This window comes from Thunnus albacares, chromosome 4 (genome assembly GCF_914725855.1).
Source record: "Thunnus albacares chromosome 4, fThuAlb1.1, whole genome shotgun sequence".
NCBI lineage: Eukaryota > Metazoa > Chordata > Actinopteri > Scombriformes > Scombridae > Thunnus > Thunnus albacares.
The window spans coordinates 22520745-22636286 of NC_058109.1; the positions used below are offsets into that span (position 1 = coordinate 22520745).

Below are 115542 nucleotides of genomic sequence, written 5' to 3' on the forward strand. Positions count from 1 at the left end.
TGCCACTGTAGTGGACATACATCACATAACGACAGAATGAAAAAGTCTCTTTCATATGACAGAGCATCTGGTGTCCAGATGTGCTCTTAATTCAACAGATGCCTTTTACCACACCTTAAACACCTAATTTATATTCATTACATGAAAGTGTTTTTGAAAAGACTGCACAATCTTAATCAATTACTGCATGTATGGCAATAAAAATCATTATTCAGTAATTTTATTACTCTATTTTTATTTTTCATTACCACATCCTCATATCCTGTGTGCTCACTTGCAGCTGTTGGAGATTTTGGCAAGTGTTGTTAATAACTCCATGCACACCTCCACTGTTTACTCACATTAACATCTATGAACACATTCTGAATATTACATCCTGAATAGTGAACATTTTTTCAAACACAATAAAGAGCAACCTAAAAATAATAATTTGACAAATAGGAACCAAAATATGAATAGATGACTTTGAGCAAATCTCACCTAACACAGTATGTGGCCACTCTGGGTGAATAATGTAATGATTCCTAAGGGCGCCTGCATGTGTAAGTGGAAACTTCAACTAAACTCAGCTAAACAATAAAAATCCTTATTTGATTAAAAATATTTAATATATATTTGTGTTAATAAGGAAAATAAAACGCCAATTAAGATTATTGGTGTGATGCTGATCTTAACTATATTAACAATAACCAGTAGGCTGCACCCAAGTCAGTAACAACTGAGAGTGCATGAAAACTAGTTAGCAAGCGAGTTGAGAAGTTGAAACAGTTTGCAGAAAGTAATGGATAAAAGGTTGAAACAGGTAAAAGTGTAATGGAATGGTGTAAGTTTATATGTTTAGTTAAAAGTAATGGAACAGGTGAAAGAATTAGCTAATTAAACAGTTGAAATAGTTAGCTAATGGATAAACTAATTGGCTAAAATGATTGACAGCTGACATAGTTAGCTAAAAGTAATAAACAGTTGAATGAGTTGTAATGTGTAAATAGTTGAAATAGTTAACTAAAAGTAATGAGCAGTGGTAAAAAGCAAATAAATACATTTACTCTGTACTGAAGTGCAGTTTTGAGGTACTTGTACTTTACTTGGGTATTTTCATTTTACGCTACTTAATCATCTCACAACCCCTCAGATTTATCTGGTGACCCTTTGGAGGGGCCTGACCCCTAGGTTGGGAACCACTGGACTAAACTAGTTAACTGTATATAAAGTAGTTCAAACTAGCTCCACCTCCAGCAGCTACAACAGTAACATGCTGCTTACACACTGATGCTTCAGTATTGTATGAAAAAATGCACTTTTAATATAATATCCACTTTTAATAGTGTTAAATGACATCCAGTTCATAATGCATTCATAAGAACATATTTGGAGCTTGACGGCTTGTGCTGGTGAAGGGATAGCATACTAGGTGGGGTTACAGCAGACAAAAAAGATTAGGTACCACTGACATAATGCATATGGATGACTGTGTAACAAACATGGCCATTGAAATGCCATGTACAAAGGGCAGGGGGCCTGGAGTAGAGTCCACTACCATATAAAATAAACAAGAGGACATTTCAAATGGTTACACTGGTTTACTGCTAAAAAAAAGCAAATATCCGAACTGTTCAGACTACACAGGCGGAGTGTTGAAATTATTATTATTATTATCATTATCATTATTAATATTAATATGATACTTTCAGTAAGAAACACTCCTGAAATGATTTCATTCCAACTTGGTCATGTGAATTGGTGGTCTTAGCCAGCTATGTAGGAAGGCAGAACATAAATGGAAAAAAATCATTTGAGGTACTGAAAAGTTGTCTGGCAAATGATCAGCAATCTGTCAAAGCCACAAGAGTGAATTATTTTGCCACCATTATCTCCAGAAATCCCGACAGTCCCAAAGTTCTGTTCCACACAATTAATTCAGTTCTCAACCCTGTTGCTGTTACCTGTCTTGTGCCAACTGCAGCCATTTATGAGGACTTTTTAAACTTTTTTTGAGTGAAAATTGATCACATAAGATTTAATATTACACTGCCTGCCCACAGTCCCTCTGTGGGATCTGCCTGCTCTGCCACCCTTAGTGACTTTCAACCTGTGTCTCTGTCCCACATTTATGACACAATCTCTCACACAAAGTCCACTACCTGCCCCCTGGACATTGTTCCTACATACTTTTTAAAGGAAATATTGGACATTGTCGGTTCCACAGTTTCTCTTGTTATAAATAGCAGTCTTGCAAATGGAACCGTCATGCAATAGTCCAACCTCTTATTAAAAAGCCTAACCTTGACAAATCAGAACTAAATAATTTCCGTCCCATCTCCAAGCTCCCATTCTTGTCCAGATCACTGGAGGAAATTGTCTACACACAGCTTCTGTCTTTTTTAGATAATAAAAACATCATGGAGAAATTCCAACCAGGCTTCAGCTCTTTCAGCTCAGCTTCTGCTCTTCTTAAAGTCTCAAATGACCTACTGTTGCCTTTAGACTGTGGAAAATGTGCCATTTTAATTCTTTTAGACCTTCACGTGGCCTTTGATACGGTTGATCATTGTATTCTATTAAACCTCCTCTACTGTCCCAGTCACTTGTGGAGTACCTCAAGGTTCCATTTTAGGGCCCATTTATTTGTTTAGGCTCTGTCTTCTGCAAGCACAATGTCTCCTTTCACTGTTACACAGATGACACTTAAATATACTTCCCACTGAATCTGGGGGATTCCAGCTCTATCATATCCACCCATAATTGCCTCCAGGATGTGAAATGCTCAATGGCAAAAAACTGTCTTCAGGACAAGACAGAAGTGATTGTTTTTGGTGCCCCCAACACCACAGGGGGTATAGCTAGCCACTTAGAGCCATTGACATCGAATCTTCATGCCCATGACAGGAATCTTGCTGTCATCTTTGACTGGCACTGAAATTTGACAGATTAACTCTGTGGTGAAAGGTTGCTATTTTCAGCTGTGAAACATTGCTAAACTAAAGTACATACTCTCTTTCAACATTATGAAGACTGTTACCACCACATTAATCTCCTCAAGGCTGGATTGCTGCAACTCACTGGGTGTTGGCCAGTCCTCTTTGTCTCGCCTGCAGCTGGTGCAGAATGCTGCAACGAGACTAACTGATAACAGAAAAAGTGACAGGATTACACCGGTACTAGCATCCTTGCACTGCCTACCTATCAAATACAGGACTGAATGCAAGGTTCTTTTATTTGTTTCTAAAGCCATACATGAGCTGGCAACCCTGTACATTTCAGAACTTCTCTGCCCCTAGTCCAACTCTAGACCTCTTAGATCCTCAGAACAATTGCTTTTAACTGTTACACAGTTGAGGCTTGTGGGTAAGGAAGATTGTGCCTTTGCAGTTGCAGCTCCAAAGCTTTGGAATAGTCTTCTACTGTAGACCAAGTGTTCCCCCTCCAGTGACACTTTTAAGACAAAACTCAAGATGTACATGTTTTCAATGGCCTTAGTGGTTTTAATACTTTTAAAATCTTCTAGTTTTTATAAATTGATCTTACAAGTTATATTCTGTTTTACATTTGTACACATATTTTGATATTGCCTTTTATTTTATCATTGCCATTCATTGCTGTTATTCGTGCCTTTTTACTACCGATGTCATTTCACTTGTTACTGTTGTGCCTTTCACTACATCTACTTTGGTCAACTCTGGTCATTTTTAAATGTGCTATATGAATAAACTTGACTTGATATATACACCATCCTCACCAGCCTGCTGCTAACACAATCACTAGACACATACTCACTCATTCATGTGCCCCTCTGGGCAAATACATATATATATATATACATATCTGTGTGTCTGTGTGTGTACAAAGACACTCTTCTGATACCACCCAGACAGGCAGACTGCAGCCATGAACTTTAACATACTAGTCTGGGAGTATAGCAGCCTCCTTTCTGGGCACTGGGCCAATACAGTAAGGGAAAATACCTCTCCCCGCCCCGCTCTATAGCATGATCTACAACTGGGCCACATCAGTTCACGCCATAAGACAGCACAAAGAGACCATTCTTTCACAGGATTTCTTATTATGTTTTTCATAATCAATATTAATCCCTCGTCTCTCTGGTTTTGGGGAGAGTCTAATCTGTGTCAGCTTCTTGTGTGGTCTTAAATTACCAGCCTGCTGAACAAGAGGTGAAACTGAAGATGAGCATCTGAGCCACTGCGCTAATGCAAAATGAGTGCATCTTACAAAAAAGACAATGAGGGAAAGACATTTTTACCTATTTATTTTTTTATTGCAGACATGTATGCAGTCCTGAACTGCATGATGTTAAAAAAATACACATTTTTTCATTATAGTAGCATTCCCCTTCTTAAACTTGATTTGTGTGCAATCTTTGTGTAACACCAAGACTCATCATGGCACCGTTGACCTTGCTTAAAAGTTGTTTATGTGTTCATGTAAATTTCAGAGGTCACTGTTTATCTTTCACCCTTGAAGATAAATAAGCATCTTCCAATCAGGAAGTCTCGTGTCTCGTTTATAGACATTTTCTGACAGAGCACGTTTGATCTTTGCTCTATGTTGCGCTTTCATCCTCGTAACTCTGTATCACACTTTGTTTTGTAAATAGTGGGGTCAGATATGTGGGGGATTGCTGCAGTGCTTAAAAACGGTCTTGCAATATAAACCTTTTCCCCTGGAGGCTACGTTCAATACAGTCGGAGCTGTTGTCAAGTGTTTCCATCGATTTCATGTTCGTCGACTTTAGCATCTATGACTTTCTCATCTAAAACTCATCAAACTTTGTTATGTCACCGTCTTACTGCTGCTATTTATCTTGTTCTTGCTTCAGTCATATATCAGTTTTCTTCCACACGCACTGTGTCAAGAAACACAGACACTGATCTCTATGTATTAAAATTCATTTGTAATGGTGTGTGTTATGAAAAGAACTCATGCAGACAATTGCAGACATGTCTTGACCATTGTTGACATTATCTTGGATGTTAATGTACACCAAGAGGTTTGTATAAATCTCTGGGATGGGAATCTTTCCGTCATTTCCATGTTGACCTTTTATTCGACCAAATTTAGTTCATGAAACATTTACTTTTAGTTAAGTCTATTAGATTTCTTCACGTGCAGTCCACACAATCAGTGGCAGGTCATTCTCATCAGACTGAATCCTTCCTCAGTCAAATAAATCAAACAGACTCTCCTTGACCTTTGCAGAGTGCTGAGACATGAGATTGCCTACCCCAAAAAAGACCATGTCCCCAAAACACAAGATCTATCTCTAAGTATTTTAGCCGTATCACAGCAAATGGCTGCTACAAATCAAAATGTCATGTATCATGTGAGAAGTGATCCTTTAACCCACTAGCTGGGAGTGTGAACTTCTGTGGAATAAATTTCTCTTAATCACTTTTTTCACGCAGCAAAACTCCACTTTGTCAGTTCATGTCAGAACATCACAGGGCAGCTGGACTGTTCACTGTAGTAAATCTAGCGGATTTTCCTGCACAAATAATAAGCTGGTACACTGTAATTCTGCACATCATTATAAGTAGACAGAAAAAAAAGCCACTATGTCATTTTTGGAGCAAGCTTTTAGTAGGCTGCTAGGCTCATTTTCAGGCGCCAACACATGTTTTTCTCTTCTTTAGGCGACACACAAATTTATATGCACACCTATAGGGTTGTAGCATTTGGCTGGCATATTGTGATCATAACTTATATATAATAAGCTAGGTGCACAGGTGTACAGCTAGGTAGCTTAAAGGATGATTATTAATCATATATTTGGGGATTATACACAAACATCACTGTAAAACTATAAAAGCAAACAGGAATGATTTAGATGACAATTTAGTCACAGTATATTTCATAACGGATAAGAAAAATACAGCAAGTCGATGCTGAGACGTATCACATTTATGCTACTGGGAGTGCAGCGGTCGTCCATCAGGCCTCGTTATTTTAAAGTGGAGATTTGCCTGTCAGTCCGCTGTATTTCTCTGAAACTGGGTGATCTAATATTTCTAGTTAGAGCATACAGAATGTGGGAGCAAATGTCACAGCAGATTCTGAGTACAGCCCCGGGGTTGTTACTTCGCAGTCCGCACACATGGTGCTTTGGACAAATTCCACTTCAAATGAAATCAGGTCAGGATTTTCTCCCTCACTAGGAAACCCACCAAGTCAGCAAAAGAATTGGTCGTAGCAGGGTAAACAATACACCACCGAGTCTAGAAAAGACAGCGGCTACACCTGCCTGTTTTTCCAGTTTACCCATAAAACATTGAGCCAGCTGCAAGCCTATTCTTATTAATAATCAGCTTGTTTGTGGTGCTTAATAGTGAGTTTGATCTTATCATACGTTGTGCGCCAAAACGTATGACAAGATCAAGATTTTTGGTTATTGGATCAGTAGTTTCTGCTTAAGGTTTTGTCTTTTTAAGGTAAAACTAACCTCCAGCCCTCTTATCACTGTTAAACAGACCTGGTTTCCCTGTTTCAGATAAATGGGATCTATAATAACAATGGCCTTGGGGGTAAGTGGTCTTTAAACATACAAGACATATATCCACAAGTGCGTGATCACTCTAAATATGTCAGTCTGCTTCACTATCAGAGAGCAAAGTGCTTCACAGGGGAAGAGATAAGCCTGAACAGTAACACAGAAGTCATGTATTATTTAGCCTGGAGCTCCACGTGTGCTGACTCTGGGATGGTCCGTGCTCAGCCCTCTGATTGGACACACCTTCCTGTCAACTCACGCCTTCACAGTGTCATCCCGGAGGGGCGGGGCCTGGCCGCATTTACAACCATGATTGGCCCAAAATAAGAAAATGTACAGCTTTATCTCCGCGGGTTCGAGGAGCAGGTCGCGCGTTATAAATACAGCCTCCAGCCGGATAGAATAAAATGAGCATCGACAGCCAAGGGATCCGCGTCCGGCCACCACTCCATGATCTCAGTGAGAAGGATGCTGCAGCAAGCTCTCAGAGTATCCGGCCGGAGCGCCTTCCCCCTGGTCAAGTGGATGGAGAGGTGGGCTGAGGGCGCAGCGGCCGGTCCGGAGGGGACCAAGCAGCAGCTCGCAGGGAAGACTCTGGACGACATGCCCGGACCGACGGTCGCCAGTTTCGCCTGGGACTTGTTTGCCAAGCGGGGGCTGTCACGGCTGCACGAGTTACAGGTATGATGAAGTTCAGCAGGGATGAGGAGCATCCATTTAAAACACTGCATATTGACAGTGCTTGCATTTTTAGTGGAAATGCATGTAGGCTGCATCATAGTGAACCAAGACTGATGCACATGAGGTCCAAAGAGGACAGAATGATGCATTTCTGAAAACATAATGGATTGCATATACATACAGTAGGTGGTTGTGGGAACAATAATAATAATAATAAAGAAAGAAAGGACTCCATTTTCATTTTTGACTATTTTTAGACTACTGTGAAAATGGCTTAAAGATCCCCTCCAGACATTTTTAAGACATTTAAAGAATTTGTGTCTGACATGTTTTTTCCTCAAAGAAGTTCAGTTTCCTTGTTAAAATTTCTTAAAAACACATATAAGTTTACTCCTTCTCCCTCAAAAATCATTCATTCAGTTCATTTAAAAGTTTAACTACTGGACACAAGATGCCTCCTACCTCCCTGAAAAGTCAATTCTCAGTGTTTGTGCTCTGCAGGCTTCAGGTTACTACATTATACTTTTGTAAGTTGCATACTGAACCGCTACTAGATGTCATGTCATCAAATCATGTTCATGAACTAGACACCTTAAACTCAGAGTTAAAGTGAGCTCAGAGAAACTTTCGCCCTCCAGAAGATGAATGTGAAAACATTCTTCTGCACAGTGAAAGTCAAACATCCAAATGAAGTAACAATAAGCAAAGCACAGATTTTGGTGGAAGGGGACTTTAATCTAAATCTCACCTTTTTAAGATGCAGGTGTTCTATCCACTGATTTGTAATATTCAAAATATATCAAAGAATTTCAATTACTGCTGGTCTACTGTGCAGCAGGTTTATGAAACACTTTGTAAATTAATTTAGCTGCCATCTGTCAACCGTTCTCCCAAGCAAAAAACAAGATTTGGCTGATCAAACTGTACCAACAAGTTATGGATCTTCAATGATAATTATCTCACATTAGTGGATTACAGGAAGGCGTCTTTATCTCAGCGCTGGGTTTTACTTAACTAAAGAAGAGTGCATCCAAAGATGGTGTCAATCATCTCCTAGCCTGCAGGGTTTTTTACAATGTCATACCTCTGTCTCATGTCCCAGCTGGAAGGAGTGCAGCGGTACGGCCCCATGTGGAAGGCAAGCTTCGGCCCCATCCTGACGGTTCACGTGGCCGATCCAGCTCTCATTGAGCAGGTACTGAGACAGGAGGGCCAGTACCCAATGCGCTCTGACCTTTCATCCTGGAAGGATTACAGGAAGCTCAGAGGACATCACTACGGACTCCTGACGTCGTAAGTGTCACATCCTTACCAGTTTACACTTTATGTTCAGACTTTTCCGCTTCTTTGTCAAATATTAGAAACCCCAAATCACAAGACAATGTAAACTATTAAATATGGCAGTACTGATGTAAATGAAGTAACTGAGCTCAAAAACATTCACTGCTAATTCTGGAGCCATAAAGATCAAGGCAACTGCCCTTTAAAAGTGAATTTAGGGATCTGTAAAAGGTCCTTAGTTTAACTTCAGTGTAAGATTTCACCAACAAAAAGAAGCCAAACTTACAAGACTTTAAATTATTGACTCTCTTACTGTGTAAGATAGCCCACTGGCTGGTGTCAAGTTCTTTGCTGCATTTTCAGAAAAGCAGAAGTTAAACACACCTTCTTGAAATGAAGAAGTAGTATGAACAGAAGCCACACTAACATGAGTGTTTGTTGATTTTTACTCTGTGTGTGTGCCCAGTGAGGGGGAGGAGTGGCAGGCGGTCAGAAGTCTCCTGGGGAAGCACATGCTGCGGCCGAAGGCAGTCGAAGCTTATGACAAAACCCTGAACAGCGTGGTCAGTGACCTCATTGCCAAACTTCGCCTTCGCACACGTCCTCGAGGCCTCGTCACGGACATCGCCAGCGAGTTCTATCGCTTTGGCCTGGAGGGTAAGGTTTGATGTGGTTTGAGGGGTTTGAGTATAATGCATCACTATAGGTTGTACCACATTATGTAAACATCGGTAATTAGGGCCAGCTGTATGCTGCAAGCAATATTATATATCATAAAGCTGACATTTCAAACATACGTGCCTATCAAAGCCTGCCCCAACATGCCCCAGTGATTTCAGAATGCCAAACAAGAAGTGACCTTTATCTCACTTTTAAGTTTTTGAGATTTAAGATATTTGGATTCCCAGCAATTTGTGATCAAATTATCTCATTTTGAGTTCTTTTGAGAGTTCAGTTAGGCAGATTGTTTGCAAAAAATAACCAGAAAGCAAAAAAGCACATGATTTAGGCCTAATATAGCTCAGATTAACTACCAATTATTGAATACAGCAATAAAAAAATGGGCTTTTCTGCACACTCATGTAAAATGGACACTGTCCTTTGGCTGTTTTCTGTCCCAACAGTTATTTCCGCATGAGTAAAGAGCAACATTCATTCATTTTCCTCTCCCAGATTTTCCCAGACTAAACACATTTTCGATCCGGTGACTGTGTTTACATGCACGGTTCTCAAACATTTACTGTTGTCAACATTACTGTATTGTTGAATGAATGGAGGCCTGAACTGTGGCCATTGATAGAACTTGACTGAACTTATGATGTGAAACTGAATTTTGCAAAAAGATACCAAGTGTCTAATTACCTATTGTATAATATTTTCTTTTTTGTTGCATTTTACACTGTAAAAAAATCCCCTTTCATCAGTCTCTTGATTACATTGTTATTGCAAAGTATCATTTAATCATAATTAATTATATATCTGTGCTTCTTTAGTATGATGCAGCAGCTTAAATGTGGTTTTATCTTCTTGTACATCAGCATTTACAATATATCATCCCTTGTGTCATGTTGTCTTCACCTTCTCATTTAACTTTTTTTTTTTTTTTTTTGACAGGCATCTCCTCCGTGTTGTTTGAATCCAGAATTGGCTGCCTGGATGCCGTTGTTCCTGAAGAGACAGAGCGTTTTATCCAGTCGATCAACACCATGTTTGTAATGACGCTTCTCACCATGGCCATGCCAAGTTGGTTGCACCAGCTGTTCCCTAAACCCTGGAACATCTTTTGTCAGTGCTGGGACTACATGTTTGACTTCGGTAAGGTTATTTATCATAATGATCATCTGGGTTTGGTGTCAGCATAGGAAATGTTAGCAAACCCTGTGCCCACTTTAAAATACTAACTTTAATAGTTATCAGTTCATGTTCAGAGATCACAAAATGCTTTTTTGAAAGTTAGAATATATGAAAATTATGTGATGAAAAAGAAATCTTCCAACATACAATGAACAGGGATGTTTTCAGCAGTGAAATTATAAGGAAGCTTCGGTTTAGCATGTCACTACAAAGTGGAACCAAAACAAACATGGAGGTGGAACATACTGCATGTCTTTAAACACTTTATGTAACTATTTCCCTTCCGTTCACCTCAATTCTCATTGGCTGGTTGCTGGTTTCCACTCACAACTGGGTTGTCATCCCAGTCACTCTTATCCAGACTTATCCAGATCTGAGACATCAAAATCAAAATGGGGCATCAAAATGATCATGCTGGTCCACCACTAGATCAGGAAGCAGGAAGTCTTGAACCCTCACGCACCACAAGATCATCTGCAAAGTCGTGATGGTCAAAATGTTGCTATAATCAAACTAATATATATGTAATTTTCTCTCAGGACTTACTGAGTTCCTTTGCATCCGCATACAGTACCTTCTCTGTCATAATGACCCCTAATATCTGTGCCTCCAGCTAAAGGTCACATCGACCAGCGTCTGACAGCAGAAGCAGAGAAAGTCGCCTCTGGAGAAAAAGTGGAGGGCCGCTATCTCACCTACTTCCTGTCCCAGACAGGGCTGCCCATGAAGACCGTCTACAGCAACGTCACAGAGCTGCTTCTTGCAGGAGTTGACACAGTAAGACAGATACCTGTGCCATTCTTCTTCACTGGATTCTGCTGTCAGTCCTGCAGACTTTTTTAATCTCTGGTGCGCCCTGTGTTGTCTCAGATCTCCAGCACTATGTCCTGGTCTTTGTATGAGCTGTCCCGTCACCCTGAGGTGCAGGCCTCGCTCCGGGATGAAGTGTTGACTGTACTGCAGGGTCGTCGCGTACCGGAGGCAGCCGATGTTGCCCGCATGCCTCTCCTGAAGGCCACAGTTAAAGAAGTGTTAAGGTATAATTATGTTTTTAGTCATTTTCGTAAAGAAATCTAGTGTGAATCAGCAAGTTTAATTGTACTTACATTATGGAACTTTTGTCTTTCAGGTTGTACCCTGTTATTCCCGCCAATGCACGAGTCATCACTGAGAGAGACATCCAGGTTGGAGGCTACCTCGTCCCTAAAAATGTGAGTGTGTTTGACAGAATTAGTGCACTTTGAAATCATTCATAATGCCATTCAGTCACAGTTGAAAGAGCCTTCATACTGGCCTAAATATGAGAGTTAATGTCTGATGGTTACATTTTTCCATCCAGACTTTGATCACTCTCTGCCACTTTGCAACATCACGGGATCCAGCAGTGTTTCCAAACCCAGATGAATTCCAGCCCCATCGATGGTTGAACAAGGACCAGACTCATCACCCGTATGCCTCTGTACCTTTTGGGGTGGGAAAACGCAGCTGCATAGGCCGCCGTATTGCTGAGCTGGAGCTCTACCTTGCTCTTGCCAGGGTGAGTTAGCTGGACTTAAAAATGGGAAGAAGAAGAGTCATTTTTTGCTGATAAGAGAGATTATTGACTAGCTTTTAACATACTAGCACCAAATCTGATGTTAATCCTAAAACTGTGAATCAACCATTTTAGTGGTCAAAATAAGAAAGCAGTAAGTACACGGATAGAAAACAGCTCATTTACAGACAAACAGTCTATTCGGTTAGTTAATGGTTTGAAAAAATGACTGTAAATCCACATACAATTACAGTACAGACACTCACACACTGCTTCACAGCCTGAATTTAGCAGTACATGTAATTTTCTGATTAATTGTTGAAAATCAGAACTGTAGAAGCACAGGACGCTGTGATCAATAAGTAGTCACAATGTGAGAGCTTTCATTAAAATGGAAATGAGCAACATCTGCTACATACTGCATGCACAAAGATTATCTGAAATGCTTTCTGATGAAAACAGTAAGTAATTTAGATTGTGTGTCATTAAATAATCAGAAACTGGAGTGTTTCTAACAAACAAAGCACTTTTCCTTGGAAGAAATTAACAAATGAGAAAATGGGATTTGAGATGCATATCCAGTTTCTAATTAACTACTTCAATTACTTAATAAAGGCAGTTAAGAGTCACTGCCCAACACTTAGCACATGATGAGCACTTATTGATTTTTTTTTTTTATTTCAATCACCCGGTTGTTAATCTGTTTTCTCTGCTTCTGCTCTCATTAGATCTTAATAGAGTTTGATGTGAAGCCGGACCCAGAAGGGGTTTCCGTGAAGCCCATGACACGGACGCTTCTAGTTCCTGAAAATGTCATTAACCTGCAGTTTATCGAACGATGACCCACTCTCCCGAGCGGTTCAGTTACGTGAACGTGAACGTGAGACTCTTGGCAGCAGAGAGCACGAGCAGGCGGAGTTACCACAGGAGCTGTGAGCCCGTTGCATTGCAGCGGATCACGTCAGAGCGGACCTTCAACCCTCCACAAATCAAAGACCAAAGCCCTCCATACCCGCAACCTTGTTTGTGGAGGTTGACATGTGGAGACGGACAAACGGGAGAAGGATGAGGAGGAGTGAAGGCACATCACTGAGACATTCCCCTGGGAGCGGTTTAACTCCAAATTTCAATCTGTCTCTCTTTTTTTTTTTTTTTAAACATAAAATCACCATTATAGCACTTATTTGCACAGAGGCCAAAAGCAAGCCAGTGATCTCCTACAATATGTTTAACAAATAGTCTTCATACTTTCATTTCATCCTTAACGTGAGTCACACCATTACATAGGATTTGACTTAACATGTCGGTATTTGAAGCAGATTTCTGATTAAGCCCTCGCAAATGTGATTAAGAACTGTGTTCATATATAACACGAGCTTCCACACTCTTAACTACATACAGCAGTATCAGCGATTTCCTGTGTGTCCTGATCGTGTAAATGTTTCATTTCAGGACCGTCTGTGTACATGTTATTCCAGTTTTCCAGCAACGACATTACATGTCTCATAAAGTCTGAGATGCACAGTGCGTCATGAATTATTGAAGAGTACTAGGAGAGCTTCAGACTGGCACAAGAGCACAGTTTCTAACATCTCCAGCTCTTATTGAGATACTAGTTAGATTTTAAACATGTTGATAAAAATGTCTTTCATAAGGTGCTTATGGTGAAAAACTTTTAGTGATGGGTTCCTTTTTTTTTTTTTTTTGAAAATATCCACAAAAATGGCAGCTGTTGAAAATATTCCTGTGCAGAAATACATGGTGCCACTGTTTTAAAACCCAAAACTATTCTGCACTCAGACTTTGTAAATCTGCCTGTCTTGTCTTTGAAATTTAAATGTATGCAACAATTCAACACTGCAGCACAATGCAAGTTTATCTGTCTGTAATTTTTTTTTTTTTTACGTCTAAACCTACTATGACTGATATTTCACCGTTTTGTAAACTTCAGTATCTGAATTCTGTATTTATTCTAATTTAACATATTTTGAAACTGTTACTGTAAATGTCAATAAAAGGTTTCAAGTGAATTCTGTTGATTTTATTTGGCCTAACTCATGAGAACCATCAATAATACCACTAGTATTGTGTGCGTGAGTGTGATGCCCACTTGGCTCATTAAGAAAAATATTCCCCGCTGTCACAATTCAGCATTTAACCTTCAGTTTTATTAGCTGTATCAGATTAGGTCTAAATGATCAAACAACTTTTTAACTGTGGATAGTTTGATGCCGGTCAACAGCCACGTGGCACGTAGGCAATAATTTCTAAGAAATACAACACTGAGTATCAAAGTTCTTGTGTGACATGATTATCTGGAGCCATGGTGTACCAGCTGTAGGTCGATAAGTCAGACCAACCTGTCCAACAGATGGGGGGAAATGATGTTTAACCTAAAGCTAGAGATCTGCCTCCGAATAGAAATCATGTTACAATTAAAAGTTTGTTCAAAATGTGACATCATCACCCAAAGTTATGATCCAATTGTCCAATACTGACCTGAATCATTATCAGTGCATATCTATAATTCTTACAGTGCTTACTTTGTCAGCTTGAAACATTTATTGCAGCATTTACACTGTTAATTTAAGCATAGTGCTGACAGTGATAGACTAGAGTATACAGTATGTTCATACCCTCAAAAAAACATCCTTCCAGTGTCCATAAAAGTGATCATTCAGTGATTATTAGTTATACAGAAAGTGTTGATTCTTGACAAATTAGAGTATTGGCTCCCTGTTTCTACCTTTGATAGAGTCTTGTTCATGATTACAAATTCAGACTAAACTTCCCAGGGAAGCAGAAATCAACACCTTCACAATACCTCGAGTGATAAAACTTCTTCCAGCCTCATTGTCTTGTGTAGACCTGTGAGCAATGACAGCAGGCGCCATGAGTGAGGAGGATGGTACAGATGAGGAAGGAAAGCTACAGTCTGCAGGTGATGCTGTTAGAAGACTTACTGCTGGAACATCGCTGAATTAAGTCCATTTTGTGAGACATGATGGGTTCACAGAATATTGTTCACTGTTAAAATTTAGACTAGACAGCTGTGACAGATAGGAATGTATGGCTTGAAAGAATTTTTCATTCAATCATCACTTGATTAACTCGCAGGAACTCATTCAGTATGTGGCTAACACTGTTTTAATAAATAAGCTTATAATCCATCATAGCCAAGTTAGATTTTAAATAAGGAATAAGAATCCTATTGGTAACTCTTGTAAAAATTAATAAAAGTCCTCTAAGATGTTTAAAATACATGTAAGATCCAATAGAGGAACAAAACAGATTTCCAATAGAACCAAACAGTTTTTCTCATAAAGGGGATACAAAGTCTAATAGGATTTCTAGAAATCCTGAAGGATTTTACTAGAACCAGCAGAAAAAAAAACAGATTTCCAATAGGATTGAGAAAATCCTAAAAAGAACATTTTTTCTAACAGGATTTTTAGAAATTTATGGGACTCCTAAAGGATTCTTTTGGAAAAGATTTTTTGACCAGGGCACAACAGTGAAATGAAACAATTGATTGTGCATGTACTAAGTGTCCAAAACCAAACACTTGGCCTAAGTTACTGGTTTTAAGCTTATCAGACAATTAACTGTAAAGTAACCACTTAACCAACTAACATTTTTGGACCTCTTCTTCAAAAAAGAAGAAATGTTGTGAGGACAATTTCAGTTTAAATGTTAAGAAATATTAATCTCGCGTGAAATATTCTGTGTATATCATTTGAACGGCCTGCTCTCCGGTCCACTGGGGGGCACTGTTGTACCGTAAAGCTGTTTGCTAACTGCGCTACACCCTCACAAGAAGAAAACAGAGCAGCAAAGAAGCTAATGCTAATAAGCATCCGTCAAATTCCTGTGGTCAGTTAGCCATGTAGCTACCTAAATAAACCGCCCACGTCAAGCAGCTAACAGGGTGTTGATATAGACCATATAGGCTCCATATAGACTCCCATTAACGGATCTGATATCACAACTAAGACAAACAGCAAGGTGAGTCGCAAGACAGCGTAGCTAGCTGGTCGTATTAGCTTGCTAATTAACTATCGTAAGAACGTTATGTTGGCTAAGCTAATGCTAGCTAGCCTAACAGAAACCAGCATTATTTTGACCAGATAATGTTGGCTAACCAGAAAGACTGTCAGAACTATAATGCACCATTATCTGGGGGAAGCTTTCTTGATCGCTACAGCTATTATTTCCGTATTAAGTATCACATATTGGAGGCAGTCGTAAAGGCCCCATATGGGTAAGGTTACATGTAAACAAAAGGCGATGATGAGCAGCCTGATCACTCCCCTGACTTATAGAAACACAAACACAGACTACTTTAAAATGGATCACACACACAGCGGTAAAGCGACATTCTGAATAAATGACTATCATTTGAGACGTATTTCGTCTGTTTATAACTTTGACGTTATGTTCATACATGAATCAAAGTTGAAATATGTTCTCATACACTGTTATTAAGATGCTTACTATAAAGAAATAAGGTGAATTATTAAAAACTGGTCAACATATGCACACGGATTCCAGGTTATTCCTCAATTTAACACTGGAAGGCTAAGCAAATCAAACAACATGTTAATGTAGAGTGTCCCTAAAGCATATGATACCCCTTACTTGCTCCAATTAGAGTTTAATTATTCGTGGATTGTACTAATTGTGAGCAACCTGGAACATGCTTAAGCTCATGTTCTCACATGGATTTAGCAACCATATTAAGCCAGATAAACTCTGAAGCCAAGTTAAAGGTTCATAAACGTGAGAGAGACAGGATTGATGAGTTCTGCTACTCTGAGAAAGGTGCAAATTTATTTCCTGACGTGTCTTATGTTGTGACTGGACAGATGCAGGCGGGTGACCCTGTGGTTGGTGCGCCGATGGCAGTAGCTGGTGCTCAGAGCCGGTCAGAGGACGAAGAGTCACTCGGAGTAAAAGATGTGAAAAGGACAGCGACACAAGCATTTGGCAGTGGTGTTCCCAAACGCAGAAGCTCCTCGAGGTGTGATTTAATTTGTTGTGTATTGTGTTGTTCCAGCTGTATACTGGCATAGTCAACATGGTTTCTTTTAGCAATAAATGGGAATATAGTTGTGTTGCTCACTGCTGCTCAAAATATGTGATTTAGTGTTTCTGTTGTGTGTATATATGTTTAAAGAATGATGAATTGCTGCGTAAATGTTGCCAAAATAATGTCCTCAGGTCAATAAAGAGGAAGAAATTTGATGACGAGCTGGTGGAAAGCAGCCTCGTCAAGTCATCCAGTAGAGTTAAAGGTCCTCCTGTCATCGAGCCTGTTCGCTGTTCAGGGAGCGAGCCTTCATCCAGTGAGAGAAAGAAGGTACATAAAGCCATAAAAGATTCCCACACAAATGCGTGATGGAGATAAAGCTTGAGACTGATGGATGATGTAAATTTTTGTGCCCTTATGTGACCCTGTTAGGTGGCGAAATCAGGAACAGCTTTGCCACCGCCTCTTACAATGGTGGTAAACCCTGCACCTATCACCAAAAGGGTGAAGAAAAGCAAGCAGCCTCTACATATTACCAAAGACTTGGGTCGGTGGAAACCTACTGATGACCTGCTGCTTATAAATGCTGTGTTGCAGGTGAGTAGTACAAACTTAACGACGCTGTCATGAAAGATGGACATTGTTCAGGAATTAACGTGACCAGTTTCTTTCTACTTTCTTGTGAAATCTTGTGTTTGTCTCTAGACCACAGATCTAACCTCTGTTCATTTGGGGGTCAAGTTCAGCTGTCGTTTCACTTTGCGGGAAATTAAAGAGAGGTGGTACGCTCTCCTCTACGATCCTGTCATCTCAAAGTAAGATACCAAGCAGGCAAAAACTTCACCTTCCCCTAATTTTTATATATATTTATATATATATGTTTTCTCTTTTTGTTTACACCCTTACCCTTTGAATTTTATTTCAATCACATTCTGTCTGTTGTCTGTGTGGTTAGGCTGGCATGGCAGGCTATGCGGCAGCTTCACCCAGAGGCCATTGCAGCGATCCAAAGCAAAGCGCTCTTCAGCCAGGCTGAGGAGGCACTGCTGGCCAAGATTGGTTCAGTAAGTGAAATTGTTTCTTGAATCAGCTGATGTGTACCAATCAAATGGCGATTCAAACGCAATTCAAAAATAAGCTGTTGTCTTATTTTGGATTACAGCATACGTTTTTGAAATACACATTTGATATTTGCGTCTTGAATTCACAAGAGGCTTTGCATTATGTTTGTCGTTAAACAGACTAGCCAGCCCAAACTGGACGTGTTCCAGGAGCTCCTGAGCAAACACCCCAGTGTCTTTCACCAATCTCGCACCCCCAAAAGCCTGCTGGTACACTGGCAGCTTCTAAAGCAGTACTACCTGCTGGATGACCAGAGTGGTGAGTTGAGTTACTCATTCAAACTCTTCGGAGAATTCACAAATTAAGTTCATTTATTTTGGCCAAATGAAACATGTCCTTTGTACTAGGGGTGGAGTTGAATCCAAATACAGTATTCCAAGAAGCACAAATAGTGGGTTTTTACGAATATATATTTCGTAGAAATATTTTCAAAATTATTTGTTTTCAGGAAGAAAAAAAACATCAAATAACAGCAGGTCGAGACATCACTGTCTCCGTATCTCTCCTCTGCTCCGTCTGTCTCTGTGTCATGGATGTATAAATAGCTGCACGTCTGTGTGTCTGGCGGAGCCGAGCTTTGGCTGAGTGATCAGCGCAGTCGTCCATAGTCTGGGAGACCGGGGATTGATACCCAGTGTGGGAAAAAGTGTCAGCAAAATAGTTAATTGAAGAACACTTTAATATCCTAAAATTAGAAGCATAATAAAAACAAAAACAGGATTGTTATGCCTATTTCCACTTCTATTGGAATACAAATACAAATAATTTTGCTGCCTCAACAAATACAAATACTGGGCTCTCCACACATCCCTATTTTGTACTCAGATGCACGTCAAGTATGAATCCCTTTTGGGGGCCATCCTGCAAGCAAACTGTAATATCTTTAGACTGGGTGTGGAATATAATTCAAATCTTTGACAGGAAAAGACACTTAAGTGTAAACATTTGCCAGTAAACAGTTGTTTTAAAATCTAAAAAAGTGCAGTTTAGGGCTGTAGTCTCCTGGTCGACTGGTCGATTAGTTCGTCGATATGCTCTCGTCCGACTAAATTCTCATTGGTTGAATAATCTCCGTGTTATTTTCATAAGGAGAAAAGTGCTACATCAACAACTTTCCAGGAGTAATCCATTATTTCCTGCGGCGGGAGGGACAGACTAATAAATTACCTGTGAAAAGGGGGTTGTATTCAAAACACCCCCGATGTTTTCACAACGTTGAACTCGCCCAACCTAATGGAGACTGCTGGGTCTACTGAAGATCATGTACGATTTCAGTCGACCAAGATTTTCTTGGTTGACTACAGCCCTAGTGCAGTTACATAACAAAATTAACTGATCTCAAACCAGACTCTTCTTCATGTAAAGGTGTGTTCTGTCAGAAACACATACAAACATTTAAAATGGTCAAACAAACTAAATTATATTACCTAAACAGACAGTCGCTATAATTGATGAGTAAACTACATCATGACTGTTAGAGGGGCTTTTTTTCTTAGAGCACAACCAGGCTTTACATCTCTTTATTGGGGTCTTAGCATGGCAGAAATTGTAGGGACTGTTTTACTGTGACTATTTTACTTCTATTCTACTCTGATCAACATTTATTAAAAATACAGAAAAATAGAGTTTGTCAACATCTGTAATAGATGACAATTATGATGTAAATTACATTACTATCTATTGAATAATCACATTAATAAAGTGAAGAACTCTGTATTCAGTAGTGTGTTGTTTTTTTGTGTGTTACAGTCCAGCCTCTCCCTAAAGGTGACCAAGTCCTGAACTTCTCTGATGCTGAGCAGATGGTTGATGATGTAAAGTTAAAGTAAGACAATCTTTCACTTTGCAGTATTCATATAAGATTTTAGTTTGTCATAAAAGATAGTAGATAAATTATTGTCCATCTTCTCGCTAAAGTATTGTGTGTCCATCAATTTTCACTGCTGATCAGTTTTTTTGTGTTTCCTTCCATGCAGGGAGAGCAGAGACGAGGTGTTGGAACATGGTAAGAATTTTCATTATAAAGACACAAGTTGATATTCAGCTGCGATGCTTCATTACTTGAAGATTTGTTTAATGACAGTGCAGACGCCACAGTGAGGTTTAGTTCAGGTTCGAGTTGGCAGTACAGTTGTTTGTTATTACAGCCAGAAATGTCCTAATTGATTTTTTTTTTTTGTTGCTGTATAACATGGATTTAAATCTTTGATCATCTTGATATTTCTTACTTAAATGTTTTTACTCCTGGTTTCCTTTCAGAGCTGATGATTTCTGATCGTCACCAGAAAAGAGAGATCAGACAGTTAGAGCAGGAGTTGCCACGCTGGCAGGTCCTTGTCGACAGTATCACAGGTATACACGCTTACACTCGCCAAGCACAAGCAGATGACTTTTTAAAATTATATTTGTTTCGAAGAACCCAGTTTGGTGGAAATCTGTTTATGTTCATGTCTTCGTCACCAGGGATGAGTATGCCCGACTTTGACAACCAGACACTGGCGGCACTACGAGGACGAATGGTACGCTACCTCATGAGATCACGAGAGGTAAATCATTGTATTTTTCACAAATATGATACCTCAGAAGCACCGCTGTTTGTGAGCGGGCCAATCTTATCTATGAAGGTGTATTTTAGTATGATGCTAATTGTCTTTTTATTCATGTTCACACAGATTACGTTGGGCAGGGCGACGAAGGACAAACAGATAGATGTAGATCTGTCACTAGAGGGACCTGCCTGGAAAATATCAAGAAAACAAGGTGATTAAACTTAAAACAAACATTGTCAGGCTGTAATAGGAAATTTAAAATAATTTGCTCTTAGTTACTGGCAGCAGCTAAGAGAATGGAAACTGCAAAATGAATTAAATTTTTTGGATTGTTTGAGCAAATGGCACTTACTGAATAATTAATTAGCATAATGATAACTTATCAGATATATTTTTGAAAGTAAACTTGCATGCAACACTATTACGGTTCAGACCAAATGTGAAGAGAATTTTATGTGTGGCACGATTGGTCTGTGTGCAGAATATAAAGACAAAATATCCCCAGGAACATTTTTGTAACTCAGGGGCTATACTCATGATTTGAGAGGAGGAATCAGGGTCCGTATTTGCTACCTCTGCTGTAGTTCCTGGCCCACCAAAAGTCCCAGGTGTGGGGGTAATACTTTCCAGGAAGTTGATCATTCAACAGTTGATGTTTAATATACATTTATGCTGCTTTGTGTCATTTTAAAATACTGTAACAGTAAAGCTGCTACCTTGACCTCAAGCTGTTAGATATGAGGAAGTTGCATGAAGCAGTGTCACAATCGTGCAGAACGTGCACAGCAGAGCGTTTGTATGTGTGACTGTTACATCTCAAAAGGTCAATGTCTGTCATGGTTTTAAACTGACATAGATTTGAGACCAGTTTGTTTCTTTTATTGATTTTATTGTCATGTTAAAGCCCTATGAGACAACATTAATGACTAAAGAAGAAACAATAAAAGTCGAAAAAACGAATTAAATTATTATTTATTAAGAATTTATCAGTCCACCTCAGAAGAGCTCTGGGAAAAAAAGAAACCTCAACTGTGAAATAACCAAAACTTCTCAAACTTTGGCAGAAAATATTGTGTTCATGTAGGATCCTTGTCAGTCATAGTAAGAAGATTATTGAGGGAAAAAAAGTTTTCAGGGACTTTTAAAGCTTCATATTTTCAACTAGCAGCAATGAGAGGCTGCTGACAGTAAACTCAACAATCAATCATCTTGATGTTTTTGATGTTTCCAGGAATTATTAAACTGAAGAATAACGGAGACTTCTTCATCGCCAATGAGGGCAGACGACCCATCTACATAGATGGCAGACCGGTCCTGTCGGGCAACAAGTGGAAACTCAACAACAACTCAGTGGTGGAGGTGTGTGGAGGATGTCAGCCAAGTTGCATATGATTTAAATTTTAAGCGATCATAATATATTTGAGTGAGACGTGGCTCTAACATACTGTATGTGTCCCTACAGATTGCAGGTCTTCGTTTCGTGTTTCTTATTAACCTGGAACTCATCTCACTAATAAAAGCTGAAGCAGCAAAGATGACACAGCAGTGAATATCAGCCATCCAGCAGGAGAATCCACATGAAGGACGTACTGGCAGGCATATGGATCCAGGAAGTCCCTCTGTGTACAACAGTGGTTAAAGGATGCTCGTATCAAGCTCAGCAGTGCTACCAAGAATCGGACTGACAGCGGCCATGTTAACCTGAAATGTGAATTATAAAGAGGCTACAGCTAATTCCTGGAGATAGTGACAGGTTTTAGGTGATGTTTGGACATTTTCCATGTTGTAATGTAGACACTCTCATGGTAGAGCCTTGTTTTTCCACTTTTTTCAGAATATTGTATTTAAATTCTGTAGTAAAGCTTTTTCAAAATATTAAACTTGTATACACATGAGATTCTGAAATTGTCTTTACAGTCCTATTCACTCCTCATCGTTAAGTTTAACGTATTAACAAAGAACTGTTCTGTGAGAAACAACACGTCCTTGCATTCGGGAGGGATTCTGTAATGTGCAGTATGTTACTAAAAACCGTTAATGCAAAACTAGTTTTACTAAAAGCACTAATTTATGCTCAGGTGGGTGTCAGAATGGATTGTAGGTGGCTTTTCTCTCGATAACTTTGGATATTTGGCTCAAATATTTTTTACATTTTAAGATTAAGAATCTTTATATGCTCTGAAATGTTTTTTTATCAGTTAAAAATAAAGAAAATAAAGAAAAGACCAGTTAATCTGAGCACCAATGAGTGCTACTCCCTGCACGTAAAATATTCACTGCAGATATTCAACTCACATTTGACTCAAATCCTGAAATGCTCAAGGGAGTGCTTAAAGATCCTGGTATTATAAATCAGTTAAAGGCTCTTTTAGCCTTATCAGAAAACAGAAAAATGGTGATGCATCAGCTACGTTTGATCAGATCTCACTAAACCAAAGCAGTCTGGAGTGAATAGGTCAGTCTTCTGTCAAGCTGAGGATGGGGAGACTACCAAAGTCCACACAAATTTATGTCTATTTCTGACTTTCTCTAATATATATTTTTCTTATGAATCACTGAAGTACATTTTCCAGCCTGTTGGCTTTTTGTTACAAATAGGCGAAATGACCTGCAATCTCTTTCATTGAACTGTTCATAACTGCATCTGCAGTTGAAGATTAACGGGATTCGTGATCTGAATCAACTGTATTGTCGGTTATATACACATTACCAGTAGGTAGAGCTAGAGAGCCCAGCAGTGACAGACAGACCACAGAGGCAATATTGTAGGTTTTATTATGCAGATAAGTGATAGAATTTCTTTACAGAGAGGAAAGTTCACTACACTCTGTCTCTGCATGACACTAATTCATCTTTCACTTGATTCATTGACCTACAATTCTGAGAAATGTTATTTCAGGGTAATTGGTCACACAGATAGAAAAAAACTACACAACCACAATATATGCAAAAACAATGACCAGTAACATAGCAACCAGCAGAAACATAGCAACACATCAATCAGAAACATGGATATTTATGAAGGATATGTATGAAATTTATTGCTCTGATTGTGCCCGACAGCACAACCTTCGCACAAAAGGCGTATCGTTACTTAAATATTTATTTAAGGTGTGTCTTTAGTTAGTACGTGGAAATGTACCTGTTGGCTTAAGGAATTGTTTTATCTAAAACAATTGTTTCATTGAGCAACAGGATGTTCTTGTCCATTCATAAAATGTACTTCACTAACATGAAGGTGTCAGAGGTAGGTGTCATATACATGTAAAAAACAATATTTGACTGAATCCTCACATGAGGGCATGTATGAAAGTGCACCGAGGGGGTTTGGAAAAAATGTCATCAAAACACAGACAGTGCAGTCCAGTGAATCAGTTGTTACTATAGCAACTAAATCCTAAGTACGTGCCTCAGGTTATGTTTTGACTGCATTCTCCAAACATGGCAAAGCTCACAATAGCACAGTTTAAACATGGGGGAAAAAAAGAAAATCCCTCAGCCATATTTTACACAACAGTGACCAAATCCAGACACATTATCTTGTGATATTCTGCTATATAAATATGTGTGAGTTCAGGTTACCAGCTGTTCAGCAGGAAACACCTAAAAAATGTTGCATCCAGAGAGAAACAATTTAAGCCAAGAGCACCTGATAGTTTAGTGTCAGGACTGTATATTGTTTGAACAAACCAGTTGTTTGCTGAATTTGCGGTAATCCTTTAACTTTTGTGTCAGTTTTCCTGCAGCTTCTGTTAAATTGGTGGCACACAGAAGAACAGGAGGAGTTTGAGTGTGAAATATCTGCAAGGTGTGACATTTGTTGAATTCTGAGTCTTTATCACTTCCTTTTCGATACTAATTACTGTACGGCAAAAAGGAATATAAACAGGAACTCTTCTGATGTCCACCATGACCACTTGGAGGAGAGAAAAGACTATTTTAAAGAGGAAAAAATATCAAATAAATACAGTTTTACTGTACTTTGCAGATTTTAGTCAAATGTGCACCGTGTAACATCAATGAATCATTACTGCATTCCATTTAATTAACAAAAATATATTTACTATTAAAAAATCTATACATACTATTAAGATCATCATTGAGAAGACGGGTACTGGCAGCATTATACAGTGAGATGGTGCAACTATGTTGGATTATAACAGTAAGGGAAAACTGTCCTTTGGTGGAAAATGAGCTAAAGATGACAAAATTGCAGCTGGAAAGGTCTAAAATCAGACATTTATTCTCTTCGGGATAGAAGAGATAAATAAATAAATGCACGTGTGGTGGCAACATTTGAATGAAAGCAATTGGGTTTATGGGAAACGTAGTCTTAATTTTGAGAAACAGTGAATCAGAATCAGGCTTATTTCTAAGTAGGTTTGCACATGCAAGGAATTTGCCTCATGGTTGTGGTGCATAACAATCAAAATCTACACAAAATGTATTCAAAATATATTCTAAGTGAAAAGAGCTGTTATAAGTTTAAATTGAAGAGAATTTAATGTACAAAACATTGACCAGGAATGTAAATATATTCATGGTGTAAACAGCATTTGCAGTGAGTAAGTAAAAATAACAAAACCATTGTTTTAATGTACTGCACCAAGTTATATGTAATGAATAATAAAACCCACAGATGCACAAATGTTAGATTATAAGATTTTACGTTAATGTAACGTGTAGTGTCCATTGGTGGGTCAGGAGTCTGTGGGGTCCCAGGTCTTGTTGATGAGGACAGCTGCACTCGAGGTGTAAGATACAGTATTAATCTGCATCTTTCCAACCAAGCATCACAATACAAAAACCGTATGATATTTATATGGTTATGTTTACGTCTAACAGTTAATAGTTGTCATATTATTCTTGCTGTGTGCACTTATATTATTATTATTACTGCTGATTTTGTGCTGTTGTTATTGTCAAACACATCTTCAATTTTCACTCATGGCAGCAAGTCACATCTCCAACTGTGTTATGGTCAAATTGCACTACTTTGGCACAATATCCACAGACGATTAATTAGTGCAATAAAGTTTCCTGATAAAGACTTCCTTATTCACTCCTGTTGATAATGACAAAAGTTTCTGTTGGGCCTCTGTTTTTTTTACAGTCAATACAATATTATACATTACTCTGTTGATAATGTTGTGGTTTATTCAAACTTTTAATCCTCTTCCCCGTCTGCATGTCTGTTTATTGTGTAAATTCGGGTGCGTTCAGAAAGTGTGAATACTGGAGGAGACGAGGGAATGAAGAGTCAGTAAACTGGAACATGTCCAGACTAACCTGCTGTGAAGCCTTTGGCAAAAAATGTACTCTGATAGATTCTTTGTTTGGTGCAAAAAAGAACATCGTCATATAGGCTATATATTAGAGCTGCAAAGATTAATTGATTAATTTTGAACTATTGAATTACTATTTTGATATTCAATTAATCAGTTTGAGTATTTTTTTAAGAAAAAAAGAATGTGTGGGTTGTGGACTGTTGGTTGAAACAACAGAAAACATTTAAGGACATTATTTTGGGCTTTGGAAAACAGGGATCACCTTTTCTTTTTCTTTCATCATCATCATCATCATAAAGCTTTAGCCAGTAAACAATTTTTCTTACATTAATTAAATCATTAGTGATAGATTATACTTTTTTTTTTAAAGGTTATTAGGAGGCGGTACCGACTAGACTACTATTGTGCAGTGGTGGAAGAAGTATTCAGATCCTTTACTTAAGTAAAAGTACCAATAAAACTATGTAAAAATACTCAGTTACAAGTAAAAGTCCTGCATGAAAAAATGTAAAAGTACATAAGTATTATCAGCTTGATGTAGTTAAAGTATTGCAGTCAGGTCCCTCCAAAGGGTCACCAGATAAATCTGAGGGGTTGTGAGATGATTAATGGGAGAGGAAAGAAGAAAAAACAAAGTTCTGATACACAAATCTGTTCATTATCATCAATCATTTGAACATATTTTCACTATTGAAATGAAACCATGTGAAAAGTTGAGAGGGAAAAATGACTATTTGGTGGAGCTGTTAACAACTCATAGACATCTGAAATGTGACCCCAACTACACACTGCTTTTTGTAAGACATCCAAAGCCAAAAAGGTTGGAAACCACTGGTTTAATCTTTAACAATGTGTTGTATTTTAAAAGCTTGTTATATTATCAATTGTGTCAAATCTTCATCTGAAAAGTAACTAATGCTGTCAAATAAATGTAGTGGAGTAGAAAATACAATATTTCCCTCTGAAATGTAGTGGAGAGGAGGTATAAAGTGGAATAAAATGGAAGTACTCAAGTAAAGTACAAGTAGGCTACCTCAAAACTGTAAAGTAGGCTACAGTACTTGAGTAAATGTACTTAGTTACTACTGTTGTGTTTCATTTGTTACACAGTCTTCCAGCAGTCATCCTCCCACAGTGTTCATCTATAAATTAATTTCTAAACGGTTGTTTTCAAGCCGTTAAAGTCCTTTAACCTAATAATCTTGGGAGGTAAAGGCTGCATTGACCCTGCCTCGCCTCTTTTGCAGGAAGTCCTGCAGAGAGAAGTCAATAGTAGTTGTCTTGAACGCACCTCAGTCCATATTTGCGTTACGTTTCAGAGCAACGTAGTTAGTTGTTGTTCATCGTGGGGAGCATCTGGGTCCAAGTCTACACATCCATGGTCCAAGCAGGCGACTGACACAACTAAAGTGAGTGTGGCTTTGCGTAGAAGAAGTAACTGAAACTAACATTATAAGAGTAACATTTATTCTGTTTATGAACATACTGTAAGTGAGCGGGTAGGTGAAGCCGGGCAGGCAGGCTAATATCAGCCGGCTAACTGGACTGTTAGCTACGTTAGCGCTGCGACGTCAAATAGACATATTGGTTATTTTAACGTTGCCGAAACGTTTGGCTGCTGTGACACAACTTGAACCGAGTAGCTTTTAATAGGATTTATTTTACGAGTGTCTGCTGTGTGAGTTTTAATAACGTTAGGGTAATATAACACACAGTTTGCTAGTGCAGAAATGTATTATTAAAGCTAATTTTGTCTGCTGTCAGCTTGTGGAAAGATCCAACGCACCCATAATCAGGTCTATGTAAATTACTCATGTGGACAATATAAAACTATACATATTACTGTCAGAGGACTTACACCAAATACTGTTGCAGTTGTTGCCATTAAAATATGGTGTTAAATGCTAATTTTATCTATAAATAGTTTAATGTGTTGTTTTAAATTTCCACATACACACAGCATGTAAAATGGGGGGGAAGGCAGGTTGTCAATACAGCTTGATGTCAGTAAACTTGCAATTTGGGATGCACATAGTTTTTCAGTAGTAGTAGTAGTAGTAATAATAATAATAATAATAATAATAATAATAATAATAATAATAATAATAATAATAATGATAATATGTGAAGTTGTTTCACCATATAGTCCTTGTTGTGCACCACAAACAAACAGGTGGTTTTTTAATCTAATTTGGGAGCTCTGTGTCTCTCAACCTTTTTCACTTCATATCATTTCATCTCATATATTTCTAGGTGTAAAATTCCTTAACTAAGTTGATCATAAGAAATGTAGGTGTGCCCGTATCCATCTCTCAGATTAGCGAGACTGCAGATACTGAAAACAAAATTAATGTTTCACATTTTAGGTTTTCTGTAAACTTGATATTTGTCACATTTAATTGTTGCTCTTGTCATCTTCATATATTTCATACACTTATTTCCTATTTACAGTCAATATTTCACATTTTAAATCCCATTGCTAAACTATTATTATTCGACTCAGTAAATAGATTTAAAAATTTTCACTTAATTTTAGCACTACTTTGTTTATTTCATTATTATTATTGCCTCACTCTTGTTCTGTTTTTATTCTTTTATGTTGCATTTGTAGTAGCAAACGACACATTATTTAATCTAAACAGATTCTGATTCTGAAGAGGTCTCAATGTGTGTAGCTGTAAAAATGAACTTTTGAAACTTTAAATTGTAACTTAAGTCTTACGAGTTACTCTGACCTGCCTGTTTAAAAGCCTCAAATGCAACTTTGTTAACCAATAAAACCCTTAGTCAGATGAAATATATTAAAAGTGTTACTCAGACTTTCTAGCTACAGATGACTTTTTTTCTGCAGTGTTAAGTAAGGTGAAAAGAGGTTATGACACTAAATTCAGTTATGATAACAAAATGGCTCCGTCACTCTACGTTATCCTTCCTCTTTTTATGAAAGAGCACTTTTTTCTCTCTGTGTAAACAGAGTGAGACTCATAAAAACCAGGAGGAGACGACCCCTTTCCCTTCAAGACTATCAGAGTTGAAGTAGCTGCTAGCTGGCTTGCTGCCTCAGTGAAAGCTGGTTAAAGATAACCCCGACTAATCGTAATAGCTACTGTTTACAGTGATAAGGCAAGTGTAATTGATTGATAAAGCTGAATCCCTCTGCATACTACTGTAGTTTTATGAGTGACATAGAAGACATAGAAATGCTGTCTTTTTTCTATTACAATACAGTTTTTTAAAATAGCATTACCATTTTTTGCCTTTTTAATTTTGGTCTGATCTTCCAATTAACAGTAAATATCTATAAACTTTATCTTTCCAGTCAGCCAGTCCCTGGTCTAATGAAGTGTAAGCCACAGCCATGTTTTTCTAAAGGAGAGCGACATTAAGTCTATTCCTTTATTCAGACTGGAGTCTTTACTGAGTCATGTCCTCTTTCCTTATCATAAAAATGTTAGGCTTGGTCAACAGAAGAAGATAAGGTCCTGTTTAATTACATTTTCCCACTAAATGGTGAAAGGTTTCAGGTAGTGAATTAATCATATGCTGTGTTTACATCCAGAAACATTTCTGTGGTCAGGGAGTGAACCGGGGCTCAGCCCTCCTCCTCTTCTCTGTTCACTCCCCCTCAGCTGGTTGGCTCCATTTGAAGGTTGAAGTAACTGCTGGTTGGTCAGTTTAGTAGGAGTTGATGGGTTTAAAGGTTCAGTTGGTCATATTAACAAGACTATATGTGGGCTATAAACAGAGAGTACATCTGGTGAGCAGTGCTAAAAAAATGTAAAATGAAACTATATATGACTGTACAAAGTGTGTATAAAGTGTAAAATTATCCACATAGTAGCATGTTTGTTTTTTTTACCAGCTATTCCAAGTTACACACATCAACACATCACTCACTGAGCCAGTAGACTGTTACATGTCTCTGTGTAGAGCTGCAACAATTAATAGACAATCAGCAACTGTTTTGATAATCGAAATATTCATTTTAGTCATTTTTTTTTAGGCAAAAATGCAAAATAATGTGCTGCAAACGATTTGAATTTCAGTTTACCAGATTATATTTTTACCATGTTTTTGTGTAATATTTCAAATCAAAGGATGTTGGGTAACATTTCTCAATACAATGTCTCCACAGAACATCAATGCAATGCTGCTTCTCAGACGCTGTCAAAGCCTTACTCGATTTGGCCCCCTCAACTCCCAAAGGTACATTTATCACATTTATCACAGATTATGGACCTCCAGCAAATCAAACCAAAACGGATACGTTTATTATTAGAATATTGTGTACAATTAGATAACAAGTGGTGTATATTTTATTTTACACTCTGTGAATACCTCAGAAATGTATAATTATACATACATACACAGTTGTATTCAATATGAATATAAATAATGAGCTTGTCTTGATCTGCATAAAAGTTAGATTTCCATTTTTTTCATTTCCTAGACATCAGGTGATACCTGCTGCGGCGTCGTGTGCGGCTCGTCTCTGGAGCAGCAGCAGTGACGACCAGAGATCGCACCAGCATGCTCACAGTCCCAGCTGGAGACATGGCTTGGCAGGACTGCTGGCCGGTACAGGAGCTGTACTGGCTTACGTCCTCCACCACCACAAGGTTAGGAGGCCATAAGATCTGTAAAGACTGTAAATGTTGAATTTGCTTTTGTCATAAGGTAATATTATGTCAGAACAAGCAATTTACAGACATGAATTTGATTGTTAAAACTTGTGATGGACGTCTGATATTATTGTTGACATCTTATAGACTAAACAATTAATGCAACAATATCAGTAATCAGTAGATTAATTTAGATGAAATTTGGTTGCAGCTTACTGGCTACAATCCTCTGCCAAATTTTCTTTTTACCACCAAATAAATCTCTTGCTCTTACTGAAAGTGAATGGCAGCAGTGGAAAGCAGCTTTATCTGAAAGATGTGTTGTTGAACATCGATGAAGAACAATGTGTTGATCTAGAGCAGCACCATTCTAGTGTATAGTATGTTACGGTTTTAATGATAAAAGTAGTCAATTATTTGGCCAATTTGAAGTTAATTAACATTTGATTTAAGCAAGGCGAATTTGCAGCGTTGGCTTTCAGTCACACCCTTTTATGGTGTTCTATCTAACGGTATGGACAGTGATCTATTGCATATGTTGGTACACACTATCACCAGTTTTCACTCCCACATGTGCGTGACTCAACGGGTGTTACACATCATCAGATGAGGAAAGTGATTTGTTTAGAGGAGTGCAGACTTGACAAATTCAAGGTTCAAACTGCTGACCATAAATGAAGAAATGTTTTAGTTGCATCGTGGATAGTTTATCATGTCATTTTTTCATATTTGTTAAACTAACTGAAGTGATGGACTAGTTGATTTGTCATCCATGCAGCTCTCACATGTACAGTGAGAAAACTTTAACCTCTCCAAGCAGCAGTGCAGATCTTCTTTATAAACCTGTGAATAATTAACACAATGAGTATCATTGAGTATCATCATTGTGCTAAATGTCTCTTGCAAGATTTACTACTACGAGGACAAGAAATAAATCATGTATTAACTCCTACTTTCTGTTCTACTGTGTTTTGTCTTGATCCGACACAGGTGTTCAATATTCAAAGTTTAAAAATCATTAACAGTTTAAGAACATGCTGCTGCTACTGTTCAACAAATAAAAGCCATCTGGTGGACCAGCATGTGTTATTTCCACAATTAAGATCACAAAACTGATGTTGCCTCTCATCTCTCCCCGTGCAGGCTGAGCAAGCAGACACCATTACAGTTCGAACCATAGAGAAGACCTCTTCTCTTCCCATCTTCAGCCAGGAAGAAGTCAAAAAGCACCGCTCTCTGGAAGACGGTGTGTGGGTGACTTACAAAGGCAGCGTTTATGACATCACTGAGTTTGTGAGCATGCACCCAGGTGGGGATAAAATCTTGTTGGCAGCAGGTGGGGCCCTTGAACCCTTTTGGGCTCTGTATGCTGTACACAACCAGGAACATGTGCTGGAAATCCTCTCAGAATATAAGGTGGGAATATAAGAATTGGTTTCTGTTAATACTTCAACAAAAATAATGTTATAAAAAAAGTTTAAAAGTATGTTTCAACCAATTGCAAAAAAGAAAGTTATCCACAAAAACCAGGAGTAAGATCCAAAAGTAAAAGAACTGTCAGGTGATCATACAAATTCTCAAAGTTAGAAGGTACATTCCTGTCACTAGCGTCTTTACTAACACACAGAAAAGTGTATTTACTATTTAGCCAGTGAACTACTGATAGAATATAGTCTGTCAGAAAAAAAGGTACCTTTCAGCAGATGTTCACTGCTTGCAGGTGGAGAGTTTCCAACACATAGCTGAGACAAAAACTGGTTGTGACTACAACAGTTCAGCCACAGTTTGTAACCTTATGTGTAGACATTCAGCAGCTGAAATATCTCAACGTGTCATTGAATTCCGTTTAAAATTTAACAATAACACACTATGGTGCATAGCTTCACCTTGGGGTCGCTGTTTGTGGCTGGAAATGGAAATATGACCTCGTTTCCCCCCCGTATTACGATCCAGGAACTTGACTGGCCAATCAAAGTCCAACCTACAACAAAGGAGCATGTTTGTCTTAAAGTTCAAATGAGAATCAATGGCAGTTAAATGTGTTAATCTGCACATCCAGTAACAGCATTTCCTCAAGCATCTATTCAGTATGACAATCCATTAAATAATGTTTGTTTTCATGTTTGAGGAGTCAAAAGAGAGATCTTGTTGGTTATAAAAACATTATCAGACGAGGTCTGTTGACTTTGATCCTGGGACGATGATGTCATTTATTTTGTCTGTCTTGCATTTGATCCCTGAAGATACATATGAAAAGGTCTGCTGCATAGTGTACTCTAAGGAAAGATTAATATCTGTCGGCTAAATACTGGCACTCCCTCAAGTGGCCACTGAGAAAAATGCTCAGCAGCTGCCAGGACAGCAGAGCAGAGTGACTGCTTTCAGAAAGGGGAGGATGAATTGGTTTGCAGCAAAGGAAAGACACATTTGATTTGTATTTTAGGTCATTTGAGATCAAGAGAAATGTTTGAGTTAGACCCATGTGGGCTTATAACACTTCTCTGTGTCTGTGGTTGATAAAAGGTCGGTGAGCTGAATGCAGAAGACCAGAAGAAGCAGCAGGCTGTTAAATCAACTGACCCCTACTCCTCTGACCCTGAGCGTCACCCCATACTGCGCATCAACAACCTCAAACCCTTCAACGCTGAGCCGCCACCTGAAATCCTCTCTGACAACTACATCACCCCCTCCGCTATCTTCTTCAAAAGGAACCACTTGCCAGTTCCTCAAGTGGACCCGGCTTCGTATCAGCTGCACGTGGAGGGACTGCCTGGAAGAGCACTGACGCTGTCTTTAGAGGACTTGAAGACTCGATTCCCCAAGCACACTGTGACCGCCACACTGCAGTGCGCAGGTAACCGCCGTTCTGAGATGAATAAGGTCAAGCAGGTGAAAGGACTTAACTGGGGCATTGCTGCAATCAGTAACGCCAGGTGGAGCGGTGCTAAGCTCAGAGATGTTCTTCTGGCAGCCGGATACGGGCCGGAGGTGGCGCAGTGGGCTCGCCATGTCCAGTTTGAGGGGCTGGACAAAGATGTTACGGGGACGACTTATGGTGCTTCCATCCCTCTAAACAAGGCAGTTAGTGAGGAGGGCGATGTGCTGCTGGCTTATGAAATGAACGGCGAGGATATTCCGGCCGACCATGGCTTCCCTGTCCGCGTCGTGGTACCGGGCACAGTGGGCGCACGCAATGTTAAATGGCTGGGTAAGATCATAATAAGCGCAGAGGAGAGCAGCAGCCACTGGCAGCAGAATGACTACAAGGGCTTCTCCCCCGGGACAGACTGGGACACAGTGGACTTTAAGTCTGCTCCGGCCATCCAAGAGCTGCCCATTCAGTCCGCAATCACCACACCGGCAGACGGCGCTGTGGTCGACCGCAGCGAAGAGGAGGTGACCGTGAAGGGCTACGCATGGAGCGGCGGAGGCAGAGAGGTGGTGCGCGTAGATGTTTCTCTGGATGGAGGGAAGACGTGGCAGGTGGCCCAGCTGAGGAGCAGCGAGAAGGGACAAGCTCCCGAACCTTCGCCTCCACCAGGACGAGCTTGGGCCTGGAAGCTGTGGGAGGTGACGGCTCCTCTTCCTGCCAAGGCTCAAGAGCTGGAGATCGTCTGCAAGGCAGTCGACAACAGTTACAACATGCAGCCAGACACAGTTGCCCCCATCTGGAATCTGAGAGGAGTGCTGAGTAACGCCTGGCACCGAGTGAAGGTGAAGATCAGAGAGGACGAGAGCGAGGAATAGACTCATGATGTACTGCAGCAGGATGTATCGATACGTACGAAACAAGATATTTATGCAATCTACCTGAAAGAGTTTCAGCGGTACTCAAAACAAAGTTGGTGAAAGCTGTAAATGACCAAACCAGAAAATGTCCGGATTTGTCAGATATGGATTCACTTACACTTTGGTCTTAAGTGAGAATGTGATTCAGTTAATTCTGAATCTTTTTTGATCTGTCGAAAAGAAAACATTTATTTTTCTAATCATCCTTGATGCTAAAAATGTACGCACAGTGTGTCAAAAGGGTTGAATTGTTCTTTGTGATTAACATGCATCATAACTTAAAAGCCTCATTTGAATTAATATGATGGGATATGTAAAGTATGAAGTTAATTATTTAGTAATTGCTTTAAGTGAAGGCTGTTGGAGTTGTGTGGAGTGTTCACTTTACTTTAGAGAGAACAACTGGAGTTTATCAAGACTAGGATTAACTTGGAATTTTTAAGACATTGTGAGCGTCTGTTAATCTGCAGCTGTGGCTCTGCTTACCATTAACCTCTGCAAGTGAAGAGATGTGAAAATAATCACTTTTTGAGGGAAATTTGAGTCGCTTGAAGAAATCAGAGGTGAAGTGTGACCCTCAGAGAGCACCATTTAGGTTATAAACCTCTCTCTGCACCAGATTGATTGATTGATTGATTTATCTGATATGTAACCTGTGTCTCTGGTAACAGGCAAGTGTGAGGAAAGGGAGAGTTTTTTGAGCTCAGCAAAAACATTAAGGATTAAGAAAGATGAAGAGAGTGGATGTTGAGAGAGGAGCAGTAAATAATGTGTGAGGCCAGCTACAGTAAATCTTAATATACACCCTTTTTGAAACGTCCTTGAAGTGGAGTAATTGCACAGCTTCTGCAGAAGTAGCCCTGCTTTTCATGGTCATATTCAGTCATATTAATGTTAAATCACATTGACATCATCATATCATTTAGCCTTGTGATTAACTTGGCTTACACAATGTATTGTGTAAAATGTACGTTATTGTTGAAGATGATGAATAAACAACTCTAATTTTACACTGAAATACTTCTGATGATTCACTTACTGCTTATTGCTGCAACTGGTGAAGAGTCAGAACCATCAAGCACGTCTATGAACTATTAACTATTTTTGTGTCACTCAGAGTTGAACATGTTGACGTCATGGTTGAGAGTCAAACTACAGTTTTCTTAAGTTGATAGAAAACACATTTAAATCACAGATTCTTTTTGTTCAAGGGTGATTTTAGTTATTTAAAATATGGCTTGTGTAGGAATAATACTATACTTGAAATTAATATTATGCACTCGTTAAGGTAATAGGGGCACCACCTCCACTGATTAATTGATTAATAATGAATTAATTAGGAGGAAAAATAATTAAATCAAATTAATCAGTCTTATATCTGAAAGTCATGAACTCTGAATACAGTGAACTCCATCTCTGATATAAAGGAACAGACAAATACAACGACTCAACATATTTATTTAACTACCAAGGAATAGGGATGAGTGGGAAACACCAAGCATATATGCATATAAATATATACACATATATACAACTAAAATGAATGAATGGGTAAATTAAATTAACAAATTATTGCAGACAGAATGAAGGAATGAATGTTATCAAAAATACAATGAGGGGCCAAGACTCTAACTGAGAGCTCCAGAAGCAGCTCAACAAGAACTCAACTAAAAAGCAAAAGATTGCAGAGATTCCTAAACCACAAGCCAAGCCATGCCGTTTGACATTTGAATAATCTATTATTTTTGTAATCTCCTATGTTTATCGTGTACTTAACGTTAGTTAAAGACTTTTCCAAGGACTCTTTTGATTAGTTTAGAGACTGGGATACCTCCCTACTGTCTGTGTGTCCACTATGTGGCCTCAGCTAGTCTGAGACTGGATTCATCCTCCTGAGAAACAGTGAACTGAAGCTGTTTCACTCCTTCCTTCATCACCAAAGAAACAGTAGGAAAACCATCTACCATGCTTCTGTCTCAGAGTTGATGCAAGTTATTCAAGATTTGAATTTTTATTGGCTGTAGTCATAGAAATGCCAGGCCATCTCGGCTGCAGGGCCAAGAGGAACACAGAAGAAGCCGCTAAAACGGCATGAGCGAAGAAGAAGAGGTCAGACAAAGAGTTGTAAAACATCTTATAGCGAGGAGGCGTGTGTTTGGAGAAAGAGCATCCTTAGCGCTCTTTTGGGGGACCCCATTGGTTACTAATTAAGTCCTTTGTGTGGAGAGAAAACTGGCCTTCAACTCTAAGGGGGAATAATTTTATTTGTATCAGATATCTGAAAATTACACGCTTGCAAATTGAATATTCACTCATTCTGTCATCAATGTCATCAACACGTCATGGAACAGTGAGAACACTTAGAAATTGTAATATTGATTAACTTAACAAAATACAGAATAAAATCAATTAACCTTAATTTCCCAATCTGTAATTAAACCTATTAAGAAAGCATTACACTAGCAATCGAACCATAGCTAAATGATACACTTACACACAATACATTTATATCAAATAAATCAAATGCAATTATATGTGACTTATAACACATCAAAAGTTAACATTGGCTAGGTAAGTCTAGATACAAACTTTTTTTAGTGGCATTTCTGACCCATTCAGACACTTACTGTATATAAAACAAAAGAGAGGAAGAGAGCGACTAAAAGGAATGCAGCTTCTCCCAAAATTTACAACTTAAGAGACAGGAGCTCGCAGGAGAAGGGAGGATGGCCCATCCAGGTTGGAGCAGTCTGTTTGTATCTGAGAAGAAAAACAAAGTCGTTAATTTCCAAAACTGTTCATTTTCTCTCTGTGACTGGTGGTGAGAAGGCTGCGTCTTTAGTCCTTTTCAATGTTTCCTTGACATCCTTAGGCCTTTAGGTCAGAGGTCATTGGGTCTGTGTGTGTGTTAGTGCTCCTGCACCTACACAGACAGACTGTTAGGCCAAAAGGAATCATAATTTTTTTGAAAGAATGAAACTTTTCTTCTTATATTTCTGGGTTCATATGTCTAAATCTCTTCCAGCTTTCACACACTAATTTAAAAAAAAAAGTATCCTTTTTCTTCCCTCTCTTGTGAGTTGGAACAGCTGTATACACACTGACCTAATTATTTTCAAAAGGGGAAAGTCCACAGAGGTTTTTATACTATGACTAACGTGACTAACTGCGTAACTAGAAAAGGAGCTGGAGCTGCACGGTACTTTTGCTTGCTCATTGTGTGATCTGGAAAGTTTAGAGTCTCAGAACATGAATAAGGTGACCTCAAAAGGTTATATTGCACTCACACGGTGATACATTTTGTTGTTTTGTGTGGCAAAATTCAGTTTCCAGTTCCCAAAGTCAGTGTCGAATTCATCAGGATGTAGTCATTTGTTGACGGCAGCGAATAATTAAACATTTTAATTACTTCAGCAGAAATCAAGCTACAACTGTCTGTCCAAAGTCACATGTTGGTACTAAAATCTTCACCCTGGATTTTGATATTTTGGCTTCAGCACCAATCTTTATCCACAGTATACAATATAACTGTACCAAGTAATGACGCAAATATCCTCTTCTTCTTATTTAATCATTCCTAAATGTAGTAACAGTGGAAACGGGATATGGACTCACTCAGACAGCTTCCTGAAAAATGATGTTGCAGCTGACAGGAAGGTGGAGAAGAGGAAAGAAGACTTTCATGTGATGGATGAGGTGTCGTGTCAGGACAAAAACTTAGAGGAGATAGAATAGAATGCAATAAGAAAATCTGAAAAATATAAAGTTAAATCTACAGTTATTTGAGTAGTTGTTAGTCTAAAACTGTTTTTTATCCTGTTTTAAAGTCAGTTTGTGTGATTTCTTAATGAACTGGGAGTCATGATGTTCTCATGATGACAAGCAGCATGTGATTTGGCCCAATAGGATTATGAGGATGTTGATGTTCTCCTGCACATTGTTTTCTTTGGCTATAAGAGACTGAAAAAGACATTTTTTATACGCCAAAACCAGATATCCTCCAGTTGTTTCTATGCATGATAAAAGCTGTGGGATCTGTTTGTTTATTAGCGTCTGTGGGGGATTGGGCAGGAGGGGATTGTAAACTTTTCATTCTGATCCGTCTCTGACTCATGAATGACTAAAGCTGTGGTGGGCAGATTTGAGTCGGACAGATAAATAAAACAGGTTGATATTGCTGTAACAATTGATTTATTGTGTTAGTTTCACGCACAAAAACATGACAATGGCATGAGTGTGTGTGCAGTGGAGAACAACTGTGCACTACTCACTAGGAGAAGGGAAGCAAAGTTGGCAAAGAAATGAAAAATATCCGCTCACTTTAGAGGAAGATGAGAGGAAGAAATCAATTTAAATAATAATAATATTGTTCTACAGTATAATGTTGCTGTGGTTACAAACGTAGCTCGTGACGTTTTTTTGAGTAAGGTGTCGGAAGCAGCCTCATCTAAAATGAGTTCATACTGTACTCCCAATTCGTGCTTGTTCCTGCTTTCTGTTCCTTTCTTTTCAAAAATACGTCTGTCACGACAATGACATGGACAGTAGATAGGAAGTGGGTAAAGCTGACTCTTAGTATTACAGCTTTCTCTGTCAGCAAACACAGAGAAATGTGTCACATTGGTGGTAAATTTAAACCAATGCACCACTGCTTTCATTTAATTTCTCTGTGGTCAGTTGTGATACAGTGAGGAATGTAAAGATGGAGGCAGAAAATGTCCATTTATGACTTCAGTTTTAGAGTTTAACCATTAAACCGATGAAAACAGAAGCACTGTGGGATTAATGACATTAATTAACCTAATGCTAATATGCAAATAAATGCTAATACTGTAGGTTTGGTTGTCTGCAGCTCACTGTCTGCAGCTCACTGGTCAGGTTCATAGTTGTCCCCTTGTTGTAGACAGTAGATGAAAAAGTTATTTCTTTCAACTTCTGGAAAATGTCGATTTGAGCTCTGCTGTTGGCACACAATACAAAGACAATCCTTTAGTGTTAGTGTGTCTTCAGGTTTAAGTCTGGGAGGTTCTTCTGAGGATGTGTGATGCCATCAATCCACCATGCACTCACATCTTGAGTCCAGGTGTTTGTGCGTCTAATGCTACTGTAACATTTACACTGGTTTTATACACTGCAGTCTACTGTGATCCTGTCCCAGATTATGCAAAGATAAAGGCACAAATACACAGGATGAGAATTTCATGAGATGACATCAACCTTTCATCATCCACAATTGAATATTTATAAATTTTGCAGACTTTTACATTGCTTTGGGTAATGAAGCAAGATTTGGATGAAATCTACAGAAGTGTAAGCAATTCTAATTTGATCCAAAAATATGACACAACTGCTTTGCTGAGTTCGATTTAAACAAGCAGGAGTTGAATTTGGCAGACAAGGTGGAAGCAAAAACAGCAACAAAAGTTGCTGCTGACAGCTGATGCATGCTAATCAACTCATTTGACAGCCAAACAGCAGGCAAACACATAGCCCTGACAATGGCATAATGTTATTTACACATCTAATAGACACAACGCAGCATTATGACTCACATTTGAGTTGTGTTTCTGATCACCTGAAGAATTTGAGTTCAATATTCACTCTACCTTCAGCTCTGTTTTGTTCTTAGTGGTCAACAAATATTTGTCTCTTCCTTGAGAATTTCACCAGCTAGTTGCTAACTTTGTCTGTCTTTGGAGCTGTGCAGCTTGTCTGCAGGTTTTTTTATTTGTTTTTTGTTGAAAACATCTTTAGATTGCAGCTGGTGGAAACAAAGTTTTTGAAAACTGACTGAACCGTGCGGTAACTTTGCTGGGCATTAAAGTGTTAGCCTGCATTAGTCTGCCTATTAAAACACCAGTCAATCAATTTAGGAGTGATATGATTGTTTTGTTTAAATTTTGATCACAAATTGGTGACTTGTAAATTCTCAAGATCACATATGTTTTCTTCACGTGACATGAATTTACTGTATTCAGTAATTGGAGGAGTACTTCTTCAATACCACAAATATAAAAATACTCCATTAGAAGTAGAAGTCTGCATTCAAAATGATACTAAACTAAAAGTACAGAAGTATTACCAATATAATGCACACAAGAACATTTATATTTTCTTAACAGAATCTCTATCTGCAAAGTAACTTGTAACTATAGCTGTCAGATAAATTTTGTCAAGTAAAAAGTATTTGAAATGAAGTAGATTGGAAGTATAAAGTAGCATAAAATGAAAATTTTCAAGTAAAGCAAAGTACCTCAAAATTATTCTTACTGTAAGTGCTGTCCTAGGTAAACATGCTTACGTCCACAGAATTAATTCCACATATTGTCTCCCATTTTCATTTTTCTGGTTCACTTTATCAAAAAGAAATATGAGTAGATCTTATTGTTTAATAATAGCAAAACAAGATGTCACAATACATCGAAAACATGTGCCAGCTTGCCAAACCTATATCTGATCTGTCCTTGCTTACCTGTCATCAGGGACGGGTCCAAAAATGGATCAATTTGTGTCTGACTTGTAAATATTTGTCTCAGATGAAGAAGGTGTGGGAGAGACAGGAATGTGGAGATGGAGGGTGAGGCACCTTTTGTGGTTTAGGGCCATAATTTAATTGTGATACATATGACATACAACACAGCATTAACTCCAGCAAGTCAACAAAACGGGACATGGGAATGTTACAGTGATAGTTGTGTTCAGGGTGAGCGCCCTCTCTTCTGTGACAGTTAAACAGTGCCTTGTAGCTGAACTGAAGCCCACTACTGTGTGCTTTACTGCGGTCTCTTGGCTCTCTAAATTAGCCTGTAGATGACTACTACAGGATCTCCACGTCCTCTCTGAACAGCTGTAAGGTTTACCAGAAGACATATTGGCTGTAGGTCAGCTGGCTGCTCTTGTAATCCTCATTCTTCAGAGATGGATCATCATAGCCGCAGGGCTGACTCATGTGCCGCGCTGAGTTATAAACTACAAGAGCACTCGGAGAACAAACACAGTCTGCTGTGGGCCTTTGCTGAACACTTCTCAAGCTCCAAGCATTAGATCTGGATACTTAGTGCAGGATCTGTGCATAAAAACTTGGAGATGGACTACACAGGGCTGCTGGTGCTGCTTCTGGGGCTCACTGGCTCATTTTGTGCTGTGGTGCGATGGACAGAGTTAGATGAAGCAAAGGTAAGATTTCATTCTTTTAAATACACATTCACAACATGTAGTGTGTATAAGAATCTCAGTAGAGAGTTAACTACATAAATGAATTGGCCTACTTTATTCAGTGCAGTAAAGTTTCATTGTTTGCTTCTACATTTCACAGGCCTATTTAAAGCAGTATGGCTACCTGAACGACCCTGCTGATCCACAGGACCCTCATTATCTGGAGGAGGTCATTGAAGCTCTCAGGTAATATAGACTAGTGTCTTTTAATGGGAAACACAGGAAGCTACTGACTATGAGTTAATGTCATAGCACATGTGGAACAATACTCTAATACTGAAACTGTGGAGGAGGACGCTGTACTTCTTGTTTTTCAAGTCAGTTTGCAGATGTTTGATCCCTTTGTGTCTTCAGAGTATTCCAAAGGGTGAATGATCTGCCACCTACTGGAGAATTAGATAAAACAACCCTGGATGTGATGAGGCAGCCCCGCTGTGGCATGGAGGACCCGTTCAACATGAAATTTCACAAATACAGAGTGATGGGTGAGTGAAAAAATGTGAACATTTAGTGGCTATAACTTAAGTTTAGTTTATTAACTTCAAAAATATGAATTAATTATTAATATAGCTGCCAGCTAATGTTTGGTTTCACATTCATTAGTCTAATAGAGTGTTAAAAGTTATGATGTTGATTATGGTGCAATTTTACCAAACTGTCAGCAAGTCGTTCATTAGTAGTAGTAGTTCATTATTTTTCTGTTCACTTCTTAAAGAGCACAAGTTAGATACACTGTTAGCATGTCCTGCAGCGTTAATAGTGTTTGTAATCCTAACTTTGACCACGGTGACGTATTTCCAGTACTCAGACTTTTACAAACAATGAAACTCTAATTAAATGGTTGTATCTCTAAAGGCAACAACTTCCATCACCTTGATTTTAACTAGTGGTAGGAAGACTCAAGTGTAACTAAAACATACATATTTTCTTATTTCTTACTTATTATGATGAGAGCATAATTAGATGAGATCTTTGTGATGTGATTCTTGCATCGTACCAACCAGGACACTCAAAATTACAGAATTAAGTGTCAAAGTTACAGATAACTGTTCTTGGCTGACCGACTGTTCAGTGTGAATGAATCCTTTATTATTAAAATGCCATTTAAAAAAAACACAGTAAGACCTGGTGACTTGAAAGACAGCTTAAAGCTACAATAATCAATATTTGACTACTAGGGGGCAGAGGAACTTAAAACAAGCTAATGGACTCAGAGCTCTGACATATTATCTGGCTAACATGTTAGCAAACAATCACTTACTGACACATCCAGCAGAGCAACATTAGCATTTCCTTGCAATTGTCTTGAATTTCATATTTGATACGACAACTGCCGAGCACCAAAGTTATTCATTTTCATTTTCTACACATAGTGGCTTTAACTGATTAATAAACCATCATCTTCATATTTCCTGTATTAATCAGAGGTTGGTGACAAATGCTGTGGTCAAAAGATAACTTGTAAACTTGTTGTCTTTATTTATTTGATGTATATTTAGAGAGAAAAAAGAGGAGAGGTGGTCAGTGCAGAGAAATATCTTTAATATGCTCAATTTGTGCACAAATTCAGGCACTGAAAGGCAAAAGGAACATAAAAAGGCAGCTATATTCAGAAGTACATTCAGAATTCTTCCTGTTTTGGAAGTAGATTCATCCACTGTTTCTGTACAGATTCATGAATGTATACTTGTCATGTTGTCACATTTTATTTTTACTTCAAATTTATGTTGAAATCTTTTTGGTGTAGACCAGAATTCTTAATTTAGCCTTATTTACAAATATAGAAAACTTGTGACTTTTGGTGAGGTAGTCAGTTCTGTTTCAGTGACTTAGAAAAAGTATTTTCTCTCTTTCAGGTCGTTGGAGAAAACGGGCTCTGACTTATCGCATCTACAACTACACACCTGACATGAAGAAGTCACAGGTGAAGGCAGCCATCCAGTCTGCCTTCAAGTACTGGGCTGATGTGACCACTTTGACCTTCAGAGAAGTCAACTACGGCAGAGCAGACATAAAGATCTCCTTCCATAAGAAAGATGGCTACTGCCCTGTCCCATTTGACGGCCGTGGTTAGTGTTTTCTATGAATACATGTGTTTATGTCTCATAGTGAAACACTATTCACTTGGCTCCTGGAACATGTAATCATCCCTGTTTATTTCTACTGCCTACAGGTCATGTACTGGCTCACGCTGAGTCACCAGAATCTGGTATTGTCCATTTTGATGAGGACGAGTTCTGGACAGAGGGAACTTATTATGGTACTAATCTGCGTATTGTAGCTGCCCATGAGATCGGCCACGCCCTCGGTTTGGGTCACTCTCAGTTCAGAAGCGCTCTGATGGCACCGGTCTACACTGGTTACCGTGCCAACTATAAACTGCACGCAGATGATGTGAAAGGCATCCAGGTGCTATATGGTGAGTGGATTAAGGAGTCAGCATCATGATGGTGTTTAAACTGCACCAGGACTGTGTCAATGTCGATTGATTGTACCAGTGTGTGTGACTTTGCACACATCAATATTTGCAACTTGAGCGGGCACTTTGTTGCTGTCTTTTCATGCAACTCTTGGGAGACATCTTGTGTCCAGCAGTTAAACTTTTGAAATGAAATATATTTGCATATTCATAGATTCTGGATTTCTGGAACGAGGTAGAAAGAGTAGACGTCATTTAAAGAAGAATTTCTAACAAGATTATTGATTTTTTTTAATGGAAAAACATATCAAATTATTATTCAAAGCAGAGTATTTTTATATGTCTTAAAACATGATCTTTAAGGTATCAGAAATAATGTTTATCTTGTGTGTTAAAGTCAGAAAAACAGACAAAAAGAATATGGACTCATATATTGTTAGTGGATTTTTAAAATGCAGATATTGTTATCAGTGTCAGCCTCAAAAGTCCTGTATCAACCTACATTTGTGATTAACAACACAGCTCGTTCTGTTGACAGCACAATGGTTAAAATATAGTAATATTTTGTGTTATTAATATGTAATAATAAAATAAATAATACACATATTCATGCAAAAAGTCAACACATTCAGCTATATCTATCTGGCATGGAAAACAATATTGGGTTTCAATTTTTAAAATAAGGTAAGCACACATTCATCCTAAAACCTACAACTTCTTCTCTTTTATTATAGGCAAACGCGTCCCTGGCTCTTTAGAGAGTCCAACAACCCCAGAAATCCCCACAGAAGACAGCCCCAACACTGAGAAAATCCCTGACCCCTGCACTGCCACGCTGGATGCCATCATGTTGGGTAAGATATCAATCAGCTGTTGTTGTGGTGATGACAGGAGAAGCCCCACCTGCGAGGATCGTAGTCTGACTTTATGTTAGCTACGCCAGATTTACAGGGGACAGACAACATAATGTCAACTTAAATTAGGGGTGTTTGTGTGCTAAAATGCAAGTCTTGAGATGTAAGTTTTCAGTCAAAAAAAAGCTACATTAGTTCATTTGTCCCGTCTTAAAAAGCAGGTTTTTGCAATGCTGATTGGTTGACCTCAAGTTCTTTTTCATAAGGGTTTACATTATTTTGTTAATGGGATATACATTATCCAAAGATTAAGCGCAGTCACAAAATGTGTCACAACCATTTAGGAGTTTACTGTTTGTTCACACAGGCCCATGGAGGAAGACCTTTGCTTTCAGCGGTGATTATGTGTGGACGGTCTCAGATCTGGGACACAACACACCGATAAGGATTGACAGGCTGTGGAGGAATCTCCCTGGAAACCTGAGTGCAGCTGTGCACTCTCAAAGGACCAACAAGACATACTTTTTTAAAGGTACAGCTGTCCAACAGAGTTACACACCCACTGTATACCTCCTGCTCTCCAGCTGTCAGTACAGAACTCATGTTAATGTTTTCACTGTTTCTGGTGACAGGCAGTAAAGTGTGGAGGTACAGCACCTTCCTGCTGGACTACGGCTACCCCAAACAAGTGAAACGGATCCCTCCTAATATCGATGCAGCCTTGTACTTGGAGAAGAACAAGAAGCTGGTCTTTATCAAGGTATCAAAACATGAGGAGCAGCAGCATTTTTAACATGTAACTGCATCTGTATTGCTCGTTTCTCTCCTTTCTGACTCAGTTTTTAATCCATCTCTCTGCTGTCTGCCTGTGTTTAGGGTTCAGAGCACTGGCAGTGGGATGAGATAAAGTACAATGACTTAAGTCACTACCCCAAGCCGCTCTCCATGCTCTTCACCGGAGTGCCATCCAGTCCTGATGCAGCCTTGACTTGGACCAACGGCAAGATCTTCTTCTTCAAAGGAGATGACTACTGGCGCGTGAATGAGCTCCTGACAGCAGACAGAGGATACCCACTTAGCAAGAAAGAGCGCTGGATGCAATGCTAGAGGTTGACCATCAGGGGGCAGCAGGCATTAAGAGGTCTAAAACAGGGGTGCTGGTTCCACTCCAGGGGGTATTGACAACCAAGCAACCTCAACAATAGTGATTAATAGTGAATTGTCATCAACAACAATTAAAACTAGTGTTGATTTCTTTTTTTTCTCCACTGGATCTTAATATGACCAAGCTACTCCTCCTGTACAAAGCAGGCTGATTTTTGTGAGGCTTGAGCACAAAATGTGTGTTTTTGTGAGTATTATGTAAGCTTTTGTATGATCTCAGGGAGAAATCAAGGGAGGCCTTCTGTTTTTCTCTCTGACATATGTGTTAGATTATGTGTCTTAATACATTCAGTAAGATGTAATATGATGATGGGAGTGTGCGCTTTCTGTTCAGACTTTTACTTTTTGTTTAACCAAAACACCTCTGAGGTATGTTCAGTGTTTTTAAATGTCACATAGTGATACCAAATGTTTCCATTATATATGAATCACACTGGTTTGAGAGAAAACATGTTGAACATCTGTCTCCTGGTTTTGAAAGTGAAAATCTAACGTACTGTCAGCAGTAAAACTGCTTTTCTGATCAAAATGCCCTGTCACCCGAAAGAGGACTGAAATAATGTTCAATAACGATGAAAGGCCCGTCTGTCCTGCGCTGTGTTTGTCTGCTAAAAAAAAACTTTGGAAGCACCATGGCAACCCTGACCAATTGCAGAGTAGGAAATCCTCCCCATGACCTCTTTATTGCCTATGAAAAATCTGGTGAGTAACGCTGCCAGTGTTGCTAAGAGCCCAAAGAGACAAACAGTGCAATAGATCTGACTCAAATGAATAACAACTTTTCTTTTTTGTATCAAACACATTTATTTATCTTTGAAATTTCTATCAACAGGTATGTACAGATTCAGGTAACAAGTGCATTGTCCCTGCAAATTCAAACGACAGAAATGGATAATTATTAAAAAATCTACAAATTAACAACAAACATGCTTTGTGTTTTTTGTATTTTTTTGTCCTTTTTCCATCACTACCGTGTACTTTGTCATTATATAAAATAAATTATAAAAAGTTTACTCAGATACTCCACAAGCACACACACAACAGTCTAAAATTCTTCACCAGCTGCTGAATTTTGACAGGAGCTACATTGCAAACACAAAAAAAAGGTCACAGAATTAGAGAGTGCTGCTAGAAAAGATCCTGCTAAAAGCTCCAGGAAAGAGCTTTTTAATAAAAACAGCTTTTTATTTGTATCATTTAGTTTGCTTCACTTTGTCATATTCTGCTCTCTCATCACACTCCATCTAAAATAAAAAATACACAAAATGAAAGCTGTTTAACTGATAAACTTTCACAAATCCTACGATCACACAGTTTAACAGTAAGACTGGTAATAACACAACACTTCATGGTAATGACTAACTTTTTTAAGTACAGTACATGTAATGTCAAACAAATTGCATTGTCCTATTCACTACAAAACAGAATTGCGTTTGTTTTTGAGGCTCGTACTTGTTGTTATGTATTTAATACACGATGAGAGGAAATGGAGGACCTTGCTTGGTTAGTATCTGTTTTCAGTGTTTCTCTGAGAAACACAGTGGTTGCAGTGGTTATAGCGTTCACCATACAGGAGCTTGACGCATCCTCTTTCTCCTAAAAAGCAGCATTCTTTTCCACCGATTGTTCTCTGTTAAACACAATAGAAAATCCAACCTCTCCACAAATCAGTTTAAGGGTAATAAAAACCCTGTGCTGCATGGAACAGTTTACAGGTTCTACTCTACGTTTAAAAAGTCACTACTGGAGAACCAGAGATCGCAGTCCCTTCTTATCTCTGTGCTCAGACCCTGACGACTGGGGTTGTGGCTGTGAGGGGCACAGTGGACCCGGTGTCGTAATCCAAGTCGATCATGGTGTGGTTGGCGGTGCCCTGGCTGCTAAGGGAAGTGCCAGTGCCCATCTGCCTGTCTCGCAGACTTTGCAGGTAGCTCTGAGAAGAAGGAACACGGAGAAAGAGAGGAGGTGAGTGAGGAACACAGAAATGGTGATATTGGTGATTGAAAAGGATCTGGAAGCAAGTCAGTTTTTTAAAGTTTTGTGATCGTACTGGTAAGCAGAGCTGATGCCATAAACACACAATGATCAGTAACTACAGCACACGCCATGTTGGGTGACACTGACCGGTGCCAGTAGATCCCCAGCGTAACGTTTCACTGGGGTGGGTTTACGGCGGTACGTGCCTTCCTGCCCACCTGCCTGCTGTCGCTTCTTGGCGTCCTTCTCTCGAATCCGCATCAGTTGGACTCTCTTCTGTCTCCGACTAATAACGACTAAAAGGAGAAGGAGAATTCAAAAGCAAGTTTTTAGCATGTTTTTTTTAAAAACATCTGACCTATCCCAAAAACACTGCCAGAACCTCACTGAGCGAAAACATCATGATATTAAATTACCCTCGGTGTGTGAGAAGCTGTCATCTGTCAGTTTCCACTGGACCAGCACTCCTATAAGGCTGAGGGCGGGCCAGATGCCCAAAATGACCCAGCTGTACCAGCAGAGAGGTGGCCCGGGTGTGAGGCGCAAGCATTCATACACGTGTGTAGCCAAAGCCAGCATCTCCACAAAGTAGTCGGCACACACCGTCATGATAGCTGCCCCGAACACGGCCGTGGACAGCATGGTGAAGAGCTTCTGCCACTGTAGAGTCAGCACGGCAAACAGCATGCCTGTTCCCAGAAGAGCACCCAGGGGCACCCAGACTGTGGTGGGAGTGTAGAACTGGTGAGTGATCAGCAGGGCAGCGAGAGCCAGGAGGAGGCCCAACAGCAGGCCGGTCATGAAGAGGCCGACACTTCGCACCAGCATAGTGACCAGGCCACACAGCAGGCCTATACCGAGGCCGATACCCGCGCTGGCCTCGACGCTCAGCTGGGTGTCCAACACATGCTCCTTGTGGCACAGCAAGAAGATGATGACAGAGCCGAACATCAGACCAGACAAGAACATGACGGCCTTGAAACAGCGGTAACCTAAAAGAGGAGAGACAGGATAGAGCTACGATGAGGAACTGTGGAGTAAATCTATTGATACGTGTACAATCAGAATGATTGATATTTTGATAGCGTGTGATATCATCCCAAGTTTCAGCTTGCTCAATTTTGAGGAATGTGAGGAGGCGGGGGGTTCTCACCAAAGAAGCAGTAGATGATGCCGAAGAGGCAGCACATGGAGCAGATGACGGCAGGGATGATGTCATACTTCCTTTCTATTTCCAAGCTACAGGCGTCAACCTCGGCTATGCCTGCCCCCGCCGCTTCAGAGCTCAGCCCAGTGGGATCTGCCATTCTGGGTGTATGTCGGAGGCTGCGGGGCTGGCTGAAGTCTGGGATGAGGGTAAACCAGACCTGTTATCTCAGGTCCATCTGAGCACGTTTGGTGACTGTAAAAGACGAGAAAATATTGATGAATGAACTATGTGTAAAATAAAGTAGTTTTGTCCCCATCAACACAGAAAATTCAGAGGTAAAGGTGAAATGTGAAATCTTCAGGTCAACTGTGACTTCTTCCTTGCTGCTACTATAGCAACATGGTGGGCCTTGTGAAAGAGGATCCGCTCCCTATGTAAATATAAAGGTAATGAAAACACAATGATTCCTGTTTTCATGCGATTATACACTTATTAAAACATACTCATGAATATTATATTCCATTGCTGTCAAGTCTGTTCTGCTAGATGAAAACTAGACCTTTCACTAGATTGGTAACTTTTATCTGGTTTTATGTTAAATTAGCAGTTTTTATCTTCTGTTTAAGTTCATTCTTAAATTCTTCAAACTGTGATTTGACCTCTACTTTAGCACTCTTGTTGCAAGGATAAACACAGGAGATATAGCTCATACTATACAATTAACTTCAATCTAAAATGGTCTAAAGCCTTCATTTTTATGTAATTGTGTATCTACATATCTATAACAAGTAGTTCAAATTTTTCATTTCTGTCTCAGCAGACGAGCACTGAGTAGTACTCTTGAAAAATCATATATGATAGTTTAAGCTGGCAGGCCTGTAGAGAGCCACAGAGGGCTGCAGCGAGGCCCAAGGCTTATGGGTGGACTTCAGTTTCTGAGGCTGCTGGCAGGCCTCCTATATGATCTCACCACAGCTGAGATCCGATTACAGCTAACTCACGTTTTCTACTTGAGACACACAGTCAGGAACAGTCGGTCCTGCATGTTCTCTTTAATACTTTCCAGTTCTTTCTCTTTCCGTCTTGTTTATTTGCTACCTCGTCTCTCCTTCTTTACCTGAAACTTTCCGCATCTTAAACCGATTTTTATTTCAAAAGCGCAATGTGGCTCGTTTGTTTCGCCTACACAAGGCTGTGTAATTTGTATGTCCTGCCTATGAATGACTTTACATGGAAAAAATGAGAGCTCATTGGAACATTTTCTTTTCTTCTTCAGTCACTCGCAGCTCTTCAGTACCTATCTGTCTTTTCTCTTTCTTTCTGGTTTCTATCAGAAATGTCTCATTCTTTCACTGACAACTGAAAACAGCTAAAATGTTCAGACATTTTGTTGACTACAGCAGGTCAAACAGAAAACTGGAGTAAGACAGACCCAAAATTAAATCTAACTTTTCTTACAGAATGAGCAGTGATTTCTATATACAATCAAGCCTGTAATCTTCACATCAACTCCTGCGAACTTACAATGAGGAACCAAACTCTCTTGTGGGATAATATAAAACTATACACAGGGGTCTAGGCAGCACAGTAGCTCAGTGGTTAGCACTGTCACCTCACAGCAATAAGAGATCAAATGTGATGGCTAGCTGGTGCCTTTCTGAGCGGAGCATGTGAATCCGAGTGTAAATGTGTTGTGACAGATTGGCTTCCCTTTCCCAATAGGTGAGGACTGCAGCCTTCTGTGACCCTGAACAGGACAGACACAGGAACCTCGATTGTTAGGAGCTTTTGTTTCCCTCTGGTTTGGGCGTAACTGTGGTCGGCCTCTCTGTGTTGGTGTAGATTTAGTCATATGAGAAGAGTTTTTTTAATGTTACAAACCGGACCATGTTTCTCCAAAAAGATTACATTACTGTATGTATAAAAAATGAACCAACAAGCCTTTTTTTGTAAACCTAAAACTGTCATTGATTGCTGTTGTTTGTCACTGTGTTTTGCCCCCATCTGCATTTGTCCAATATGACATGAATGCAGCATAATCCCACCTGGTTGGTTTGGATATATAACACCTGCACCAGTCAACCTCCTGGAAAGAACTTCATTTGAATCTCTTGTGGTTGACTCTGCTCTAAAGCCTTTCCCCTATTTTATAGATCACTGACCTTGAGCTATTTGCAATTGAAGTAATTTTTTAAAGAAATGTGAAACTTGATGAATGTCTTATTCTGCTACTCAAAGGTTACATCATGTACTATATAGATACGGTATATAATAAAATAAATCTACGATACAAAATTTTTTAAAAAAGTGAATTTGAACCTCATCTAGTTCAGTATAAACCAAGACAAACATACCTGTGATTTCATGTGTCTTGCTTTATGTTCTACATACAGCACAATCACATTTGAAAGTAACTCACCACAAAATCTTGTGGGTGGGTAATAAACTTGTAACACATCACATTACACAGCAGCTTATGTCTACAGTAATTACTGTAATTGGACACTAACGAAATTTGCCACAACTTCCTTTATTGCTTCTAGTAGGCCAGGACTATGAATGAATGTTTTGTGGTCAGCTCATAGCTAATTCATCAATGTTAACAGAAAATAATAAAGTCCAGTGTCCTCCTTTTCTTCTTTCCCTTTCTCTGTTAAAGTTTGGTATGTAAAAAATACATTTTTTGCTTTAACACAACAGCTAGCACTGTGAGTGTGAACTAGTTAATATTTCAAACACCAATTTAACAGTAATTTACTTAACTCTACACGCACACCCATGGACACTCCTGTATCTCTGTGCATCTGCCTCATGTTACCCCTCCGTGAGTCACAATGGTGTCCTATGTCTAGCAGCTTTGGAAGTCCTTGCTGCAGTGGGAGAATAGAGCCATTATGGGGCATAACAAAGACTCTGAGGCCCATGCTGTGACCTCTAGTGGCACTCAGAGGAAACCATGCGGACGAAAAAGGAGACCACATAAAGATGGCTGAGAGCACCAAGGAGACTGGTAGATCCCAAGTGTTTGCTTTAAGATGGGTGCCAAGTATTTGCCTTCAGAGGGCTGGTGAGTGATGAGGGAAGGGGGTCTAACTACAAGTAAACCTATCTGTCTCAATGACTGAATTCTCCCTGAGCTCCCAAGCTGAATTTTCTACAGGCTAAAGTCGCCTGGCAACTATTTCAATGCAAGTCAACAACACTAAGAGTATACAGCCAGGCTAGTGGCTCTACGAGGTTGCTTTGAGATAAACGCTAACATTAGCATGCTCATAGAGATGCAAAGACCTGGACAAATTCAAACTTTGATGATCATGATGATGGCACTAGATGAAAAGTCAGACAATATTTCAAATTTGGATTGAAACTAATTTCTAATACTTTTTAGATGCCAACTATTATATACATAATACCCTAAATTACATGGTTAGAAGGCTATTGTGGATTTGGGTTTCCAGTGGCTTTAACACACTATAAGTGTCTGCTGCAGATGATGAGCTGTTGGAATATTATGTTGCCCTTGACACAAAACTTTGCTCAGGAGTTTACTCCCCCTGAACAAACACTGCAGGGGGCTGAGTAGCACAGATTTGAGTGCTCAGCTGTTGAAGAATAGGCAGGGCTGACTACAAGTTCCCCACATAGCTAATTTGGGTGTGTTTAATCAATGGGTGGGCGTGTGTGATCACAGCCAAAGAGTCTGCAAGTTCTCCTCCAACCTGACAGCCAGGGCCAGCTGAGAAACTGAAAACCTGCAGTGTTATGATTTGGCTGTCTGACAACTTAGTTTGGAGGACTCTCCCAAGAATGTGAGATGCACCAGGGTGTGCGCTCTGCAGTTGCAGCCATAAATCCTGCCACCCTCAGCTGAACACCCCAACCAGCTGAAAGACTGGTGAGGTCTAGACAACAAGAAGCATGGAGATAATGCCGCTGCCACAGTGGGGGTTGTTAAAATGGATTTCCATATTGTGCTAAGCATAAAACTGCATAAATTCATACTCTTCATCACAATAGCATCTGCTTTCACTCTGGATGGAACATATTGAGCAAGATCATATGGGCAACTACCGCGCTTCCTGCCTTTCCACAGCAGGAAGCTCAGGACCAGATGAGGAAGTGGAACATCAGGTTTCAGCAGGAACTGACCCCTGTGTTTGTGATAGAAACGTCAGATCATCAACACTGAAGCTTCACTTCACCTAACAACAACAAGCTAGACTTCAGTTGAGAAACTGGGGCTGGAAAACACCAAGCAGCCAACTACAGTAGGACTTTGCGTCACTAAGAAAGTTTGCATTGTCAGTACAAACCAATAGATGTGAGAAAAGAACTTGAAAAGATCTTTGGCCATACTAGGGAAACAGCAGGAACGGCAGCCTTGCAATATGATGAAAATAAGCTTGTAATCTGTCTCGCTCGCTAATCTACATATACACTTGCCATTGTGTCACTGAGTGCCTCTACTTGCATGACTAAGACTATTTCAGTGGGGTGTTTGTGCATGGTAGCCACTGCTGTGTTGGTGTGCTGTCACAAATTAAATAAGCCCCTTTCATACATGCATGACAACCCTCAAGTTAACCGAACATTACCTGGAGGAGCTGTATGTGTGAACGCAAATGTCCAAATCAGTCGGACCAGACATTAAACAGACTTTATCATGTCAGCTCCCTAGTACAAAGTCTGTGTAATGTCAGATTGAGCCCATGTGTGAATACTTCTCTAGATAATTCATAGTGAGCAAGTGAGCGCGTTGATGACGTTTCTATCATGCGGCTGGTGCTGGATAAACGCAGAAGGGAAGCTAAGCTGCAATGTTTTGAGTGGGCCTGAACGCTCCGCTGTGAAGCTAGCGCTAATGGAAGAGAGGACTTTCTGTGATTTCTCGTAAAATAAAAGCAGTTTTATTTCTGGTGAAAAGCACCAAATACAACCACAGCATCATTTTTGCGTCATGTCCTGCCTCCTGCATGCTCTACCCAGGCGCCAACCCTCGCCTAAAGCAAATGGAGTATTTCCAGGTGAGAACGTAGGCTATCTGACACAGACAATATCCTGTTGTGTGCTACATGTGTGAAAGGGCAACTCTTGACTCTCCAGATATTGTCCAGAGTTCATATGAACCTAATGAACAAAGCACCACATGATATTCAGTTTACGCTTTTTACAGACTTTGAATGTTCAGGGGTTTTGTTATGCTTATTCATATATTCTGCATTTGAGCTCCATGCAGCCATATTTAAACCAGAATGATACAGAGATTTTTTTAATAACAGACACAATCCTGAGGCCAAAAACTCTTAGCTGTTATGTTCACCAGTCACACAATAGTCACATTCTTGTCATTTGTAGTAGGTCAGGGCTTTAAGGCCCTGTTCAGACCTAGTTTTAAAATCCAGATTTATCCTTCCTCCCTGCTGAAGAACAACAAACTCAAACACAAACAAATAAATATTATAAAACAATAAAATTAGAGCATTGTGGTGGCTATTTGGTACTTCATACATTTTAAAACCTTATCTGAGGGCTTGCCACAGGACAATCATCTGCAGACTATTTTAAGAGCTTTGTTTTGCTATAAACACACCTCAAAGTTGACTTTGTGGCCCTGGGGCTACATTTGCATGCGCACTACACAATGAGTCTGTGACCTTTGAATGTGTCTTGAGCGACTTGTTCCCAGTGCATCCTCTTTGCATTATGGGTACATTCACTACAGCTTTTCACTTCTTATCACATCACCAAAGTGCCATTTTAGGGCCAAGTGTGATTAGAAGCAACATCAACAAGACTTAATCTTCTCCTGCTCAGCTCTGAGATGTAACTGTCCTTTCATTCTTTCATTCGCAGGTCTATTTTCTTCTATCAGCTGTCTCCCCACAGTGTCACATGGTCTTTGCCTAGTCATCAGCTGTTTAAGTCACAGCTGTAACAAGACAAATCAGCCGTTTACCAATAAACACGATTTAATGCAACTCTTTGACAAAGAGATAGCACCTTGTCTTTTAGGGGTTAATTATGAGGACAAAAATGAAACTCTGGTGCAGTTTTTCAAAGTAAATTCATTGCACAGCGTGGTCTCCAGAAATGATGCAAAACTATTCCCAATATTTGGCTCTCATAGCTGAGCCAATCAACTAAATTTTGCAAACAGCATAATTCGAGCTCTTAGCTCTTATTACCCACAGTACAGTAATAAAAAGTAACATTTTGCAACATCTGGCTGGATTCTACAGTTTTGGCAGCTGTTAGATTGACAATACTGTATGTCAGTCATAATCTTGTAAAATTGGCTGTAATTGAAGTCCAAAATAATAAAGATCATTTCCAAAACAATGAATCAAATTTAGATTTTACTGTAAATGCCAAATCATTTTCTCTGTGGCCTTAGACCTCCATAATGGTCAGTGGGGATTATTTTATTAGTAGTATCGCTAACTTCTTTCCACCCTCATAATCTCTCTAAATTCATGCCTGCCTGACTTTAGTCTAAACAATAGAGGCCTTTCAACTTAAGACTGCAGAGAGCTGCTTATGGAGAGGCATGGAAAAAGATCAGAAACACAATAAGGAGCCTTTTGAAGAGAGTCACAAGGTTATGGTTCACGCGTTATACGGTACTGTACATCTAAAATACACATGGTCATTAATGTTATAAAATCCAGAGCAAGTACTAATATTCGTCCACCAATGTGCTCCAGTGAGCTGGAGTTTGTGATCCAGCAGCAGCAGCAGCAGCAGAGGAAGGTACAGTGTGTGCAGTAAGGAGGGGCATTTCCACAACGCTCTATTACAGTTTGTGGCAGAGAGCAGCATTTAGTAGGCGTTGTGGTGGAGACTGTGTCCATATGTTAGTGAGAGCGTGACAGTACAGCACTGTGTATGAGATAATATGTGCTGCTGATGAACCCTAGGTTGGCGTGGAGAAACTAAATGTGACCACCCACCCTACAGAAGTGTCCTTGAGCAAGACACCAACACCCAAAGGGATATCACAATAGGATCATAGTTTGTTTGTTTTTTTTAAACTTTGATTAGCTCTCATCAAATTTTTCATTTGTTTTCTACACAGGGAGTTAATCACAAAAAACAGAGTTGCTTAGGCGCACTGCCAAAGTAAAATCAAATAAGCCATTTATTGAATTGTGATCATTTGTAGATAAGTTTGCTGTGGTGGCAGAAGAGGAGTCAGAACACAGTGGTGGCTCAGACCTCCATGCAGTGCCTATATATGTCTGCAGTTCCTCTACTGCAGCTCTATCATTTAACCCTCTTTGTCAGATTCCAGTCTACAATAATTGTACCTCCAACAGAGATCTCATGAGCCTAAAATATCACAAACTGTATGTCCTTCATTTTCCAAGCCAGCGCAACACCCATCTCATGTCACATAACTCTAACCAATGTTTAAAGTGCTATAAGTAGTCTACAGATGGATGTTTCGAAATGACTGGTATCAGTTTTTATGTGGTATTCGTGTGACAATGGGCTTTTTTTTTGCACCCAGAACGGAGATCTTTCTGTCTCAGGGACAGACACAAACTCAGGATGTTCTTCAGACATTTTCTCTCAGATAGCAGGGCACTAAATTAGCACCAACCACCAACCAACTGCTGGTAAAATATGCAAGTAGCTGGTAGATTTGCTTCACTCGCCACACACAGGGTTATGAAAAAGTATTCAATTAGTCACCTTCTACCTCATCAAAACCATATTTAGTAATGTAACTCACCATATTACTCATCTCTGCACTACGTAGTAAGCACAGATGAGAAAAAATGAAAGATGAACAAAATTTTACTTTGGTTGTCTTTACTTATTACTTACGTTCTTACTTACAAGGAGTCGACTAATCATTCGCTAGAAAATGAATCACCAACTATTTCGATAATCGATTAATTGTTTTGAGTCATGTCCTAAGAAAAAAAAGGTTAAAATTCTCTGGTTCCAGCTTCTCACATGTGAATATTTTCTGGTTTCTTTAGTCCTCGTGATAGTAAACTGAATATCTTTCAGTTGTGGACTGTTGGTCGGGACAAAACATGACATTTTAGGTTGTATCTTGGGCTTCGGGAACCAGTGATCAACATTTTTCACCATTTACTGACTTTTTAAAACCAAAAGGACTAATCAATTAATCAAGAAAATATACTGTCAGATAAATCAATAATGAAATAATCATTAGTTGTAGACCTTCCTTTTCTACACCAGTGATGTACTGTCCTAGAAGAGGAGAAAGTCACAGGTACTGAGCATCATGGTCTCCTTATCAGATTAACTGCAGCAGATTATGCAACAGCTCTTCTTTAACACTGCTCTTATTCATAATGACAAGCTCTGAGTCCCTCCTCACTGTTATCCAGATGTACATCATCTGGACAAATGCAGGAGGCCTGAGTGAGCATGTGAGTCAGATGCAGCTGAACCCTGAACCCAACAAGCCTTCTGAGGTAAACTCACATTAATACTTATTATTCAGCAGCGTTTCCGATGAAGTTAATCTTTTTCAGTTGAACAGTAAAACATGGAAATCCCCGATATTTTTTAAAACAGGCTCTAAAAAGTCAGCTTCAGTCAGCCAAGGGGATGTGTTTTATAATGTAAACTGGCCAAAAAGAAAGAATTGTTCATTTCATTTTTATTTCATACTACAAAATACAGTCAACAACCACTGCTGCCATCGTATTGAGATGGTAGCCTATGATCCGGTTGTCTTGGAAAAAAAAAGACTGCTTGTGTTGAAAGAAGAAAGCAGATCTAAACACAGTAATTACCCAAACTTAAAATTAAAGTTTGTAAAATAGGAATTCAAACATTGCTGTGTGAGTCAGCTGCTCCCACTGACTACAGTTTCTCCCCAGAAAGACTCTTCTGAGAGCTGCTAACAGTATTTTTAACATAATTTAGTCGTAATGTCGTATCACTTGTTGAAGACAAGTGAGCATGTGGCATTAGCATATTCTAACAGCAAAGACCAGACAAAAATGAGACGCTTGCGTAGGTGCTAATTAAAAGACACCATGCAAAACAACATGTGCAGTCTGACTCTCATCAACCCCTGCTCTTCATGCCTTCTTTCCTGCCTTCTCTTTTTTCCCCCCCAAAGCAGGGAAGGGCTTCCTCTCTGCCTTTTCAAAGGGGCAAAACCATCTGTTGCAGGCTGACAGTGTAGGTTAAGGGGGTGCACTGAGGGGGTGTAACTACAGACTGCACTCCCCAGTAAAGACAGGACCTGTAAGCTGTCATCACACTGCCCAAAAACCAAGAGGCACTCCCACCCTGGGTCACACAGCAGAACCGCAGGGCCCACGCTATGTGGGTCATAAGGAGACATGAAAAGTTTGCCTTAGAAAATGCAGGATGTCTCTATATTGTTTCTATATAAGATGCAAGTTCAGATTTGTCAAACAACCTGTTGAGTTTAGATGAGAAATAACGGAATTGATGAGAAGCAATCAGTATTTATTCACTATTTTATTAAGAAACGTAAGTTAGGCTCTCCTGCCATATTCCACAAGCATAACTTCTACATAACTAACTTAAAACCTGGAGTTGTTAGTCAGTATTGATTAAAGCGTGAACGATAAAGCCCTTATTGTCCTCCATCATTATGTATTTGTCCTCAAATGCTGAAGTATATGAATTGTATTAAGTCCTTGAAGTGTAGAGTGCTTCAAAAGGAGAGCAGTCATGGCAGCAGCCTGGCCAATGCTACGTGTTATTACAAACACTTCCAGCTGTAGAGTTTGGCTCTGATCAGTCAGTATCTGGGGTGGAATCGCTCAACTATAATCAATCATCAGTAATGAAATATGCCGCTATTGTTTTCCACTGACACACCGGAGTTAACTGAATTCAAAGGTCCAATGACAAGAGTCTAACAAACATACAACCAAACGAAGAGTACAGTCTAACTAATGTAAACACGTGTCACAAAAATATAACTTTCTGCTTCAGTAAAAGTGATTATTTTTTTTGAAAGACTTACCGATGAGCTTGTGTGTTCTGCGGTTGTAACGTTAACTTCTCCCCCGTCAGACAGGAAAAACACCCCACCATTCACAAGCACAAAAGCGGCGGTAGGGTACCAGGGAAAACCGGTTTTCTCCCAACTTCTCCCTAGGCTCTGTTTTAAACTCACAGGCTGCAATAATAAGCCGACAACAACGGCATCTTTTTTTCTTCTTTCTTTTTCTGTCCCCGCCTCATGCAAACCTTCTAAAAGGCGAAACTAGCTCTGGCCAGCGCTGTGTGCGTGAGGGAGGTTTAGCTAGTTTCCACTCTCAGATAACTTTGTGTTACTAAATTAGCCGTTGACGCTCCCGTCTAACGTCCACCTCGGTGGAAAATCTTCACCAACAACATCCCCCCCACCTCCTCCTCCTCCTCCTCATACACCTCCCCTCTCCCCTTTCTCTGTGCTGGAGTAAATGGCACTTTAAAAAAAACAAAGGAGAAAACCGTTTTTCCCCTCTGTCCCTCCGAGGCAATCCCCCCTCTGGATCTCCATCCAACTCCGTCAGTTAGTCCGTTGGAAGGGCGGGGAGAGGAGCTGGGCTGCCGGGGCATCCGCTGATGAGATGGTGTGTGTGTATGTGTATGTGTGTGTGTGTGTGTGGGGGGGGGTCCTAACTACAGCTGTAGTTACATTTTAACAACAAGCTATAAGCGACTGAAGAGCCAGATATAACAATATATATAACAGTATCCAGTGGTGGGAAGTAATTTATTTAAGTAATGTATTTAAGTACAGTTTTGAGGTTCTTGTACTTTACTTGAGTATTTCCGTTTGATGCTACTTCATACTTCCACTCCACTACATTTCAGATATTGTACTTTCCACTCCACTACTTTATTTGACAGCTTTAGTTACTTTTCAGATGAAGATTTGACACAATGGATAATATAACAAGCTTTTAAAATACAATACATTGTTAGAGATGAAACCGGTGGTTTCCAACATACTGGCTTTTGACGTCTTACAAAGTAGTGATTTTCCCTCTAAACTTTTCACATGGTTTCATTTCAATAAATGTTCAAATGATTCACCAAAAATCAAAGATTAGAGAAAAAGTCCCAAAACTGAAAACAGATTTGTGTATCAGAAGTTTGTTTTTTCTTCTTTCCTCTCCCATTAATCATCTCATGACCCCTCAGATTTATCTGGTGTCCCCTTGGAGGGGCCCGACCCCTCGGTTGGGAACCACTGGACTACACTAGCTATCTGTATATAAAGTAGTTCAAACTAGCTCCACCTCCAGCAGCTACAACAGTAACATGCTGCTTACACACTGATGCTTCAGTATTAATAATATAATAATGTCATATATAATATTATCAGTTAGAGGGACCAAACCACTACTTTTACTGCAATACTTTAACTACATCAAGCTGATAATACTTATCTACTTTTACTGTAGTAGGATTATTCATGCAGGACTTTTACTTGTAATGAAGTATTTTTACATTGCTGTATTGGTACTTTTACTGAAGTAAAGGATCTGAATACTTCCACCACTGGCAGTATCATGTCCTAATTAAGCCATCCTTTATGGAGGGTTTATAAATTAATCAATCCCTTCAATGATTAATAACTCATTTACTAACACTTTATATACCAGTTACAAATCAATAATAACACAATTTTGAGTCACTAGGTTTATCTTTCTCCATAAAGACACTATTTTGTCTTTCTAGCACTCAAAAGGACTATAATTGTGTAACACTTATGGAAAAAAAAGCTGCAGGGCATCTGAAAACCCAAAATACATTTACTGACAACTTAAAATTGACACCTGGTAATCTGATGGATTTATTATTAACTTATTAACATTTATAATTACATTATGTCTTACTAACTTTTGCTGTTGGCTTATTAGAAAGTGGGAAACTTATGACTCTTATCAGTAATCCCTTATTAACTGCACACTTGATGACACTCATTCTCTATTAATGACTCACCAGTTAAAAGTTGTTGAATTAATGTCTTATCACACATCTATAAAGCATTAGTACTTTTTTATTAACCATTAATGAAGTACTTTGTTACAATTTCCCTTTATAAAGGGTGCTAATTAGAAAGTAGTCACTATGACTAACACATAAAACTCTCTAGGCTTAATGAGCTCCTTGTGTTAAGATGGTGAGCATGTGTTTGAAAGTGCAGGCGGACAAGTTGTATATATTACAGCCGAACTCATTCTCTACTCTTTTTTGTATTTGTACATTAAACACAGAGGAGGAATGGGGATTTGCTGGATTCAGCGAGCACCAACTGGTGACACAGGACCTTGTGGATTACATTCAGAGGGAATGAGCTACAGCTGTGAGCGCAGACTGTGGGAGCAGTTCATTCTCTCCACAGGGTACACCGGAGGAGGTGGCTGTGTGTGCAAGAAACAGGGTCTTATTTATTTAGAGCCACGATCGAAGACTGTATGACCACAACGCATAACAATTCAAGAACTGCAGCCACATGTGTTCATGTGGCACCCTCTTTCAGTGTGTCCACAGTTGACATTAAACAGTATACAGAGATCAAGTCAAAACCTGACTGAAGAGATCATAAAGATGACACATTATTACTTTGACGCACCTTGTGGGTTCCAAGGTTTCATGCCTTAAAGTGTCTCAGTAACTTGATATTTTATTGGCACATTATTCTAAGCTACTTCTCACTGTGTTCTCAAGAGGATTTAGCAATAGACTTAATGTTTGGTTATACTGAGAATAAAATAAACTGTAGATTTAATGACTGCAAGTGAGCAGCTGAAGTGTTCCTTACACATTCTTTCCTATAATACTACATGAAGAGCATTAAGTACTGTCAAGTACTTCTATGTAACACAAGAGCAATATCTCTGAGATCAGAATCACAATTTGTCAGTGTAATCAGGAAATACACACTGCCAAACGAAGCAAATGGAAAAGTCCAACTTGAAGAGAAATGTCAAATACTCCCGAATGAACCATCTCATACAGACATTAAATGAGATATTAATATGGTAATGGATACATGTGCTTCTTGTTGTGTTGCAACATGAAGCTCAAGTCCAATCCAAGGGATTTCTGGGAATAATAAATGATATGATAAACAAATCAGGTAACCACTCCTCCTCCACAAACACACACACACACACACAGCTGAATCTGAGCAGACAAGTATGTTTCCCTGAGCATTTATCCAAACATCAGAACGTGCCTCAAGGTAAATGACAGCAGCAGTGGAAGAATCACTGCAGAGGCCTTCTACAACCTTCACAGGGTGCAACAATTTGTGAACCATGTGTGGATTAGTGCTGCCTGCGGACCTAGTAGTGAGATTGTTTTCTCAACTGTTGTTTCTAAAGCCACGAATGGACTTTGAACCTTAGCTTCAAAGCCAACATGGACGTAAGGTCCTTAAATTCCTCAGGAAAAAAAAAAGAAAAATTGAACATCTATCATTTCTTATAAACTGGGTAAACTCCATCTGCTGATGATTATATATGATCGAAAGCTCCAGATCAGTTACTAAATGGACTTTGTTCTCTCGACTAAAATCTCACAATATGTTTGATCTGTTGTTTTATATATAAAACATGTGTCAGCTCATACTCAAGGCTGATTTTCTGCACAATTTTCTGTCGCTTTTGAAGGAAGAGTCAGATCTTTGCTTTCACTTGTAAAAACAAGGCTTCTATTTTCTGAAAGTTTGCGCAACATTTAATGACTGTTATAATGCATCTGTTCCTCACATGTATGCAATACAGCCTCCAGGTGTTTGCTTTTAAGTTCTGGTTACAAAACCATGAGTCACCCGTTTGTATAATACTGTCGAAGCTAGGTTAATTCATGGACACATGCATTTCTCTGTTCAAAGGAAGTGATATACCTTTAGCCTCTTAGCTCCATGAACTACACCCACCACTGTGCACACATGCTTAACTCACAACAGTATCTGTGGATTGTCAGGTCTGTTCCTGGCTCTGTGGGATGGGGGCAGAGCAGATGCTGTGACAGGAAGTTACTAACATGGTCCAGATGTGAGGACAAGAGACCACCTCCACACAGCTGGAAAATGAGGATGACTACAGGCAGCGACTGCTGACATACACAGGATAAAGGATCCCTGTTCTGAAGAAAGCTCAATCAAAAAGGTATTATCATGCACAAGTGTAAATCAAATACAAGGTTTCTTGCAATGTTGTGGTGCCTGTCCTGCTGTGCATGTCCTCACGCACTAGCGGAAGTTTGTTTAAAACTATTTTTTAAGTGTTAGACTTATAATGAAATGAATACAAGGTTCAAAATAATTCAGATGTTTTGAATTAAAAGGGATATATCTCCAAGAGTCCAAATATTTCCTGAAGTAATCCTAAAAGGGAATAATTCAACTTGTGCCCCCTTGTGTTAAAATGAGGCAGTGCAACAAAAAGACAAAAAAAAGCTGCCTGGGAGCCACTATGCTGACAACAGTGCTTTTTTATTAATTCACAAGCATGAATTTTACTCAGAAATCTAAAGTCAACATTGAAAATAACAGAAAAATACAAAAGTGTACGTGTAAAAAAAAAAAAAAAAAAAAAAAAAAAAAAAAAGAATGAAAGAATTAACTTGCAGCTTTCAGATTAAATCAGATCTGATTATTGGATTATAAAAGAAGTAATCTAATGCAACACATTAGTGCATTTATCTGTATGATGTCCATGCAGGAAATCCAAAGAGAGAAACAATGACTAACAACATAAAGGACCTTTTTCACCATAACTACACAAAGGCACCGAACAATGAAAACACTTAACAGGATCCATCTATACAGGGATATTTAAGGGTTGTTTGGGTTTCCATTAATAGAGTTTTCTCTGTCTGGACTGAAGACCTCCAGAGAGCTGCATCTACCTCTGAGCAAAGTGACTTTTATGTCTCCCCTGTCTGCGGGTTTCACAGTCCATTAAAGACGGTCGACTAATCCTCATCTTCCTCTTCATCAATTAAGACCATCTTCCGTCTACGCTTCACAGGAGCGGAAATATCCTCCTGGTCTGAATCTGCGTCACCATTTTTATCCAGATCCATCGCAGCGGTGGAGTCACCCTCTGTAAAGACGGCACTGTGTTAATCAAACGCTGAAGTACAGTCATGATTAAACACCTCTGCTGGCAGAGATCTATTATTGGTCCTGGACTGCTGTGGTACAGATGTAAAGTGAAATAAGGAATGAAAACTTTATCCAGTTATACTTTGAGCCTTCAGTTTTCTAGCTGGGTAGGTACCCTATTAGTTCTTCTAAAAGCAGCAAACATGAAAAACTTTTAGTTCCAACAGTGAGAAATACCTTCCTCCTCCTCATCATCATCATCCAGCACTCTGCTTCTTTTAGCTGAAGTCTTTTCTTGGGACCTGATATGAACAGGAACAGAGTTAGAATTTAGAAGATTTACTGTAGAGGTAAAAACAGACATTTCTGGGCTGCAGTTTGGCTTATTGCTCAAAAAACAAGGAGTTGATACGTCACCTCTCAGCTGTACTGTCTGTATCCTCAGTAGGGGTGACATCTGACACAGGAGCTTAAAAAAAAAAAAAAGAAAAAAGGGAGCAAAGTTATCTTAATCCAAAATGCTGAGCCTTTAGTGCTTTATCAACACCTAAAAGTGAACACATCATATTTCTTTTTCATCCGTCTCGTTTTTTTTTTTAAATAAAAGCGTACCAGAGCAAATGTCTGAGTTGTAATACACGGAGAATCTTACCATCACTTTATACTGTTTACAAGATGTTACACTTTAATTTTTAACACCTGCGTGTTTCTCACTTTCAAAACCACATTCTTGGCTACTTCACTAGACACAACAGGCTATTATGTGCACTGAGTAACTTAACACTTACTTACGTGAGCAAACTGTAATTAAATGGTGTAATTTGAGACAAGACAGAATAAGAAGCTTCTACACATACCTGTATGCTCTGTGGTGTGGTGTTTCCTCTTGCGTGCCAGCAGCAGTGCTCTCAGAGCTTGTGCTCTCTGTTCACCTGAGTTCTCCTCCTTCTCCTCCTCCTCCTCCTCCTGGGGTTCTTCGGTTGGACTCCCATGTCCCTCCAGGTCCTCTCCACCTTTAGGTTCGTCCTCTCTCGGACTAAGAGCTGCAGCTGCACTCCGGAGCTGAGATGAGCTTATCTTTGCTGGGATTCTCCAAAAGGTCTCCTGGTTACCAAACAATGAAGAATAACTGTCATTAATTTACGTATATGTACAATATAAGCCATATAGTATTTTACCATCAGGTGTTTTTTAGTTAATCTATAATTTAGAAATTTTCAGCATTTGCACCTGTTCATTTGCAGGTGCTCGCATCCCAAGTTTGCGCAACAGCTTCTGGAATCTTTTGTTCTCCATCGCATCTTCGTTTGCCTCAGTCAGAGGGACAAGTGGCACCGGCTGGGACAAGCCTGATGAGTGCACAACATCATGTATTTCAACTGACTAAACACCACTAATTACAATGAGACATTCACACAACACTTTTTTCAACACAGTTTTTCTAGGACAAATTTAAAATACATTTCAAGGAATACTTCCACGTTTTTTGACAGATGAACTTACCATCTTCATCACGGTGAAGTGCCGTTTTATTCAGGCAATTCTGTAGCCACAACAAGGGTCCTGACATGCCTGTAATTAAAAAAACAAAACAAAATGAAATTGATCCTAAGAGTCCATAATACAGGAAAATCTGTGTACACACCAAAATCTGTAAGCTTTACATCATACTTCATCTAACAATAAGAGGTTCTGGTAATCATATTAAATATTTACAATTTCACTATTTCCAAATATCCATTTAAATCAAGTGTAGTCCAGCAGAAAGCACAGACTGCAAATTGTGAAAAGTGTTCAGGGCGGTTTTAGCTCACCTTCCTGATGTAGAGTAGACACCATGGTGCCTACATCAGCTCTCCTCTCTACTGTTGACTGCAGGCTTTGGCTCCTTCTTCTGCCATTTTGTGATTCTTTTCTCCCCCGCTCTTCCTCTTCTTCTTCTTCTTCCTCTTCTTCCTCACTCTCTTCAGACTCATCCTCCTCATCATCTCTTTCCTCAAGATCATCTGGAAATTCTTGCGTTAGTCCAGATAGGAACTCTTCTTCAGTCTGTGGCAGAAAATACAGTTCAGAAGTGAAGTGAAGTGAAGTCCTGAGAAAACATCTGCTGATGGATTTTCAGCAAAATATTACATATGATGATTTTGTTTGACTTCATGTGTGTCTGTCCTATTACTTTTTACCTCGATACTTTGGGCACTATGTGTTATATATCTCACACACAGTTCTTTCTATATTGATGTAAACCATCTCAAATTAAAAGCTGAGATGTGTCACTTTAATGTAGTATCCATTAATGCATTTCAAAAAAATCAGTAACTTTCCAAATATTATTTTGAGGCAATATACTTCTGTTTGTATCAGTGGCATAACTGTCTCAATTTGTTCTACGGTCTTACTGTAAAAGATCAAAGAACAACTAAAATAACTTTACCATTCCTTTTCCAGAACTCTTCGATTGAGCACTACGACTCCTCTTCTTGTAAAGTTCTCGTCTCTCAGACACCAGACCCATACTGAGCAGCTTGTCCACCACACGTGCACGAGAGCGCTTGGCTGTAATCTTCTTCAGGATATTACCCAGCACATCTGTGGAAAAACATACAATCAGTTTTATCTACTAAAGAGACAAATGAATGACATCAAATGAATGAGGTACAATAAGAGGCTACTGCATTCTCCTGTCACGGTCTACATAATGATGATATGGCATTCAACATGTACCGTCAGAGTCTTTGTACTCCTCAAAGAGCATCTGCAGCTCCTCCTCCTGCTCCTCAGTCCAAAGAACAATCTGGGTACCTTTCCTTTGTAAAAGAAAGACAATCCCTTTAACAACGGTCTCAACATATGAAGTATATATAGATTACAAACCAAACCATTCTGCAATATATAACATATTACTCAGTATGTCCATACATACTTCTGCTTCTTCAGTTCTTTAGCGTTGTCCACCAGTCCCATATGCACCAGCTGTGTCACTACCTGGCGTCGAGTGCGGGTGGTATTGCTGAGTAATGGCAGCAGGGTCTCCACAATGTCTGGCACTAAGAGTCATTAGTCAGTGACAGAATTTAGACTTAACTACACATTGTGCAACTGCATCTTATAATAATACAACATACAGAAAAGATGTGCAAATGAAAAAAAAAGCAAGCAGACCTTCAGAGTGACGGTACTCTTCATAAAGATTGCGCAGCTCAAGTTCCTCCTCTTCAGTCCATGTTGGTTTCTTTCCCTTTCTGACATATTTAGGTGAATGAGATGCAAAATTTCAAATTGTAGAACATAAATTAGACTTTGCTATTTTGTATGCCTTACAATTTTACACAAATGCATATTTTCCTTGTAACTAGGTAACAAAGGTCAGCTTGACATGACACACATCGGTAAAAAAGAAATACAAAACATTGAGAACACCAACCCGTCATTGCTGTAGCCTTCAGTCATCTCACGTACAGCCCCCACATTTTTCCAGAACAGCAGTTCAACATATGCTTTGTTGTTTTGTGCTGCCAGTGAAAAGAAACGGTTCAGCACATACTTGGCAAAGGTCACTAGTTCCTGTGAGGGAGAGAAAGAAACTAAGCTGATGTGTCTAATCTACAGTTGACCTTACATCACCAACGGCTTGCTTGACAACAGTAAATGTATTTCGCTCCTCATGTTGTTACTGTACCTTGTAAGCAGCTGCAGCGGGGTCGCTCAGGATCTTGTTGAAGAGGTGGAAGACTGACAGCTGGAAGAGCTGGGCGTCCATTTTGAGTTCGACTGCCAAGCGGTGCAGCATGCGAGCGATGCAGTGGTTTGTGTGAGGTGTGTTTTTTGAGTATGATTTTAAAAGGTGGAGGTAGGGACGCACAATACTGGGGTTGGCAAACCTGTGAGGGAAGAAGAGTAACATGCCCCATTAGGAAGGTCACAAAATGTTTTAGCAAATAAACTCAAAAGTACTATTTGGTTTGCAGTGGCAGATTTCTGTCTTGAAGGTTATTATAACTCTTCCTCACTTTTTGATGAAGTCTAGAAAGTTGAACTCTGTTTCAGAAACCTGGACAGACTCCAACTCTTCCTCTTCCAACTCTAACACTGCATCATCGTCCTCCTCTACCCCAGGCTCAGGAGGAGATGACCCTGAAATTGGAAAGGCACAGTTTAAATGCTGCACAGATATTATAGAACAAAAGGTCACATAAACATAAAATTAAAAAACCTACTTGGCAGGTTGGCATGCAGTATCTGCTTGAGGAGTTCCAGTTCCTCTTCGGGTTCCACATCAACTGAACCAAACACATCTCCCTCCGGCCACACCTCCCTGAGTACCATAAAAATAAAATCTTGAATATTTATTTAACTAGACTTCCTTGATTGGTGTTACAGGTTGTTACAGTGTGTTGAGTCTCACTGACCTGGCAGCACGCAGCAGTGCCAAAGCTTCTGGTCCCAGTCGTGCCAGCAGGGAATCCTGCACCCGCACCATAGCTTCAGTCCGCTGCTCCTCAAGCGGAGTTTCAGATGTGGCATCGAATGGCACGATGCTTTCGGTTAAAGCCTCTGACAACTGCAGACAGTGGACAGAGAGGTGATGTTGATATCTTGATGAAATACTAAATCTGTAAAGTTTTCATTAAGGTCTAATTCACTCTGAGCTTTGTGGACAATAGTTTTGCCTTTACAATGCAACAGTAAAATTTTACAAAAACATTTTTACCACCGTCACAGAATGACCCAGTCAGCTAACAGTATGTCTTTATTAAAGATAAGTGCTTAATACCCAATTAGGAATGTACTACCTGAAAATCCAGATTGTATTATTTCTTTTTAAAATTAAATGGTTAAAGCCCTGAAACATCTTTCTCAAGAGGCTCGCTAAAGGGGATCCTTATTATGGAACTTAAGAGAACCTCTTTGAAGCCAAACACACTTGTGCAAAATCTGCCCTCTGACAATCTCTCTCTAAAATTAAATAAATCCAGCCAAGATGATATAGGCTCTCTGCTCCGTCTCTGAGGTACATTTTCACACTGACCTGAAACCCCGTAGCCTTCAGCTCTTCCTCCACAATCTTCCAGGTATCTGCCAGGGCTTCTGGACTACTTTCTGCAGCTGACGGCTTTTTTTCACCGCGAGGCTTTCTCCGTTTCACTCGCTTTTTCTGTAGAGTTAACAGAGTTAGATATGAAACATTTTAAACAGGTACTAATGGCAAAAATGTACACAAATTTAGCACAAGAACCTACCTGAACCATCAGACTTCTGCGACCTTTGCAGAAGCGTTCTAACATGCGCAAGAAGAGATGAGTTGACTCCACCAAGTCTTTAAGGTAGGAGTGAGGCTGTCTGGTTTCATCATACTTCCTCAGCAAGGTCAGGAAAATCTCTCTGTATTCCATCAGGTAGAATATGTTACCTAGGAGGTGAAGGTAAATAGATGAGGCAAAACTGTATTTCATTTGAGTTTAATTGGTGCTAAAACAGGCCATAATTCAAATTTCAAAGCTAAAACAAAGAGCACTCTGTCTGAACTCTTACTTTTAATAACACTGCAGCTCTGACGGATGCTTTCATCATGTGAGTGGTCCATCTCGTTCACAGTCAGCAGTAGTTCCTGATATGCCTTTAACGCCAGGTGCATCCTAGAAAGAATACATGATATCAGTCTGCGACCAACTAACAGATTTGACATTTTTCTAACAACCTGCTTCCTAATGATCTTCTTACCTGCGGGACCAGGATGTGGCCTCTTTGCGGTCAGTGAGCATCATCTCATAGTAGTTGGTGATGTTGCGCTCAATAAAATGGAAAGCACGGACGGACATGGTCTCAGAAACTAAGTCGGCACGGAAACCGTTGCCCCGGTTGAAAGCCATGAAAAAGCTGAGCGCCCAGAGGTAGTAGGATTCATCATGCTGCTGAGCCTGCTCTCGAATCAGACTTTCCTGTACAGGAGACGAGAAAGAACAAGAAGCGCTCAGGGTGTTACACTTTCTGTTGTATACAACATGTCTTGTGAAACTTTTACAATATTGGTCCACAACTGTTCACAGCAAATAAAAAAAAAATCTACTTGCAATAAGAGTCACCTTTCAAAAATGTAATATTTTAACTGAATTAATCAAATAAAAAACATGATTTGTATGGACCCTACTTTCATTAAAAAATTTTAAAAAATTAAACCAACAGTAAATAAAAACTGTAACTGTTGGGGTGGATGGTCTGGGTGGAAATCAATATTAGAAACAGAAAGGGAGCTTAATGGAAAAATTAAGAAATGCACTGGGCCATACTGCATGATTTCTCTTAAAAAATTGGAGGTTGTGTATATAATAGGAGGAAGCCCAGATGAAAATAAAGTGTTTGAAGTGTCTATGAAGTAAAAAACAGAGACAGCTATTACAAAAAACAGCCACACTAGCTCATTGAATCATTCTGCATAACTGGGAGGGATATTACTGCAAAAATTGATGTTTTTTGTATCAGTTCACAGCACATTATCTGTGCATATCCAAATAATGCATTTGTATTCGTTAACACCCCTATTGTATACAACTCATCGGGAGTCAAAAGGAGGCAGCGTGGTATTGAGTCTGTGCTACAAAGAATGAGTCATTCATGTTACAGTGACTAACCTTGACAAGGTACATGAGGCGATTGTAGCAGTTTTCCAAAAAGTCCACACAAAACTCTCGCAGGAAGAGTCGAACATTTAAGGCCGAGCGGCGTTTGTCCTTACACTCCTGGGCCTGTCGGTTCCTCCTGGGAACACGTCTCACTGCTTTGCCTGTGTCATGAGTATAGTTTTTGAACTAAAAAAAAAAGAAAAAAAAAAAGACACAGATTCATGATTATGAGATCACCAATCCTAGTATTACAGATAAGGTATAGGAGTTGTACTACTCACATTATGAATATTTCTGTGATAAATCACATCTTTGTCTGCGATTGACTTGAGGCCTTTAACAACAAAGGAGCCTCCGAAGCGAGAGTGTCTGAAAGAAAAACATCAAGGCACAGTCAAGCAGAATAGAATATAAACATAGATAAATAGATAGATAGATAGAAAACAGTGAGGTAGGTTAAAGAAACAAATGCAATTAAAGGCTATAATATGCACAATAACTAAATCGACTGACTCAAATATAAAAATATATTAAAAAATGATGAAAACTGAAATACATTTTATTCCTGGAGCAAAGAGTTAAGACTAGTCGTTCACCCATAATTCACATATTCTTTTGATCACTCAGGCACTGCAGCAGGTCATTCAGGTACAGGTGACTTAGATTGAGGTTTTTAAGAGGTTTAAGAGGTATGACGGCAATAAGAGCTTCTCTTTCTGTCTGGCAAATACTGCAAGTGGTGACTGGTGGAGGAAAAATCTTTTACATCCATTGCATCATCCTTTTACCAAAGTATATCTGCTTGCATGTACCTGGTTCCTCTGTATAACATACGAGACCGTTTCTCTGCAAGCTCCTTCTGCCTCAGTGCCTCCAGCTCCTGAGAGTCTCTGTGCTTCTCTTCTGCTGAGCGAGCTTGACCAGCGCTCACCAAAGCTTCCGGCGTCTGTAAGGAAAAAAAGGGAAAAATCTCAAACATAGAAAACAGCTGGTAATCTACTGTATATGTGTACCTCCCAAAAAGGGTTCTTCTGTCTAACCTGGTCTCTGAACATGAGGGAGATGATTTCCAACACATGCATACTCCACTGCTGCTCGCTCTGGGCCGACGCCAGGAACTTGACCAGGTCATCGAAACCGCTCATGTGAATGGCCCACAGCAGCCTGTCATGGACGCTGGCATCATCGTCCACTTTCTACATCAGGAGGAGAGACAGAAGTTAGGGAAGGAGGAAGTAAAGGAGAGGAAATGGGTAAATGGAAGAGCAGTCCCGTATAGGCACGGTTTAGCTCTCCCTCTTTAAAAATCATGTTGGCACTCGTGTTAAAGTCAGACCTTCTCCTCACAGGGATCCGCAGGTACATGAAGCACATTCCTGACCAGCAGCAGAATCCTCTCTATAAGCAAGTTATCCTCCTCCTGTCTCTGCTCCCAGTCCTGAAGGGGAAGGTGGAGTAGGGAGAAACAGCAAGAAAAGCAGAAACACATATGAATAAAAAAAATTTTAAAAAAGATTTTACTATTATAATCTTGGAAAACTTCAAGATTCAATCTTAGAAACAGGTCAAGTAAAAGTAGTGTTTACAAGTGAAACACTTACCAGTTGTAGAAGGTTGTACAATGTCTCACTTAAAACACCAAACACACTCTCACTGGCAAATGCCTGAAACCAAAGACAGATGACACTTATTATCATGTTTCACATGTACAGATAAACATGAATTGTTATAGTCATAACAGCAGAACTTATCCAACTCTTCAATATTCACTGTACAAATATTAATACATATAAGAAAATGTAGAGCTGCAACAATTAGTCGATTAATTGATTAATTGCCAATTATTAAATTACTCGCCAACTATTTTCATAATGGATTAATCGTTTTCAGTCATTTCTAAAGAAAAAAATTCTCTCTGATTCCAGCAAATGTGAATATTTTCTAGTTTATTTAGTCTTCTATGACAGTAAACTGAATATCTTTGAGTTGTGGACTGTTGGTCCAGACAAAACAAGACATTTGAGGACATAAACTTTGGCTCTGGAAAACAGTGACTGACATTTTCCCCCATTTTCTGATATTTTATAGACCAAACAACTAATCTATTAATTGAGAGAATAATCGAATTAATCAATAATGAAAATAACTGTTAGTTCCAGGCCTAAGAAAATATAAATAAAATATGGTATTACTGTTATAAAAGGGGACTATACCTCTTTATAGGCTTGTAAATGAGATGTCACTTGCAAAAAGTGATGTCTAAACACTGGGTCGTCAGGAACTTTACCAAAGCAAAGCATGGCAGGCTGAGTGAGATTGACCATGAGCCTGGAAAAAACAAAAGAAAACATGTGATTAAATATTTCTCTTGTAAATTAGCACACAATAATGTATAACAATAGTGGTACTGCAGTAACAATGATATAAGACTGTATTATGATATATTGACAAATATGTTGTTTGTTTCACCTGTATTATAAATATTCATCAACATAGATTTTAGGTTCAAGAGAGAAGTTTCATCTTAGGGTGTCTACCTGATGCAGCAATCAAACAAGGCCTTGTCTTGTCCATGCTGAGTGATGATAGGTAGAAGGTCATTCTGTACAATCTGGCCTGAACCCAGTTGCTGGCGGACATCACGGGTGTCATCTTCATGCCGTAAATACCGGATCAAGTCTTTCACACTCTCTGCAACAGAAACACAGGAGACAGTTAGCATAGGACTTGTGCAGATGCTTTTCTGCTCCTCATCCATAACATGAATATACAACCCATCCATCTGGTGATGCAGGAGAAACTGACTTAATATCTTTACCATCTGAAAACCACTCACCGACACAATCAGCTTCTTTATGATAGGTGTCTCCTTCCAGATAGCCAAGAGCACTGCACGTTGCCAGAAGCTCACAATTCATTCTGGGTAAGTCCATACACCATCAGCCAGCACAAAGATGAAGGTTCAATCTGTGTAATCAGTCATACAGTGAAACAGAGAAAAAGAGAAACTATGAAGAGAAGAAAGAAACTTATTTACTGTCTGAATCACATACAGAACAGGACAATCTGATCTTAAGTTCTAGCAGATCTACAGAGCATCACAACATGTTGCATCTATTGTGTCTACTGTGTTTTATGTGCAATTCTCAAGGACAAGGCCAATACAATCAATAGTCAATAATGATAGTAAATCTGCAGGGTCAACAAGACATGGAACATGATTGTGATTATTAGTCACCTAATGCAGGAGATCTCTAATTTTTCCTTGTCCAGGACCTCCAATTAGATGAGCATAAGACTGTACCCTGTTTGATTTCAGGTCACACAGGAATCTATATCAATATTTCTGCTGTTAAATATTATATAAGATAAATACAGAGTGTGTGTGTGAGTTAAATGACAGAACACCAAGGAAAGAGACTTTTCCTGGAGACCTCCTGCATCCCTTTCATGGGCCCCTGGCGGTCCCCCTGACCCCACTTTGGGAACCACTGTGATTAATACATCAACAACTATGTTTTAATGCACCACAAGTGTCTCGCCAATTCTGGTCACGTAAGCTGATTAAGGACTTTTGGGAAGTTGTAATATTTTAAGTGGGGTCTATGTATAATTATCTACAGATTACCTACATTTTTTTTAAACTTTTAACTGCTCCCTGTAAACTAACCGAAATCCCAGACTAAGCAAGCTGCCCCTAATGTTACATCCAATGACTCATTTGGTACTTTGAAGGACAATTTTGACTCAGCCGTGTTTGATTCTTGTTGAATAAACACTGTGAATCAAAATTAACTGAACTTTAAGGCAAGTCAATGTACAATTACTTACTGTTATTGTTAGGTGAACTATAAAGGCTTATATTAGTTAAAGTATCTGACACAGCACAGGACGGTTTTTCTACACATTTCTAAAGTAAATTAACTGATAGCTGTCGTTTTCTGTTACACTACCAACCAAACAGTTGACGCTAGCCGTGAAGTTAGTTAGCCGCAGTTCACTGACGGAGACCGCGCAACGACTTCAGTCTTGTTTTAGCAAATAAAAAAACAGCCTAACTAACTTACCAAATCAGTCAAATGCTGCTACTCTCCATCTGCCGTGTTCAGCAGCCGGTGTTGTTTAATGTTACGCCTCTTTTCTATCAGTATAACGTTTATTTCAGACTGTTGTGTCGCAGATCTGACAGGTCGGACAAGTCTCGCGCCAAGACAGCGAGCGAACACTCAGAGAGCGGATGTAGAATGTCGTCATCAATAGTGTACTTTATGTCCTGAGTTTGACATTTCAGGTTAACAGAACCAGAAAACTCCCGTCAAAACTCTGATAAAAACAACGAATTGGCTGTGTTAGGTTTACGAACAGAAGGTAAGATTAGATTTAGAGCCATGGTCGACGTTTTGGTGTGCCATAGTTTGAGAATTTAGTGGAATATACTTGCATTTTGAGCTAAAGACTCGCCTGAGAGGTTTTACTCAGGGATTAATTCCACAAAATACGTGGAGTCCCTCTCATAGGTCCCTCTTGCTGTATAATCATTTAGAGTAGTTTGGTGTTTAGTTTAGTTTGCTTGTCTGCCGTTGTTTTCTAACCCTCCTCGACATTTGTTAAGTGTTTATACATTTTTCTAATAAGATTTATTAAAAGAAACATTTTTTAAATTTAATGTAGATGGTATGCGCGTGATGTCACCGTGCAGGAGGCACCAAGGTTCGTCATTCACATGGAAAAAAAAACATAATAAATTTGGGGTAATCTGCTGGACGACCAGATTTGGTAAAAATTTAGGGATGAGGCAGCTGCAACATGAAGGTAAAAAAAAGAGGTCTTACTCTTTATTTTCTTTGTGTTGTGTGTTGTATGTTTTTAATGCTGAAGCACTTTGAGATTCATCACGAATGAAAAGTCTGGTACAAATCAAAGGTGTTAATAATAATAACAACAATAATAATAATAACAACAGTTTCCTGGATTAACCATGTTAATGTATTTACAAACCAAACGGCCAGAGTGGTTGGTTGTGATCAGACAAACACTGCGTTACATAAATGTGTTATGCCCTTGTCCCTGTCTGTGCACACCACTCATTCTGAATGACTGAAATTAAAATTTGTCTCTCACAAGTCCAGGATGCGCTTGAACATAAAGTACAACAAGGTTTTTATGGATAGCTTGTATGGAAGAGGGCACTGGCCTTAAAACCAAGGCCAAATAACAATCTTGTAGTAAATATAAATGAAAAAGTTATGTGGACAGACAACACAGATTTGCTCCAATTAAGTTTATTTGCTCTTACATAATCATTCATCAATCATGCCAGATACACACAGCATTGCGAAGCACATTCAGTAAGTCTTTTCCATCAATGACGGTCATCTTTTCATTTTCTCTTGTGTTGCATGTTTATTAATAATTCATGTCTTTGGAAATTTGGAGGCTGGAACAGTAAGAGGATAGCAAAGCTTCTAAAACAAATGCAAATAGGTTCATTTATTATCGGTTTGTCCTTTTAAGGTGTTGAACAAAGGGCAGTGTCTCAAGTTTTGTAGGTAAGTCATATCTACGACACAAACGACTAAAATCATAAACTTCTCAAACTATTTCAGACTGTTGTTTAATAGTCTGCTACAAATATGTGGTCATCTAAGGATTCCACAGGATTGCACTGTAAATCAAGGCCTCGAGTGGTATGTTAATAAAGTGGTTCAGCTTAGCCCTACAGATGAAACAAAGTGTTCAGCAAAAGTTAGGTGGCTTTAATAGCACCAAAGTGACACTGTCTAAAGGGATTCATTCAACATTGCACCTACACTGAGAGAATCTTCGCACCTATACTGAGACAATGAAACACAACTAGCCAGAAACAAGGACTAAATAGGTCAGAGTTGTTTTTTTCTAATTTTTTTCTTTTTTTAAATGTTTTTTTTTTCCCTTATCATGGCACTAGCCTTCACATTATCTAATCAGATTTCATCTACTCGTTCTTGTCATCCTTGTCAGTGTGGCCGGAGTCGGTCTCCTTCTCCCTCCTGGACTCCTTCACCACCTGATAGAAAAGAAACACTCAGATTAGAATTTAATTTATAGCTCTTATGTTCCTCACAGTTTTCTCACACAGCAAAAAATATCAAACCAGTAACAAATTTTTATTTTATGTCTTGTCATTTTTGTTAAAAAAAAAAATCTTACCTCTCCATCTCTAGTCTCAACTGTCTTTATCACAACAGTCCTCTTGGTCCCACTGTCTGGAGTGTGTTCATATTCTATGAAAAGCCAGATTAAAAGAGACATCTACATTGAGATACATTTGCGTTTCACAAAACATAAGTTTTTTTTCTTTGCTGAATCACTTTTTTAAGATTTACTTCAGTGGTTGAAGTCAAAAGAGAACCATAGCTTACCTCGCTCACCAATGTGATTTGTCATGCCAATATTGAGGATGGGAACAGTAATCCTAAACAGGGAATATAAGATTAAGACTTGTTTAACAATTGCTCTGAAGTTCTTAATGGACATAGATTAAAAACCGTGTCTGTTGCAGAAAGATAGCTGTAACATTTTGCAGCTGTAAGGTGAAAAAGTCAACATCCAGAAAGTCATTAATAACACAAAATCACTTACAAACTCCTTACTTTTACTACTCCTTCCTTTTGTATGAGTCCAAAGAGCCATACATATCTATATCTATGAGCAATTTAGAGTCTCAAATCCATCTGTCATGCATGTTTTGTTTTTTAATTCAAGAGGAAAATGGATCATTTAGAGGAAAATACTTTGACCTCCACCCAAAAAATTGCTAATTCACCAATGTCCACCTTGCGTCCAAAGTTAAAAGAGAGAAATCTATAAAATATTCATGCAAAAATTGGACCTTGGTATGTGCTCCCTCACCTGCTCTCCTCCCCCTCCAGCAATTTACGATAAGTGGCAATCTCAATGTCCAGAGCCATTTTGACATTGAGGAGGTCCTGGTACTCCCGAAGGTGGCGAGCCATCTCCTCCTTCAGGTGGCGGATCTCATCCTCCAGTCTGCCAACATTATCCTGGTAGTTGCCAATCTCATTGCCAAACTGGTCCTCCATTTCACGCATCTGCCTCAGCAGAGCCTCATTCTGAAAAACATAACATTAAAGGTGTAATGTGTATAATGTAAAGTTACAGATTAATACAGAAAAATAAGAGGTGGGGTTTGTCCTCACCGTGTTCTTCAGTGCATCAACTTCACAGTTGAGAGACTGAATCTGCCTCCTGGACTCGTTGGCCTCCTGCTTGGCCTGCCTCAGAGCGTCACCGTTGCGTTTTGCGGACTCAGTCAAATCAGCAAACTGCAGGAACAAACATGAAGCACAACAGCATGAGTATGTGTTTGTGTTTTCTAGTGGGATCATCTGTCTGTCTGTCTGCCTACCTTGGACTTGTACCAGTCCTCAGATTCCTGCATGTTCTTCAAAGCAATGGTCTCATACTGGGCCCTGATGTCCCTCAGAGCACCAGTTAGGTCTGGCCTGGAGGTGCTGTCCACCTCCATCTTCAGGTGCTGGGTCTGGACGCTCACTTGTACATCCTGGATTTCCTGATAATACAAGCATTTGCACACAAACAGAGACACAAATGTTGAATCAAAACTTTGGCAAGAGTTTTAAAAATGTTTAAAAAAAACAAGTTGCATTTATTTAGGTGTAAGGAGCCAGTTTAGCCCCCTGCATTCACCATCAGTATCCTCCAGGGTTCAGTTCTGAAACTCCTACTTTTCTCTTGTTGATGTAATCACTTAACATAGCTTTTCATCCATATTATATGCTGATGATACTTAAATAATATTTTCTTTTCCTCCTTGCAAAGCTCAGTGTCAGACTAAAGACCCATCTGTGTTTCTAAAAAAAAGTGTCTGAACGTACACATATTTCTTGCTTACTAGCTTAATATGTTAGTTTGTCACAGTGCTAGTGGTGACCGACAGCTTGATGTTGCGATTAATGGTACTTTTTGCAATATATTGTATGAAGAGCGCTTAATCTACAGTAAATAGAACTTAACTTGTGTGGCGTGCCCTGGTAGCCTACTGGTTAAGATGCATGCCAAATTATTGCAACATCTCCGGTTTGATTACATGTCATTCCCTGTCTCTCTCTCCCTCTGTTTCCTGTTGTCTCTCAACTTTTGCTGTCCAATAAAGGCAGACAATGTCCCCAGAAAACGTAACTTGTGTAATAATCTAAATCAGTTGTAGAGAAAGAGTTTAAGCACATGAGTTACATCCTGTCGTCTAATCACTGGAATGGTCTAATTAAAGCCAAATGTCTTCAATCATTAAATCTGATGGTATTGTATCATGAATACTGAGCAGTATTGCAAGTCATCCTTGATAAATCTAGATGGTTATCTTTAGGCCTTCAGACAACAGATTGTTATAAATTACTCTTGAAAAAAGGAACTTCACCATTTCTACACATACAGTGGTAAAAGTGCAGATGTGGCACCACTTACTTCATCATGGATCTTCTTTAGGAATTCAATCTCATCCATCAGAGACTCAATCTTCCTTTCCAGCTCCAGGCGGGACAAAGTGGCATCATCCACATCCTAATTGTTACATGAGATTAACATAGTTTACGTTGCAAGAATCATCTACTGCCAAAACACTTCATCATAAGTGTCTTTTTTTTTCAAATAATATGACTTCTGCGATTACATTTCCATATCAGCAGGTGATGAACAATTGACAGTCCTTCCCACGGTTTGGGTCAAAATGGTTAGGTTTATGCACAAAAACCACTTGGTTGCGGTTAGGGAAAGATCATGGTTTGTGTTAAAACAATAAAATTCTGTAAAAATTTCCCATTTAACGGCACTAAAATGCCGGACATGACAGTAAAAAATATCCAGTAAAAATGTTGCATTTAACAGCACTAAAATGCTTGACGTGATGGTAAAAAGTGTCCAGTTAGTGGTCTACAAAAGGTCCAGCAATAAATTCCAGAAACCCATTCTGTACCAATAAAACAAACTACTGTCACAGAAAACCAGTCTGGACCAAAAGTCTGTGGACTACTAGCATAGAATACCAGTCCCAGTAGTTTTTAATTATTGCACCAGTTGTGTAGCCATAGCCATTACCAAATTTTTATGGTTTTATGTTTTTTTTATTTTAATGTTCATTATGTTCACCATTTTAAGCATGCTAATGTTTGCTAATTAGCACAAAAGTCAGAGTTCAGCTAAAGGTGATTTGGTCATAATTGACAATGGTGCTAGATGAAAAGTGAAGGGATTACCAAAGTCATTAGGCTCCATCCTCTCAGCACCATCAATGTCTGCACAGAATTTCATGGCAATCCTTTCAGTACTTTAGATATTTCAGTCTGGGCCAAAGTGGTGAAGTGACTGATCGACCGACAGACAGACATCTCCATCTCTAGAGCCAGCATGGCTAAAAATATTCTAAAAATATTTATATTAAGTGCCTTAGTGAAAAAAAAAGTATCTGTCCACTGCAATAGTCTGATGACAATTTATAAATCTGGTCTGGCATATTACTGCTCACTCCAGGGTGACACTGGAAGTGTCGGAGATGAAACAAAGCTGTTCATTTTGACCTGCCATCCGAGCCTGAGGACACTGTAATCAATATGGTAATCATGGTCCAGAGAGCTGAGTGTTTACCTTGCGGAAGGCAACCAGGTTATTCTCAGCATCTGCCCTCTTCTGGGCCTCCTCTTCCAGCCTTGATGACACATAGAGAGACAGAGTATTTCAAATCATTTAGGAATCTCTTTCAGACACCCAGAATCTCTTTACAGAAGACAGACAAAGGAACACTTTTGTTTTTTTACACGAACATACTTGCCGTCTAAGGTTGCACCAGGGCATCAGCTGGCAAAAAGCTTTCTAGATCAATTTGTTAATTCATTGTCCTGTAAAAAGGTTTTGGGAGTATGCCCAGTGGGATCAGCAGCTGCCCTTTTCAACTAAAGCGTTTTTCTCTACAGTTCAATAAGGTCATCTACACAAACTCAATAAAGTAATATACACACACTTCCTATCTCTGTAAAGATTTTAAGCTGTGACTGAAGATTTAATATAACTAGTAAACAGTCAAGGGACAGATAAGGCACAGATTATTTCAGGGTAATTGTATAAAATCTACTGTATGTTGAATTACTGCTCCTGCAAAAATGCAAAAGTGAAAATGAAAATAGAAAAAGGACAATATATTCAATTTCTGAAAGACTTCTTACCATAATGCTCCAGCAAACTCAGTTAAAATTCATGAGTCACTGGGATGAGTCATCATAAATTATATAAAGATGTCAGATACATAAGTTTGCTCATTCTCCGATAACTTTTATGAGTAATGGGGTCGATATCTGGATGTCTGGATGTGGGTCTGTCCTGTCAGACAGAAGTCATGACCGGGCTGCACATAAAGTAGATTAATGTGGAAAGCATCACAGAGCGGAGCCTGCTTCCTCATCTTTAATTCATGTGGTGTTACAGGGGGGCCTTTTGTCCTAATGGGGTCTCTGGCACCATCCCATCAGCAAAGAGGGACACTGAAAACACACCTAATGGAGTCACTGAGTCACATTGATTTTTCCTGATGCTATTCTCACCATGCCTGATATTCAACCTCTCTTCCTCTGGTCCCATTTCCTCTCTCTTCCCTCCCTGCTCCTCAGTCGACCCCACCCTGTGTCTGGTCCATCCGTCTGTCCTCCTCCTATCTCCTCTCATCTCCCTGTGTGCATGTACATAATTCTGTGTGTGTTTCTAAAAGTCTGTACATTTGCATTATTTAAAGAACTCATTTGTCACAGCCATATTTTTCTGCAGGTCACTTTGCTGTCACAGATAAACATAAAACCTTGTTTTATGTTTAAATTGCCAATGTGCAAGACATTCTGTGAAGATATAGGCTCATACACTGCAACAAGCTGATACACATGATGCAGGGCAGTGTCTGTGGTGTCCAGTCTGCTTGAAGTGCCACACCCTATACCGACATCTTTACTGGACTCAAGTGGCAGACGCTCAGGGACTCTCCCCCTCCTCTCTGCTTACAGTGGACAATGGACTCTGTATTGTTACAACGTCAGTGAAGGATATCATGCTGGCACTGGTTGCCCACACCCATGGCTCATCTTACAGTACATCACTGGCAAACCCAAATTAGGGCAATATTGGAATAAAGAGGGGAGAAAACAGTTGTAAACACAATATGGCTTTGTTGTGACAGTATGATGGAATGGAACAGTTTACATCTTTCTCTGAAAAGTGGTACTTTAATGTTCTCAACATGAGGCCAAACAATTCTTCAAAATATTTGATTCTATCTATCTATCTATCTATCTATCTATCTATCTATCTATCTATCTATCTATCTGTCTAGCTCAATCCTATCATATCATATCACAGGCTTCAGTTAATTGATCTTCATGTCTTCATGCATGACACTTTTTGTCATCATGTTGGTACCAACCTCTGCTTGACCATGGCCAGATCCTCAGCCAGGTTGTCCCTCTCCAGTTGGTACTGGTCCCTCTCCTTGCCGATGTTGTCCATCTGGCGCCGCAACTCCCTCAGCTCCTCCTGGAAGATCTCAGAGGCGCGATTGGGCTGACCATGCTGCTGCTGGCCTTTGTACTGGGTGAGTTCCTGCTGCAGTGCGCCATTCTGCTGCTCCAGGTAGCGCACCTTCTCGATGAAGCTGGCAAAGCGGTCGTTGAGCTCCTGCAGCTCGGCCTTCTCATTGCTGCGGGTGGTGAGGAACTCCTGGTTGACGGCTTCAGCCAGGGTGAAGTCCACCTTGTCATAGGAGAGGCGAGGGGGCTGGGTGCTGGAGCGGGAACGCTGTTGGTGGTAGACGGTGGAGCGGGATGCCACAGCAGGTGACACCGAACGCATGTAGCGTCCCCCGGACATGGGCATGCGAGAGAATGCAGGAGAGTAAGAGGACATGGAGATAGGGTGTGGGCTCCCAAAGGTGCGTCGATAGGACGTGGAGGTATGCATTGCAGTGTGGCTCATGGTTGGTTTAGTTCTGTTCTCTGCCGCTGTTCTCTCAAGAGCTGGAAAGATGGAGAAGCTTGGAGATGCTCGTCAAGCAACAGGACATCAGACTGAAGAGGCTGGGGGTTTTATACTCACAGGCTTGCTATCCCATCATCCTCACACCTCCCCCTCCCTCGTTTTTCCTCACCCCACCCACATAAACCCTTCCTTTCTCAATCACTCTTCAGCATATAAGCTTTAGCCACTCCCTACCCTTCAGATATAGACCCTGCCTCTCTGTGCTTTCACCGGCGCTCTGTCTTGCTCTCTGTCTCGACAGCTCCACCCTTTTAACCAGAGCACTTGGCAGGAGGCCAGACTGACTTCCACATTGCTGCTTTGACAACTAAAGATGTCTGCTCATGCCCACCCCTCCCCGCGTCTCTGATTTATGTTTGACACTTTACACGGGTGCTCGCTTATTGAGTCTTAGTTTTGATTGTTGTTTCTCAAAGTTGTTCCTTCACATCGTCTTTTACTGCCTGCACTTGTAATGCAGGCAAGAGTAACATTACTAACAAATGTGTCCAGGATTCTGTTACCGATTCCTCTATAAGAAAATGCGAAATTGAAGCTTAAATTGGATCACGTGGATAAATTGATTTTGATTCTTTTTCCCCTCCATTTGTCTCGCTCCCTCACTGCTCTCTGTCTCTCTCTCCTTTTACAGTAATGGAATACTTTATTGATATCCTGGGTGTCTGGGGCAGAGCCATGACTCTGCAGTTATTCTATCCTTTTGAAATGCACTATATCCTGTAATCCCGGCTAGAGTACAGGTTGTGAAATAACTGTCAGGATTTCTGGGGGGCAATGGGTTTTTGGTGCTGGTGATGCAACAGCAAAGTTGTCCAGAGTCTGAACCATCTGAACTCAGATGGCACAGGTTGAAGAATAGTGAATATAGATATAGCCGTTTCAGGGACTCAGTGGCTTAACCAGCACAAATTATTATAAGGTTAGGAGGATATCATCAAATTTCTAATAGTTTGGTGTTTCATGTAACTTTTAAAGCAATTATTTAATTAGCTCTTGCAGCATATTATAGCCAACTGAGCACAGTCAGTGCTTGATAATGATGCTCTTTTAGCTAGTCAGTATTCGTTATTCAGCACTTTTAGCCCAGAACATAATGTCTTTTGCTCCAAAGTAAAGTTTAATAATTTTTCTCTCACTTACCCCAAGACTTTTTCTGAAATCACTTGAAGTTGCTACAACAGGAGGTAAACAAGACTGTTATAAAACCATCAGCAGTGTATTAATTAGTTTATATTTCTGTAGAGATGTTTGAATCCTATTTGCAAGACTGATAAACAAAGATGTACATGAACTCGCACCTTGAAAGCTATGATATCTGTTGTGATGTCAGTTTTGCATTACTAAACTAGGCACTGATGATAGCATCAAGTTATAACTCAGGATGACATGGCAAGCAAGCAGAAAAGTACATTAACACTATTCAGTGCCATAAAAAGGTTAAATATTTTCAGATAACTGTTGATGTACAATAGCTGGACATCACAGTTAAAAGTTATCTCTCTACAGACTGTGTGTGCATTTGTGTGTGTAAGGACTATAGTCATTTTAATTGAGGTCTGTAGACAGGCTACCAATCCAGCATAAAGTTGACGTAATTCTGGGCATGCTCAGTGCTGACTGGGTGTGTCACTTTCTTCCCTTTGTGTCCCCAGTGATGTTTGGTACCTCTTGTCTATTTATGCTCTCTTATATCTACTATAATCCACAACCAAATAAAATATTTTTTGCCATGTTTTTTTTTCTCTTCCAGACACACCTCACACTCTGTGTTACAGATCAATCAATACTCAGCACTGTTTCTGATTAAATTTAACTTTCCTCTTCCTAAGAGAGCATCTGGAGCACACTGTAGTAAAAAGTGATATAGTTATCTCCTTTTTATCTGCCATTCATAAAAACACACACTTACACACTTGATTTTCCTACTTCTACTGTAGGTCTGCATGACTGCTGCTGCTGAGGCCTGGCTTTCTGTGTGTAATAAATGGCCCATGTTAGTCGTGGCCCTGTAATCTAATCAACCTGCTTTATGGTCAGTAACTCTCTCCTCTCCCTCTCTCCCCATCTGTCTCACTCTCTGTCTCACTCTCTCTGCTCAGAGCTCATCTCACTTCCTATTCTTTTTCCAGATCCTGCTCCAACCTGCACATATGGCCTCTCTTTCAGGAATTTCTTATCAGTGGTAAGACCATCTGTAGTACTGCACTTTAAAAAGGGCATGTATGTCAGAAACACACACACACATGCAAAAAACATACAACTTAATGATTTTGGACTCGACTGTGTCAGTAATACTAACCTTCTGCCAGATGTTACCATTAGCGATTGATCCTTCTCAGAGAAATCCCACAGGTGCCATAAATTCAATCATGCTTCTCTGACAGAATTAAGCTAGAATATCTACTCCTATTACCACACATTGAACTTAGAGTATGTGTGTTATGTTTCAAATCTAAATAGGTATTTCGATATCCTAGTCTTATGGGAAAATAAGGGTATAATTATATTCCGTTTTCATTTCATTATGGACGGGTGAGAGCCATCATATCTTCCTATGTTCATGTTCATGTTCATGTTGGGTGTGGCCTCTGATAGGAAATCTGATTAAATGTGTCCTCAACAGCGATCTGCAGTGACAACAGCACAGAGCATTACTGCAGAGGGAACTGAGTTTATAGCTACGTTTACAGCCTCTGTGTGTAGGATGTGAAAATGCCTTGACTTTGACGACTCATAGTGGTAGCATCCCAACCCTATTGCCAGACAAGAACATTAGTATTGGACAATTCTGTAAAACTCTGGATTATGTCTAAAACCAACTTTTTTCAAATTATCTGTTTTTACAGCTTATCTGTGCATGTCAGCTATGAAAAGATGGTGGTTGTTGCATGATTCACAGTTCAAAAAAATCCTTATTCATCTTATACTGGCCCTTTTATGCAGCCCCTCACTTCAGTGTCTGTTTGAAGCAGGCTGTTTTAGCTCTTGTCTCTTTAAAGACCTCTCCTGATGAGCCCTGATTGGTTAGCTTCCAGAAGCTGTGTCACAGCTGACTTCAAACTATAGTGGTAGGATTTCACTTATATTTCTCGTTCTTGACTTGAAATGTCAACACTCTCAAATACGTCCGTACATGTTTGAGCCAGACCACCTCAGCACAAACCTTAGCAACCAGTGGATGGCCATTTATGGGTATGCACGACAATCTGACATCAATTCGTCAGCAAGATAGAAAAAAACATTGCAAACTAAGTGTTCAGGGCAGGTTGAACCCCTGGCTTTTGACTTGCAGGGAGCATTTCTACATACGTTAACCTCAAGTTTTGGGACTTTGACCACATTTAACATAGATATTTGACATCATAACAGTATATAAATAACAGAAAACCTCAAAAAGGATAATAGGTCCCCTTTAAATTCAGGTTATGTGCAGCTTTAAATAGTGGCTTTAATTTAACATAGTGTGGGTAACTTAGTTTCTTTTATGTGATAGCTGAGAGTATAAAGATAGACAGGAAATTAAGGGTGAAAGAGGAGTATGACTCAATTAATCAAAATGAGGACATTGTGGTTATGAGGAATACGTCTTAACCATTTGACAACTGGGACACCCTGACCAATAGTTTCACTTTTGTATGAAAACAGTCTGCCAGCATTGGCAAAAGGTCACAGCATGAATATATATGCTGATTGTAGGCTGCAGTGAGGCTGATTGCTACATCCCCAGAGTATAACGTGATTTGCGCAGTATGGAGGACAGATGAAGGAAACTGCATCTCTTTTAAGATCTGTTGCTAGGGAGTGCTGAACAACAAGGAGTAGGTAAAATTAATCAGAGCTGTGAGGCTGCTAGGCTGGTGTCACCTCACCAGCCGAGCACTCATCTTCCAGATCAAAGCCCAGAGTTGAGTCAAAAGTTGGAAATCTGGTCTTGTACTTTGATAAACAGAAACCAGTACAGTACCTCTCCAACCTTTGCTTGGGGCTTTGTGACACTCCAGCTGGTAATTGTGGTTTGCTTCGACTGGGACAAGTGGTGAGGATGCTGTGACCTATTGAAGCTGAAGATCCAGGGCTGTCAAGGCCAAGCTTGAGATCATATGTGAAAAATGATGGCCTGTTGGGTCCTGTCCCAGCTGCAGAGCACATTACGAGTGAACAAAGATGGCCAAACGGCACTTGGTACATGTGACCAAGAGACAAGTGAACAGCCAAGAATGATTAACGACTGTGTTTGGTAATTAGTGTAATGGAGCTCTGCAGTGTAGGAGGATATTCATCTGGAATATGTATGTAAGTAAAGAGAGAGGCAGTGAGAGAGGACATTGTAGAGTATTGCATGCATGCATAATACATGCCAATACAAACTGAAATCCCAAGAGGCTTTGATGAAAAAAGCTGAACAGTATGTATGTATGTATATTTTACTGCATAGAGACCTACTTGTATAGAAATACAACAGACCAAATTTTAAAATCAGTAAAACCAAATATTGGGACATAATGCAACAGCTTTTATGAACTGAATGAAATGAAATTTGCTGGAATTTGATTTATGCACGCTAACCATTTTATCAAGAACCACTTATTCCTTTACTTCCCCATCACTCCGCATCTTTGTTCTTGCCATGTAGGCCACGCCATAGCTTCTTCCATTAAAGATTTTTGCTGCAGTGACGTCAGCCTCTTTTCCTGCACTGCAGTGTGTCATACAATGCACATGTTACCACCAGCAGCTCTTCACCGGCTCAGTGTATGAAGACAACCTGCAACATCAAGCATTTTAATTGAGCAGAAAGCAGAACATGATGGTAATATTCCTGCAGCACACACAGCTACAGTCTGTCCTATAGCCACACCACTTCCTGACCACGTCTCTGCTGCCTCATCAGAATTGTTCATGATATAGTCATACATATTTTATAAAGTTATGGTCTCCTGTAGTTATACTGTGTATTCTGTACAGGGGTGGAATGTAACTAAATACATTTACAGAAGTATTCTACAAATATGAGATACTTGTACTTGAATATTTACATTTCATGCCAATCAATACTTCTACTCCACTACATTTCGGCAGAAAATCTTTTTACTCGACTTCAGTCACCAGTTAATTTACAGATTCTGATTTTAAGTCACTAGTTAATTTACAGATTCAGATTTTTTCCGATTCTGAAAAAAAACATGAGAAGTTTATAAAACATGATGCAGTGTTAGAGATGAAACTACCCAGCAGCATATAAAATATTTAAAATTAGCTCCACCTGACCAACTACTGCTACAGTAATGCATTAATTAATGCAATCATTTTATACTGTATATAAAAGCGTTTTTCTGTATTATGCATACTTTTACATGATACTTAAAGTACATTTTGCTAATAATACTTACGTAGTACCTATTAAATTATATTTTCATTGCAGGACTATTACTTGTAATGGGACATTTTTATATTGCAGAGTTGCTCTACTTTAACTTAAAGTAAAGCATCTGAATACCTCCTCCACACCTGTGTGTAGGACATAATTTCTGATTGTTATGTACTGTACTGGTGTTTTGTTTAAATGTATTCTGCATCTCAAACTAATCTGTGGCTCATTGTAATTTTGTGATGTATTGAAAACTTCAGTATTCTTTGGCGGCTGGGCAACTGTTGAGGACATGAAGTGAATTTCACATGAAAATGAAATATATGTGGAAAAAGAAACACATGATGATGATAAAGTTCCATTTTATTTATTTTAGGGTAACAAACACAATAATGTTCTGTGATGTATGTGATTTAAATTACATTGTAAGTAAATTGAACTTAAATCAGTTAACGTTAATTTGCCAATCGGTTTGGTATAAGTAGGCCACAAATAACAGAATAAGTTATGGCTTCTATAAACTATTAGTGACAATTAATACAAAATACTGTAGGTCAAAATAAATATCACTTTTCTCTAAAAATGTTTCAACATTTTTATTACACACCTGAATCCTTTCTATTTCTATATATGTTGTTGTACACAGGGCTGGTTCACATAACTTGGTTCACATAATTGGTTCTGGTTTAATACATTGACTGGGAGTTACAATATACAGTTAGAGTATTATGTGTAAAAAGCCGATATGTTAGTGGATATTGTTGTAGAGTGCATGAGCTGATGATGATGTTCACACAATCCTCCCCTGAAGCAGTGGACGGCTTTCTCCTGGTGACTGTCGGCTCAGCAAGTTCCACAACAACAAAGGCACCGATGTTACTGCCGAGCTTCCGCCATTAATGTCGGCATGGTCTTCTCTTAGTGGCTGGTACTGCTTGAATCGTCTGTTTAAAAACATGAAACAAGTCAGAAAAGTGACAAGATTTCACTCATGAATTCATGACACTAAATTGAATACAAAAATTTCTCCTTAAAACTTGTATGAGTTTATATGGCATTAATTAAAGGCCAAAAATCAAGAGAGAAAGGGTTAGGGTTAGGGTGATGTTTAGAGGTACTGGAAGGCAGATTTTCACACTTTGGACACAGCTAGGCTAGCTGTTTTCCAGTATCCAGTCTTTGTGCTAAGCTAATCTAATGTCTCCTGGTTGTGGCTTCATATTTAGCGTACAATTTGTATACTTTGTACGGTAATTATCTTAACTCTTGACAAGAAACTGAATAAACATGTTTCCCATATCCCAGGTTTTATTGAGATATTTTTTTTGTTTGTGTCTTGCACCATCTTTCGTGGCACCGTTAGCTGAGCTAGCATTGGTTTGGACTTTGGGAAGGTAAGATTTGTAAAGAGGTTGCCAATAAATGTATGTATATATATGTGTATATTTTTTGTATTTTTCTGATCAGGTCATTTGGGGTGTTCCACAGGGATCAATCAGTGGGCCCTTACTCTTCCTAATACTGCATATGTACATTATGTGCCACTGATTAAACTTAAATTAAATCTTTTTTGATATCGTTCATGCTGGCTCACTGGCACTTACATGGCTTAATGACACACTAAAATGGAACAGAGCCACCATTAATAATATTATTTACAGCTGTGCTTAAAGGACTTCAGGGGTCAAAATATGAAGGAGAAAATACTGATGCTTAGGGATAATGGTAAAAGAAATGTGTAAAGGAAACATATGACATGCCAGTCAAAGAAACTATTTTGCACGATGAAGGGTTAACCATAATAGTGGCACATTCTGCTAGCAACTTTATTTCATTTATGCTTACTTTCATCACAATTTTCAGTGGTTTTCATAATTTTGCTTTCAGTTGTTTTTGGCCTTTTAAAATGTCGTAAATCAGGCACTCACCTGTACATCAAACCGATACAACAGACGACGCAGGCAAGAACCATAACACCCAGCACTGTAGCGGCAGTTCCAGCTGGGGAACCTCCGGAGGCTGCAATTGAAGCACATCATGCAAATGAGAACAAAATAACATACAGATAATAATAAATGTAATAAATGTTTCTTTCACCCACCTAATGTTACACTGACTCTAGCACTTGCCACAGCAAGACTGACATCATTGGTCAGAGAGACATTCATGCAAAACACTCCAGAGTCATTGAAGAACTGACGGAGGATGATTTGACAGTCTGGAGAAGGTGAAGCTGCATTACAGACCGTTTCAACTGGCGTGATGCAGTCTGCATCCGAAATGACTGTGCAGACCTCACTTGGCAGACTGAAGCAAGGAGAGAACAATCATGACAAGGAGAATAATTGTAAGTGGATATGTATTTTTTTGTACTAAACATAACACACAATTACATGACACGGTTTCTATTTAGACTAACTAGAAGATTACAAAGTGATGTTATTAGTTAATATGAACAGCTGGACGAGTCCAAATCTCTACACCTAAATGAACCTTGTGACCTTGTTTGTGTGCTTTATATATTAGGTCAAAGGCTCTTTATTTCCATTTTGGAGTTTTTTACTGTTAACATGCAGGTGTTCCTCATAATGTGGCATTTGCATTGATATGCTGTTTTTTGTATCTGTGTACCAGGTTAATTATGATAATAAGAGAGACAGAGATGACAACTTCATGGGTTGAAAACAAAAATCGGTTGCATCTATCTTACTCTTCTGAAACTGTTTTTGTGCCAATAGTCCAACAAACCAAGATAAAACTTGGTTTTTAACAGATCAACAATAGCTTGTATAATGTGTGTTCCAAGTTTTAGTCCAGCAATTTGACAGAAATTCCTGCATTTTTCAGATAGTTACAGTGCAACCTCATGAAAATTTTTAGTGATTCGAGTAAAGATTGAATGCAGATTATATGAGTTGTGTACTTCCAGACTGAGTTATATTAACAACCACAATCGTACCTTTCAACTTGTTTGTCTAATTACTTGATGAATGTTACTACTCACCTTCCTTGACAGCTAATGGTGACATCCACAGCATTCTGATTCAGCTCTGTCGCCATCGACACAACATTGGACACCTGTACAATCTCTACACTTTCAATACCCTCTGCAGGGTTGAAAGAGAGAGCAAGAGCCATTAAATCACACTGTTTCTATCAAACTATAATGAACTGCAGACAAAATTCCATGATAACAAAACCGCGTTGACTTACGGACAACATCTACAGAGGTGGCGAGGGAGCCATAACGGTAGACCATGCAGTCAGCTGTCAGCTCTGGTGCTTGTCTCTTAGCCACAACAAGAGCAACCTGTGCCGTATCTGTTTCCACTTCTGCTTGAACTTCACCTTCAGCTGGAACTGTCTCATCACCAGCTGGTTGCTCTTGAAAAATAAATGATCACAAGACAACAAGTTTTTTTTTTTGATTCTTTCATTCATTCATTCATAGTGTGTAATTATTTGAGTTCACAGAAAATACTGACCTGCAGGAGCCTCAGTAGCTGCAACCTCATTCTCTGTTTCTAGTGTTTCTGTCTCGGTAGCAACTGCAGCTTCGGCTGGTGCTGCCTCTTCTACAGTTGTGCTCTCAGTGGCAGCAGGAGCTACAGCGTTATCAGCAGGGGCCTCTGTTTCAGCTTGGACAACCTCTGCAGCAACATCAGCAGCAGCAGCAGCAGCAGCAGCAGCTTCAACATCAGCGGCAGCATCAACTTCAACATCAGCAGCCACAACAGCAGTTTCTTGCTCCTCAGCTACTTCTGCCACAGGAGCAACAGTAACAGTGTCAGCAACCTCTGGAAGGACCGTGGCTCCTCCGTCAACTGCAGTTTCTTCTCCTTCAGCAACAGGGGCAGCTGAAGCAGCAGCAGCGTCAATCACAGGCACATTTTCTTCAGCTGCATCTGCAACCACTGCAGTTTCATCTGCAGCAGCTGTGTCAGCATCTGCTGCCTCTTCGGCTGCAGGTGCGACAGGGGCAGCGGTGGCCACCTCTCCTGCAGCGGCATCTGTCTCCTCTACAGCAGCATCTACTTCTGCTGCAGGAGCGACAGTGTTGGCGGGATCTTGTTCTGCTGGAACAACAGCTGCATCAACTCCTGCAGGTGCTACTGAGGCAACCTCCACCACCTCTGTGTCTGTATCAACAACTGCTTCTCCGTCATCTGTGTTTACGGCGGCCTCAGCTGGCTGCACAGAGGCAGCGAGTGGAGTGGCGTCAGAGGCAGGCACATCCAGAGCAATCGCATCTCCTCCCTCAGCTGGTGCTGCTGGGACAGCTGCAGGGGTGGAGGCCATCACAACTACAACTGGGGCAGCAGAGGCATCAACAGGGACCACTGAAAGGAAAGTGTAAAATAACTGAGCAAAACATCATTCAACAATGACATTAAACAGAAAAGATGTATAAAAGATCAAAAAGAATAATTTGTTTAAACTCCTACCAGCAGTGGGGTTTCCGCAGCCATTGGGGATACTCGCCATCAGAACCACCTGAGGTTTGAAGGTCCCAACTGCGAGGTATGTGTGTGTGACAGTGCGCTCCCTGGAGATCAGAGTTCCCGTGTTGTCACCAAAGTCCCAGCTGAAGCTGATATCGGAGGTACTGAGGTACTGGCTGGGATCATGGAGGTTGACGCTAAAAGCGATGGCTCGGTTCTGGATGAAGTTTGTGTCGTCCTGGTTTATGTCATTGACTTGACTGAGTGATACAGTGAAAGGGACTTGGTCTGATGATGGAACAGAAGATGTACAGATGTTATAATGAGGCTTGTTAAATAATGCAAATATTGTAATTAGATGGTGTAATTTAGAGCTTATAAATCATTTGATGGGTCACCTGTGATGGAGAAGACTGTGGAGGCGTAGCCAAGGGGGATGAATCTGTCTTTACCACGGCAGTGATAGATGACAACCTCCATGTTGTAGGAGCCCAGGGGGATGTTGTCTGTACCAATGGTGAGTGAGGAGGATGGTCCATCTGCCACTTGCCAGTAACGTCCTTAAATACAGCAACGTGATTATTTAGAGTTGAGTGGTTATAAATTTGGAGATACAGATGTTACTTTCATACACAAGATTGTGATCATAATTTGCTGACAAGCTGTAATAGAATAAAGTGTAATTTTTCTAATTAGAAAGAGGAACATGTTGGTTGGCTTCTACGTAGCAAATTGACTATTGACGACCAATTTGTGGTAATTTGGTTGAAAACTATTCAATTAGGAATAAGCATCATGTAAATCTTGACAGAGGGCCCTATAGCCAGACAGGACAAGTACTAATGCAGGATCGACCTAAAGGCCCAAACAAATTAGCAGTTAATTAAATTACCACAGACCAATTGAGAAACATGTATATGGGGCCTCAGGGTCCCCTGAGGGTCTGAGGCCCCGGGGTAATTACTCCCTTTGGCTAGGTTTTATCCATCCTGATGATCTAAAATAAAAAATAGTAAACTGAGGCCATTGTGCTAATAAAACGACTCACAAGGTTAGAATTAACAGCACAATTAAAACCATTAATACATTAAAAATGTATTTCCAGTAACAGTGTGTCTTGTGAGTGTCTTAAGGTGTTAAAGGTAGTAATGATTTTTCGTGCCAAATATAAAATAATCACAGATCATCTTCACCACAGACAAGAAGATTACTAAAAAGTCTTTGTTTGTGATACAGCCTGGGGCAAATGTTAAACTTTAACTTCACTGGCTGGAGGAAAAACTTCCTCTTGATACTTCCACAGCTCTTTTATGCTCAGTTCTTTGGCTCTTCTTGGGTGGTTTAATTTTTCTGTGAGTTTTTCTGTGATAATGTAACTTCAAGTGAAGCACAATGCAACAACACAGCATTCATTCACATCATTCTCAAGTATGGAGCAGCCCAGGTTTCAACCAGACATATTTCAAAATGGTATATCTTTACCCCATGTCTTCCACACAAACACGTAGTGAGGTTTCTTGTTCTGGCTCCTGGTGAACGGTGTGCCGTCAGGAAAAACTCCAGTCGACTGAGTGTCTTGATCTGGATACACAGCCTGACCCTCCTGATACTGTTGTCCTGAGAAAGAAGACCAACATAGATATATATAACATGATAATATAACTAGTAACACTGTATATTAAGATGAGGCATCAGAGGTGAAATTGCTTGAGTGAAGATAATTTTATAGACACATCTGTGATAAAATGATCAATTATCCATTCATAGCTGCTTGTTATTGCCTGGGGTTTTGTGCATTTATGAAAAGTCAGATGTGATGCCTCCTCCTTCACAGAGTCAGTGCTATTAACAGAAAAGTTAACTCACCATCGATGGTACAGTTACGTGCCCAGACCACCTGCCCATCAGCGAGCACTGTCTGGTTTGGTGGGAAATTGAGATTAATATTGAAGGTTGCTCTCGCTCCAGTCAGTGTTGGTGCATCATTCTTAAGATCAAAGGTTACTTCACCACCTGAAAATAACATCACAGACAATTTTACATATTTATTACATAGATTGGAAAAGAAAATGAGTTACACATCTTGCATAGAAGAAAAGAAAGAGCCTCACCAGACCAACAGTTTCTGAATCTTGCATCTCCATCTTTCCACACAGGATACATCCGTGAGTTCCATGAGCGGTAACGAGTGAACTGACTTCTATTTTCTGGAAGAAAGATTACAAACTCTTCAGGAAAAGAAACGACATCCTGCAGCTCATATTGTTCTTCTAAGTATCTTCAACAACCAAAAATGATGAGAGTTAACAGTGAAGCAACAAAACATGGTGACTTTTTAGAAGCTTTTCTGTCTTTAGAAATCCTGTTTAAATGTGTTTAATTGAGTTATTTGAACATAATGATAGAGATGTTTATGTAAATGAGAGCAGGCCCAGTGTTTTTGGTGTTGAGGAGGGTGAGGTGTGTCGGGGTTCTTGGCGGTGGCAGTCACACGATCTGCAATCCCCCTCAATCCCTTTCATGTGACTATCAGCTGAGCAGCAGCATCAGTAATCCCAGCTAGAGGAATGAGGGATCCCAGACGCTGTGTGAGTGTGTGAAACTGACTGGGGGATCATTTTAAAATGCTTTTGCTTAAAATACCCTCACATAATAAGAACATAATGAATAATAGTAGAGTTAACACACCTTGCACAATATTTGTGCTTTAGCCTCATGAATGCAAATTGGCATAAGAAATGCTGTAATGACGTGAAATTGGTGTGTGAAAGTTTACACATCTTCCCTCTCCTTAACAGAATGTGAAGTGTGTTACCATGACACAGGCGTAAAATGATAGATTAACCAATTTGCTGTTCAATTTGTAGTTCAAACAAAGAATCACTACTTCACAGATTCAGAAAGACACTTGCGGTTAATGGGAGGCAGGAATGTGTTGATTGGCTTTAGTCACAGTAATCACGAATTAATCACTTTCACAAAGCTCTCAACTCAAATTGCTGGATTTAGCAACACACAACAATATAAACATCCATCTTAACTAATAGTTTAGACTCATATCTAGACTTTTTCTTAAACAAATGAGAAATCTTTTTGCAGTGTATCTTAGTTTAAGGCGTCATTATCTTAAAATGGGACGCGTGAAGAAAGAAACTTGAAAATCCTTGAAAGTAAGCAAAATACTATTAAATAATAATAATAAATGACTTTTTTCAGTGAAAAAGAACTGAGGACATTAATCTACCATTGTCTTATTAGAGAGAATTCACCTGTAGTTAGTAAACTTCCACAAAAGGAAAAAAAAAAAACATGAAACCACATCTCTGGCTAAATTTTAATATCTATAATTTCAGGTGTACTCACTTCCCGCAGTGGCAGATATAAAAGCCAAAACCACCACCAGCAGCAGTGTCAGAGTCCTCATCCTGTAAGTGGTTGTCGTCCTTCTCTGTTCTCTGATCCCTGATCCTCACCCGGCAGTCCTGAACCCCAACACAACTCCCAGAGAGACTTAAGAAATGTCTCCTCACTCTCTATAAGAGGGCCTCGGACCTGAATTAACATAAATTTTCCTCTCACCTCTGACATCATGTAAACCGGCACCGCCCCCTTTGGTGAAGAACAGATGTGAGTACTGTTTTGTTAACTTTTGTTGTGTATTGTTGTTATCACTCATAGCTGCTCCATTTTTATCAAATCCCCCCCCCCCAAAAACAAAACAAAAGTGTTTTTACTGGATGTGTACTGTATGTGAGCGACATCAAAGACAGATTTCCATTGCTTTGTGATGGACAAAAAAGTTTTTTGATGCTACAAAAACAAACACAACACAAATGCAATATTTCCAATGCAGAACTCTTTTAAACCCTTTTACAGTAACTTAAGCAGAAAAAAAGGTTCCTAACTGATGGCGAAAGTTAATATAAATAATTCAAATGAAGATAAAGTAGCAGACACTCACAGCATAATATTCTCTTTATTGGGAAATCAATGTGTGTTTTCTGCACAGTGTAAATGTTGTGCCTGCTTTAGAATGGCGAGTGGTGAGATCCGTGAGCAAAGTCATGCCTGTTTCTGACGTATGACCTTACAGCTATGTGTGCATGGGCGTCACAAGATGAGTGTGTGGACGGCAAATCAATAGCATCCTTTTATTTGCTCAGCCATTCCTCCGTATCCTGCTGTCCACCTCAGGCTTCAGCAGCTCTAAGAATCTGTGCTGACAGCAGCACACAGACTCAGTTGATGAGACCGATCCTCCTTCATAGTCCAAAAGTTTAATTCAGAGGAGAACCAGGATGCATTTAGAGGACCGAGATGATTGATTCTGGAAGTAACTAAAAAAACATTTCCACTCAGAAGGTGTCACATCATTAAATATAAATCAGTTTCCACATTTATTTTCCTCTTGTGTGTTTATACTCAGTCTATCTAGTCGAATGTGATCCAAGAAAAAAATCATCCCAAATGTCGCATTTTCTGGTAACACAAGGCAAATAAGATCAATAAAACCTGAAACAAGATATCGGTGATAGATCGCAATTAATTATTCATGTTATTCTGAACACTATGCTCTACAAAGCTGGAAAACAGAAAAGGAACATTTTCATTTGTAATATAAAAACCAGAAGGCAACACACCCCTCAATACACATACAATAAACGAGAGCAATGTTAGACTCATAGTATTGGTCTAAAATGTTACACATGTATGAAAGAAGTTGCTTCAAAAGAAGCTGGACTGAGTGTTGTTGGTTAGGAAGTTCACTCTGATGCACTATTCACCAGTTAATACATTACAAATAAAAAAAAAAAAGTGCACTATAGAAATGATTCTGAAGAAAGTTTTTTTTTTTTTTTTCTGAAAGGGTAAAATATAAAGTTAGTGGATGGGTTCATGATAGTTTTTATTTTTCTCGTTTTTATTTTTACATTTCATTTTTTGTTTGGTTCTTACATGCAGCTACATCTGTACTGTATGTTACTATGGTAACACATTATTATTACAAGCCTCTTAATTTCCTGGAAATATTCTATGTAATCTGGAGGTTCAGTATATATCGGTCAACTTTCAGGTCATTTAGCAAAACGTTTTCATGCAATTTGGTACAAATAAGGAAAATTGGGGGAAAGTTGGTTCAGTCTGTTTATATTTGGATTCATATGTAGTTCTTAATTTTCTAAAATTCTTCCTTTCTTTGAAAGTTTATGTCATTTGGTAGAAAAGGAGAAATCTGCTCATTATAGAGTTTTTAAGATACAATTTAATATGCTAATATGTAGTGTGACATAAACTACACAATGAAAAGTATTTTCTGTCAGTTAAAGAATTGTCAGTAGTCAATTACTAAGGATTTTTGCAAATAAACAACACAAATATGATAAAAAAAACAACTTCACACTTTTTTTTCTGTTTTTTCATATAAGCGATATCATCGAGGACTGTAAAATAAAGCATCACCATTACATTTTGGTAAACTGTGAGCTAAAAGTAATTAAAACAAAATAAATAATAACTTCATATACATATAAATTTATATAGATTATTGAGTAATTATATTGTACTAGAAAATAAAAAAATATGTTCACTCTGAATGTAGATTCATCAGGATTTCTGTTAGTGGATCAGAGTGTTGGTGGTTTTCCCAGAGATGATGTCTCATGCCTATGAGACTGCTCAGGCTGCACTACATGTGACCCCTCATGTGCTCACAGCGGAGTTCAGGAGGAAATAAATCCTTCCCACAGAGCACCTGACTTCACATACCACAAATAGTCAACCATTAGCTTCTTTAGTCTCCACTGTATATAGTATTTTAACAACATTGTTCCTGCCTGAGAATTTCTGGCATTAACATGAATTTATAGAGTTGTATTTCAGAAAGGAGATGTGATGGAAAACATGGGAAATTCACAACTGTTTCCTTTCCAGGAATAATTACAGATGGATTTAACAATATGTTGCACAGATTCACAGTTCAGGAATCTGGTAGTTTTGTTCACAGCAAGTCTAAATTATTGATTATATTAATAAAGCAAACATTAATCTAGTTTTTAGCTTGTAGAATTACCTAAAAATATTATAGTTCCTGACTTTAGTTCCTCTGGTTTCATCATTCCTGGAACTTTTTGCTCAAAAAGCACAATGTGTGAAAAGTAATGGGAATTCATAGAAAGGAGAAGCTTAGATATAAACTCACACAAACATTGAGCCCTTCCCCCACCTGCAGTCGCACACACACACACACACACACACACACACACACACACACCAGCTTTCCCTTTTCACGCACTAACTCACAGAAAAGCACTGTTGTGTTTTAAAATTGACAAAAAGCCAGATCAATAAGGACATCTGGTTTGTGAAAGCTCAATACATGATCAGACCAGACAGTCACATCAGTTCATGAAAAAAGCATAAAAGTCATTCAGTGCATTTACAGACTACAAAACCAAGGCTGAATCGAACTTCCCTCATTTTTTGGCAGTGACCCTAATTGCTTCTGTTTATTGGTCATTAGATTTCCTGATTAACACAGACACCAACCGTTTTGCTTAATGGGAAACCTAAAGAGAAAGGAAAAGTAGAAATCAGGCACTTTTTGATGTGGACTAATATCCAAGAGATATAGGGAAAGTTTCCAGCCCCCTACAACCCTAAACAAGATAAAATATATAAATGTATTATGTATATGTATATGTATATATATATATATATATATACATATACATAATGCTCATAGAAACCAGTACACACTGACAATATAGCTATGTATGGGATAAAAACTATAGCCAATAGCCTTTAACTCACATACTGTATATATAATAATATCTATGAAATAACTTCTTTGTGAAGGCCTGAGACGTCACTTCACATATAAATCTGTTGGGTGGAGACGTGTCAGGCCTCTGGGCTTTGATCATGTGCAGCGTTGGTATGAATGTTTCCATGTCTAGAAAGACCAACAGAGGCAGTTTCTTCATACAGTAACAGAAATGCCTCATTCTGGTTTATATTTCAGATTCATTTTCATTGAATCTGAAATATAAACCAGCTCTGTAGTAGTATATTTGTATCGTGGGAAAAGCATAGATGTTTTTAATAACATCAACGATGTTTCCATTGTACTTCAGTATGTTTGACGGTGAGCCCGCATGCACACAACCAGCACCCTGAAACTGAAGTGGCTAAACTGAATTCAGCCATTATTCATTTATTTGCACTTGTGCTTTTCTTACTGAAACATGTGAAAATGTCATATTGGACCATAAATGACATTTAAAGCCTCTTCACAGTCCGACCACACAGTTGTTTTCACTTATTCGGGTAGATTAGACTGACTGACAGGTTAAAGTTGGGTGGAGTTATGCTGAAAGTTTGCTGATGCCACCAAACTCCATATATGTAGAAGAGAAACCCTAACCCTAATAGATTTACAGGAATCATAAAGGTGTACTTGCTCCCACAGGATAATCAGTGAGATGTCATCAGTCAGTGCACACAAATGCAGTCCTGATGAGAGGTTGCAGAGATGTGATCCTCCTCCTGTTTGTGTTTTCACTGTTTTTTTAAAGTCAGATGTTCTGAAAATAATGACATGGGTCGCTTATCAGACCCGACAGAACTGCAGGAACATTAAAACTGTGTTCTGGTGGCTTATTAGTTAAGATGTGTACAGTATGACAGCAATGACCTCCGTTTGTTTGGAGGGCAGAGTATTAATAGAGGACCAGCAGCTCCCAGGGAACCCTGACTGGGGGGGGGGGTGTGTGTGTGTGTGTGTGTGACAGATTTGGGGGGGGGTGCGTACGACCAGGAGGAAAATGTGGATCATAACTAAAGTTGAATAGATCTATTGCACAGTAGATATTTTCATTTATCAAATACAGGTGTAACCGGTAACATAATTAATTGCTGCATTGCAGTAATTGCAGGACAGGAGCCATAATTAATTAGTTAGTCATTAGTTCCACTTGTGCTTTTCCTTCTTTCACAAGTCAGAATGTCTGCTGTGAAAATGGTCTATGATTTATTTAGGAACAATAATGAAACAAGAGTTAATGAGATTTTTTTGGCTTGACAGAAAGTTATGACAGAAACAGGCTGGGAACCGCAGCTCTGTAGTAGTATATTTGTATATATTTTAATTAATCTCTCTCTCATCGTCGTCTTCTATCTCTCTCTCTCTCTTTCTCACCTTTTTAAAAAAAATGTAAATATTCAATATATATTCTAATTGGAACTAGAGCTTGAAGAAGCCAAATTTCACTGCCCTCAATGTTGCCTTTCTTGCAATCTCTTGAATCCTGAATCTATAGACCAGTGACAGATTACACAACTACACTTGCTGCCATTAGAGGGAGCAGTTGTCCATCTCTCCTGCAGGACGTTGTGTGTGAAATGATGGAGGAACACTCCTCTGCATTAATTTGACATTTATCAACATGATACCAGACTAGATTATTTGTGTATGAAAAACTTGAAAATGAAACAAAATGGCCATTCTTTAAATCATGTTTTATTTGTATTTGTATTGTAAAGCTCTTGTTCAGCTTTTAAAAAACAACTTGATATGCTATGTAGATGTCCAGTGATTGTGTGACCAAAATGATGTATGAAGCTGAATAAACCATTTTTTATACTATGTTACTTATTTCTTGAGTTGTATTTTGTGTCAACTTGATTTTTTTTTGTATATAGCACTGTACAGTTTTAAGTCTTTATTGTCAGTTGTTACTAAAATGAAGAGAACAATACTTCCTTTCAGAGGCCATATTGAACATTTTATCTTGTATTTGAAAATATTGGTAAAGACGAAGACTTGTATTTTGTTTAGAGCTGCAATGATTAATCAATGAATCATTTAGTTGCTCGACAGAAAATTATTTGCCAATTATTTTGATAATCATATAATTGTTTTAGTGAATTTTTAAGCAGAAAATGCCAAAACTGTTCCAGCTGGTTCCAGCTTCTCAAATAAGAATTTGATGTGTTTGTTTGTCTGCTGTGGTAGTAAACTTAATGTCTTGTTTCACAATTTTCTGACATTTTATAGACAAAACAACTAAGCAATTAATCAAAAAAAATATTCAGCAGATTAATTGTTAGTTGCAGCCCTACAGTGTGTAGAATTTAGTAGCATCTAGCGGAACAGACTTGGCAGAAATGGAATATAACATTCATAGGTATTAATCACATGAAAATAAGAATTGTTGTGTTTTCGTTACCTTAGAATGAGCCCTTTATATCTACATAGGAGTGGGTCCTCTTCTACAGAGCCCGCCATGTTGCACCGCCATGTTTGCCCAGAACGGGCAAACCCTCTAGAGCGGCCGTGCAGTATGCAGTTGGTTGCAAACTGCAACCTCACCGCTAGATGGCACTAAAGCCTACATGCTGCTTCTTAAAAATCTATTCATGAAATGAATTCCTATTTTTCTGCACATTATATTATATGTACTTTTAAAAATGTTTGTAGTACAGTACAGTTTGTGCTTGTTCTTGTAGTTTATTAAATTGAAACAAAACTCTTGACTTTTGTTGGGTTTTTTTGTTTTGTTTTTTTATTGAAACTTTACTTTCTTTATTTAATTTTATTTATCATAACACATTCCATTCCATCACTCTAATGTCTTAGTATAAAGTCTTGTAACAGGAAATAGACAAACAGTAAAAACAGTAAAGTAAAAAAACAAAACAAAACAAAAGTACATATATATATATATATATATATATATATATATATATATATATATATATATATATATATATATATATATATGTGTGTGTGTGTGTGTGTGTGTGTGTGTGTGTGTGTGTGTGTGTGTGTGTGTGCACTTTTGTTTATATATAATATATACGTATGTATGCATGTAAATATATATATTTACAATTGTAATTTGTAATGTAATTGCATTTTAAAACATTTTACTCTTTTTTTGTTTTGAGGAGATTTTAGAATGTTCAAGCAATATGTGAAGTCATGAAGGAACAGAGAAAATTATCTTAATTTCTTTGAAAAACGACATTTGTGGATAAAAAATTGCTCGGTACCGCTTTCGTCTCGACGCTGGTAACGTAAAACGTCATCGTCGTCGTCACACCACGTGACCTGTGAGGCTCGTTTATTGAAGTTTGTTTCTCATCCCGAGACACCGCAGATCGATCATCCCGACTTGCACCCACAAATTTACCGTTAAAACTAGCAATTTAAACTCAACTGACAGCATATTAAAAAAGGAATATTTCACTTACACTCTAACACCAGTCTCCTACAAAACTGTTAAGGACCGATAAGGACTAGAAGCGATTACAAAAAAAATACCGCCCGCCTGCAGTAGTCGGGAGTGTTTGAACACAGAAACGAACGCTCCCGGTGTAACGCGGGAAACGCTGCTGTGTTGTGTTTCCCACAGCGGAGCCTCCGCCACGCTAACCCTGGTATTTATCGATATAACCGGTATCTGGGTCAACAAATGATCTTAAGCTGTTTTCTGTCTCTGAGCCGAGAAAGTTTAGCCTCGACACGGTCGTTCCCTTCAGGCTGTGGAGTCTTTCCGGGACCGTTTGAACTAAAACCGGGAGGAGCAGCTCAGTACATGTCGGTTAACGTTCGTCTCCCGAGCCACCGAGACAGTTGTTAGCATCGACACAAAGACCGGAGCCCAGCCAGCCAGTTAAATAAGCGACAAAGCGGCCGTAGTTTTGTACAAATGGATACGTTTCAGAAGGTGGAGAAGATCGGAGAAGGGACGTACGGAGTGGTGTACAAAGCCAAGAACAAAGTCACCGGAGAAACTGTCGCTCTCAAGAAAATCAGACTGGACACGTAAGTTAACATAGGAGTGTTGTTAACGTCAATGAAGCTAACAGTTACCGCTTTTATATTTAATTAATGCAGTTGTTAAACCAACAAATGGCTCCATCAGGATGTTTTACCGGCAGACCACACTGAACACTTCAGAAACGACTCACCTGGGTGGAAAATGAAACTTTCATCCATTTTGACATTGCTCACATCTTTTTTCTAGACGTACAAACCATTATATTCGAGATTTAGATTTTATTGTATTCTTTGAAGTTATTACAGCACCAAATTATGATTCGTATATAAGAAATGAACTTACAAACCATATGTTATCAGTGTTTCCTAATCTGGAGGTGGAAAAATGCCACTTTAATCCATATTTAAACGTGCACCTGGTTGTTGATGAAGTGCATTTTTCTGTAAAAATGTACACAAAAAAGGAAATGCTTTTTAGAATATCTCTGCTGCCATACACTATCAAGAAACACACATCTTTGGGCTTCAACAGGTGGCATCAGTGACTCACTTTAGCCAGTATTTTCTAATAATAATAATAATAAAACATGTTATTTATAGAGCACTTTTCGGGGTACTCAAATATGAGTTTGAACGATCATTAAAAAAAACAACACACTAAAAGCACAATGTAACACCTGACTGACCTTTCTGGCCTTTGTTTCAGACCACAGATTAGTTTGTTAGCTAATGCAGTGCCAAGATAAGAGAGGCTGCTCATGTGTGCCACAGTCCCTCTTTACAGCTGTGGCTAGATTATTATAATGGAGGTCAAGTGATTGTGTGACAGTTTGGCTGTCAAACTGTTCAGATACTTAAAAGATACAGTGTAGTGAAAACGTAAGAAATGTTTTCACTCGTTAAAAACATAGTTAATAATGTAAATGTTGTAAAATAATTAACAGAATGAAATTATTGTTATAACAAAGTCAATTTTCCATGTTTTTCATCCAGGGAAACAGAGGGTGTACCGAGCACCGCCATCCGAGAGATTTCACTTCTCAAAGAACTCAGTCACCCAAATATTGTCAAGTAAGTTGCCGGTCTTATAACTTTATCGAAATCCTGCCTGCAAGAGTCACATGTTATTTTCCTCTGTCAATTTCTAAGCCAGTCTCACCTGCTGACATGTTTCAGATTGCGGGACGTCATCCACACGGAGAACAAACTCTACCTTGTTTTTGAGTTCCTTCATCAGGATCTGAAGAAGTTCATGGACTCTTCGCCAGTTACTGGTATCCCACTGCCTCTGGTTAAGGTAAACTTCAGACCAGATCAGTGTTGGCTTCTCTTAGCTGATATATTCATTAATATATTTGTTAATGTGTGTGTGTGTTTCTTGTGTTTGTAGAGTTATCTTTTCCAGCTGCTGCAAGGCTTGGCCTTCTGCCACTCTCACAGGGTTCTTCATCGAGACCTGAAGCCCCAGAACCTCCTCATCAACGCCCAGGGTGAGATCAAGCTGGCTGACTTTGGCCTGGCAAGAGCCTTCGGGGTGCCTGTCCGCACATACACGCATGAGGTAAGGTGTACAGCCGCCTGATTCATCCACGTCAACAAGCCTTTTAAGTAAGTTAGGGTTATATAACTTAGTACATATTCATTACTGTGCCCAGTTAGGAAATGAACCTTTATGTTCCTGTAAGAATCACAATTTTCAAAAACTAGATGCACTCAGTGAGCAGTAATGAATCTCTTAACATTGCAGCACATTTTTAGATATTCTGCTTGTTTTGAGAAATTGTGTTTTCTTATTAAAAGTTTCCTTGTTGATATTTTCCAGGTGGTAACACTTTGGTACAGAGCACCGGAAATTCTCCTCGGCTGCAAATATTACTCCACAGCTGTCGACATCTGGAGCCTGGGGTGTATCTTTGCTGAAATGGTATTGCACTCAGTTTCATCATTTTACAAAACGACTCCATAGTCAGTAAATTAAACACACACATGATGATGGAAACAACTGTCTTACGTCACTGTCTACTGTTGCTCAGATCACCAGGAGGGCCTTATTCCCCGGCGACTCGGAGATAGATCAGTTATTCCGAATCTTCCGCACCCTGGGCACACCCGACGAGACCGTCTGGCCAGGAGTCACGTCCATGCCCGACTACAAACCGTCTTTTCCCAAGTGGGCCCGGCAAGATTTATCCAAAGTGGTGCCTCTTCTCGATGAGGATGGAAGAGAACTGCTCGGAGTGAGAACATTTATCATTCTTACCTTTTTATACTTTCATTTACTCATTCATTCATTAGTAAAAATATTTAAATATAAGTTGGTAAAAAGTTGGGCTGAAGAACAAGTGATTAGCTTTGTTGTGGATCCAATAATTTTTCATAGATTTCATAGCATTGCAAATTTAGACATTTTTGAACATTCTCATGAACCTCTGCACTTACTTGAATGAAATAAATTTGGTATATATGTCTATATATATGTTTGTTTTGATGAAAATCTGGATCCAGATGCACATGATTTTAAATGATTTTAATGTTTATGTTTTGAAATGTCCCACCAAAGATAGAACGCACATGAAATGTATAGATATATTGACCACTTTGTTGTTTTTCTCTTGCAGGAAATGCTGAATTACGACCCAAACAAAAGGTTATCTGCCAAAAATGCCCTTGTACATCGATTCTTCCGTGATGTCACCATGCCAGTTCCTCATCTGAGACTCTGAGTTATGCAACATATCTGGCTATTTTAACGTCTAAGCAATAAGGACCTCACTTCAGGTCAATGACTGAAACGGACAAACAAAGTGGACACTACAGGATATGTCGGATCCCTTAACTGATATTTGATAATACTTAAAACCAACTTCTAGAAGATAGATGTCCCAAGAGTTTTGCTGTTTATTTCAGCCATGAATGTTGTAATAGATATGATTGATAATAGATATAACTGTAATTCCTCAATATCATTATTTTGTATATTTATGTGCAACTGCCATATTTGATGTAAATGTTATTTGTGATCGGGGCAGACCTCTGACTGGAGTGCAGGTTAAATAGACACATTCTGTGCCATTCGATTTCCGAATTTAAACGGTATTTTGGCTTCAGGATGTCCAAATTTAAATAGTCAAGTAGTTAGAAATGAATGATTTCATAAGTTTGTGGGGTAGTGCAAATAACAAAAGTCATGCTTTGGAAGACAAGCAGCAGCTGAATGACAGTTGAGTGACGGCTGTCGGCACGAGTTGTCACACAACAAACAGCAAGCTGATGTAAAACATTCGGTGCTAAAAGAACAAGATTACAACAATGTTCTTATAGGTTGATTTTCTGTCATTTAAATTCAAATTTGGGTCCAAATTTTCTTGAAGGGGTTTTAAAACTGCACCTTTAGCTGCGTAACACACCAAAATGTCTATTAGTCATTCAGGTTTCCTGTCAGGATCACTCGCCAAACTCTTTTATTACTCAGCTTTGTACATAGAGTTGTGATATAAAAATGTTCGCTGTTTGGATCTAATTTTTACAGTTTATGTGCTGTTCCATCTTTCTTACTCTAGATTTTATCCACGCTTAATGAACCGTTTTTATGGATATTGTTTATACAGTTTGAAAAAATAAACTTGTTTATAGAACTGTTACTGTTTTGTTTACGTACCCTAAAGTAAACGTACTCCGCTGTTAAGATCATTACGATAATGATCATAAGTGTCGACTACAGCCGGTTCATTTGACGGGTCAGCGGAGGCACAGTTTGAATGTTAGTGAATTATGTTTGGAGACAGACATCTGTGCCAAATACCTTATGAAACAAAGCAAATACCAGAGTCGTTTGCTGTCTTGAATTGTTTAATCAAATTACTGATACACCTCATTAATCTCTGGACCGACATACACAGGTCCACGTTTGATGGTTAGTTTTTAAAGTAAAGGTGTGTTTTGGCCTGTTAGGTCCAGAGAATGAAAAGAACCCTTTGTGTTTATATGTCATGAAATGGCAGAGACGATAATGATGAAGTAACTGTTTAGTATGTCTCATTTTAACTTTATTAATAATAATATTAATAAATATAGGAACTGCAAAAGTTTATCAAGTTCTCAAGACAAAATGTTAGACCTGTGGTGTGAGGAACAATCACACACATTTATTTGAAATTCCTCCAATTCCCCTCCCCCACCCCACCCCCCAAGTAAATTTTTGAGATTTCTATGTAATATCTGATTTATACTTAATGTTTACCATGTACAAATTCACCAATTTGAGGTATTCAACACATTTATTTCAGATTTTTTTTTTGCACAAAAAGCAGCACAGAACACAAAAACTAACCTGGCTCAGTCAATTGTTATCAAATGAAAAGCAATCCATCATTTTATTTTGATTGGTCAGACAAGTTCACCTTGAAGCAACAAAGAGTGAAATCAGGAAAAGAGGTAAAGCTATGAGTTCCTTTCTCTCTGTCATGGTGTCTTTTTTCATACTTCCACCAGGTGACACCAAGTGAGATGTTCAAATGCTACTCAGTGGCTTTAATGGTCCTGGTTGTGTCCCTCTATACAGTTCATAGAAAAAGACAGACTCTGTTAGGTGAAAACGTTTTTTATTCATAGTGAACAAAGGCAGAAGTCTGAGTAAATGATAGGAAATGTGCATAATACAAGCAGAAAATACAAATGTCATTTCTTAAATTAAACACTAGCATTATATGAAAGACATCATTGAAATAGTGGTGCTTTTTGTTCATTTTGGTGATTTTATACAGTAAAAAAACACAACATCTAAACTAAACAGCATTACATACTGTATGTGCTTGACTTTAACCACTGGAGTGCTGGATAAGACAGACAGAGAGAAAGATAACAGTCCTAGCCTGCTAGCTGATCATTGAAGAGATCCTATTTATATTAACTGCTGCTCTAAGCTCACACACTGCTGTCGTTACATCAGAAGAGACGACACAGGAGCTTTCTGATAGTGAGAGAAATCTGAAAAACAACTGGAGAAAACATAGTCATGCCATCCTCAAACTAAGCATTGCCTCTAAATTTTTAAACAATATAATAAATGTTAGATATGTGGATTAACTCAGTGGCATTAAAGCCTATGTTTAGATTAAATTATAATGGATGCTACTCATATTGTTACCTCTGTCTTTAAGTTCCCACACAGTAATATGTTTATAGCAAATAAAAGCTCTTAACTCCAGTTGAACTAACATTTTCAGCCTTAAAGCTGCCATGGAAGTCCTTTATAAACTCTAATGATCAACTATGCAAATAATAATCAGACCTAACAGCTGCTCTCGTTCTCACAGCTGGTCAGTTAAAGTAAAACTCAGCCGATTTGATTTTAAAACAAATATTTATAGTCCTATTGCACAGTAGACATTCTGACTTATCATAGCAGGAATAGCACAAGTATTATTAATAAAATTAATGATGGCTCTGCTCCTTTTAGGTTTCAGTAAGTTGATTAATGAGCCAGCATGCACAAAAGCAGGGCCCTGGTCGTGGATTACATGAGTGGAGTGAAGCCAAGTTATTAGTTATATGTGTGTATGAGAAGTTAAATGATGTGAAAAGGGTCTTTAGTCAGATGTGCCAACAGTAAATCAAGCATTCATGAAAAAAACAACACTAGATTAAAGGTCACAAGTACTTATATCATCCAAAACCATCTCTAGTGAAGTTAAGGTGAGTATGTATCATCTTCGTTATTTTCCTGTATTTGCAGCGTGAAAAAAAAAAAGAAATTTAAGAGGAGAGTGGCAGAAGAGCTCACAAGGAAGTACAGTAAATCTATTCGAGTCCACTTGCCAGTAGACACAGACATGTTTGTGAAGATGATGAAGGTGCAGTGCAGTCTGATAAGCAGTACGGTTGTGGCAGCCATTACACAACTTTTCCTTGGATGAAGAAATCATATCATTAATCAAAGTATTTTGGAAAAATATTTCCTACGTTCACATCTGTGAGTGTGTGAAAGTGTACAGATACCTTTTCTACAAGACAGCACTTTTGGATCTGTTTATGCGTTTAGAGATTCAGAATTAAAGGACCATTCCGGTGATTTTTCATGTTTAGCCCATTGTATAATATTTAATATCACTGCTGGCTATTTTTCAAACCATGCAATAGTGTTTCCAATTTCTGAATGTGTCTTTCCTTCCTTTCAAGTAGCCATTGCTTCCCATTTATGTCCATATGGTGTGAAAATCCAAAGGCAAACTCTGTAATTTGGTAATTGTTGTGAGGTAATGCAGTGCAGACCTTTCAAATCAGTCTATATTTTAGCTACTTTACCATGTACCAATATAAGTTGATGTTTTCCGTGATGGAAAATACACAACTTAAGCAATTTTCAAGAGCATGCTAGTAGATTTTTATATCATACGGAAATGAATGGAGACCAGCAGCTGACTAAAAAGTAACAAAAGTCACATTAAAGAAGTGAATATTGAAACATGATCAGCAGTGATATAAAATATACATGATTTGTATTTAAAGAGCTACAACTGGCCAAACACTGATATGGTTCTTAAAGGGTTATCGGGTGTGTTTGTGGAAGTTTTGGGAGGCTGTTTATTCAGCTCAAACCTCTAGTTTCTTTTTCATGACAAGCTTGTACAGAATCTGGTAGCCGTCATCCCAGGCGTAGAGCAGCTGCTCCTGTGGGTTGTACTTCAGACTGGAGTGAGCTCCGTAACGTTTTGGAAAGTAAACCAGCGGTGCGTCTTCATTGGTCACCATGTCGTTGACGTCAAACACACACTGGACACGTGAACGACCGGGGTGCTTGGTGTTGTACACCACATACAGCGTGCCGCAGATGACGAAGGCCGCCTCTGCGTTCTCCCTCGGACAGTTTGTGTCCCACATCTGCTCAATGTCCAGTGAGTTGGCGTCCATTTTAGCCAGAGAGATGTGCCTCTCGTTCTGCCGTGTGGCGTAAATGGCCCACAGGCCTTCCTCGTCCACGGCCAAGTCCATTGCTGTCTCAGGGGTCAGTCCGTACACCGGGACATGGTCCTGGACTGGGAACACTGCGCTGTCAGCCACAGAGTTGTTCTTCATGTCATATTTGACCACCGTCACCCCTTCAACCTGATTAATATAATACGCGTGATTGTTGTAGACAACATGCCCTGTTCCTTTCCAGGCAGACGGCAGCTTCAGCTGCTTCGACAGAGACATGCCCAACGAGCGGCTGAACTCTTGCACAGAGGCAAACTCATAGACCATGTCTTCATCTGTCCCGTTAAAAATGTAGACCTTCCCAGAGGCCCTGCTGGTGTCTTTGGTCCACATGCCCTTTGGCCCACCAACTCGCTTCAAGATCTTCATGGCTTTTATGCTGGAGATCATGTCTCTGCAGTCTGAAAATAAGAGTGACAGGTGTTGCATGATACCATTTAAATATATCAGATGTGGTACAAGTCAAGTCTAAAGTCATTTGGATCAGTGTCAAGTCCCTTAGGTCCAAATTAAGTCCTCATTTATGTAACTTCGGACTGAATCGACCAAAGTCTGAAATCTACAGCTTTGAGACATGTTTACTGACAGATTGTATGATGTGTTTCTCTTGTCTGTGCCTTATTTGTTCATGGTTTATAAAAATGGGTCACAAATCCGATGAAAAACCCACATGAAGTGTCTTAGTAGGGCATTTGGCCAACATCAGTTTTCATGCTCTGTGTAATAGTTTTTCTCCACATCTGTGTCTGATTAAATGTTTTGATGATGATGGAGGAGAGGGCTCTATAATAAAGACATCTGTCCAAAAGCTCACATACAGTAAGTGTTGAAAGCCCAAAGCATAACAGTCACATCATTTTCACACTCATCAAACCATTTAATGTGGAAGCAGCTTTATTCATTATGTTTCTCCACTTTATTCAGGTTTTCTTTGTATCATCTATCTGTAACTTCCAAATATTAATCCTAAAATATAAACTCTCCTGGATGTACAGTGCAGTTGTAGATTAGATGTACTCTGTATGAGCAAATCTCCATGATTCATGGACAAGTCTCAAGCAGCATGTTTTCTAATTTCTCTAAAACTAAGATTATGAGAGGACTCAGTTGGGAGAAGGGTGTCTGAAAACACACGTTTTCGAATTTTCATGTTGTGATTGTTCTTGTTATTCTCAGAAATGAGTCGATTTGAATACAAATAAGACAAAAAAATGAAAGTCATTGACTCTCTGATGGAGAGACTTGTAGCACAAATGGAAATGTTATGTAGATTATTTGTGCATAGTTGATATTGTAATATTAATTACAATTTTGTTATCAACTATGTACAAATAATCTGTAATCTCAATAATGAGGAATTTGATAGTTTCAACATCACAAAGTTGAAGATGAGTTGCTTGCTTTTCCCCATCTCAAATGATTATAAATGTTATACTTTGTGTTTTAGTTGTTGGTCATATTGAGTAAGAATTTTCAGGTTCATCCTTGTTGTTGTACATCAATACTCACAGTATATTCTGGTAAACAGGTTAGTTGTTAAGAGCACAATATCTCACCTGAGAGTTTTGAATATTTGGCCTTTTGCTTCTCCTTCACCAGAGTCACCTGTTGCTCTATCAACTTGTCGTCCACGTCCACACATGGCTGAGCCCCGTTCTGGGTCTCCAAGTAGTCCAGTTCACGCTCAACCCGGTCCACCCGAGTCCCCACACTGTCCAGATTAATTCGCAGTATCTCTTTCTCTTTGTCCAGGTTCTCCAGCTGGGAAACCATCTGCTGCTTCAGCTCCCGCAGCTCTGAGGCGTAGCGAGTGGTCTGCTCATGCCACAGAGAGATACGGTCCTGTTTTTAAAGAAGGTGACAAAGGTCAGTTATATCTCAATTTTTACACTTTGTTTGTAATCTAATAATGTGAACAATGTGTGTTATACAGGGAATGTAAATGCATTTCCAGAAAGCACTGAATTCTATGAAAAGGCCATAATTTTATGTTATTTTCAGGTTCAGTGAATAGACTGGGACAGAAGGGCATAATAAGTAGGAAACTCATCTTTGAAACAACCAGGTTCAGCCCACACGTGGCAAGAATCCACCCTGCTCAAATGTCCCTCAGAAAAACACTACAGCTCACACACAGTGGGTGCTGCTCTGTCACACACCCTGACCTCTGACCTCCCTGTGGAGACTTTCTCTACAGGTGATTAGTGAAGTCTGACACTATTTTCCAGAGCAACACAGAGGCTGAGGAATGTAGATAGTGTTTATGTAATAATCTATGTAAAAAGGACTATAGACCTGGTATGAAAGAGAGTAGATCATGTGTTGTAATACGGCTTTTGATACAAACAAAACCGCAGTACTAAAATAGAATAACTGAATGGCAAGATCCACATGGCGCGCTATTACTGGTAATTTAGCGGTGGTCTGTTTCTTAAATTAAGTGACATCACAGAAATAAGTTTCCACACAGGCTGGAAATCCTCTGAGAGATCTGGAACATGGTGGAACTGTGACTGTGCTTGTCATGATTAATGTACTTTTGTGATACCAAGATAGAAAAGTATTTAACAAATAAGCTCTACAGCCTTATCAACTTTTTTTTAATAATGCAATTCTATGCTGCAGTTTTTGAAATCATATGTGCATATCAAGACTGATGAAACTTTTAAACTGCATTTCTACTTCAGTAATACTCACTCATGACCCCTATACATTTGTGAGAGCTCAGTTTTCCAGGATTTTATCCTGGATTTAGCCACATCTGTATTCCATTGCCTGTGTCCTGTCCCTGAAAGTTTCCTTTCAGAGGGACTCTGGAGCCCAGGGCTCGGCAGGGAGGTAAAGTGAGTCTTACCTCTATAGCAAGTAGCCTCCGCTCCAAGTAGTCAATCAGCGCTTGGTGCTGAGCGCTGGCAAAGCAGGCCAAAGTAACCAAGACAACAAGTCCTCTCATTTTGTGTCAGCTCAGTCTCTTCAGCTCCTGTAAAAGTTTGACTGGAGTTCAGTGAGAGTGTGTAGAGGAGCCAGCAGAGTCCCAGAGGTGGGCTGGAATGTTTCGTTGAGCTCTTTGGGAGGAGCCACAAACATCTGGTGAAGATGAAGGCATACAGTCTCAAAGAGACATGAGCCAGTCCTTCTCACTCTTGGTTTAGCCTTTACCTGGTTGACAGAGACACAAACAAATAAGTAGTCTGATGTTTAAATGTATGTATGGCTTTAAGGGGCAGGAACTATTTTAAAAAAAAATTAAGACACAGGAAATAAATGTGGCACAGGACCACACGTTACGTAGGAGGAGGCGTAATGTGAGTGGGAGTCAGGAGTCAGTGAGGGACTGTAGTCCTGTAGAAAGGGGGAAACTATGGATAGTAAAGTTTAATCAGATTAAACTTAAATTGACATAATCTCCCTCATAAAAAAAATCCAGAATTTTTTAATGTGCAAAGATTTTTCATTTCAAAGTTTAACCGCTGGACACAAGATGTCTCCTGCTTCACTGTAAAGTCCATTCTTGTGCTCTGGAGGTTTTGAGTTTCCATGTCACATTTGTGCAAGTTGCATACAGGACCAGGACCGGCTACAAACTACTTCTAGTATCAAACTCTGCACATACATCATTCTGCACAGTAAAGCTCAAACATTCAAATGAAACAACAACAAGCAAAACACAGCTCTGAGTGGAGAGGGAGTTTAAGTTATCATGAAAAGTTCACAGGGGCACGATATCAACCATTGTACCATCTGATGTTCTTGAATATTATACTGAAACTTATACTGATTACATGGATGGATTAGAATCACATCGAATCTATTACTCAATCTTAAAGGATTACAGTTATTAAGATGATGATGGTTAAAGCGGTTATGGTAATGATAATTGCTGTTGTTGTTGTAATATGTACATATATATTAATTATTACTGTTCTGTTTATTATTTTACTTCCTGTTTTTACAGTTTTTCTCAGTTGCAGAGGTCGTCAAAACAATATGTGAAATTCTTCTTGTGCACAACATAGAGAGAGTATTTCTTATTCTTTGTTACCATTTGCAAATGTTTTAGCACATTTAGGCAAATGACTAAGTACAAATATCTACAATTTGAACAGTTATTGGTTGTATATGTCTTTGTGATCAAATAGATTATGTTTCTTCTCAGTTGAGTAGTTTTACTCTCAAACATATGTTAGAATTCTTTCATTGTGTAAGTCATCACATGAAGAATAGTCCATCTAATTGTCAAAATCTGCTGAGCCCATGTTTCATGAATTGCATTGATAGTGACAGTTTCTCACATCGTAGCTCAACCCATGACATATGCTGTCCAGTTGGCTTATTGCTGTAAGTCATGAGTATAGACTGTAAAAGACATTTATAGAGCTTGAGGGCAACAGAGTTAATACAACTTGTGAATGGGGGCGCCTGCTCAGATGAACACTGGACGGGGCAACGGAGGGGTAAAGTGGAGCTGTGAAGTGTAAGATCAACGACCACCAAATCAAATGTCTCTGCTTGCTTCAATAGATGCTGCTTGTGATGACATAGCAGCAAAAGTGTGCAGAGACCACCTTGTTTTTGCACAATGTCAAAGGGAGGGGTCATTTTGGTGGTGATGACTTATTCATTAACGCAATAACTTAATTTAAAGGTTTTGGGTGAGTTATGGCCTTTTGCAGGGTAACTGTAGTGTTTGCTGCTTGTATGAGCTGTTTTGGGAAATGCATCTTCAGAGATCTTTAAAAATGTTTTGAGAAATGTGCAAGGCAACTGAGAAAAAAACTGTAAATATATTTTAATATTTTACCTGTCAATTTGATAAGCACTTTAAGTAGTCATGTAAACCTAAAACGTAATGGACAAAGTCGTAGAAAAAGGTAGTGTTTATGCTGGATTCATATGTTAAACATATTTCAGTCGTGTTATAGGTGTGTCTGCCATTTTTTCCAGCTGCTGCTCTGCACTGCGACAGCTGTAATACTAGGATAGATGTCTCTCAGACATCAGCAAAACCAAAACAGTGGTTGGTTGGATGAATGGTGAATTACTGGGGGAAAAGGAAATAGTGTTAAAACTGTCTCTGGTCTCCCCTGTAATTGCAACCACCTTGCTCTTCAAATATCAGAAAGCCAAGAAGAGTAATTACATCACTGCACAC

At 39.2% G+C, this 115542-nt stretch overlaps 10 protein-coding genes and 1 long non-coding RNA gene across 18 annotated transcripts; 5 read left to right on the forward strand and 6 right to left on the reverse strand.

Moving 5' to 3' along the window:
* Positions 1 to 6836: 6836 nt before the first annotated feature.
* Positions 6837 to 13882, forward strand: LOC122980993 (25-hydroxyvitamin D-1 alpha hydroxylase, mitochondrial). Its single transcript, XM_044349471.1, has 9 exons — positions 6837 to 7183; positions 8286 to 8476; positions 8931 to 9121; positions 10079 to 10279; positions 10932 to 11095; positions 11189 to 11355; positions 11448 to 11529; positions 11658 to 11855; positions 12581 to 13882. The coding sequence occupies exons 1-9, from the start codon at positions 6953 to 6955 to the stop codon at positions 12692 to 12694; spliced, it is 1539 nt and encodes a 512-aa protein (XP_044205406.1). The 5' UTR covers positions 6837 to 6952; the 3' UTR covers positions 12695 to 13882.
* LOC122980995 lies at positions 13676 to 15561 on the reverse strand. Its single transcript, XR_006403136.1, has 2 exons — positions 14816 to 15561; positions 13676 to 14720 (listed from the first exon to the last, which is right to left on the reverse strand). It is a non-coding gene; the product is annotated as an uncharacterized LOC122980995 (long non-coding RNA).
* A 130-nt stretch (positions 15562 to 15691) lies between these two features.
* Positions 15692 to 22457, forward strand: mcrs1 (microspherule protein 1). The gene is made up of 14 exons (XM_044349472.1): positions 15692 to 15857; positions 16718 to 16872; positions 17073 to 17211; positions 17314 to 17478; positions 17587 to 17696; positions 17837 to 17945; positions 18123 to 18261; positions 19753 to 19828; positions 19980 to 20008; positions 20263 to 20355; positions 20467 to 20549; positions 20676 to 20763; positions 21784 to 21911; positions 22015 to 22457. Exons 2-14 carry the CDS (start codon positions 16718 to 16720, stop codon positions 22099 to 22101), a joined length of 1401 nt encoding a protein of 466 aa, XP_044205407.1. The 5' UTR covers positions 15692 to 15857; the 3' UTR covers positions 22102 to 22457.
* A 4667-nt stretch (positions 22458 to 27124) lies between these two features.
* suox (sulfite oxidase) lies at positions 27125 to 35269 on the forward strand. Of its 2 annotated transcripts, none has more exons than XM_044349430.1 (5): positions 27125 to 27249; positions 29976 to 30046; positions 30291 to 30459; positions 31606 to 31878; positions 32986 to 35269. In XM_044349430.1, the coding sequence occupies exons 2-5, from the start codon at positions 29988 to 29990 to the stop codon at positions 34207 to 34209; spliced, it is 1725 nt and encodes a 574-aa protein (XP_044205365.1). In that variant the 5' UTR covers positions 27125 to 27249; positions 29976 to 29987; the 3' UTR covers positions 34210 to 35269. The 2 variants fall into 2 exon arrangements, with proteins under 2 accessions (XP_044205365.1, XP_044205366.1); XM_044349431.1 differs by lacking the exon at positions 27125 to 27249 and adding an exon at positions 29491 to 29509.
* A 5582-nt stretch (positions 35270 to 40851) lies between these two features.
* On the forward strand, positions 40852 to 46992 carry mmp19 (matrix metallopeptidase 19). The gene is made up of 9 exons (XM_044349633.1): positions 40852 to 41427; positions 41567 to 41652; positions 41821 to 41951; positions 43323 to 43535; positions 43640 to 43885; positions 44620 to 44739; positions 45107 to 45271; positions 45372 to 45499; positions 45616 to 46992. The coding sequence occupies exons 1-9, from the start codon at positions 41338 to 41340 to the stop codon at positions 45844 to 45846; spliced, it is 1410 nt and encodes a 469-aa protein (XP_044205568.1). The 5' UTR covers positions 40852 to 41337; the 3' UTR covers positions 45847 to 46992.
* LOC122981102 (transmembrane protein 198-like) lies at positions 46986 to 59596 on the reverse strand. 3 transcript variants are annotated; one of them, XM_044349634.1, is made up of 5 exons: positions 59022 to 59593; positions 49034 to 49282; positions 48297 to 48872; positions 48028 to 48176; positions 46986 to 47836 (listed from the first exon to the last, which is right to left on the reverse strand). In XM_044349634.1, the coding sequence occupies exons 2-5, from the start codon at positions 49185 to 49187 to the stop codon at positions 47687 to 47689; spliced, it is 1029 nt and encodes a 342-aa protein (XP_044205569.1). In that variant the 5' UTR covers positions 49188 to 49282; positions 59022 to 59593; the 3' UTR covers positions 46986 to 47686. The 3 variants fall into 3 exon arrangements, with proteins under 3 accessions (XP_044205569.1, XP_044205570.1, XP_044205571.1); XM_044349635.1 differs by having other exon boundaries at positions 47700 to 47836; positions 48087 to 48176; positions 59022 to 59596; XM_044349636.1 differs by having other exon boundaries at positions 47700 to 47836; positions 48099 to 48176; positions 59022 to 59595.
* Positions 59597 to 63478: 3882 nt separating this feature from the next.
* Positions 63479 to 74961, reverse strand: timeless (timeless circadian clock). 2 transcript variants are annotated; one of them, XM_044350158.1, is made up of 30 exons: positions 74800 to 74961; positions 73569 to 73699; positions 73270 to 73423; positions 72946 to 73060; positions 72334 to 72396; positions 72069 to 72170; positions 71773 to 71928; positions 71545 to 71678; positions 71014 to 71101; positions 70742 to 70918; positions 69834 to 70051; positions 69645 to 69748; positions 69353 to 69522; positions 69142 to 69267; positions 68522 to 68673; positions 68330 to 68427; positions 68123 to 68246; positions 67792 to 67993; positions 67537 to 67676; positions 67275 to 67354; positions 67036 to 67159; positions 66837 to 66919; positions 66547 to 66701; positions 65927 to 66161; positions 65616 to 65684; positions 65343 to 65461; positions 64970 to 65216; positions 64530 to 64581; positions 64355 to 64414; positions 63479 to 64112 (listed from the first exon to the last, which is right to left on the reverse strand). In XM_044350158.1, the coding sequence occupies exons 2-30, from the start codon at positions 73663 to 73665 to the stop codon at positions 63980 to 63982; spliced, it is 3777 nt and encodes a 1258-aa protein (XP_044206093.1). In that variant the 5' UTR covers positions 73666 to 73699; positions 74800 to 74961; the 3' UTR covers positions 63479 to 63979. The 2 variants fall into 2 exon arrangements, with proteins under 2 accessions (XP_044206093.1, XP_044206092.1); XM_044350157.1 differs by having other exon boundaries at positions 63479 to 64110; positions 64350 to 64414.
* Positions 74962 to 75998: 1037 nt separating this feature from the next.
* prph (peripherin) lies at positions 75999 to 82937 on the reverse strand. The gene is made up of 9 exons (XM_044350260.1): positions 82212 to 82937; positions 80396 to 80456; positions 79220 to 79315; positions 78141 to 78305; positions 77932 to 78057; positions 77624 to 77844; positions 77134 to 77186; positions 76922 to 76995; positions 75999 to 76778 (listed from the first exon to the last, which is right to left on the reverse strand). Exons 1-9 carry the CDS (start codon positions 82757 to 82759, stop codon positions 76707 to 76709), a joined length of 1416 nt encoding a protein of 471 aa, XP_044206195.1. The 5' UTR covers positions 82760 to 82937; the 3' UTR covers positions 75999 to 76706.
* A 5598-nt stretch (positions 82938 to 88535) lies between these two features.
* pmela (premelanosome protein a) lies at positions 88536 to 101901 on the reverse strand. 4 transcript variants are annotated; one of them, XM_044350300.1, is made up of 13 exons: positions 101860 to 101892; positions 95996 to 96969; positions 94744 to 94839; positions 94499 to 94645; positions 94115 to 94249; positions 93031 to 93192; positions 92636 to 92920; positions 91676 to 92530; positions 91404 to 91574; positions 91195 to 91297; positions 90292 to 90497; positions 90119 to 90209; positions 88536 to 89134 (listed from the first exon to the last, which is right to left on the reverse strand). In XM_044350300.1, the coding sequence occupies exons 2-13, from the start codon at positions 96054 to 96056 to the stop codon at positions 88981 to 88983; spliced, it is 2466 nt and encodes an 821-aa protein (XP_044206235.1). In that variant the 5' UTR covers positions 96057 to 96969; positions 101860 to 101892; the 3' UTR covers positions 88536 to 88980. The 4 variants fall into 4 exon arrangements, with proteins under 4 accessions (XP_044206235.1, XP_044206237.1, XP_044206234.1 ...); XM_044350302.1 differs by lacking the exon at positions 95996 to 96969 and having other exon boundaries at positions 101860 to 101901; XM_044350299.1 differs by lacking the exon at positions 101860 to 101892 and having other exon boundaries at positions 95996 to 98031.
* Positions 101902 to 102771: 870 nt separating this feature from the next.
* On the forward strand, positions 102772 to 107056 carry cdk2 (cyclin-dependent kinase 2). The gene is made up of 7 exons (XM_044349801.1): positions 102772 to 103460; positions 104409 to 104486; positions 104592 to 104712; positions 104806 to 104976; positions 105238 to 105339; positions 105449 to 105652; positions 106034 to 107056. Exons 1-7 carry the CDS (start codon positions 103345 to 103347, stop codon positions 106136 to 106138), a joined length of 897 nt encoding a protein of 298 aa, XP_044205736.1. The 5' UTR covers positions 102772 to 103344; the 3' UTR covers positions 106139 to 107056.
* A 1754-nt stretch (positions 107057 to 108810) lies between these two features.
* On the reverse strand, positions 108811 to 113532 carry olfml3b (olfactomedin-like 3b). The gene is made up of 3 exons (XM_044349800.1): positions 113245 to 113532; positions 111947 to 112232; positions 108811 to 110791 (listed from the first exon to the last, which is right to left on the reverse strand). The coding sequence occupies exons 1-3, from the start codon at positions 113341 to 113343 to the stop codon at positions 110007 to 110009; spliced, it is 1170 nt and encodes a 389-aa protein (XP_044205735.1). The 5' UTR covers positions 113344 to 113532; the 3' UTR covers positions 108811 to 110006.
* Between the last annotated feature and the right edge of the window lie 2010 nt (positions 113533 to 115542).

What these genes read in the sequence shown, in the direction of transcription:
- LOC122980993 (XM_044349471.1), top strand. Translation starts at nt 6,953, where the DNA reads ATGATCTCAGTGAGAAGGATGCTGCAGCAAGCTCTCAGAGTATCCGGC. An exon ending in TTCTTGCAGGAGTTGACACA is followed by an intron (nt 11,096 to 11,188) that starts GTAAGACAGATA and finishes GTGTTGTCTCAG; the next exon opens with ATCTCCAGCACTATGTCCTG. An exon ending in TCTACCTTGCTCTTGCCAGG is followed by an intron (nt 11,856 to 12,580) that starts GTGAGTTAGCTG and finishes TGCTCTCATTAG; the next exon opens with ATCTTAATAGAGTTTGATGT.
- mcrs1 (XM_044349472.1), top strand. Translation starts at nt 16,718, where the DNA reads ATGCAGGCGGGTGACCCTGTGGTTGGTGCGCCGATGGCAGTAGCTGGT. An exon ending in TACGATCCTGTCATCTCAAA is followed by an intron (nt 17,697 to 17,836) that starts GTAAGATACCAA and finishes CTGTGTGGTTAG; the next exon opens with GCTGGCATGGCAGGCTATGC. An exon ending in TGCTGGCCAAGATTGGTTCA is followed by an intron (nt 17,946 to 18,122) that starts GTAAGTGAAATT and finishes GTCGTTAAACAG; the next exon opens with ACTAGCCAGCCCAAACTGGA.
- suox (XM_044349430.1), top strand. Translation starts at nt 29,988, where the DNA reads ATGCTGCTTCTCAGACGCTGTCAAAGCCTTACTCGATTTGGCCCCCTC. An exon ending in GGCCCCCTCAACTCCCAAAG is followed by an intron (nt 30,047 to 30,290) that starts GTACATTTATCA and finishes TTCATTTCCTAG; the next exon opens with ACATCAGGTGATACCTGCTG. An exon ending in ACGTCCTCCACCACCACAAG is followed by an intron (nt 30,460 to 31,605) that starts GTTAGGAGGCCA and finishes CTCCCCGTGCAG; the next exon opens with GCTGAGCAAGCAGACACCAT.
- mmp19 (XM_044349633.1), top strand. Translation starts at nt 41,338, where the DNA reads ATGGACTACACAGGGCTGCTGGTGCTGCTTCTGGGGCTCACTGGCTCA. An exon ending in GAGGTCATTGAAGCTCTCAG is followed by an intron (nt 41,653 to 41,820) that starts GTAATATAGACT and finishes TTGTGTCTTCAG; the next exon opens with AGTATTCCAAAGGGTGAATG. An exon ending in AGAAGCTGGTCTTTATCAAG is followed by an intron (nt 45,500 to 45,615) that starts GTATCAAAACAT and finishes GCCTGTGTTTAG; the next exon opens with GGTTCAGAGCACTGGCAGTG.
- LOC122981102 (XM_044349634.1), bottom strand. Translation starts at nt 49,187, where the DNA reads ATGGCAGATCCCACTGGGCTGAGCTCTGAAGCGGCGGGGGCAGGCATA. An exon ending in CAGCTTCTCACACACCGAGG is followed by an intron (nt 48,177 to 48,296) that starts GTAATTTAATAT and finishes TTCTCCTTTTAG; the next exon opens with TCGTTATTAGTCGGAGACAG. An exon ending in CTGGGGATCTACTGGCACCG is followed by an intron (nt 47,837 to 48,027) that starts GTCAGTGTCACC and finishes CCTTCTTCTCAG; the next exon opens with AGCTACCTGCAAAGTCTGCG.
- timeless (XM_044350157.1), bottom strand. Translation starts at nt 73,665, where the DNA reads ATGGACTTACCCAGAATGAATTGTGAGCTTCTGGCAACGTGCAGTGCT. An exon ending in TGTACAACCTTCTACAACTG is followed by an intron (nt 72,171 to 72,333) that starts GTAAGTGTTTCA and finishes CTTCCCCTTCAG; the next exon opens with GACTGGGAGCAGAGACAGGA. An exon ending in GCCTCATGTACCTTGTCAAG is followed by an intron (nt 70,052 to 70,741) that starts GTTAGTCACTGT and finishes TCTCCTGTACAG; the next exon opens with GAAAGTCTGATTCGAGAGCA.
- prph (XM_044350260.1), bottom strand. Translation starts at nt 82,759, where the DNA reads ATGAGCCACACTGCAATGCATACCTCCACGTCCTATCGACGCACCTTT. An exon ending in CTGGCCATGGTCAAGCAGAG is followed by an intron (nt 80,457 to 82,211) that starts GTTGGTACCAAC and finishes TGTGTCATCAAG; the next exon opens with GCTGGAAGAGGAGGCCCAGA. An exon ending in TTGATGCACTGAAGAACACG is followed by an intron (nt 77,845 to 77,931) that starts GTGAGGACAAAC and finishes TATGTTTTTCAG; the next exon opens with AATGAGGCTCTGCTGAGGCA.
- pmela (XM_044350300.1), bottom strand. Translation starts at nt 96,056, where the DNA reads ATGAGGACTCTGACACTGCTGCTGGTGGTGGTTTTGGCTTTTATATCT. An exon ending in ACGTAACTGTACCATCGATG is followed by an intron (nt 94,250 to 94,498) that starts GTGAGTTAACTT and finishes CTTCTTTCTCAG; the next exon opens with GACAACAGTATCAGGAGGGT. An exon ending in CACAGTCTTCTCCATCACAG is followed by an intron (nt 92,921 to 93,030) that starts GTGACCCATCAA and finishes TTCCATCATCAG; the next exon opens with ACCAAGTCCCTTTCACTGTA.
- cdk2 (XM_044349801.1), top strand. Translation starts at nt 103,345, where the DNA reads ATGGATACGTTTCAGAAGGTGGAGAAGATCGGAGAAGGGACGTACGGA. An exon ending in TCCCACTGCCTCTGGTTAAG is followed by an intron (nt 104,713 to 104,805) that starts GTAAACTTCAGA and finishes TTGTGTTTGTAG; the next exon opens with AGTTATCTTTTCCAGCTGCT. An exon ending in GGTGTATCTTTGCTGAAATG is followed by an intron (nt 105,340 to 105,448) that starts GTATTGCACTCA and finishes ACTGTTGCTCAG; the next exon opens with ATCACCAGGAGGGCCTTATT.
- olfml3b (XM_044349800.1), bottom strand. Translation starts at nt 113,343, where the DNA reads ATGAGAGGACTTGTTGTCTTGGTTACTTTGGCCTGCTTTGCCAGCGCT. An exon ending in GGAGGCTACTTGCTATAGAG is followed by an intron (nt 112,233 to 113,244) that starts GTAAGACTCACT and finishes CTTTAAAAACAG; the next exon opens with GACCGTATCTCTCTGTGGCA. An exon ending in CAAATATTCAAAACTCTCAG is followed by an intron (nt 110,792 to 111,946) that starts GTGAGATATTGT and finishes TCTTATTTTCAG; the next exon opens with ACTGCAGAGACATGATCTCC.